We start from the raw sequence: 144179 nt of genomic DNA, 5'->3' as shown, positions 1-144179 counted from the left end.
CAACACACCACTAACCCTAATCCCAACCATAACCCTAACCACACCCCTAACCCTGAAACACCCCTAACCCTAATCCCAACCGTAAATGTAATCCAAACCTTAACCCTAGCCCCAACCTTAACCCTTACCCTAGCCCTAACCCTAACCCTAGTCCGAACCCTAGCCTTAACCCTAATGGGAAAATGGAAATAAATAAAAAATTTTAAATATTTTTATTTTTCCCTAACTAAGGGGGTGATGAAGGGGGGTTTGATTTACTTTTATAGCGGGTTTTTTTAGCAGATTTTTATGATTGACAGCTGTCACACACTAAAATATGCTTTTTATTGCAAAAAATATTTTTTGCGTTACCACATTTTGAGAGCTATAATTTTTCCATATTTTGGTGCACAGAATCATGTGAGGTCTTGTTTTTTGCGGGACAAGTTGATGTTTTTATTGGTAATGTTTTCGGGCATGTGACATTTTTTGATCGCTTTTTATTCCGATTTTTGTGAGGCAGTATGACCAAAAACCAGCTATTCATGAATTTCTTTTTTTGGGGGGGGGGCGTTTATATCGTTCCACGTTTGGTAAAATGGATAAAGCAGTTTTATTCTTCGGTTCAATACGATTACAGCGATACCTCATTTAGATAATTTTTTTATGTTTTGGTGCTTTTATAAGATAAAATCTATTTTATAGAGAAAATAATTATTTTTGCATCGCTTTATTCTGAGGACTATAACTTTTTTATTTTTTCACTGATGACGCTGTATGGTGGCTCTTTTTTTGCAGGACAAGATGTCGTTTTCAGCGGTACCATGATTATTTAGACCATTGCATAAGAAAGGAAGGAGGGCACTCACCGATCTGAAGCTTAACTTTGCTTTATTAAATGTTCATTAAAACATCATGGCCGGGAGAGTAAACAGGGAGCTCCTGTGAGCAGTGTGAAGACGACGGCCGTTTTGCGCTCTTACTGCGCTTCCACGGGTCTGTATCTGATACAGTCATCTTCACACTGCTCACAGGAGCTCCTTCTTTACTCTCCCGGCCATGATGTTTTAATGAACATTTAATAAAGCAAAGTCAAGCTTCAGATCGGTGAGTGCCCTCCTTCCTTTCTTATGCAATGCACTGATTTTCATGTGATTTCTGGAGGAGCACCTGGTAGCTTGTGGTATTGTGGAATTTGGACTGCTTTTCTGCATGAAAGCACTTGATGTGCACAGAGGCTGAAGGTCTCCAAGTGGAAGGTAGTGCCATCCCTCTTTTTTCTTTTTCTTTTGTTCATGGTTATTTAGATCTGTCTTTTTGATCGCGTGCTATTCCTCTTTTTGTTCGGCTGTATGATAATAAAGGGTTGTTTTTTGCCTCGTTTTTTTAAATTTTTTTATGGTGTTTGTTAAATATGCTTATTTTCACACATTTATTTAATCAGGACTTTACCAGGTGCGTTATTCTTAAAGAAAAATGTCATGATATTCTCATAAAAAGTGTAGTGGTTTATTGAATTGTCCACAGGAAAACCATATTGCAGCAAAACATAAATATAGATGAAATAGTTACGAACAGATTGTCCATATGTAAATATCAGTGCTTGTTACTCATCTTTCCCAAAGTTCTGAATGGTAAAAGCCATCTGTTTGTGTGAAGTCTGAAATCATTATGGCTACCAGCTGTTGCTTCCTTGTGTGACTTGTCTGATGTCCATGGAGAATGATGGTGAAGGCAGGAGGTGACAGCTCCCACGTGACAAAAGCCCCACACCCTCCTAAGAGCTGTGTTTATATATGTGTCATACAGACCACGTGTTCCCCTTTATATGGTGTTGACTTATACTCTGAGCTACATACACAGAAATAGCCCTTTGTAATGTCAGCAAGAAGCAATGTGCTCAGTACTGAATTGAGAATAAGAATAATTCAATTAATAATTAATTTTTAACAATTCCCCCTTTTGAGGGTGACAGACATTGATTGGAACCCTCGAAGTAAACATATTAATAAGATCTTCTTTCTTCTTTTCTTCTTCTTGGCAAAATAATTTAATGTTTATAATAATAGAAATAATAATAATATTGTTATACGTACTCAATAATATAATGATATGTAAATTCATGTTATGGTAAGCCGTGACCAATATTCATATAATATATATATTATACTTCTCTACATCTACTTGAAGCATCTCAGGTCTGATGTCATCTGGTCTTTATCTTGATGTCTTCTTCTTGGTTCTTTTAAAACAATCTTTATTATAATTCTTTTGAAATAGATGATAGCATGTAGATATTGTAGAGACTGTGTGTCATGTGTCAAAGTCCATAAATTCAAATGTTGATAAGAAAACAAAGTTCATAGATGAAATGTAGCTTTAATATCTGTGCAGTGTCACCTTTAAACACCTGGACTTACATTGGCTCGCCTTGGATCTGGAATCCTTCCATATCATCCGCATTGGTCTTGGAACAGGTGTGACATCTTTGGTCAGCACAGCAAGGGTTACGTTGACTCTTCCCTGCTAATCATAGCACCATAACCAGTCCTTAGTACACAGGAAACATGTCAGGGTTGTAGCGTCCTGACAATTACCTGATTGTTCACCAGCTTTCATGGAAGTCTTATAGGTGATAGGAAACCACTGGAACATGATAAAAACGTAATAACACAGTTCATCTTAGCATCATAGAATCATCGTCCTCTTCGTGGTTGGCAGTTTAGATACTGTACGCATAGTTGTCAGTGATGGATGCTGTAGTTGTGAGTGGTGACATGAATTGTATTTGACACAGTCTATTATTATTCAGAAATCATAGCATTGTTACCTTGTGGAACTTCTGGATAACGGCTTTTCTTCTTGCAACTTTTAAAAATCAATTGAATTTAAAAATATGAAAAGTTTTTATTAACATAACTTCAGTATCTTGATTGAAGTCTTCATTCCCTATTCTATACCAAATCTGGTAATTTTCCTAACTTATAATATCACAGCGTACCATAGCAATCAATAATATACATATAATTATTATCAAAATATTAATATGGAATAATTCAATTAATAATCAATATTTAACTGTGTTCACTGAAGGGGGTTAACTAGTGGGACAGTTTTATATGTCAGGCCGTTATGGACGCGGCGATACAAAATATGTGTACTTTTATTGTTTTTATTTTATTTAAAGGAATGTATTTATGGGAACTATATATATATATATATATATATATATATATATATATATATATATAAATTTATTTTTTTTTCTTTATTTAGGATTTTTTTTTTTTTTTTTACACATGTGAATTTTTTTTTTTTTTTTTACCTTTTTTACATTGCCCCAGGGGGGACATCACATTATAGTGACAGATCGCTGATCTGACACTTTCCAGAGCACTGTGTCAGATCAGCGATCTGACAGGCAGGGCTCCAGGCTTACAGGCGCCAGCTCTGAGCAGGCGCTGGAAAGCCACCTCCCTGCATGACCCGGATGCAGCCCCGCAGCCATTTTGGATCCCGGGCCTGCAGGGAGGAGACGCTCGGTACAAGGTGAGCAAATCGCCTTGTCCCGAGGGTCTCAGGGAAGCCCACAGGGAGCCCCCTCCCTGCGCGATGCTTCCCTATACCGCCGGAACACTGCGATCATCTTTGATCGCAGTGTGCCAGGGGTTAATGTGCCGGAGGCGGTCCGTGACCACTCCTGGAACATAGTGCCAGATGTCAGCTGCGATAGTCAGCTGACACCCGGCCGCGATCCCTCTGTGAGCGCGGCCGATCGCTATGACGTACTATCCCGTCCCTGAGAATTAAGTCCCAGGTCACCTTGACGGGATAGTATGTCATATGGGATTAAGGGGTTGAAAACCATTCAATGTGATTTTCTGCTATTTATTTTTAGATTCTGTCTCTCACAGTTGAAGTGTACCTGCGATAAAAATTACATATCTGCAGGCTCGGACTGGCCCACCGGGAAACCGGTGGATCCCCCGGTGGGCCCCTGACTCCGACAGTCTCTCACTTCTCAGTATCCCTGCCCTGCATGCATGATTTAAGCCCCGCCCCTCCCCGCTGAGCTTCTGGCAGGAGCCTCCTGCATTGCCTGGTATAACATCGGGTGGGGAGAACAGTGTGCGGGCAGGATCTCTACCTTCTCTCTCTCCCTCCCCCGAGTCTCTGGCTAGGATGGGGGGAGAGAGGCTCAGCACAACCATTTCCCTGAGCTACACTAGATGCTCCTGGAGCCGCTCACAGCAGTAAGCCCCGCCCACCAGCACGGGCCAGGTCAGGCTGCTGGAGTGTGGGGCCAGGAGAGCTGTGCAGCCACTGCTGAAGAAAGTGCTTAGTGAAGCGAATAGAAGATGGCCTCTCTCCCCCATACTGCTGTCAGACAAGCTCTAAGCTCTGCTGTCGGCACGGTCAGGAGGGGGAGGGGAGCTCCAGAGGAACACAGTGCCGACCTGAAGTGAGTACTGGAGCTTCCTGCTTATGTCTCTATCCTGACTTCGTTCTGTCCTCCACCCCAACAAAAGCTGTTTTTCCTGTTTGCCCCATACATCTGCGCTCTCCCTGCCCCCTCTACCTTTTCTGCTTTCTAGTTGCTGATATCACAATGTCTCCCCCACTGCTGTTCTGTGATGGTGACAGGAGATCCCCATCTTCTTCACAGCGCTTGCTGCCCGCGATCCATCTATCTTATTTCTGTGTGTGTATAAGGCTATGTGCACACATTGCTGATTTTGATGCGTTTCCGCAGCGTTTTTGGACGTGCGGCATTGCCTCATATCCGCAGTGCGTTGTGCACACAATGTTAATCAATGGGAAATACAAAAACGCTGTACACATGCTGTGGAAAAAACATGCAGAATCGCTGCAGGTTTTTTTCCGCAGCATGTCAATTCTTTGTGCTGAACCGCAGCGTTTCTGCTTCCATTGACTCTGAGTAAGGCTACTTTCACACTAGCATCGGTACGGGGCCGTCGCTATGCGTCGGCCCGATGTACCGACGCACGTTGTGAAAGAAATGAACAACGGGGGCAGTGGATGCAGTTTTTCAACGCATCCGCTGCCCCATTGTAAGGTCCGGGGAGGAGGGGGCGCAGTCGAAAATGGCGGACGCGACGCACAAAAAAAGTTACATGGAACGTTTTTTTGTGCCAACTGTCCACCAAAACACGACGCATCCGTCGCACGACGGATGCGACGTGTGGCCATACGTCGCAATGCGTCGCTAATGAAAGTCTATGGAGAAAAAACGCATCCTGCAGACAATTCTGCAGGATGCGTTTTTTTCTCCAAAACAACGCATTGCGACGTACACCAAGCAACGCTAGTGTGAAAGTAGCCTAAGGCAAATCCGCACATCAAAAAACGCATGACAATCCGCAACAAATCCACATCAATTCCGCAAGCATTTTGGCCTACATTTTCTGCAAGAGATGCAGATTCTGTGCGGAAAATTCCACAGGCCATTCTACAACGTGTGCACATACCCTAAGTGTATACACAAATGCACACCTATACACTATATAAATAAGTACAGTGTGCATGTCTGCAATGCATTTATGTAAGGCTACTTTCACATTTGCGGTTAAGTCCGCAGCGTATCATCCGCAACCGCAAACGCATGCAAACGTCTGTTAATGCAGCGTTTTTTATCCGCATCAGCTTACGCATGATGGTAAAAAAACCGCAGCATTTGCATGCGTTTTTACATGTGTTTGCGCTTTTTATGCGCATGCGTTTGATATTTCCAGGAGGGTGTGTCTTTAATGGGCATGCCCAGTCGGAAGTACGCAAGCACATCAAACGCATGCGTACGAAAAGACATGTGTACGCATGCGTTCCCATAGATAGTAATGCGTTTTTTTGCCGCTTTCCTTGCGCTAACAACCGCATACGTTTCTAGGCGGCAAATTGACGCCTCTAAAATTACTACATGTTGCGTTTACCGCGCCAAGCCACAGACAAAACGACGCATGCGTCGTCAAACGCGTCAAAATGCAGCCGATCGCAGACACATGCGTCCCTAATGTTAAATATAAGAAAACACAACGCATGCAGATATTTGCGGAAGAAACACTGCAGACACAACCGCAAATGTGAAACCGGCCTAAGTGAATGTGTATACAATACATTTGCCATTTTTAGTGATGGATTCAGACATAAAAAAGCATATATGCTTTAGTAAAATGCGCCACAAAAAATGCTCATATACCTTTAAAAAAACCTTGCACTTTTAAATGCAGAATGAATAATATATCTATAATGTTATTTATAGCAAAAATATAATAGTAAAAAAAAATTACCAAGGGTTGTCCCATTTTAAAAATTACTTCATAATCTTCGGGGTATAAAAAAAAAAAGGTAAAAAAACAACTGAGTTTTAGGCTGTGTGCCCACGTTGCGTTCGTTATACATTTCTGCCTCGTTTTTTCTGCAGCGGAAACACTTAAAAAATGCATTCCCATGCAATCCTTTGGGATTCCGCAGTTGCTGTGCCCATGCTGCGGAATCACATGGCGCTAAAATCCACAACATGTTCATTATTTCTGCGGAATCGTGGCGATTCTGCCACCATAGGATTGCACTGAAACGCTCACTTTACGCATGTGGCTATGCCCACCATGCGTAAAGTGAGCGCTTCATGTGCAGATGGTACCCAGGTCTGGAGGAGAGGAGACTCACCTCCAGGCCCTGGGTACCATATTCATGTAAAAAAAAAAAAAGAATTAAAATAAAAAATAATGATATACTTATCTTCTGATGGCCTCCGGAGTCCTCCCGGCTCTCAGCGGTTCACGCGGCGGCTTCCGTTCCCAGGGAAGCTGTGTGCGAATCACCTGGGATGACGTTGTGGTCACGCGACCGTGACGTCACAAAGGTCCTTCGCGCAAAGCATGCCTGGGAACAGAACGTACTGGGAGCGCCGCTGAGGAGATCGGGGGCCGTCAGAAGGTGAGGATAACCATATTTTTTAAAATTATTTTTAACATTCTATCTTTTACTATTGATGCTGCATAGGCAGCATCAATAATAAAAAGTTGGTCACATTTGTCAAGCACTATGCTTGACAATTCTGACCAACCTGTCAATCACTTTTCCAAGCGATGCTTCAAATCGCTTGGAAAAGCGCAAGCATTCTGCAAGCTAAAAACGCTTGTGTTTTGTGGGAAAACAGCAGGGAGTTGCGGAAATGCTGCGCAGCATTTCTGCAACGTGGGCACATAGCCTAACTTTTTAGCTTTGTTGATTGGGTGCAGCTGTGAAGTTGTCTGCAGCGCTGAGGTCAATCACTGAACTCAGTGTCTGATGAAGATGTCACAATCCACTGAGTTCGGTGATAGATTACAGCACAGTAGACATGAGTCTCATCAGATGAGAACAGTGGAAAGAGGCCTCGCTGGACCCCGATAGAGTGACCTTATGTACACACGGTGTCTTTTTCAGGATTACCAGTAGTTTGTTTGGAAAACACCTGAAAAAAAATGATAAAAAATAAAATAAAAATGATCCACAGTGTAAAAATGACTTGTACATAAGTTCACTCTTTTTCAGCTTCTTCTAACAGCTTTAGGTTTTCAAAGATGAAAAATGGCTGAAAGAAGGCAGCAAGAAGCTCACTATTAACACTCATAGTAATGCATTGCGAAAAAACGCGTAAAAAACGCATTCGGATTTCTTGCAGAAAATGTCTGGTTTTCTTCAGGAATGTTTTGCAAGAAATCCTGACATGTGCACATACTCTAAAAGATGCTTCAGGAAAAACAGCTATGTTATGTTCCTGAAAACAGTTCCTATAACAAAATCAATGTGTGCAGGCTGGCGTCTAAAAGACATATGCACAACCTAGGAGCTCATTTTTTTTGTTTTATTTGTTTTTGTGTCCCTAAGCCTACAGAGTAATAATCTTTTATATGGGACCACCCGTTTAAATGATATGCATCCTCTGTTGACAGCATTGTCAATATCAAACCCTTATACAAACTTAAAAATAAAAAAGATTGATCTCTGGGAAACTAAAAAAAATAGTAAATCTTGATGGCTTAAAAGTGAACGGGTGTAGCTAAGGATCACATTGGTATTCAGATTTTTTTTCTTTGTATTGTTATAGTGACAGAAAAATTAAACTAAGGCCATGATCACACGCTCAGTATTTGGTCAGTATTTTACCTCAGTAAGGGTATGGCTCCACGGTACGGCTTGCCGGCGGGTTCGCCGCAGCGGCGAAGCCGCTCGGAGCTAAGCCCTGCCCCCTTTCTGGGACGCGATGGTGCCGGATGTGTACAGTACACATCCGGGATCATCGCACCCCTCGCCATAGGGCCCTGTGATATGCCTTGCGGGGACGCTGCGTCCCCGCAAGGTGTACGGACATGCTGCGTTCTGAAAAGACGCGCAGCATGTCCGGAGTCGCAGGGCCGCCGCGTGCGGGTTTCCACGCATAGTGGAGACGGGATTTCATAAAATCCCCTCCACTATGCTGGAACATCTGGACGCTGCTTGTTTGACGCTGCAGCGTCAAACAAGCAGCGTTTACGTACCGTGGAAACATACCCTTAAGGTCCTTGAGACCTCTATGGTTACCATTCTGATGCATTGCTGACCCCCGATCATGTGACGGGGGTCAGCGATGCGCTCATTTGGCATTTAACTAGTTAATAGCGGCGGGTGAATCGCGATTTCACCGGCCGCTATTGCGGCCACATGTCAGCTGTTCAAAACAGCTGACATGTCCTGGCTTTGATGCGGGCTCACCGCTGGAGCCCTGCATCAAAGCGAGGGTTCTGACCTCGGATGTACTATCCCGTCCGAGGTCAGAAAGGGGTTAAGTAAAAGAGCCACCTTTAGCAGCACCAAGGCTGCATTCTGTGAAGGTGGCTCTTATGCTTAGTATCCCTAGGAATGCTGAAATAATCACTTTTATAAATGTTGCCGCCTCCTGTGTTCAAAATACGGTACATGCCCAGCGCCTGCACTCTGCCAACGTTACTCGCCTGCTGTAAGTTCACGGGCAGTGCGCATGCCTGAGAAATGTTGGCAGAATGCAGGTGCTGGGCATGTATTTTGAACACAGGAGGCGGCGCACAGACGCAAGAGGGAGATGATTGACGTCTCGGAGGCGGTTGACACCGGGGTAGAAGACATACCTCCGGGACTCAATACATGTATGGCGCAAAATTTATAAAAGTGATTATTTCAGCATTCCTAGGGATACTAAGCATAAGAGCCACCTTCACAGAATGCAGCCTTACTGCTTAGTGGCTCTTTTACTTAAAAACGCCCTGGGGGGGGTGACAGGTTCCCTTTAAATACAGTGATCAGGTCTTTGTTTTTTCCGTTAGTGTCTATCTTTTTAGTGAAAAAAAAATGTGCAGCATGTTGTACCTGTTTTTCTAATGAATATAATGAAGCTTACTACTGAGCCTCCTAAGAAATACTACAAAACAAAGGTGTACCTAGCCTGAGCATTGAAGTTTAGAGTGGGCCCCTGGAGTCAGTTCCATTGGTGGGCCCTAGACACTGGGGCTACCCCAACCCCCGCTACATAATTAAGACGTGTACTACCTTAGATTATACGCTGATATTAGTGTGTTTTACCGCACAATTGGTGGTCTTGTATTTATTGCTATGTAGCTACATAGTGGGCCCCAAGAATGATTTTCTCTGGTGGGCCCAAGGTGCTCCAGTCCGACGCTGCATATCTGTCATTTATTTGTGCATGGGAAAACTTGCAAAATCAGGTTCACTTTAACTACAGACATGAACTCATTTACTGGCCATCAATGACCTTTGTATAGGTCAACAAGGGTCTCACCACAGCCTGTTTTCTGTTTGCATGTTGAAGACAAAATTGACATAAATGTGAAAAAATATTATAGACTAAAGATTTATTGTGTGTTATAACAGCATAAGAAAAGCCGTCATAATGATGAAACCATTGTTCTGATCTAGGACATGGAGAAGGTTCATTGCTGATTATGTATAGTTTACAGAGATCATTGCATTGGATCAGATTTCCAAGTGTAATTCAATACACAACATATGATATTGCAAGAATTATTACAGGACAAATGGGCAGTTGAAAAAAGAGGACGTTCTCATACTACAGACATTCTTCAGCTACTTTCATAATCATTTCTAACAGAGTCATGGTAACCTTGTGATTCACGTTATCAGTAAAAAGGAGAAAATGGAGATAGGGAGTTAACCGCACAGGAAATTGAGGCTTAACTGATATTTCAACCAAACAGTAATTATTCTTTAAGAATGTATAGAATTATTACATGGGTTTGCATAGGGTTCAACGTTAGTACTATATACTTTTCACTAGAGATGAGCGAACTTGTTCAGAAAACGTTCGGCAATCTCAAATTCGGCACGAACATAGCAGATTCCAATTTGTGTTCAGGTTTCCCGAGCATTTTTCCTAAAAGTCTGCAACATTCGGTCAAAGATCGGTACATGATCGCATTTCCACTAATGCTTTTGTTTTGACTTAGTCTAGGATAGTGGTGCTGGGGGAATGTGTTTTATGGAGGGAAGGGGGTGTGTTTAGGTCAGAGGACCGACAGAGTGTAATTTTTTTTTCTTTAATAACTTAATGTGTGTACTTTCCCGACAGCCACTCAGGGCTCCAAAACCATCCTCAACATCATGACACAAGGGCTTCTGTGATTGGCTGCTGACGTCACATGTCCCTCTCCATATAAAAAGTGGAATCTTGCTTTGATGGTGCCATTTTCTTACTGGAACAGCTCAGAGACGCTGCTCCTGCTGTTTGTTGCAAGTGAACTTGTCATTTAGTTAGATAGGAACCTGTCATGTGTGAAATCGATCTTCCAGCATCTAACTAGATTGTGTGCAGTCAGGAGGCCCCATATACTAATCCAAATTGTTTCGGCAAAAACTGTGTTGCAGTGAGGAATCAAGAGTCCCCATTTGCTAATCAAAATTGTTAGCCCTAATATTGGGGTTCAGCCAGGAGGCTCTATTTGCTAATCTAAATAGTTGGAGATAAAACTGTGTTGCAGTCAGGAATAAGGAGGCTCCAATTGCTAATCAAATCGTTGGGCCTAATATTTGGGTTCAGCCAGGAGGCCCAATTTGCTAATCCAAATCATTTGTGCTAAAACTGTGTTGCAATCAGGAGGCCATATTTGCTAATCCAAATTACTTGGGCTAAAACTGTGTTGCAGTAAGGTATCAGGAGGCCACATTTGCTAATCAAAATCATCAGGCCTAATATTGGGATTCAGCCAGAAGGCCCTATTTGCTAATCCAAATAATTTGTGCTAAAACTGTGTTGCAGTCAGCAGGCCCTATTTGCTAGTCCAAATTATTTGTGCTTAAACTGTGTTGCAGTAAGGTATCAGGAGGCCCCATTTGCTAATGAAAATCATTAGGCCTAATATTGGGATTCAGCCAGGAGGCCCTATTTGCTAATCCAAATCATTTGTGCCAAAACTGTGTTGCAGTCAGGAGGCCATGTTTGCTAATCCAAATCATTTGGGCTAAAACTGTGTTGCAGTAAGATATCTGGAAGCCCCGTTTGCTAATCAAAATCATTAGGCCTAATATTGGGGTTCAGCCAGGAGGCCCTATTTGCTAATCCAAATTGTTTGTGCTATAACTGTGTTGCAGTCAGGACTCCCCATTTGCTAATCCAAATCGTTTGTGCTAAAACTGTGTTAGGCTGTGTGCACACGTAGCATATTTTTCGCAGTTTTTCACTATAAAAACGCTATAAAACCGCGAAAAATACGCTACCATTAAGCATCCTATGTAACAGAATGCATTCCGCATTTTTTGTGCACATGCTGCATTTTTTTCCTGAGCGGAATCGCATTCCAGAAAAAAACGCAGCATGTTCATTAAAATTGCGGAATCGCGGCGATTCTGCAGCCATAGGAGTGCATTGATCTGCTTACTTCCCGCACGGGGCTGTGCACACCATGCGGGAAGCAAGCAGATTATATGCGGTTGGTACCCAGGGTGGAGGAGAGGAGACTCTCCTCCACGGACTGGGCACCATATAATTGGTCAAAAATAAAAGAATTAAAATAAAAAATAGCGATATATTCACCTTTGATGTCCCCCGCAGTCCGGCCTCTCCGCTGCATGCTGCCGCTTCGGTTCCTATAGCTGCTGGGTGGTGAAGGACCTGCGATGACGTCACGGTCTTGTGATTGGTCGCGAGACCGCATGTGACCGGTCACGTGACCAATCACAACCGTGACGTCATCACAGGCCCTTCACCTATGTTTGACAAGTGTGACCAGCCTGTCAGTCAGTTTTCCAAGCAATGCTACAGATCGCTTGGAAAACTCTAGCATTCTGCAAGCTAATTATGCTTGCAAAACGCTAGTTTTCTGCGGGTATATGCATGCTAATTCTGCATGCGATATACCCGCGGCAGGAGGCGCAGAATTGCCGTGGAAATTTCCGCGGCAATTCTGCAATGTGTGAACTTAGCCTTACAGTGAGGAATCAGGAGGCCCCATTTGCTAATCAAAATCATTAGACGAAATATTGGGGTTCAGCCAGGAGGCCCTGTTTGCTAATCCAAATTGTTTGTACAAAAACTGAGTTGCAGTTAGGAGGCCCCATTTGCTAATACAAATCGTTTGAGCTACAACTGTGTCGCAGTCAAGAATTTGGAGGCCCCATTTGCCATCTAAGAAAATAAATACTGATTGTTCATCTAGTGACAGGTCTGGGCCTAAGGTTGTGAAACAGCAGGTTAAAAGAGCTAAGGGTACATACAACATGAGTGGGAAAAAGCAAGGTCACGGTGGAAGGGGGAATAAGCTTGGTGTTCAACATGTACATCGGTTAGGTGTTAATGTTAATGAAAGCTCAGCTGAACAAACACCATATCTCCCTATCTAAAGACAACTGACAATAGCTATTACTGGACGGGCTACTCGACTCCCTTTCTTTGGCAGCCACACTGAGGTACACCTTGTAGTTGAAGGTCAGATAGAGCATGTGCTCCAGTGGATGGCAAGTGCTGCACCAAGTGGCCTCTCCTTCTCTTCCTCCACCTTAACATTACACACAGTACAATCCTCAGAAGTGGCACTGCAATCACCCCTGTTTCCCCTTGGATCAAAAATTTCCAATTGCCCAACTGACTTTGAGGAACCACAGATGGACCAGGTGCAGAGCTGTTCACACCTTCTATTCTATGAGCATCAGAGGACTGCTCCAAAGATTCACAGAATCCAGAGGAGAAAAGCATTTGCACCGATGCCCCAAATTTTTTCATGTTATATCCGGAGTAGGACGAAGTAGGCTCCAAGCAGAATCCAGACCCTTGTCACCAGATGTTAACCCCCAGAGATAAAGGTGATCCTGATGAGACTCAGATACCAGAGGCTAACGCGGACTGTACTGTGCTGTCAGGGCAGGAAGAGACGGAGGGTAACTCTCGGGGCGAAGAGTGGGAGAACAGAGAGGATGAAGATGAGGTTGTAGATCCCACTTGGTGGGAATCCAGAGGCACGCGGCTGAGTCGCTCAGCAGAGGTGGTGGTGGAGGAGGAAGATGAGGAGGTTACATTGTGGCTTGCCGCAAAGACATGAAGTTATGTAACCACAACAATCACTGCATCCTCAGCCACAGTCATGATCCAGTCCTGAGTTTGTATTCAGCTGTCTTGTCTCTGGACTGGTCATGTGGAGGTTAATCCCCTCTGCTGCTTCTTCCTCCAACATCACCATGCCAATTGTTCTCACACAGGTTTCCGGCCACAGAAACTCCACTTGTTTACCCCCTACAATCAGAGTGAGTGAGAGCTTGTCAGCTGTTATGGAAGTGGACATGCCTGCTGTTTTTGTTTCACCAAGCACAATACATCTTTCTCAATCCACCATAACATCTCTGCCTGCAAATCACTCACAGTTAAGCAGTTTGTCCTGTTCACTCCATGCAACCTACCCTCTCTCGGCACAGCAACCAGTCCTCAGTCCCTAGCTGCCTAGTCACCATTACTTCTCTAAGAAAGCTGTGCCTGCGCTACACCAGCATGTTGCAGACAACATCGCCTGTTCCCTGAAAAAATCTATGTCTGCCAAGGTGCATTTCTCCACTGATACCTCGACGAGCAAACAGGGGCAGGGGTGTTACATCTCATTGACTGGGCACTGGGTGACTATGGTGGCTGTGGGAGCAGGCAGTCAAGGAGCTGCTGCACAATTCTTGGAATCCCCTAGGCTTGCTGGAGAAACCTATGTATGTATATAACATCTCCTCCACTACTTCTGACTCCTCCACCTACTATAGGGCCTTCACCTATGCCCTCCACCTCTCCCTTAATGAGACATGTGTTCCAACAGTGTAGAGAGAAACCCCCCATCTTCGTACTACACAGCCAGGGCTCACTGCAATCAAACAGTGCTTAAATAATTGTGCCTTGGTGATTGCAGTCACACTACTCAAGAGTTGTGGACAGCTATTTCAGGCCATGTTAGACCAATGGCTGTCTCCACTGAACTTTGAGCCAGGGAAGGCCGTGTGCGATAAAGGTGCAAACCTGGTGGTGGCCCTTTGCCAGGGCAACCTCACACAGGTGCTTTGCATGGCTCATTTCCTCAACCTGGTGGTACAGCAATTTCTCTGTCAGTATCCCCCCGGCCTGGATGAGCTGCTGCAGAAAGCCCGGTCGCTGTGTGCTGAACGATGATCGCACCAAACAGATCATCGACTTGCATTGCTTCAGAGATATTTTGGCCTATCAGTTAACCATTTGATTTGCGATGTTCCGACAAAGTGAAATTTCATACTGCACATGTTGCAGTAACTGTGGCAGCAGCGACGAGCCCTAGTGCAGTATGTCCTTTTGTATAGCCTGGGCCAATGCAGTACAGATGTGGTGCAAATCACACTTGTGGACTTTGCACAGATGAAGGACCTCTGCACCCTTCTGCACTGTTTCTAAATGGCTACTAAGATGGTTATTGCTGACAATGCTGTCATCAGCATCACTATGCCGAATATCTACATGCTGAGTTACACTTTGAATAGTCTGTGTGCGGAGGTGGTGGTCCCAGAAGAAGTGATGGAAGCAGAGATAGATGCATAACGGATAACAATATCTAAGTCCTGGACTGTCGTCGCACAAGCGGGTGCCATGGGAGGGTGGTTTACAGCGATCGAAGGGGGCTCATGGTACTAGACAAACTGTTAGTGAAGGAGCAGGAGCAGAGGAACAAATGGAGGAAGACGAGGATGAATAGGTGATAGACGCGCAACAATCAGGAGATGGAGGGGATAACGATCCATTCTCTGTTGTCCATGGTTGGTGGGAGGTGACAGAGGAAGCACGCTTGAGTGTTGCCCATTCCACCAGCATGCCATGGAATTGCACCTCATGGAAGCGCACAACACATGAGCACCTTGTTGCTGCACTAGCTTCAACATGATGCCCGTATTCTTAGGATTAAAAACGTCCAGAGCGATCAGATGTGCTCACGGGGGAGCGTGGCCGATGGCGGCCGGGTGTCAGCTGACTATCGCAGCTGTCATCCGGCACTATGTACCAGGAGCGGTCACGGACCAACCCCGGCACATATACCCCCAGCACAGTGCGATCATTCATTCTAAGTCAGCATTATAAATGGCGCTCCTTCCCTTCCGAGCTCTCCCATGCGCCCAAACGGTGGTTCCCTCCACATATGGGGAATCACCGTACTCAGGACAAATTGGACAACAACTTTTGGGGTCCAATTTCTCCTGTTACCCTTGGGAAAATACAAAACTGGGGGCTAAAAAATAATTTGTCGGAAATTTTTTTTTTTATTTTCATGGCTCTGCATTATAAACTGTAGTGAATCACTTGGGGGTTCAAAGCTCTCACAACACATCTAGATGAGTTCCTTAGGGGGTCTACTTTCCAAAACGGTGTCACTTGTGGGGGGTTTCAATGTTTAGGCACATCAGTGGATCTCCAAACGCAACATGACGTCCCATCTTAATTCAAGTCAATTTTGCATTGATAAGTCAAATGGCGCTCCTTCCCTTCCGAGCTCTGCTATGCGCCTAAACAGTGGTTTACCCCCACATATGGGTTATCAGCCTACTCAGGACAAGTTGTACAACAACTTTTGGGGTCCAATTTCTTCTCTTACTTTGGGGGAAATAAAAAATTGGGAGCGAAAAAATCATTTTTGTGAAAAAATATGATTTTTTTATTTTTACGGCTCTGCATTATAAACTTCTGTGAATCACTTAATGGGTCAAAGTGCTCACCACACATCTAGATAAGTTCCTTAGGGGGTCTACTTTCCAAAACGGTGTCACTTGTGGGGGGTTTCAATGTTTAGGCACATCAGTGGATCTCCAAACGCAACATGACGTCCCATCTCAATTCCAGTCAATTTTGCATTGAAAAGTCAAATGGCAATCATTTGCTTCCGAGCTCTGCCATGCGCCCAAACCGTGGTTTACCCCCACATATGGGGTATCCGCATACTCAGGACAAATTGGACAACAACTTTTGGGGTCCATTTTCTCCTGTTACCCTTGGTAAAATAAAACAAATTGGAGCTGAATTAAATTTTGTGTGGAAAAAAAGTAAAATGTTCATTTTTTTAAGCATTCCAAAAATTCCCGTGAAACATCTGAAGGGTTAATAAACTTCTTGAATGTGGTTTTGAGCACCTTGAGGGGTGCAGTTTTAGAAAATAACCAAGTGTGACACCATTCTATCTTATAGACGCCTAAAAATGACTTCAAATGAGATGTGGTCCCTAAAAAAAAAATGGTGTTGTAAAAATGAGAAATTGCTGGTCAACTTTTAACCCTTAACTCCCTAACAAAAAAAAATTTTGGTTCCAAAATTGTGCTGATGTAAAGTAGACATGTGGGAAATGTTACTTATTAAGTATTTTGTGTGACATATCTCTGTGATTTAATTGCATTCAAAATTCAAATTCATTTTTGCCAAACTTCCATTTTTTTCATTAATAAACGCAGGTAATATCAAAGAAATTTTACCACTATCATGAAGTACAATATGTCATGAGAAAACAGTGTCAGAATAACCGGGATCCGTTGAAGCGTTCCAGAGTTATAACCTCATAAAGGGACAGTGGTCAGAATTGTAAAAATTGGCCTGGTCATTAGCGTGCAAACCACCCTTGGGGGTAAAGGGGTTAAAAACAACAGTAGAGTAAAAGAGGCCAGTGTGTCTCAAATAAGTCAAATATTTTGTGGTGTTAGTGTATAAAAATACAGGTACAGCAACAGGCTATGTGGTATAAAGATAATCTAAACTTCAGAAATACCAATGAAAAGACTAAAGTGCAAGTGCATAGCTAGTAAATATGTCTAAATATCAAGGTCAAAAGAAAAATATCCCATAAGAGCTAAGAGTGGCTAGTGCCATATTGCAAGTGCCTGTTGCTAAACAAGCGGTAACACCATGCTGTTTTTACCTGCAGTGTGGAGATTGTAGGGAGAAAGAAACCCCGACGAGCGTGTCGCTTGTCGCTTCTTCCTGGGAGGTCGTGGTCGTGCCTGACGAAGGCAGGACCGAAACGCGCATTGAGGAGGGCGCACACCCCCCCGGTTCCCTACTTCTAGCTTCTAGCTGCGCACTCTGCACTTTTGAATAAGAATTTGACTTAGAATATACGTGTTGCTTATAAGGAACTAGCTATTGAACCCGTTCTACGCCCGGGTGGCGAGCATTTATATTGGTATATGGTCACCATCCTGTCATGTGCTGCTCCATCCTGCAGCCCCATCCTGTCATGTGCTGCTCCATCCTGCGTCCCCATCCTGTCATGTTCTGCTCCATCCTGCGGCCCCATCCTGTCATGTGCTGCTCCATCCTGCGCCCCCATCCTGTCATGTGCTCCTCCATCCTGCACCCCCATCCTGTCATGTGCTGCTCAATCCTTCGTCCCCATCCTGTCATGTGCTCCCATCCTGCGCCCCCATCCTGTCATATGCTGCTCCATCCTACACCCCCATCCTGTCATGTGTGTGCCCCCATTCTGTCATGTGCTGCTCCCATCCTGTCATGTGCTCCCATCCTGCGCCCCATCCTGTCATGTGCTCCCATCCTGCACCCCCATCCTGTCATGTGCTGCTCCCATCGTGCGCAATCATTCTGTCATGTGCTGCTCCCATCCCGCGCCCCCATTCTGCCTGTTCCTGTTTCCATTCTGCCATATGTTGCTCCCATCTTTCTCTCTCCGGCTCTACTACCCGAGTGCGGCTGTGCTGAGTGCGGGCGGCTGTGCTGAGTGCGGGCGGCTGTGCGTGGCTCTGCTGAGTGCGGGCGTCTGTGCGTGGCTCTGCTGAGTGCGGGCGGCTGTGCGTGGCTCTGCTGAGTGCGGGCGGCTGTGCGTGGCTCTGCTGAGTGCGGGCGGCTGTGCGTGGCTCTGCTGACTGCGGGCGGCTGTGCGTGGCTCTGCTGACTGCGGGCGGCTGTGCGTGGCTCTGCTGACTGCGGGCGGCTGTGCGTGGCTCTGCTGAGTGCGGGCGGCTGTGCGTGGCTCTGCTGACTGCGGGCGGCTGTGCGTGGCTCTGCTGACTGCGGGCGGCTGTGCGTGGCTCTGCTGACTGCGGGCGGCTGTGCGTGGCTCTGCTGACTGCGGGCGGCTGTGCGTGGCTCTGCTGACTGCGGGCGGCTGTGCGTGGCTCTGCTGACTGCGGGCGGCTGTGCGTGGCTCTGCTGACTGCGGGCGGCTGTGCGTGGCTCTGCTGAGTGCGGGCGGCTGTGCGTGGCTCTGCTGAGTGCGGGCGGCTGTGCGTGGCTCTGCTGACTGCGGGCGGCTGTGCGTGGCTCTGCTGACTGCGGGCGGCTGTGCGTGGCTCTGCTGACTGCGGGCGGCTGTGCGTGGCTCTGCTGACTGCGGGCGGCTGTGCGTGGCTCTGCTGACTGCGGGCGGCTGTGCGTGGCTCTGCTGACTGCGGGCGGCTGTGCGTGGCTCTGCTGACTGCGGGCGGCTGTGCGTGGCTCTGCTGACTGCGGGCGGCTGTGCGTGGCTCTGCTGACTGCGGGCGGCTGTGCGTGGCTCTGCTGACTGCGGGCGGCTGTGCGTGGCTCTGCTGACTGCGGGCGGCTGTGCGTGGCTCTGCTGACTGCGGGCGGCTGTGCGTGGCTCTGCTGACTGCGGGCGGCTGTGCGTGGCTCTGCTGACTGCGGGCGGCTGTGCGTGGCTCTGCTGACTGCGGGCGGCTGTGCGTGGCTCTGCTGACTGCGGGCGGCTGTGCGTGGCTCTGCTGACTGCGGGCGGCTGTGCGTGGCTCTGCTGACTGCGGGCGGCTGTGCGTGGCTCTGCTGACTGCGGGCGGCTGTGCGTGGCTCTGCTGACTGCGGGCGGCTGTGCGTGGCTCTGCTGACTGCGGGCGGCTGTGCGTGGCTCTGCTGACTGCGGGCGGCTGTGCGTGGCTCTGCTGACTGCGGGCGGCTGTGCGTGGCTCTGCTGACTGCGGGCGGCTGTGCGTGGCTCTGCTGACTGCGGGCGGCTGTGCGTGGCTCTGCTGACTGCGGGCGGCTGTGCGTGGCTCTGCTGACTGCGGGCGGCTGTGCGTGGCTCTGCTGACTGCGGGCGGCTGTGCGTGGCTCTGCTGACTGCGGGCGGCTGTGCGTGGCTCTGCTGACTGCGGGCGGCTGTGCGTGGCTCTGCTGACTGCGGGCGGCTGTGCGTGGCTCTGCTGACTGCGGGCGGCTGTGCGTGGCTCTGCTGACTGCGGGCGGCTGTGCGTGGCTCTGCTGACTGCGGGCGGCTGTGCGTGGCTCTGCTGACTGCGGGCGGCTGTGCGTGGCTCTGCTGACTGCGGGCGGCTGTGCGTGGCTCTGCTGACTGCGGGCGGCTGTGCGTGGCTCTGCTGACTGCGGGCGGCTGTGCGTGGCTCTGCTGACTGCGGGCGGCTGTGCGTGGCTCTGCTGACTGCGGGCGGCTGTGCGTGGCTCTGCTGACTGCGGGCGGCTGTGCGTGGCTCTGCTGACTGCGGGCGGCTGTGCGTGGCTCTGCTGACTGCGGGCGGCTGTGCGTGGCTCTGCTGACTGCGGGCGGCTGTGCGTGGCTCTGCTGACTGCGGGCGGCTGTGCGTGGCTCTGCTGACTGCGGGCGGCTGTGCGTGGCTCTGCTGACTGCGGGCGGCTGTGCGTGGCTCTGCTGACTGCGGGCGGCTGTGCGTGGCTCTGCTGACTGCGGGCGGCTGTGCGTGGCTCTGCTGACTGCGGGCGGCTGTGCGTGGCTCTGCTGACTGCGGGCGGCTGTGCGTGGCTCTGCTGAGTGCGGGCGGCTGTGCGTGGCTCTGCTGAGTGCGGGCGGCTGTGCGTGGCTCTGCTGAGTGCGGGCGGCTGTGCGTGGCTCTGCTGAGTGCGGGCGGCTGTGCGTGGCTCTGCTGAGTGCGGGCGGCTGTGCGTGGCTCTGCTGACTGCGGGCGGCTGTGCGTGGCTCTGCTGACTGCGGGCGGCTGTGCGTGGCTCTGCTGAGTGCGGGCGGCTGTGCGTGGCTCTGCTGACTGCGGGCAGCTGTGCGTGGCTCTGCTGACTGCGGGCGGCTGTGCGTGGCTCTGCTGACTGCGGGCGGCTGTGCGTGGCTCTGCTGACTGCGGGCGGCTGTGCGTGGCTCTGCTGACTGCGGGCGGCTGTGCGTGGCTCTGCTGACTGCGGGTGGCTGTGCGTGGCTCTGCTGACTGCGGGCGGCTGTGCGTGGCTCTGCTGACTGCGGGCGGCTGTGCGTGGCTCTGCTGACTGCGGGCGGCTGTGCGTGGCTCTGCTGACTACGGGCGGCTGTGCGTGGCTCTGCTGACTGCGGGCGGCTGTGCGTGGCTCTGCTGACTGCGGGCGGCTGTGCGTGGCTCTGCTGACTGCGGGCGGCTGTGCGTGGCTCTGCTGACTGCGGGCGGCTGTGCGTGGCTCTGCTGACTGCGGGCGGCTGTGCGTGGCTCTGCTGACTGCGGGCGGCTGTGCGTGGCTCTGCTGACTGCGGGCGGCTGTGCGTGGCTCTGCTGGGGGCCTGAGCAGGCGGGGACACCGGCGCGCTGTGGGGGTCAGGTGCCGGAGTCGCCGCTAGCTCAGGACCCCGGCACTTGCTATATTTACCTGTCCTCCCGTTCCACTGCTGCGCGCGGCTCCATCTTCCGGGTCCTGTCCTCTGGCTGTGACTGTTCAGTCAGAGGGCGGCGCGCATTAAGCGCGTCATCGTGCCCTCTGAACTGAACGTCTCAGGCAGAGGATGTGGAGGACGGAGGCTCGCGCGCAGCGGTGGAACGGAGGACAGGTAAATATACTCACCCTCCTGGCTCCGTGGCTCGTCCCCGCTTCTCCGTTGGAGATCGCGGTGTGCGTTCAGCGCTTACGCATACCGCGATCTCCTGGGAGCGTCACTCTGTGGGGTCCAGACTGCGCCGGCGCTTGCGCTTGCGCAGTCTATAAAGGCTTCGGACAGAGTGACGCTCCCAGCGTTATATTATAGATAATTAACTAAGTGATGGCACATGAGTGCTGGGACATGCAACTTGAGGCATGGTGCAGTGTATAGACTATGGGGGGAATTGACCCTGTGGTGATGTTATTAGATATATTGTGATACAATATCTGGTAATTGGTGGGTTATTTTAGGGGGGTGTTATGCCTTCATGTTTATAATTTTTGATAGGTATAAAATAACTCACACCTGTCACTTTTTTTTTAACTATTTTCAATAAAGATTATATAAATTTTTATTAGGACTAGTACATCCTTATTCCCTAGTGGAATTGGGCTTTTTTTCTAAGCTGTGCAAATTGATGCCACTTTAGTGGTGTGTGAGAAGTTTTTTTCTTTTAAATGTGGATAATCTGTTATGGACTGGTAATTTAGGAGCGACATGCGACTAGCTCTGGGCAGGTGGTAACTATACAGACCGCAGTTCCTGATCTTAACACAACACTAGCAGTAGCCGTGGAATGTTCCTGTCACTCCCTGGACATCTCGTCACAGCTGAAGAACTAGCTACCCCTAAAGGTAGAAACAGGAAAGCTATCTTGCCTCAGAGAAAATCCCCAAAGGATAGGACAGCCCCCCACAAATATTGACTGTGAGAGGAGAAGGAAATGACATACGTAGTATGAAACAAGATTTAGCAAAGGAGGCCAATTCTAGCTAGATAGACAGTAAGGAAAGAAACACTGTGCGGTCAGTAATAAAAACTAGAAAAAGTCCACCGCAGAGATATGCAAAAATCTCCACACCTGACTAAAGGTGTGGAGGGCAAAAACTGCAACCCAGAGCTTCCAGCTTAGCTGAATAGATCCATACTGATAAGCTGGACAAATGAGCAAAACAGAATGTGCTGAACAATAAAGTCCACAACAAGTGGACAGCAAAAGGACAAAAGGACTTATCTTTGCTGAACTGGACAGAGTGTCAGGGAAATCCAAAAGAGCAGTGGCTCCAAGCAGGAACAATTGACAACTGGCATTGATTGAGGAATAAGGCAAGACTAAAATAGCCGAGCCAGAAAGACGATCAGTGGGAGCAGCTGCTGATGCTAAATCCAAGAAGCAGCTATACCACTCAAAACCACAGGAGGGAGCCCAAGAGCAGAATTCACAAAAGTGCTACTTACAACCACCGGAGGGAGCCCAAGAGCGGAATTCACAACAATAATCCAAGTTGGGTCTACCTTCATGTGTTTTGCCTGTAGCAGCGGTGCTCCTAGACCGGCAGGTCTGCACTTACTTTCAGTCAACTACCTGTATTACAATTCAAAGCTGTAAATGCTGGCCCAGACCCTGATACCGTATACATGGTCCAAGGCTGACTGCTTCTGTGCCATTACCAAATTTTTACTGTGGTTCAATTGATTAGTCAACTTCCTGTTTTACTATCCTTACACTTTTCTACTGTTATAGAAGGGTTAATAGTTTGCCTTTAAGTGCCTCTTGCCTTTAATTGCTAGAATTACTAGAATCTGTTAACGCAGTAGTCTGATGGTCTCCCCTTCAAGGAGACTACACTTCTTATCATGTATGTTCTCAATAGTCAGTCACAACATGTTTTTGGTACGTTGTGAGGAATAAAGGTCAGTATGACCCTGGGTGATGGTGGGGGCTACATGAGTTACATTGAAATACATTTTGTGTAAATGGTATAAAACATTGCTTTGGCTTTTAATATATCAGATAAAAGTGACGTGCTCACAGGATATGTGTGAGGTGTCTTTTTGTCTCCAAGCGCGCTTGTAAAATGACGGGCATAATTCCACAATTAGGCCTCACTGGTGATCTGTCAGCTGACAATGGGTCAGAACGAAAACAGCTACGACAGTTTGGCGCCCGAACAGGGACCGTGTAACCAGCCGCCTTATTCGGAATCCGTATGTGGGAGCTTCCTTAGAGATTGGACAATGCAAACAACAGCTGCAGCAAGGTGAGAAATGTTATTCTTACAATCTGTTTGCACCTGCAATCTCTCTTCCGGATTTCTCCATACCTCTGGGTAAAAGGCTGCGAACAACACGGTTCAAAGAATCCACATCACCAGTGAGTTTTTGTGTTTTTGTCTGTTTATGTCCGTATGAGAGTTGAATAATAGAGTAATAAGATGATAATTGTGATAATTGTTATCTGTATTATTTGTCAATATCCTAATTGGTTATGTATTTGATTAGTGTGTAATACAGAGCTGGGATAGGCTCTGTGCAGTGTTGTTATTTTGGTTATTTTGGATTGGCAGTACATTATGTGAAGCTGTATTTTGTATAAGGCCGTGGTTTTTGTTGTTTGGCCTTAAAGTGCTTTCAGAGTGTCAGTGGACACTGCTGCACTTTTATTTATATAGAGTTGTGTTAATTCCAAAGTGCAAAATAGGCAGGCTGTGTGAGCCTTTTAAGAGGTGAGTGATTGAGATAAGGGATTTTCTTCTTGTAAAAATCAACTGAAAAGTGAAAAGAGAAAGAAAAAAAAGCAATCCCTGAATGAGCATGTATGAATGAGTCATCACATAAGTATCATTACTTATCTAAGTGTTGTTGAAGGTCCAGGATGAATGAGTTGTGGATATGTCTATATGTGGTTTGGCCGGACGCGGTCAGAATCAGCTTTTTCAAGTTATGCAGTGATTTGCCTGTATAGAGAAACTGTTTTTAATTCCTACCTAGAGGATGAATGTTTGAATGTTTTATAGAGATTAAGTCTGAAAACTGCTGCAATCCGTTTCTGTGTAGAAGACACCAAGCTCTTATCTGTGCAAAATACCAGATGGGAGGAGGGAAGCAGACCCCTGCGCGACTTGCTTGAGATTTCTCCCCTCGGTGCTGTGGGCCAGAGGAAGGGGGGCATAGAGCTGCGCTCAAATATTGTCCTTGGTTTAGAAAATGCTGAGAGATTTGTGTTTTAAAGCAATAGAACTGTGCCTATTTTAGAGGAAACTTGTAAGTGATTGAAAAGATTGGTAAAAGATTCACCTGCATCAAGTTGAGTGATTGATATAGCAAATTGAGGATCAACAGAGGAGGTAGCCAACTGCACGGCTGATGTAGTGTACGGAGTAACCTGCTACAGTCAGTCTATGGCATTAGGTGGTGGAACCTTGCCATCCATGGAGCTGTGCTAGCCAGCTGAGTTACCGAGTGGTAGGTAGTGCACCTGCTCAGTAAAATCCTTTAAGTCCACCGAGTGGTAGGTAGTGCACCTGCTCGGTGCCACCGAGTGGTAGGTAGGGAACCTGCTCGGTGTTGTTGAGCGGATAAGTTGAAGCCATGGGCAACTTATTCTGTGTGCAGTCAGGGCCCCCAATGGGATCCAAAGCCGCTGTACAGATTGGAAAAAGGAAGCAGTGGAGGATGTAAAACAAATATTGAAAAATGCCAGTGAGTGGATGTTTGGATGTTCAAAAAGGCACAGACAAAGGAGGAAAATAGCAAGTGAATAAATGGCGTCTGAGAGAGTGCAGCAGGACGAAAGTAAGGTGTATTATGAATGTTTTGATGCTCAAAAGTCCGACTATGACACATTACTGCTACGGTCATACCTTTGTATAACCAGAGACCCAGACAAGACAGATGGACTGTGGTCAGACAAACCCAGACTGGAGAAATACTTGTATGATCTGTGCTGCAACCCGACCTAAGAGAATTGCACTGAATCCTGTCCAGACAAGATCACATGTAGTGACATAAGAAGCTGATACAGGATTGTGGTTGGTAGATAGTGGGAACATTAACTTTTGGGAGTAGGCTGACAGTAATCCTTTTGGGAAGGAGCTGTAGACCAGCATGTCTAGTCACCCCCAACCGGTTATCTAGTCACCCCCACCACCAGAGAACCAACCACATCAGGTAGGGTAAAACAGATACAGGAGTATTATCCCTGGAGGCCCTCTGACTAGCTAGTTACGCTAAAACAATTGGCTGACCCTGAGAACCAACCTTTCCTATTTTTCAGATAAAGACAATATGATGGACGTATAAGTGCACCTGGGCAGGCCTAGGTAGTTAGTGAGCACAAAAGCAGGTGACGTATTAGGACGCATAATTAAGACACATACAGATGTGACAAAGGAGAGAGTGTAGAGATGTACTTTGGACAGTTACAGCTGAAATGGGCAGACATGGGGTACAGTCACATAAACCCACTTGATGTTAAAGTTTTGGTAAATACATTCATTGATGGTATGACCAAAGGCTTACGAGACGCAGTACAGACAGCCAGACCTGAATGGAGAACTGTAGATCCAAAAGATCTCCTGAAAGTTGCTAAAGGAGTTGAACAAACTATGACAATAAGACGACGTGTCATGTATGCTGGAGTACAAGGAAAACAGTAGAGACGTAGTGAGGGACCTAAGAACTTAGAAACAGTAAAGTGCTGGAATTGTGGAGAAAATGGACACTCAGACCAATCTGCCACTTCCTTCACCTTTAGGCTAGGAAACTGACAACCCAGTGACAAATGTGTGCCCGGTTCTTGTCCCCTCCGGACCTGGTCCTGCCTTGATGACCACCATACCAATGCCGGGAGGGAGAGAGACAGAATTCTTGATTGACACTGGGGCAGCCGGAACTGTGGTACACAAAGACTTGATAATGCCAGACATGATTACTGACGAGACTGTGGAATGCGTGAGTGTAGAGGTACAAGCGACTGAAGCCCCTATGACTAAACAAATAAGACTAGAATCACGAGACAGCCAAGAGGTGCTTACAAACTTAATGTTAGTGACAATACCCCTATGAATTTGCTGGGAGCAGAGTTGAGTGCTGCCTAGACCACCATACAGTACTCTCCTGAGGGTATTACAGTCACAAGTCCCCTTTCATATAAACACTTGGTGCAGAGGAACGCCAGGGTCTTCCACGTGCACATTATACCACAGGTAAATCATGCCCTATTATAGTTACACTTAATTCCATTCATTTGCCAGTTTAGTAGTTTCCTTACACAAGATGGTATAGTTACCGTGTATTTCTAGGTTGTCTTCATATGATATACTGTATAAGTTTTTTAGCCATAATCACTGTTTATTTGTCCTTTCCACTTCTTATACCTTATCGCAAGCAACTGGTATTGATATTTGGTATTTTTCAAATCCCTTCTTTTTGTATTTGGAACTGTTAGTTATGGATTTACATAGGGCTACTACCTTCTTAAAATAAGCTTGTGCTTTGCTGTGGCCTATGGCATTGTGCTCTCCCATTTTACGACTCAGTATCTTTCGTAAATATATATATTTTCATATATATAATTTTCTTTTGGTAACATATTCTGTGAATCAAATTTAGTTTTCTTAAGAGGTACTCTACCCAATCAAATACGGGTATAAATAATATTTGGACATTAGTGTCTGACTTATATAAACACTTGTGTAATATTGCAGAACTGGTGTATATGGCAAGAGTAGTGAAAGTCATACCTGACACCAGAATATCTGAGGACAGGGAAAAGAGTCAGGTACCAGACACTGTTTGGGCAAGGGGAAAATCTGATGTGGGTCGGCTGCCCATTCCCCTTGTCATGATTAAATTAAAAGAAGGAACCACTCCTCTTTGGTTAAAGCAATACCCCTTAAGTCTAGTCAAATCAATGGCCCTGAGCAGGGATATTAAAGAGTATGTCAAGGCAGGGGTTCTGGTGCAAAGATCTTCCCCCTGCAACATCCCTTTGTATCCAATTAAGGAAAAAAGGACCCAAGGGTTCCCCAGACACAGAATAGTTCAGGACTTACAGGCCATTAATGATGTTACAGTGAGTGTAATCTCAATTGTCCCTAATACACACACCGTACGGTCACAAAATGTTTCACAGTCATTAATTTGGCAAAATGCATTCTTTTCTGTACCCCTGCACCCTGACTGATGGCATCTTTTCTCTTTTACTCGCGAAGGTAAACAATACTGTTGGACGGTCCTCCCAAAAGGGGGAAAGAACTCCCCAACCATCTATTCAACAGCGATGGCAGGGATTCTTGAGCAGTGGCAACCACCTCATCCACAGACTGTACTATTGCAGTATGTGGATGACCTCTTGCTCTGCTACCTGGACCAGACCTCCTGCAAGGAAGCTACAGTTTCCTTGCTGTGTTTTTTGGCAGAGAAGGGTTGCAAGGTCTCACGTGACAAATTACAGTATTGCAAACAAAAGGTGACATTTTTAGGACATTGTATTGCTGAAGGTACAAGACACCTGACTAAAGACAGGAAACAGGCAATACAAAATCTCCCTTTACCCAGGTCACACCAGCATCTACGTATTTTCCTAGGTTTGGTGACCTACTGTAGGCATTGGATAAGGTCTGCTTCCCAAATGATGCAACCACTCTATGACAGGTTGTCATCAAACCCCTACAATCTTATTTAAGAAACAATTGCTTCCTTCTATTCTCTGAAGCTACTCATTGTGTCAGCCCCGGCCTTAGGCATTCCAAACTATGATCAGCCATTTTTCTTATTTTGAACAGAGCAGGGAGGACATGCTACCGCAGTACTGACACAGCAACGTGGAGAGAAACAGAGACCAATAGCTTACTACTCAGCACAATTATATCCAGTGATTAGAGGGTCTCCTACGCGTGTCCGTGTTGTAAGAGCTGCTGTATTACTGCTAGACATGTGAGCTCACATTGACTTTTTCTTTTTGACAATTTGTTCCCCACATGACATTAATGCCATACTCATACAAGTAAAACCAAAACACCTGTCTATGGATAGACAGATCAGACTCGAATGTGCTCTAATACTAATTCCTGAATACGTCACCCTCAAAAGACATAATGTTCTGAATCCAGCCACTCATCTGCCTGTGGATTCAGAAAAGGGGGAATTGGTGACAGCATTAGAAAAAAAAAAGGTACACTGGTACGTTGACGCACAAACATGACTGCATAGGAACTGATGAGTCAGGAGACAGTATGTTTTACATATGTTCATGAAAAACCTGTTCCTAATGCATATGTTGAGGTTTTTATTTTTGTAGATGGCTCCAGATACCACCAGGATGGGCGATTCCACACTGGACATGCAGTAGTATCATCACATGAGGTAATCCGAGTTGAACCACTCCCTTCTCACATGTCGGTGCAGGAGGCAGAGTTGAAGGCACTCACTGAGGCGTGTAGAGCTGCTGCAGGTAAAGTCGCTAATATTTACACAGATTCGAATTGTGCATGGGGAATATCCCATGATTATCACCCTGTCTGGAGAAGCAGAACGTTTCTTACATCAGCCGGTAAGCCCATTAAAAATGTAGAGCTGGTGAAACAATTAGTGGAGGCATTGACGTTACCAGTCCAGGTTGGCATCGTCAAGGTAAAAGCACACACGCACGGTGACTCTGTGGAGGTAGAGGGCAACAGAATGACGGACGAGGCTGCTAAAGTAGCAGCAAGGCAGCCTAGGGAGCAGTGGACAGTGGCGGAGAGTCAGCGTATTCCAGCCACACTGAGCCTAGATGTCCTGAAATCCCTCCAGCTGCCCAAACAGAGATGGACCACGGGGGAGAATGGGAGCTGAGCTGAACTCAAAAGGTGTTTTGGGAGAATAAGGATAAATTGTATATACCAAGGTCCCTGTTCCTAATTATGGCACAAGCAACAGTTGGCCCCACTCACACCTCAAAATGTCACATGTGTCCATGGTAGATGCCTTCTGGATCACTCCTGGTTTCAGTTATGCAGCAGCAAAGCTCGTACGGTCATGCCTCATCTGTGCACAGCACAACCCTGGTAAAACATTAAAAATCCCTAAGAAAGCGACACCCAGGCCTCTCTACCCGTTTCAGAGACTGCAGACTGACTACATACAGCTACCCAAGGTAGGAGTGTGTGAAAAATGTCCTAGTATGTATAGATCTCTTCTCTGGTTGGCTGGAAGCCTATCTGGTAAAAATGTGCAAATGCTAAAGTGACTGCAGACAAACTGATGAAAGAACTGATCTGCAGGTATGGTGTCCCAGAAACCATAGAGAGTGATAGGGACACACACTTCACGGGAGAAATAATGAGGGAAGTCATGCAGGCCCTGGGAGTACAGCAAGCATATCATGCACCATATAGACAACAAAGTAGTGGGAAAATGGAAAGACTAAATGGGACACTTAAACTGAAAATTCAGAGGCCATGGCAGACACAGGAAAGAGCGGGGTAGAGTGCTTGTCTCTTGCACTCTTTTCAGTCAGACACACTCCAAATAGAAAGACAGGCTCGTCTCCTTTTGAAGTCCTGTTTGGCAGTTTGCCAAAGACTGGTCTGTACTTCCCACAGGTGCTACAAATGCAACACGGTGCTATGACAGCCCATGTCCAGGCTTTGCAGGCAAGACTTAATGTGGTGCATAAACATGTGTTTTCATCCATTCCAGATCTTAATGCCAGTGCAGACGCACATCTTCTGATTCCAGGTGATTGGGTGGTCATACACAGACACGTGAGAAGGAGCCTATATCCACGGTTTGACGGCCCGTTGTAAAGTCCAGCTGACCACATTCACTTGAGGGAACGCCCACCTGGATCCATGCCAGTCACTGCAAAAAGATCTTTTCACTAGCAGAAAGACTGTTGTTCTAATCACCTTGCTGGCAGTGGTAGGATGTCTGCACCTTACAGAGACACTGGATAAACTTTTAAGTGTTGACAAGGACAACAAACTTATTCAGCATCTTGCTTTCCTTACAAACGACGCGGAAGGACAAAAACTGCTGGACTGTTGGATCTGTATACACAGCCCAGTATTTGTAAGGGCTATGCTGTACTTAGCCTTTACCTCTGGAGCCAAGGAAGGTATTAACACCACACAGCATACCCAATGAGACTTGGACTCAGATTTTCTTGGTTCCTTAACCCCTTCCTGACATCTGACATACTATCCCGTCGAGGTGGGGTGGGCCCGTATGACCGCCGACGGGATAGTACGTCATCACCGATCGGCCGCGCTCACGGGGGGAGCGCGGCCGATCGCGGCCGGGTGTCGGCTGCATATCGCAGCTGACATCCGGCACTATGTGCCAGGAGCGGTCACGGACCGCCCCCGGCACATTAACCCCCGGCACACCGCGATCAAACATGATCGCAGTGTACCGGCGGTATAGGGAAGCATCGCGCAGGGAGGGGGCTCCCTGCGGGCTTCCCTGAGACCCCCGGAGCAACGCGATGTGATCGCGTTGCTGCGAGGGTCTCCTACCTCCTTCCTGGCTGCAGGTCCCGGATCCAAGATGGTCGCGGCATCCGGGTCCTGCAGGGAAAGAGGTGGCTTACCGAGTGTCTGCTCAGAGCAGACACTTGGTAATCCTGCAGCCCTGCACAGCAGATCGTCGATCTGGCAGAGTGCTGTGCACACTGCCAGATCAATGATCTGTATTGTCCCCCCCTGGGACAAAGTAAAAAAGTAAAAAAAAAATTTTTCCACATGTGTAAAAAAAAAAAAAAAAAATTCCTAAATAAATAATAAAAAAAAATATATATTATTCCCATAAATACATTTCTTTATCTAAATAAAAAAAACAAAACAATAAAAGTACACATATTTAGTATCGCCGCGTCCGTAACGACTCAACCTATAAAACTGCCCCACTAGTTAACCCCTTCAGTAAACACCGTAAGAAAAAAAAAAAAAAAACGAGGCAAAAAACAACGCTTTATTACCATACCGCCAAACAAAAAGTGGAATAACAAGCGATCAAAAAGACTGATATAAATATCCATGGTACCGCTGAAAACGTCATCTTGTCCCGCAAAAAACAAGCCACCATACAGCATCATCAGCAAAAAAATAAAAAAGTTATAGTCCTGAGAATAAAGCGATACCAAAATAATTATTTTTTCTATAAAATAGTTTTTATCGTATAAAAGCGCCAAAACATAAAAAAATGATATAAATGAGATATCGCTGTAATCGTACTGACCCGAAGAATAAAACTGCTTTATCAATTTTACCAAACGCGGAACGGTATAAACGCCTCCCCCAAAAGAAATTCATGAATAGCTGGTTTTTGGTCATTCTGCCTCACAAAAATCGGAATAAAAAGCGATCAAAAACGGTCACGTGTCCGAAAATGTTACCAATAAAAACGTCAACTCGTCCCGCAAAAAACAAGACCTCACATGACTCTGTGGAGCAAAATGTGGAAAAATTATAGGTCTCAAAATGTGGAGACGCAAAAACTTTTTTGCTATAAAAAGCGTCGCTGGTTTCACACTTGCGTTTTTGTCTGCAGCGTTTTTTGCACAAAAAAACGCATGCGTTTTTTCCCTATATTTAACATTGAAAACGCATGCGTTTTTTTTGTACGCGTTTGGTCGCGTTTTCAAACGCATGCGTTTTTTTTCTGCATGCGTTCATTTTCAGAAATACAACCTGCAGTATTTTCTTGCGTTTTTAAGCACATGCGTTTGTTTGCGTTAAAAACGCATGCATTTTTATCGGAAAAAAACAGAAAACACACTGAAAAGCCACCCACCACCATCAAGGTGATAAAGGGATCCAAACCCTAACCCTAACTCTACCCCTAACCTCACCCCTAACCGTTTAATGAACATTTTCTGACAGTCATAGTGCCACGTATTTCAGTGCCACGTATTTCAGTGCCACGTATTTCAGTGCCACGTATTTCAGTGCCACGTATCACGTATTTCAGTGCCACGTGTTTCAGTGCCACGTATTTCAGTGCCACGTATCACGTATTTCAGTGCCACGTGTTTCAGTGCCACGTATTTCAGTGCCACGTATCACGTATTTCAGTGCCACGTATCACGTATTTCAGTGCCACATATTTCAGTGCCACGTATTTCAGTGCCACGTATTTCAGTGCCACGTATTTCAGTGCCACGTATTTCAGTGCCACGTATCACGTGTTTCAGTGCCACGTATTTAAGTGCCACGTATCACATATTTCAGTGCCACGTATTTCAGTGCCACGTATTTCAGTGCCACGTATTTCAGTGCCACGTATCACGTGTTTCAGTGCCACGTATTTAAGTGCCACGTATCACATATTTCAGTGCCACGTATTTCAGTGCCACGTGTTTCAGTGCCACGTGTTTCAGTGCCACGTGTTTCAGTGCCACGTGTTTCAGTGCCACGTATTTCAGTGCCACGTATTTCAGTGCCACGTATTTCAGTGCCACGTATTTCAGTCACGTTTAGGGTTAGGGTTAGGGGTAGGGTTAGGGTTAGGGCTAGGGTTGGAGGTAAAGTTAGGGTTGGGGCTAAAGTTAGGGTTGGGGCTAAAGTTAGGGTTAGGGTTTGGATTACATTTACGTTTGGATTAGGGTTGGGATTAGAATTATGGGTGTGTCAGGGCTAGGGGTGTGGTTAGGGTTACCGTTGGGATTAGGGTTAGGGGTGTGTTTGGGTTAGGGTTTCAGGTAGAATTGGGGGCTTTCCACTGTCCAGGCACATCAGGGGCTCTCCAAGCGCGACATGGCGTCCAATCTCAATTCCAGCCAATTCTGCGTTGAAAAAGTAAAACAGTGCTCCTTCCCTTCCGAGCTCTCCCGTGCGCCCAAAAAGGGGTTTACCCCAACATATGTGTTATCAGCGTACTCGGGACAAATTGGACAACAACTTCTGGGGTCCAAGTTCTCTTGTTATCCTTAGGAAAATAAAAATTTGGGGGGCTAAAAATCATTTTTGTGGGAAAAAAAAGATGTTTTATTTTCACGGCTCTGCGTTATAAACTGTAGTGAAACACTTGGGGGTTCAAAGTTCTCACAACACATCTAGATAAGTTCCTTGGGAGGTCTAGTTTCCAATATGGGGTCACTTGTGGGGGGTTTGTACTGTTTGGGTACATCAGGGGCTCTGCAAATGCAACGTGACAGCTGCTGACCAATCCATTTAAGTCTGCATTCCAAATGGCGCTCCTTCCCTTCCGAGCTCTGTCATGCGCCCAAACAGTGGTTCCCCCCCACATATGGGGTATCAGCGTACTCAGGACAAATTGGAAAACAAATTTTGGGGTCCAATTTATTCTGTTACCCTTGTAAAAATACAAAGCTGGGGGCTAAAAAATCATTTTTGAGAAAAAAAAAAATTATTTTCACGGCTCTGCGTTATAATCTGTAGTGAAACACTTGGGGGTTCAAAGCTCTCAAAACACATCTAGATAAGTTCCTTAGGGGGTCTACTTTCCAAAATGGTGTCACTTGTAGGGAGTTTCAATGTTTAGGCACATCAGGGGCTCTCCAAACGCAACATGGCGTCCCATCTCAATTCCAGTCAATTTTGCATTGAAAAGTCAAATGGCGCTCCTTCCCTTCCAAGCTCTGCCATGCGCCCAAACAATGGTTTACACCCACATATGGGAAATCATCGTACTCAGGACAAATTGCACAACATTTTTTGGGGTCCAATTTCTTCTCTTACCCTTGGGAAAATAAAAAATTGGGGGCGAAAAGATCATTTTTGTGAAAAAATATGATTTTTTATTTTTACGGCTCTGCATTATAAACTTCTGTGAAGCACTTGGTGGGTCAAAGTGCTCACCACACATCTAGATAAGTTCCTTAGGGGGTCTACTTTCCAAAATGGTGTCACTTGTAGGGAGTTTCAATGTTTAGGCACATCAGGGCCTCTCCAAACGCAACATGGCGTCCCATCTCAATTCCAGTCAATTTTGCATTGAAAAGTCAAATGGCGCTCCTTCCCTTCCAAGCTCTGCCATGCGCCCAAACAATGGTTTACACCCACATATGGGGTATCATCGTACTCAGGACAAATTGCACAACATTTTTTGGTGTCCAATTTCTTCTCTTACCCTTGGGAAAATAAAAAATTGGGGGCAAAAAGATCATTTTTGTGAAAAAATATGATTTTTTATTTTTACGGCTCTGCATTATAAACTTCTGTGAAGCACTTGGTGGGTCAAAGTGCTAACCACACATCTAGATAAGTTCCTTAGGGGGTCTACTTTCCAAAATGGTGTCACTTGTAGGGAGTTTCAATGTTTAGGCACATCAGGGGCTCTCCAAACGCAACATGGCGTCCCATCTCAATTCCAGTCAATTTTGCATTGAAAAGTCAAATGGCGCTCCTTCCCTTCCAAGCTCTGCCATGCGCCCAAACAATGGTTTACACCCACATATGGGGTATCAGCGTACTCAGGACAAATTGCACAACATTTTTTGGTGTCCAATTTCTTCTCTTACCCTTGGGAAAATAAAAAATTGGGGGCGAAAAGATCATTTTTGTGAAAAAATATGATTTTTTATTTTTACGGCTCTGCATTATAAACTTCTGTGAAGCACTTGGTGGGTCAAAGTGCTCACCACACATCAAGATAAGTTCCTTAGGGGGTCTACTTTCCAAAATGGTGTCACTTGTAGGGGGTTTCAGTGTTTAGGCACATCAGGGGCTCTCCAAACGCAACATGGCGTCCCATCTCAATTCCAGTCAATTTTGCATTGAAAAGTCAAATGGCGCTCCTTTCCTTCCGAGCTCTGCCATACGCCAAAACAGTGGTTTACCCCCACATATGGGGTATCAGCGTACTCAGGACAAATTGTACAACAACTTTGGGGTCCATTTTCTCCTGTTACCCTTGGTAAAATAAAACAAATTGGAGCTGAAATAAATTTTGTGTGAAAAAAAGTTAAATGTTCATTTTTATTTAAACATTCCAAAAATTCCTGTGAAACACCTGAAGGGTTAATAAACTTCTTGAATGTGGTTTTGAGCACCTTGAGGGGTGCAGTTTTTAGAATGGTGTCACACTTGAGTATTTTCTATCATATAGACCCCTCAAAATGACTTCAAATGAGATGTGGTCCCTAAAAAAAAATGGTGTTGTAAAAATGAAAAATTGCTGGTCAACTTTTAACCCTTATAACTCCGTCACAAAAAAAAATTTTGGTTCCAGAATTGTACTGATGTAAAGTAGACATGTGGGAAATGTTACTTATTAAGTATTTTGCGTGACATATGTCTGTGATTTAAGGGCATAAAAATTCAAAGTTGGAAAATTGCAAAATTTTCAAAATTTTCGCCAAATTTCCATTTTTTTCACAAATAAACGCAAGTTATATCGAATAAATTTTACCACTATCATGAAGTACAATATGTCACGAGAAAACAATGTCAGAATCGCCAAGATCCGTCAAAGCGTTCCAGAGTTATAGCCTCATAAAGGGACAGTGGTCAGAATTGTAAAAATTGGCCCGGTCATTAACGTGCAAACCACCCTTGGGGGTGAAGGGGTTAAAGTTATTAATAAGACTAATACAATATAGAGACTCCTTTTTAAATCCAGCCGATTGGCTTAGCGGCCTAGAGGGAGGGATTATTTTTGACTTGACTTGACAGACTTGTATGCAAATTTTATTGCTTTGCTTATTGTTTTATGTAGCCATAAAAGCGCTAATATATGTATTACCTAAGGCTGAACCTTCTGTAGTATATCATAGGCCCCGTATGGCCACTGCTGACGGGGGAGTTGAGTGTCCACACTGAGGGTGGATGGGCGAAGCAGGTAGAAAGCCCCCTTGTGGGTACTAGACCCATGAGACAGTAGCTCCTTTGTGGACATCAGCTGACCCCGTAGCAAAGGTTATACCATTTACAAAAGGGGGAAATTGTTATAGAAGGGTTAATAGTTTGCCTTTAAGTGCCTCTTGCCTTTAATTGCAAGAATTACTAGAATCTGTTAACGCAGTAGTCTGATGGTCTCCCCTTCAAGGAGACTACACTTCTTATCATGTATGTTCTCAATAGTCAGTCACAACATGTTTTTGGTACGTTGTGAGGAATAAAGGTCAGTATGACCCTGGGTGATGGTGGGGGCTACATGAGTTACATTGAAATACATTTTGTGTAAATGGTATAAAACATTGCTTTGGCTTTTAATATATCAGATAAAAGTGACGTGCTCACAGATATGTGTGAGGTGTCTTTTTGTCTCCAAGCGCGCTTGTAAAATGACGGGCGTAATTCCACAATTAGGCCTCACTGGTGATCTGTCAGTTGACAATGGGTCAGAACGAAAACAGCTACGACACTACCAATAGCAGTCTATGAAACTGATGTAAATTGTTAATTGCGCACTCCCCACTACAATAATGCCAAATATCACATTAATCCCTAAATCTGACATTTCCCTCTCCGTGGGTAGCACCATAATAACACCCCGGCAGCAGGCACGCTGTCTGAGTGTTATGTTTGACTCTGATCTCTCCTTCACCTCCCACATACAATCTCTTGCCCGCTCGTGCCGCTTACACCTAAAGAACATCTCTAGAATCCGCCCTTTTCTCACCATGGAGACAACAAAAACTCTCACTGTCGCCCTAATCCACTCCTGTCTGGACTACTGTAACGCTCTATTAATTGGCCTCCCCCTCACGCGACTTTCCCCTCTCCAGTCTATCCTTAATGCAGCAGCCAGGGTTGTCCATCTGGCTAATCGTTACTCGGACGTGTCCGCTCTTCGCCAGTCGTTACACTGGCTGTCCATTCATTACAGGATACAATTCAAAGCACTTGTTCTCACCCACAAAGCTCTCCACAGTGCGGCACCCCCTTACATCTCCTCCCTCATTTCTGTCTATCGGCCTAGCCGACCACTGCGCTCTGCAAACGACTTTCGACTAACCTCTGCACTAATCCGTACCTCCCACTCCCGACTCCAAGACTTCTCCCGTGCTGCGCCAATCCTCTGGAATGCTCTACCCCAAGATATTAGGACCATCCACAACTTGCATAGTTTTAGGCGCTCGCTCAAAACTCATTTGTTCAGAGCGGCCTATCACGTTCCCTAATCAAACTCATTTTATGTTTGTGTGTGTGTGTAGCCCATTCACACACACACACTATCTCCACCTACCCCCCACTCCCTGAAGATGGCTGGACCATCATTGTAAATACATCATTGTAAATACACACCTGTACTTTGTATCTCCCCACCTCATTGTAGATTGTAAGCTCTCAGGAGCAGGGTCGTCATATTTCGTCTTATTTTGTCTTATTTTGCTTTATTACTGTATTGTTAACATTGTTACCCATGACTGTTGTGTTTGAAACTGTTAAACTGTAAAGCGCTGCGGAATATGTTGGCGCTATATAAATAAAGATTATTATTATTATTATTATTATCCTGTAATAGGATGCAGGTACCGAGTGTGTCACCAGGGAACAGACAGACCAATAGTTGAGAGGTTTATTAACAGGAATCAGGTTCTCCTCGCAGGGAGGAAGAAGTGGAACATAACTAACAATATAACAGTGCAAAAATATGGGAGTCAAACAGTGTGACAATAGAAAACGGAATTTCTTTGGAAAAAAAATCACTTATCAGTCTGATGAGGACTTGCTTGAAGGGTCGTCTTCTCCAACGTAGGTGCCGAGATACAGCAGCACTTGTCGTCCCTCTGTTGTCCGTGGGCTGAGAAGTCTGTAGGAACCCGCTGCCTGGGGTTTCAAGAGTTAATGTGGTATACACCGGCTCTGAGTCTTTAACCCCTTTACCCCCAAGGGTGGTTTGCACGTTAATGACCGGGCCAATTTTTACAATTCTGACCATTGTCCCTTTATGAGGTTATAACTCTGGAACGCTTCAACGGATCCCGGTGATTCTGACAATGTTTTCTTGTGACATATTGTCCTTCATGATAGTGGTAAAATTTATCTGATATTACCTGCATTTATTAGTGAAAAAAATGGAAATTTGGCGAAAATGTTGAAGATTTCTCAATTTTCCAACTTTGAATTTTTATGCAATTAAGTCACAGAGATATGTCACACAAAATACTTAATAAGTAACATTTCCCACATGTCTACTTTACATCAGCACAATTTTGGAATCACATTTTTTTTTTGTTAGGGAGTTATAAGGGTTAAATTTGACCAGCAATTTCTCATTTTTACAACACCATTTTTTTTTTAGGGACCACATCTCATTTGAAGTCATTTTTAAGCATCTGTAAGATAGAAAATAACCAAGTGTGTCACCATTCTAAAAACTGCACCCCTCAAGGTGCTCAAAACCACATTCAAGAAGTTTATTAACCCTTCAGATGTTTCACAGGAATTTTTGGATTGCTTAAAAAATGAACATTTTACTTTTTTCACACAAAATTTATTTCAGCTCCAATTTGTTTTATTTTACCAAGGGTAACAGGAGAAAATGGACCCCAAAAGTTGTTGTTCAATTTGTCCTGAGCACGCTGATACCCCATATGTGGGGGTAAACCACTGTTTGGGCGCATGGCAGAGCTCGGAAGCGAAGGAGGGCCATTTGACTTTTCAATGCAAAATTGACTGGAATTGAGATGGGACGCCATGTTGCGTTTGGAGAGCCCCTGATGTGCCTAAACATTGAAACCCCCCACAAGTGACACCATTTTGGAAAGTAGACCCCCTAAGGAACTTATCTAGATGTGTGGTGAGCACTTTGACCCACCAAGTGCTTCACAGAAGTTTATAATGCAGAGCCGTAAAAATAAAAAATCATATTTTTTCACAAAAATGATCTTTTCACCCTCAATTTTTTATTTTCCCAAGGGTAAGAGAAGAAATTGGACTGCAAAAGTTGTTTTACAATTTGTCCTGAGTACGCTCATTCCCCTTATGTGGGGGTAAATCACTGTTTGGGCGCAAGGGAGAGCTTGGAAGGGAAGGAGCGCCGTTTGACTTTTCAATGCAAAATTGACTGAAATTGAGATCGGACACCATGTCGCGTTTGGAAAGCCCCTGATGTGACTAAACATTGAAACCCCCAACAAGTGACACCATTTTGGAAAGTAGACCCCCTATGGAACTCATCTAGATGTGTTGTGAGAGCTTTGAACCCCCAAGTGTTTCACTACGGTTTATAACGCAGAGCCATGAAAATAAAAATTATTTTTTTTCCCCACAAAAATTATTTTTTAGCCCCCAGTTTTGTATTTTCCCAAGAGTAACAGGAGAAATTGGACTCCAAATGTTGTTGTCCACTTTGTCCTGAGTACGCTGATACCCAATATGTAGGGGGAACCACCGTTTGGGCGCATGGCAGAGCTCGGAAGGGAAGGAGCGCCTTAGAATGCAGACTTAGATGGATTGGTCTGCAGGCGTCACGTTGCATTTGCAGAGCCCCTGATGTACCTAAATAGTGGAAACCCCCAACAAGTGACCCCATATTGGAAATTAGACCCCCCAAGGAACTTATCTAGATGCATTGTGAGAACTTTGAACCCCAAAGTGTTTCACTACAGTTTATAACGCAGAGCCGTAAAAATAAAAAATATTTTTTTTTACACAAAAATTATTTTTTAGTCCCCAGTTTTGTATTTTCCCAAGGGTAACAGGAGAAATTGGACCCCAAAAGTTGTTGTACAATGTGTTCTGAGTTCGCTGATACCCCATATGTTGGGGTAAACCCCTGTTTGTGCACACGGGAGAGCTCGGAAGGGAAGGAGCACTGTTTTACTTTTTCAACGCAGAATTGGCTGGAATTGAGATCGGACGCAATGTCGCGTTTGGAGAGCCCCTGATGTGCCTAAGCAGTGGAAACCCCCCAATTATAACTGAAACCCTAATCCAAACACACCCCTAACCCTCATCTCAACTGTAACCCTAACCACACCCCTAACCCTGACACACCCCTAACCCTAATCCCAACCCTATTCCCAACTGTAAATGTAATCCAAACCCTAACCCTAACTTTAGCCCCAACCCTAACTTTAGCCCCAACCCTAACTGTAGCCCTAACCCTAGCCCTAGCCCTAGCCCTAACCCTAGCCCTAGCCCTAACCCTAACCCTAATGGGGAAAATGGAAATAAATACATTTTTTTTAATTTTTTTATTTTTCGTAACTAAGGGGGTGATGAAGGGGGGTTTGATTTACTATTTATAACACGATTTTTAGCGGATTTTTGATTGGCAGCTGTCACAAACTAAAAGACGCTTTTTATTGCAAAAAATGTTTCTTGCGTTACCACATTTTGAGTGCTATAATTTTTCAATATTTTGGTCCACAGAGTCATGTGAGGTCTTGTTTTTTGCGGGACGAGTTGACGTTTTTATTGGTAACATTTTCGGGCACGTGACACATCTGACCCTTACAATGGAAGCCCTTCACTGTCCCTTTGCGTCCCGATGCATTTCATCAAATGAGATTCTTCAGCTACCAGGGGGTCAGAAGGTATAGTCACCCCAGACCCTTGACTTGGTGAGGCCAACCCAGAGTTACCACTACTATTAACTGTATTGGGTGTGTGCAGCAGACTAATACAGTTAAAACCTGCAGCAGAGCAGAGAAAAATGATATCCCACGTGAGTCCCAGCCTGATGACATCATCACGTCACTCTGCCGTAACTTACCTCTGTCTGCTGCTGAACTCTCTGGGTAAGGTGCATATATGATGTTTATTTTTTTACTTTAAAATTATGTGATGGCCATTATGTGTGTGGATTACCAAGGAGGCCCTCATAAATAGAGGGAGCTAGTCAGAAGACCCTCATAAATATTGGGGGTTATTAATGGGCCCTGAAAAAATAGTGGGGGCTACTAAGGAGGCCCTCATAAATAGTGGCGGCTACAAAGGGGAGGCCATCATACATAGTCAGGGCTACTAATGGAAGGCCATCGTACTCATACTTAGTGGGAACTACGAAGGGGGCCATGATACAGTGTGGGGGCTACTGTTGGGGCCATGAAATAGTGTGGCGCTACTACAGGGACCAAGTTACAGAGTGGGAGGTGATGTAGGCGGCCATGATACAGTGTGGTGGCTACTTAGGGGGCCATTATACAGTGTGGGGACTGTCGTGGAAGCCATCATACACTGTGGGGACTACTGTGCGGGCCATTATACAATGAGAGGGGCATCATACAGTATGGGAGCTAATGTTGGGCTACCATACTGTGTGAGGGCATGATACGGTGTGGCAGCTACTCTGGGGGCAATCATATGGTGGGGCCATCATACAGTGTGGGGGCTGTCATACAGTGTTAAGACCATCAAACAGTTTGGGTGCTACTAAGAGGCCAGTATACTGTGTGGGTGCTACAAAGGGACAATTACACAGTGCGGGGGCCATTATGTTGTGCATTTTACTGCGCAGAGGGGAGCTGTGAGGGCATCATATTTTGTATATGGGAGCTGAACAAGGGAGAGACTCAGGACATTGTTAAATGTTAAGTGGACACATATTGTTGTAGGGGCACTCAGGGTATTGTGACTGTCAGCACAAAGAGAGTATTGTTATTTTCTAAGGGGAAAAAGTGGCCACTGTTTTTTAGGGCACTTGCACAGGGCATTCATATACAGGGTGGTCCAAAAGCAGGTGGACAGAAAATAATAACATTTATTTGGATTTATATATAAAGTTATAAATACTAACACAAGCATAACATTGAAAATTTAATTTTATTCTGAACAATAATACAAAAACCCTTACATTTTATCAGCGTAGGTGCTCAAACTGTTTTCCACCACAATTTGCACAGCTTTGAAGTTTGCCTCTTACGCTTCGACAAATATTTTTGCACAAGTCTCTTTGGGTATTAATTTCTTGAAATGCATCTCTTATGTAATTTTTCAAATCACTGACACTTTTTGGTTTTCGACTATAAACTTTGTCCTTGAGTACTCCCCAAAAGAAAAAATCCATTGGGGTCAAGTCTGGTGAATGTGCCGGCCAATCAAGTGGGCCTCTTCAGCCAATCCATTTATCAGGAAATGTTTCATCAAGATACTCGTGGACTACTCTTAAATAATGTGGAGGGGCCCCATCTTGTTGGAAATAAAGGTCATTTGAATTAGGCTGTTGCTGTAACTGGGGAACAACTTGATTCATTAGAATTTTGAGATACTTATCTCCTGTGACTGTTCCATTAAAAAAAATGGTCCAAAAACACAAAAACTTGAAATGCCACCCCAAACATTGACACCAGGCTCATTTAGTTGTTTCTGTAATGTTAAATGCATGTTCTCATTATACCAGTAAATACAATTATGTCTGTTAATATGGCCAGATAATTTGAAAGCAGCTTCATCACTCCATATAATGTTATCTAAAATTACTGGATTTTCTTCAATTTCGTTAAGCATAATCTCACTAAATTGAAGCCACCTGTTTGGATCATCCTCCAATAAACCATGAATTAGACATGGACGATAAGCTTTCCACCCAATAGATTTCAGGATTCGCATGATGGAAGCTCGTGAAATTCCCAATTCTAAAGAGACTCTTCTGGTGACTTTTTTGGACTCTGAACAAATGTTTCAGCAAAAAGTTGTTTACTATTTTCTGTACAGGCTGTTTTGGGTCGACCAGTTTTTGGAGCATTAGGATTGAGCCAGTGGCATTGAATTTGTCACGAATGCAGTAAATGTTTTTTCTCTTTGGGGCTTCAGTACCAAATGTTTCAACCCAATTTTCTCTGACTGTTTCAGCATTTTGAGATTTCCAATGTGAGAAGTCAAATGTTTCTATGTTGTATTCTCTGCAGACGAGTTGTGGCTGCAAGAAATTGTCATGTCGGTCTGGGCCAGATGGAAAATACAAGAAAAATGAATGACTTCATCAGAAAGAAGGTCAGCTGTAAGTCACTAACTATAACTGTACTGTAATCTGTTATATGGTCTGCAGGACTAGTAACTACCACTATATGGTCACCATATGGCGGTAATATCAGTGTTGGTCTTTATATAGAGATTGTTTTTTTAGTAACAGTGCGGTAATCTGCTTAGGATTAGTCCGCCCATCTCTACTAAGCAGTGTGGTTATGATTTTTTCACATGGAACCTTAACTAGAGCTTAATAATCAGAAGATCATAGTCTAGGTTTCCGGTAAAACCTAGCAACCATAGAGGCATTTTACCACTGGATGCCTGCTACTAGTGAGACAATATAATAACTGTTCGTGTGCATGCTGGAAAAATGATATCCAGCCATAGTTGATCGGTTTCTGGCATAAAGCTAAACAAGCAACCATTGGTAACGAAATTACAACAAATGTTGTGCAAGATAGTGGTCTCAGTCACCTAGATACAAGCATCTAGAATATATACCTGAAGTTTTTGATCTATTTATCCCACTCACTTCCTCATTGTGCAGTTCGGAGACAGTCCCTCTTTATGCTACCTTGTGCACTCTAGTGGAAGATGTGACAAAATACATTTAGGTTATGAAATTAAAATGAAATGGACCTGAAAATCCAGGTATAATCATGTCCCAAAAGCAACACCTGCACTGACCCCTGTATTCAGATGGAGTGTGTGGGCATCTAATATTAGACTATTAGAGCAATGGCGTGCACTAAAAATATTTTAACCAGTACTCACACTTTGGCAGGTAAGCACTTTTAGGATTATGACAATTTCTTGGAAAAAAATCACTTGCATTTCTCAAAATACAGGAATCACGCTTTCAGTAACACACAAGTTTTGAATTCAAAATGTGGTTCTAGTTGCACAATTAGCAATGAGGGGTTTTATACAGAACCACCTGCTTGTATTGTGTGAACATTGAAAAACAAATTCAGCTATTAATGTACCGTACTTCCACTGCAGTAAATCACAGATTAATCAACTCAGTCACACTGAGTGACTATACACCTACAGTATACCCCTATAAATAAGTTGAATCTCGGATTCCCATTCATAGACTGAAATTCTCTCTCATTTTCAATCTGGTCCATCAGCACTGAAGTAGTACACCACAATCACATTAGATCTTTTTCCATTCCTGTTTTCTATGAGCTCTTATCTCTACACAGTACAAATATAAAATGGTGTTCCCTGGTTGGCCCCTATCTTTTATAGTTGCTATGATATATTCATCCTTTTAGTTAGGCTAGGCAATGTAAAGTGATTGCTGCCGGGGCCATTATGGGGAAGTCCATGCAGCCGCACCTAATGCCATTAGCCTAATCACTGAGTCTTCAGCAGTGTGTGAAATGGTGCTGGCTATATATATATATACTGATCCTCACTAATCGAATTGTAGATTGTAACACTTCACATGGAATCATGGATTTAATCAGATGCAAATCAAACTCGATCCTCTGCAGATCGATTGGCTCATCTCTATTAATCAGTTGAGTTGGGATTTGTCAACATGGGACCTTCATCAGAACTCTATCTAACAATCCTTGTTTCAATTCCTGTAAAACCTAGCAACCATAAAGGCATGCTACTGCTGGATACCTGCTAATGCTGGATACCTGCTACTACTGAGACAACATAATAACTGTTCATGTGCATGCTGGACAAATGCCACCCAGCCATAGTTGCCTGGTTTCTGGCAGAAAGCTAAACAAGCAACCACTGGTAACGAAATTACAACAAATGTGGCTGTGCAATACAGTGGTCCGGTAACCTACAAACCGTCATCTATAATGAATTTCTTGATTTTTCTGTCTATTTATTCCACTCGCTTCCTCATTGTGCAGTTCGGAGACAATCACACTTCATGCTGACTTGTGCACTTTAGATAAATTAAAATAATTATATTAAAATGAAATGTATCCCCTATTTGCCTCTATCAGCAGAAAAGATCACATATATTGTATTGTATGTGTATATTGTATAAGTATTTTATCATTTATGAATTATATATAATAAATACTATACAGGTGACCATGAACTTTAGATAGCTGTTGGCTGAATGCTCATTTGACAGACATGACAGCTATTCAGTTCAACTTTCTTCTATTTAGTCACTAGAGTTCAAGTCCTCTTTCTTTCTGAAGAGATAATTTGCATATTATATTTAGTCAAGCATGCATGTGTATTCACTTGAGAGAAGAGAAAAAGTTGGCAGCATTCTGACTCCATAACTAGATTGAGTGTGTGGAGCGCGTGAGAGACTGTTTCTGTGGCTCTCTATGTACCATTACTCACGAAATGATTTCATCAGATAGTTTGACTTGACTGTAGAGGCACATATGAATATTCCAGAAAGTATATTTTCCAGCTGAATTCTTGTAGTTATGTACAAGTAGAGTAGGTAAAGAGAACTTATTCTGAACCAGAGATGCAGACACCTGTGCTTCTTAACATGGCTGACATACACAATAAGGAAGAAGGGAGGGATTACTCACATCAGAACTACATCAGAGTCACATGGAGAGAGAGAGTGCATCTTCTAAAAGGGGAAAGCCCTATTGAAAGGCAGTATAACAACAACACAGTACTAATACAATACTCTCTGTTTTCCTAAATTATGGGACATGACAGACAGGATCAAGTAGTGACTTATCCCCCATGGAAATCCAACATGCTTGTTTCTTTTTCATATTATCTGCCATAATGGTAAAGTCAGAACATCACCTCATACAGTGGTATGTAAACGTTTAGGCACAACCTGGTTAAAATACTGTTATTGTGAATAGTTAAGCAAGTTGAAGATGAAATGATCTCTAAAAGGAATAGAGTTAAAGATGACACAATTCCTTTGCATTTTAGGCAAAAAAAAAAATCATTTTTTACATTTTAAAAATTAAAAAAAAGTAGGCTGATGCAAAAGTTTGGGCACCCTTGAAGATTTGTGTGCTTAGATAACTTTGACCAAGGATTCAGACTTTAATTACCCTGTTACGTTTATGGCTTGCTCACTATCATCGTTAGGAAAGGTCAAGTGATGTAAATTTCACAGCTTTATAAAACCCAGCCTTCTCATACCTTGTGCCAAAAAACAATAGCCATTGGTTCTTCTAAGCGGCTGCCTAGCATTTTGAAAATGAAAATGGTGGAGGCCCTCAAAGCAGGAGAATTCTATAAAAAGATAGCAAAGCATTTTTAAGTTGCCCTTTCCTCAGTTCGAATTGTAATTAAGAACTGGCAGTTGACAGGAATAGCAGAGATCAAGATAAGGTCTGGCAGACCAAACAAAATTTCAATGAGAGCTGCTTATAAGATTGCTAGAGAGGCAAATCAGAATGCCCACTCAACTGCAAAAGAGCTTCAGAAAGATTAAGCAGACTCTGGTGCTGTGGTACATTGTTCTACTGTTCAGAGATACCTACACAAATATGGCCTTCACTGAAGAGTCATCAGAAGAAAACTTCTCCTGCATCCTCACCATAAAATTCAGTATCAGAATTATGCAAAAGAACATCTAAACAAACCTTATGTATTTTGGAAACAAGTCCTGTGGATTGATGAGGGCACAGAATTTAAGGAAAAGAACATCTTGGCAATCAATAAGCATGGGGACAAAATTGAATGTATGAATACAACCCAAAATAGATTGTTGAGAATAAACAAACAAGACCTACAACATAATAATGAAAAATATAAACTATTTTATATTTGTACACATTTTGCTAATATTTTACATTTTCTTTCCCATGTAAATAAATATGTAAAGTTTTTGTAGTAGTTAAAAGAACCAGCTCGGTTGCAATGCTGTCTTGCTCTGAGATAATGTTCTGCGTCGTATCCTCAGCTCCAGGCACTCCATAGTAGGGGGATAACTAGACAGTTCAAATTTATTGGCAAAAACTCTTGTGGAGTTATATAGCCACGGTAAATCTCCTTCCCCATATACACACACTTGTCTGACATATCGACCTGTAACAGATGAAAGAGAAACAATGCAAAATATCAGTTATTTACCAAGCTGTTAGTATAGAATCATTACAACCGGGTCTTGAGAGATTAGAGCTCAGGGATACTCATATATATAGGTAAGGCTCACCCCCTCCCCCCAAAAAAGGAAATGTTTTTTTATGTCCATTTTGTAGAGTTTATTAAAATAAAAAATTTGGGTTTTAATAACATTTGAAAGTGTAGTTATGAAATAATTAAAAATAAGGTGCATTAAGTCATGGACCACTCTGACCTTGTGGGACTTGCTACCTTGGGCCATTTCAATGTCCATTCTGGACACTGGATAGTCTTTTGCATCCCCATGAATGCAGCAGACACCAACCATCTTCCCAGGAATAGCTGGAGAGGAAGTGTGGCCCTCATGAGGTTCACCAAACTCCCTAAGTCTAGCAATCAGTCACTTACCAACCATTGACCTTTATGGGACAAGTCAGTAGCCCATCGCTTGGAGAACAGTTTATACTGTAGGCCAGATATGCATAGTATCAACAGCAGCGTCTTAGGCTACAGCACATCTGCTCAGAGGTCCGGAGATAACTGGCGACTATATGGCCTGGGCTGTGACATGTTCATCTGGGACCTTTGGCTTTACTTCTCTCCCGTTTACAACTTCGATGTCCCAACTAATTTAAGGCCTCCGCACTGTGTTGGGACTCCAAGTAAGGAGTGGGCTGCTTCCCCAAAGAAACTTTGAATTCCTGATAACTCTTGAGTCTTGACCAGTCAAATCAGGTCATCGGTGTTCCTGGAATCCCCCAGGGAAACCTAAGTTTGTATTGCCTTGGAAGGGAATGCATGAAACTGTCCATCACCACTTGCTTTACCATGTGTACAGGGGGTAGAGGACTCTGATTGCAACCATTTTTGGACCAAGTGCAGAGAATGAAACATTTGGGAGCAAGGGGGTTTGTAATGGTGATACATTCAGCAGTAGACCAGCTGCACCCTGACTTTCATCCTCGCCCCAAAGTGCACCAATATTTCAGTTTTTAGTTTGACATAGTCCTTGGCATCTTGCAAGGCTAAGTCATAGTAGGCCTTCTGGGGTTCCCCCATTAAGTATGGCACCGACACTTTTGCCCATTGCTCTGGCGTAAGTTTTTCCCTTTCAGCGACCCGTTCAAAAATGGTCATAAAGGCATTTATGTTGTCACCCTCAGTAATTTTCTGCAGGGCTCGTCTTACTGCCTTCTGGATGGAAAAAAGATCAGTTAAGCTTGGAGTTAGAGCTGCTGCCGTGCCATGAACCACCTCTGCCAGTAGGTCAAACTCCTGTTGCTGTCGACGATGCTGCTACTGTTGCTGGATCTGTTACATAAGCACTTTATTTGTCACTTGATGTGCCAGATGTTATTGGCCTGTGCCAGGTGTTTCACCAGGCTCCCTACAGCGCCCCAGAGTCCTAGTCGTTGCAGTACTGATGCTCCGCCGCTAAGGGGGGCTATGGTACGTCTGATGGCACTGAAGGAGTTCACCTGACCAGGTATCACAGACACCAATACACTTCACAGTCTGGCCTCCAGGGGGAGCTAAGGGCGCTATGTATTAGGCCACTCCTCACAGTCTGGTAAAACTGGGGGTTGGATAGGAAGTTAGAGAGAAAGCTGACTGGGTTGGAACCAGGCAACATCCTGTGGCAGAGGGTGTTGCAGGGGAAGATTCAGGGGGGTCCCTGTCAGGGGTGGGATCCTGACAGAGGCCTAGCGAACAGAGAGAACGTTACGGGACCGTGCCTGCACCTGATCGCGGCGGTACCCTAAGAAAGGACAAGAAGCGAGATTTATTGTGCTGAGTGAGAAACGAGATCAACGCAACAAGGAGAAACACCAGTAGGAGTCGTGCTGTAAGACGAGGCAACATCCTACTGAGGCGAGCAGCCGGTGGCCGGAACGCCGAGGAAGTATAGAGCTCCAGGCCTAACTTCAAACCTACGGCAGGACAGTCAGTTATAGGCGGGCTGTCTCACCCAAATCACCTAAGAAGACATAGGGGGCAACAACAGGAGAGGGGCAACACTAGGGTCCAGGAAGAGCTCCGAGCCTACCCGTCATACGGGTGCGTCCTAGCCATATCATCTGGGGGACGAAGAAGAACATCATAATCGAGTTGTGAGGGAACTTCAGAAACAGACACAACAGTTGTGGGGACTATCCCGTAAGCACAGCAGGGGAGGACCACAACACACAAGCGCTAGAAGGTAGGCACAGATTTCCACCTGCAAAGGGAACTCTGGAGGTGCCATCGGACCGGCCGGACTTGCGCAGCCCGGTTAACCGTATTCGGGACTGAGGATCCTGAAGCCTTCAGTAAAGAGGTAAAGAGACTGCAACCTGGTGTCCTCGTTATTTACTGCGACCTGCACCGCACCATAACATCATCACCACCCACACCTTTCATTGGGCGCCCCTCAGCAGGGTCACGGACCGGGTCTAGCCACCGTGACAACCCCAGGACAGAGACTCAGAGGCCCGGTACCGGGTACCCCTCGGCCATGCGGCAGTGGGGGCACTACATCCCCATACTGTCTCACATTATTTGTTGGCTTATGGCTGCCTTTACCCAGGACATGCAGCACCCTTGTAGCTGTCACACGTGTTCCTTGGGAATGATGCCCATACTTCTAACACCAATTGTGGGATTGCTGCTCACTTGGATGTGTCATGAGGAAACACAGGAAGCATTTCCATTTAAACGTCCATGATGGTTTATTGGTGCTTCATAAACCAGCCACAAGCAAAGAAATAATAAATGGTTACACAGGATGGATAACATCCAGTATAAAGGCTAACTCTGGAGATAATACACAGTAGGCCTTCTTCCTCTACACTAACAACATACTCTATTTTAGCATGTGAACCACACCCAGAGGTGGGATATGTGGGCAGCCAGGCTCTCCCATCTCTCAGGCTGCCTGTAAAACCTGGCCCAGATGCACCAAACAAGCCTCTTAGTTCTATGTGCACTAGAGCAATACTCCCAGGATTACATCACAGATGACTGCTATCTCTGTGATATATACTATTATTTGTCTGATAACCACCTTACAATATATATATATATATATATATATTTTTTGTAAACTGTTACAGAAATAATAAGAAATTCTAATACGTAAAGGGAATCTTTTAGCAGGTTTTTTCTATGGAATCTGAGAGAAGCATGGTATAGTGGGTAGAGAGCATGATCCAAAGGCGGATATACCGCCGGTGCAGGCAGTGAAGCTGCACTGTGGCCCAGAGGTGAAGGGTGGCCCCTGCAGGATGGCTAATAATCAGGGCAATCTGCCCTGTTTTTCTGGCCCCGAGGCTTTGGGGGCCCATGGCCAGATCACCATAATTTGCGGCAGGCAATCAGCGATCCCTGCAGCTCTGCTGCCTACAGGAGGGATATATCCTCCGCTTCCTGCCCGGAGCTTTCTGTCTGACACAGGTGCACGGCTGGAAGAACATCAGCTTTCTGTGCATGCCTGTGTCAGAGAGAAAGCTGATGGCGACAATGATGCTGTGGCTGCTGGGGAATGTGCATAGAGGCGAGAGGTGGTGTTTTTTGAAACAATAAATTGTGGGGAGAACAATGATTGGGGTGGTGGAGAGGACAATGATGGAGGTGGTGGAAAGGGCAATGAAGGGTTAGTTGGAGAGAACAATGATTGGGGTGGTGGAGATGGCAATGATGGATATGGTGGAGCAGGCAATGATCGGGTTGGTGGCACACTCATTGCTATCTAATTAACGCTACTGGTGATTATGCAATTAAATGTATGTTTACCTTGGCTGAAGTGGTTGAATTACATAGAAAGGAAGTGCTGCATGTGGTAATGTGGGGGGGAGGAGCCTCGTGTGGTAATGTGGGGGGAGGAGCCTCGTGTGGTAATGTGTGAGGACGGAGCCTCGTGTGGTAATGTGGGGGGAGGAGCCTCATGTGGTAATGTGGGGGGAGGAGCTTCATGTGGTAATGTGGGGGGCGGAGCCTCATGTGGTAATGTGCGGGGACGGAGCCTCGTGTGCTAATGTGGGGGGAGGAGCTTTGTGTGGTAATGTGGGGGGCAGAGCCTCATGTGGTAATGTGTGGGGGCGGAGCTTTGTGTGGTAATGTGGGGCAGAGCCTCGTAAGGTAATGTGGGGGTTGAGCCTCATGTGGTAATGTGTCGGGATGGAGCCTCGTGTAGTAATGTGGGGGGGCAGAGCCTCGTGTGGTAATGTGTGGGGACGGAGCCTCGTGTAGTAATGTGTGAGGACAGAGCCTCGTGTGATAATGTGTGGGGACGGAGCCTCGTGTGGTAATGTGTGGGGACAGAGCCTCGTGTGGTAATGTGGGGGGCGGAGCCTCATGTGGTAATGTGGGAGGGCGGAGCCTTGTGTGGTAATGTGTGAGGACAGAGCCTCGTGTGGTAATGTGAGGGGACGGAGCCTCATGTGGTAATGTGGGTGAACGGATCCTCATGTGGTAATGTGGGGGAACGGAGCCTCGTGTGGTAATGTGTGAGGACGGAGCCTCGTGTGGTAATGTGTGGGGACGGAGCCTCATGTGGTAATGTGGGGGGGCGGGATTATGTGTGGTAATGTGGCAGGGGGCGGGATTATGTGTGATGATGGGGTGGAGGGGCGGGATTTTGTGTGGTAATGTGGTGGGGGGCGGGATTATCTGTGGTAATGTGGTGGGGGGCGGGATTATATGTGGTGATGTGGTGGAGGGGCGGGATTATGTGTGGTGATGTGGTGGGGGCAACTTAGGTGGGCTAGCTGGTGGCGGTTGCCCAGAGGGAAAAGTCGCTTGTGCAGCTATTTGCGTGCTTATGTCCTGAAAAGCCCGTTCATACTGGGACTCTATGCCAGCAAGTTTGTTTTCCTGGGCTGCCATGCGGGTGCTTAAGTCCTGCAAAGTCTGTCCAAACACTTGTTGATTGAGTTCAAAGCTTCCAAACTTCTTTTGCAGACCTTCCACATCTTTCTGCAGTGATCTAATTATGGAAAACACCTGCTCTAGTCTGCTTTCTGCAGTCATTGTTCCAGCAGTCTCCTTTTTTTTTAGGCTAGAGTATCCTGTAATAATTATAGGGGATAATTCAAGAGACTCTTTGCGTGGAACAAGACAACTACAGGACACAGTTTTATAAGTGGTAAAGTCTATATTATCACACGGTTATTCAAACAGGTGCAGAGAGTAGTGTTGAGCATTCCGATACTGCAAATATCGGGAATCGGCCGATATTTACTGTATTGGAATTCCGATACCGAGTTCCGATATTTTTGCGATATCGGAAATCGGAATCGGAAGTGTGCGGTGTGTATGGTTCCCAGGGTCTGGAGGAGAGGAGACTCTCCTTCAGGCCCTGGGATCCATATTCATGTAAAAAATAAATAATAAAAATAAAAAATATTGATATACTCACCCCTCCGGCGGACCCTGGCTCTTAGCGGTGCCTCCGTTCCTAAGAATGCAGGGAGTGAAGGACCTTCGATGACGTCGCGGCTTGTGATTGGTCGCGTGAGCGGTCACATGAGCGGTCACGCGACCAATCACAAGCCGCGACGTCATCGAAGGTCCTTCACTCTGCATTCTTAGGAACGGAGGCAGGCGCTTGGACCGGTGAGAGCCGCGGCTGTCGGAGGGGTGAGTATATCAATATTTTTTATTTTTATTCTTTATTTTATACATGAATATGGATCCCAGGGCCTGAAGGAGAGTTTCATCTCCTTCAGACCCTGGGAACCATTCCGATATTTTGTGTCCCATTGATATGCATTGGTATCGGGTATCGGTATCGGCGATATCCGATATTTTTTGGATATCGGCCGATCCAATCCGATACCAATACCTTTGCATATCGGAAGGTATCGCTCAACACTAGCAGAGAGAAACTCAAGTCCACAACACTTGGTGCAAATATCAAATGCAGCTCAGCAGTCTATAGGAAACTTCAGAGGAAAATGCAATCATGCAGAAAGTCTATGAAGCACAATTATTCTTGAGGATACTTGACACGAATAAGTCCTTGCTTAGTCCACAACACAGATAGATATGCTTATAAGGCAGTTCAAATAATATCTTAGCTCAACCAGGGAGGTCTAGGTAATAGTCTCAGGGTCTTGCAGAGCAGAAACAGCTTACATGTCCAGCAAATGCAGATGGAAGCAAACACAAGCAGCAGATGAAGGAGGATTACTGGAACTGGTGTATGCAGCAGGAACTCAGAGCAGAGTAGCAGGATAACCCCACAGGTTCACAGGAGCAGGTATATAGCCAGGGAGTCACCAGAGGTCAGGAGCTGGATGCAAGGCCGAATACTCTAGCACAGACTGAAGGCTGGGGTGGAGTTTTATAGCAGGAAGACACAGTGCACATGAGACCAAAGACGCCATCTTGGAAAAGGGCAGTAATGCACAAAAAGGTAATAAAAAATGTTCAGAGTCCCAACAATGTGGTGGGGGCGGGATTATGTGTGGTAATGTGGTGGTGGGTGGGATTATGTGTGATAATGTGGTGGGGGCGGGATTATAAGTGGTGATGTGGTGGGGGGCGGGATTATGTGTGGTGATTAGGTGGGGGGCGGGATTATGTGTGGTAATGTGGTGGGGGGCGGGATTATGTGTGGTAATATGGTGGGGGGCGGGATTATGTGTGGTAATGTGGTGTGGGATTATGTGTGGTAATGTGGTGGGGGGGCGGGATTAAGTGTGGTAATATGATGGGGGGCAGGATTATGTGTGGTGATGTGGTGGGGAGGCGGGATTATGTGTGGTGATGTGGTGGGGGTAGGATTATGTGTGGTGATGTGGTGGGGAGGCAGGATTATGTGTGGTGATGTGGGGGGGCGGGATTATGTGTGGTGATGTGGTGGGGGGCGGGATTATCTGTGGTAATGTCATGGGGGGTGGGATTATGTGTGGTGATGGCGGGATTATGTGTGGTGATGTGGTGGGGGGGTGGTATTATGAGTACTTCCCAGAAATATGCTGCGGCCTTGCCGGTCTGAGGTCTGTTCTACGCCATTGTCGCCTGAAGGCGCCACTCCACTTCCTGAATCTGTCATGCCTGATGGTGAAATCGATGATGAGTGGTGGACCCTCCCTGACACAGTAGGGGGTCCTCAGCCGCACAGAGATGGTAATCCCATGGATGTACCAGTACTGCCATGCGAGGGCGAGACCAGACAAGAGCTCACAATGTCTCCTGCAACAAGTGTTTCTCTGGAAGATAGTCAAGCCTTGCCTGACAGCCAAGAGCTTCGGAGATCCCAGAGGTCTAATACAGGGGTTCCACCAGTCCGATATGTAGAACAGTGTGCTCTGTCTGTTTGTACATCTTTGTTGCCTCCTCTATAGGTGCTGCTCCGCATTGCACGTTCCTTCATTACGCTTCAACCTTGATTCTGTCATGGTCGAGGACAACCATCATTAAGAAGGGAGGCATTTAAGAGGGTGGTGCTGTTATGGACAGTAACATGCTGCCACTTTAAGAGACAGCACCCCCTTGTCTGGTGTGATGGAATGTCCTGCTTCCCCCTGCTTTAGACTGTGAAGATGAACTGCCCTAGAATTAGGGGAAGAGTTGAGCCTGAACTGTGTGTGTGAGCTGAAGCTTCTAGAGAGAGAAATTTGTGCTGTTTTGCTACAAGAAAGGTCCCCCAGCCTGGGGACGGAGTGTACTTGTGAAATTTGCAAGACTTTTCCGGGTACAGCAATGGTGGCTGTTCTGTGCTAGCTCGTGAAGCCACGAAGATACTGAGAAAGGGACTTACAGTTTCCAGGAGCATCCCTAGGATCCAGAAGCAAGGAGAAGACCATGCTTCACAGAGCTGACAGAAAGCCATGTGCACCACCATATTAGACTTCTGGGGGCCCCCTGGGACTGGACCTGAGTCCCCAGCATCACTGTGAGTCTGTTCCTGTTTGGTGCACCTGTTAGGGCCTCGTGTAGGCTTCAGTAGTCAGTACACGGGAGCCGTGTGGCCTGCTTAGTAAGGGCCAGGGAGGTTATACATAGAGTAGCATCGTTATTTGTTTATTGCTTAAAGTTGCTTGTGAGACATATTCTGAGTCTGTAATAGTTGGAGCACCGTGCTATTTTACGGACAAGATAACGATTATAACTCGTGTAAAGTGTCTCTTGCCATTGCATACCCCTGTTTGCATCTTCCTCACCCACTTCATTCCTTGCCTCCCAATAAATCTACCCTTAGTTGTTTGCACCTCATCTTGTGTACAGTAGTCTTCCTGCACCGTGGTGGTCCCCCGGCCATCGCTTCATAGATGTAGCAGTGGTCAGTATGCTGCGCTGTGTATAACCCCGCCCACATCACTGATTGGCAGCTTCCTGTGTACACTGTGAAATGTCAGCAAGCTGTCAATCAGTTGTGAGGGTGAGATTACAGAGATTATCTGGACTGGTTTGCACACAACTAGTACTCTAATGATAATCTCCTGTTGATAAAACACTGATTGTTTTGAAGCTACAGCACACAGCCTAGTTAGCGCCACATTCCAGGAATCAGGGTCGCTGCACCTACATTATGTCGCTCTCAGATTAAATAGCAGAGCCCTGCTGACAGATTCCCTTTAGCAAAGTCAGCGACTTATTTTAAAAGCCCAAAATTATATTGCCTTTGTATGTGTAATGCCATTGTTCAATTGTAAGGCAATGTACAACACATATCTCATCTTCAGTAGGAGATTTATGGTGTGCCAAGAGGAAACAGATGGGTTTGCATCATGTATGCATTTGCATAAGTTATTTCTTGTAATTTAACCAATCAAACTCTTATGCAAGGAATGAAGTCCAATGGTGCATGCTGCAATTTTTCCACACAGTCACATTGTCCGTGTGGAAAATTAGTCATGTACATAGCGCCACTGACTATTGTGGATATTTTGTGGATTAAAACAAAACATAGATGGAAAATATGGTAAATTCAGCCTATGTCAGCAGTAATTCCTCATGTATGTCCAATGTCCACCTGAAAGCTACAATGTATGTCACTCGCTAGTCAAACAATATATTCCCTGGAGGGTTTCATTGTAAAAAAAAAATCAGATGAAGTGGAATGGATGGGTATTTATAAGAGAATGAAGCAAATCCTGCTTTTCTAAACACTAAAAAAACAAGCCATGCATATAGACTACTCTGAAACTACACTTTTGAGGGATTTGTAGGGTAAATGAGGTCCTCTGGATACATTCGGATTATTCTCTGGAGTGCAGGCTCCAAATGTGGTGACAATATAAGATGTAATATAAGATTTAGGCTCGCTGGGAAATAAGACGGATGAACTGCTAGCCCTGTGTAAAACCCAGATGGAGTTCAAGGAATGCAGTCTCATGTGCTTTACGTAAACCTGGTTACATGCGGAGGTCCCTGATTCAAGTGTCTCGATTCCAGGGTTTCACATGGTCCGGGCTGATAGAGACAAAGCTAAGTGTGGTAAGAAGAAGGGTGGTGGGGTGATACTATACATTAATAACAGATGGTGCAATCAGTGGCATATTACTGTTAAGGAAAGTCTGTGCAGTCAAAATATTGAACTCTTAGCAGTTGGCCTCAGGCCCTCCTATCTACCTATGGAGTTTTTCATTTGCATTACAGTAGTCATGTATATACCTCCATCCGCAAACCAAGAGGCAGCTGGGGAAGTATTGTTTGGGGTGTTAGATCGCATTCAGACAAAGCACCCAAACTTGTTATCTGTAATCTCTGGGGACTTTAACAGAGCCATGATCTCAAAGGCTCTTGCAAAGTTCTATCAATACATAAAATGTGCCACAAGGGACAACAGTATATTGGATCTCCTCTATGCGAATGTTAAAGACACCTATTCATCATCTGCACTGCCCCCCCTGGGGAAATCAGACCACAACCTCATACTATTCCTACCAAACTGTTGTTAGTAAACAACCAGCAACAATAAAACTAATCAGGAAGTGGACTCCAGCGGCGGAGGCAGCTCTACAAGACTGCTTTGACCTCACAGACTGGGAGGTTATATGCGACAGGGAAGAGCATGATGATGTAAATAATATTGTCAGGCGAGTAACGGATTATATAAATTTTTGTACTGACACTGTTGTACCAGCTAAAAAGATTCGATGTTACGCAAATAACAAGCCTTGGATTACAAAAGAATTGAAACACTTACTAAACAAGAAAAAATTGCATTTAAAATGAAGTATACAAAGAAACTGAAATTGATACAAAGGGATTTAAAGGTGAAAATTAAGAATGCCGTGAGGTGTTCCGAATTAAATTAGAAAATAAATTGTCACACAACAATTCCATTGAGGAGTGGTCTGGCATGAAACAGCTATCTGGGTTTAAGGCAAATCCGGAGCGTGGGGAAGTGGATCTGCCTTTGGCTAATGGAATGAACAAGTTTTTCAACAGATTCACCAACACAAGCACAGCATCATCAGGAATGGGGGATGGAGCTGGGAAAGGATCGGCAGCATTGACATTGGGGGATAAACTTCCTGCTTTCACTGTCTCCCAAAGCAACGTGAGAAAACAGTTTAGTAGACTTGTTATTGGCCAAGCAGCTGGGCCCGATGGCCTCAGTCCACATGTCCTCAGAGCGTCTGCAAACCAACTGTGTACTGCCTTCCAGGACCTGTTTAACTGGAGCCTTCAATCACAGGGTGTACCAGAACTGTGGAAGACCACCTGCCTGGTGCCGGTTCTTAAGACCACTTTTCCAACCGCCCTACAAGACTATGGTCCAGTGGCCTTAACATCACATGCTTTGAAGTCGTTGGAGAGAATAGTACTTGCCTACTTGTGCCCGAGGGTAAGGACTTTTACTGACCCACTGCAGTTTGCGTACCAGCAGAGATTGGGGGTGGATGATGCTGTACTGTCTCTGCTACATACAGTACATTCATACTTGGACAATGATGGATCTGTAGTTCGCGCCATGTTCTTTGACTTCTCAAGTGCTTTCAATACCTTACAGCCACCCTTACTACGCAATAAGCTGACCGATATGGCGGTAGATGAGGGGATGGTGAACTGGATAAGCGACCACCTGACAGACAGGCCGCAGTTTGTAAGGATGGGGGAGGTGGTATCTGGCAGTGTACGGAACAGTGTTGGAGCCCCTCAGGGTACAGTGCTGTCACCCTTCCTCTTCCCATTGTATACAGCTGACTTTCAGTACAAATCAGATTTTTGTCACCTCCAAGAATTCTCAGATTACTCAGTGATTGTAGGGGGCATTGTGGGGGGCCGGGGGGAGGAGGAATATAGAAGGGTGGTTTCTGACTTTGTGGATTGGTGCCGGACTAACTGTCTAGAACTAAATGGAAAGAAAACCAAGGAGTTGGTGGTAAGTTATAGAAAGAAAAAGGAGGATTACTTACCGATAGTGTTGAGCATTCCGATACCGCAAGTATCGGGTATCGGCCGATACTTGCGGTATCGGAATTCCGATACCGAGTTCCGATACTTTTGTGGTATCGGGAATCGGTATCGGAACCATATTCATGTTTAAAATAAAGAATTAAAATAAAAAATATGGATATACTCACCTCTCCGGTGGCCCCTGGATCTTATCGCTGTAACCGGGAGCCTTTGTTCCTAAGAATGAGCGAGTGAAGGGCCTTCGATGACGTCGCGGCTTCTGATTGGTCGCGTGACCGCTCATGTGACCGCTCACGCGACCAATCAGAAGCCGCGACGTCAGCCGCGACATCATCGAAGGTCCTTCACAGGCTCATTCTTAGGAACGGAGGCTCCCGAGTACAGCGGTAAGATCCAGGGGCCACCGTAGAGGTGAGTATATCCATATATATCCATATACTCACCTCTCTGGCGGCCCCTGGACCTTACCGCTGTAACTGGGAGCCTCCGTTCCTAAGAATGAGCCCGTGAAGGACCTTCGATGACGTCGCGGCTGACGTCGCGTGAGCGGTCACATGAGCGGTCACGCGACCAATCAGAAGCCGCGACGTCATCGAAGGTGAGTATATCCATATTTTTTATTTTAATTCTTTATTTTACACATGAATATGGATCCCAGGGCCTGAAGGAGAGTTTCCTCTCCTTCAGACCCTGGGAACCATTCCGATACTTTGCGTCCCATTGAAATGCATTGGTATCGGGTATCGGTATCGGCGATATCCGATATTTTTCGGGTATCAGTCGATACTATCCGATACCGATACTTCCAAGTATCGGACGGTATTGCTCAACACTACTTACCGATCAATATTGCTGGCCAGGAGGTTGAGATTGTTGAGAGCTACAAATATTTGGGGGTTCACCTTGACAGTAAACTCGATTGGAGGTGTCATACAGAAAAGGTTTACAAGAAGGGAATGAGCAGACTGCACTTTCTTCGGAAGCTCAGGTCATTCAATGTATGCAGTAAAATGCTGGAAATGTTCTACCAGTCCGTTGTGGCAAGCGCCATTTTTTTTGCTATCATATGCTGGGGCAGTAGTGTGCGAGTATCTGAAGCTAATAAGCTCAACAAACTTATCAAGAAGGCAAGCGCGGATGTTGGCCTCCATCTGGACTCTTTTGAGGAGGTATTGGAGGATAGAATTCAGAAGAAGTGTAGGGCTATAATGATTAATAATACACACCCACTATACGAGCTGTTCTTGAAGCAGAAGAGCACATTCAGCAGCCGCCTAATCCTACTAAGGTGTAAGAAGGAGAAATTCAGGAAATCGTTTGTACCTACTGCTATGGGGATGTATAATAATTTCCTAAGGGTGGTAGACAACAATGACTGATTGCTGGTGTACTAATGTCAATTAACAGTGACTTATATACCTGAACTACCCACAGTTATTTGTTATGTAATGTTGGTATACTTGTGCAAGATTTGTGTCCTAATATTTTATGTACTGCTGTTTGTATTGCTGCTGTAATACCATAATTTCCCCCGGGATCAATAAAGTGTATCGTATCCTATCGTATCGTAATGACCAAAAATTAAATATTACCATAAAAAGACAATATAATAATCACATTTTATTATCCTGGAGTTTTATCAGTTATACAGCAATAATGACGTTTTAAGAAATTGAGTGATGACCAATGTAAGAGTGTAATGGAAGACAGTTGTCAATCAGCATCGCACCAGCAGGTGCACATCAGTAGCTGAAATTTTAAATAGGCATTTCAAAAAGAAGCCACCGCTCCACCCGGAGGATCAGTGATATCCTGTTCTGGTTTAGTATCAAGTGTCCTGTTATCTTTAACTTTCAAACTACTGTAATAACAATGAAGGAATATTACCATGGCAACCATCGTGACTACTGTCATCGCTCCACTTTATCGCTCTGAGATTACCTTCCCATTTAGCGTCTGGCATGGACCCTGGAAAATCTGTTGGAAAAGGAAAGTAGAACATTGTCTCAGGAAGAGTAAATCACCAGTGCATATAAATCAAATGTGTGAAGAAGGAGTTTCCTTTTTCAGAGCAAAAATTATTACATGTGATAGAGAGTAACGCTGTAGATGCCAACTATCTGTCACAGTCCACATCTGTGTCTTACAGCAGGGGCTGTAGCTGAGCTGTAAAAGTTAAATTAATGTGTTTAATTTAACTAAATTAAGTTAACAATGTGAATCTCTAACAGTGATGTTTAAATGGAAATTGTGCCGTGCTTATGCAACAGAATTTCTGGACCTCGATTGGTTACCTATAGTGATGGGTGAACCTGAACAGTAAAGTTCGGGGTCCGTACCGGACACCTAGTGTCAGTGGACGAACCCCAAACACGGACTTCTTCAGGAAGTCTGTGTTATACTGTTAGGGTTCGGTAGCCCGAACATTGGCTGTTTCCCATGCTGTCAACTGCATGACTGCATGAGAAATACTGGCAGCTCTAATCAGCGATAAGTTAGTTACTGCCTTTCAGAGCACTGCAGCTTGCATGTTGTCAGAAAATAGCGTGTGAGACAGCAGCTGTGATCAGCGGTAAAAAGGTTACTGCCAGTCACAGGCGTCAGATGATGAAAAAGTACTATTCTCATCAGTGTACTCCTGCTGTCGCTGATAGCAAAAAATGACGTGGGGTCTCCTCTATTTTTGGCAACCAGTACAGGCAAAACTGACAGCTAAGGGCTGCAACCCCCAGCTGTCAGCTTTATCATGGCTGGTTATCAAGAATAGAGAGGTCCCATGCCATTTTTAAAAATTATTTAAATAAATAGATTTAAAAAGAATGATGTTGGGTCCACCTCCATTTTTGACAACAAGCCAAGCTAAAGCAGACAGCTGGGCGCTGGTATTCTCAGACTGGGAAGGGGCCATGTATTTTGACCCTCCCCAGCCTAAAAATAGCAGTCCACAGTCACTCTAGAAAATGAGCATCTATTAGAGGCATCAATTCTGGCAAAGTTTGTATGCCCTAGTGGTGACATCAGTGAGGTGAACAGAGTTAATTGGCTATGAACTCCACTCGCCTTATTCACATCATCATGAGACACTGATGTTGTGCTATTGTGTACAGTTCAGTGTCTCTGCTGGCTACCAGGCTGAACTCTCGCATCATGCCAACATTCAGCATGGCATCTAGATGTAGCAGAGGTAGATTTGTCGCAGAACAACTGGATTATGTTCTTGTCGAACAGGTAAGGAATATGGTTGTTTATTATTTTTGGTCTTTTATAGGAGACATGGACATCTGAGGATTATCTTCATATTGGACATGTGATGGATATGGTTGTGTATTATTTTTGGTCTTTTACAGGGGACATGGGCATCAATGGATTAGGCATAAAGGTAAGTATAACTTAACTTTTTTCTTTATTTTAAATAAAGGAGTCAGTGTTTATTTCAAATAAAGGATTTTTATTCTTGCTGTATGTTGATTTCAAAACTTACTATGGGGTTAGTAATGGGGGCGTCTTATAGATGCCTCTCCATTACTAACCCCTGGGCTTCATGTCAGCTGGCAACACAAACCTGACATTAACCCCAACCCTATTACCCCACTTGCTACCACCACAGGTCAAGTGGGAAGAGCAAGGCTAAAAGCCAGATTATGGATGCGTCATTTTTGTGGTGGCTGAGGGCTGATGTTTTTAATTTGGGAGGGTGTCATTCTCCATGGCCCTTTCCTAGGCTAATAGTAACAGCCCCCAGCTGCCTGTTTAGACTTTGCATAGGGGGACCCCACATATTTTTTTGGGGAGAGTCTCCACTATAATAACCAGTAAAGACTAAAAAAAGAGCTACTATATGAACTGATATTAATAGCCTGAGAACCTTTATGGATATTGTCTCCTGCTCAGAATATTAACATCAGCCCCCAGCAGTTGGCTTTCCCTCTGCTGATTATGAAAATTATGGGGAACTCCCACACAGTTTTTAACAATAATTTTTTTTATTTATTAACAAGAAGAGTAAGGTCACATGAGTTCATAACAGCTGTTTCTCTTGCTTTGCAAGTGCCAGTGTCCGACTGAACAATGCCCGCAAGTTCAGCATTTGACACTCCAACATTCAACAGTACGGCACTGTAGCTACCGTGGGACTTGGTGGCTTGAACTCAGATAACCTCAGGTTACCAGAGTTCACAGCCACCAGTTTTCCTGGCAGCTGCGAGGCTCTGAAACCTCATGGGAAAATTTGAGGGACATTTTATGGTAACTGAAGTTTCCAGCTGCTGGAACACCTGGAGGCTGTGAACTAAGGTTACCTTGGGTGTGTATTTTACTGTACTTGTTAATAAATAAAAAAGTAAATGAAAAAAATGGTGTGGGGTCCCCTGTAACTGTTATACAAAGCTGAGGGAAAGGCGATGGCTGATGCTAACATTCTGAAACAGGCCAATATTCATAAAAGTTCCCAGGCTATTAATATCAGCTCACAGCTGTTTGCTTATTCTTTGCTGGTTATTATAGGTGAAACCCCTCAAAAAATGATGTTGGTCCCCCTGTATTCAATAACCAGTGAAGGCTACAAAGACAGCTGCAGACTGATATTAATAGCCTAGGGGCTATTATAGGTGTCATGGTTATTTTTGTCCCCTTCCAGAATAAAAATATCAGCTCTCAGCACACCTAGAAATGGCGCATCCATCCAATTATTATTACCTAGAAGAGAAGAAACCCCAAGTCATTTTTTAATTAATTAACTAATTTATTTATAGCACTGGCGCCGGCTGATGAATACTCTCCTCAGCCTTGCCTGCTCTCACTGCTATCAGCAATAGCAGACATACACTGAAGATAGTAGTACTTTCTCATCAACCAATGCCTGTGTCCAGCAGTAACATTTTTACAGCCAGTCACAGCTGATGGCTCACATGCTGTCATCTGACAGTGTGGGAACCACAGCGCTCTGAGCAGCAGTAACAATATTACCACCTATCAGAGCCCGTGTTTGCCATGCTGTCACACAGATAACAGCATGGCAAACAATAGATGTTCGAGCACCCCTTTTATTTGAATGGGGTCCGGGTTCAGGTTCTGGTTTGGGTACTGTTCTGATACCCGAACCAAACTTTTTTTTAATTATTGGCGGGACCTGAACATCCATGTGTTTGCCCATCACTAGTAACCTGCTGAAGAATCTGCTGCTATCTTGGTACTCTTGTGCAGATCAGCCACAGGCTAAGCTTCATAGGATTTTTACTATATACTGCAATACTGCAAATTGTTAAAAACTAATGCTTCAGCGGATCTGACTAGCTGATCTGGCTATTTGGATCCTGGGGAGGTGAGAGACAGAGATGCCAGAATGGAAAATGCTAATGCACATACCGTAAAATAATCGTAGCATGCTCATGCTCAGTTTAAAAAAAACGGAATCCATCGCCGGATTCTTTCATTTGATGGATCTGGCGCCATAGGCTTCCATTCTAGCAAACACCAGGTGGTGCCGGATTCATCGCTGTCCATTTTTTCAACTGACACAAAAATGTTACTATGCCCGTTTTCTCCAGCCGCCAGAAAAACTATTTTTGACGGATTCAGCCAAAAACGGATGAAACGTGAGGCCACCCATCACAACCCTTCGCTAATAAAAGTCTATGAGAAAAAAACGGATCCGGTGGCAATTTTTGCAGGATCCGCTTTTCAAAATACACCGGATTGAGCCTGATGGCACAAAGCTGATGTGCGAAAGTAGCCTAAGCAATCGTCTCAACTTTAGCAACCAGTGCCAGGCGCTGTTGCCAAAGCAAATTACAACATGGGATTCAGGTCCAGGTAGAAAAGGAGAACTAGCGTTATCAAGGGAATGCAGTCCTGTGTGAACATGCCACATACAGACTATTTTTTTGCATGGGTGCTCCAAGCAGCCAATTCCTGATTGTAGGTTGGCTGCATCGGTATTATTTGCACCTGTGTTGTTTGCTATCTTTACTTGGGCCTGGTGCACCCTGGGTAGTGCAATTGTTGGAGGCCTTGAACAGGTAAGCATGCCTGTGTTCTGGTGTTTTTTTTTGAGTTTAGTGGAGGTTTTCCTCCAATGGTGTTTTTTTTAGATTAGGACTGCCAAGATACAAGGACCCTTGACGTGGGTTGGCAGCTTCAATATTGTGGCCATATTATCAACCAATACCTTGCATACATTGTTATGTTTTTGGTGCACTGTACATTTTTCCAGGGTGCGCCTGGGCCCTAGATGGCTCTGTACACTGTGGCCTCTGTTCACACAGGATGCATCATGGTTAGCCCGCTATATTTATGGCGTCATTAATAGGCTTTTCACCATATACTTTGCAGTCCTGTGTGAACATGCCACATACAGACTATTTTTTTGCATGGGTGCTCCAAGCAGCCAATTCCTGATTGTAGGTTGGCTGCATCGGTATTATTTGCACCTGTGTTGTTTGCTATCTTTACTTGGGCCTGGTGCACCTTGGGTAGTGCAATTGTTGGAGGCCTTGAACAGGTAAGCATGCCTGTGTTCTGGTGTTTTTTTTTAGTTTAGTGGAGGTTTTCCTCCAATGGTGTTTTTTTTAGATTAGGACTGCCAAGATACAAGGACCCTTGACGTGGGTTGGCAGCTTCAATATTGTGGCCATAATATCAACCAATACCTTGCATACATTGTTATGTTTTTGGTGCACTGTACATTTTTCCAGGGTGCGCCTGGGCCCTAGATGGCTCTGTACACTGTGGCCTCTGTTCACACAGGATGCATCATGGTTAGCCCGCTATATTTATGGCGTCATTAATAGGCTTTTCACCATATACTTTGCAGTCCTGTGTGAACATGCCACATACAGACTATTTTTTTGCATGGGTGCTCCAAGCAGCCAATTCCTAATTGTAGGTTGGCTGCATCGGTATTATTTGCACCTGTGTTGTTTGCTATCTTTACTTGGGCCTGGTGCACCCTGGGTAGTGCAATTGTTGGAGGCCTTGAACAGGTAAGCATGCCTGTGTTCTGGTGTTTTTAATGGGTGGACTGCACAATCACGACAGGTTAGGCTACTTTCACACTTCCATCGGTACGGGGCCATCGCAAACCGTCGGCCCGACGTACCGACGGACGTTGTGCTAAATTTAGCACAATGTGGGCAATTTTACAACACATCCGCTGCCCATTGTGATGAGCGGGGAGGAGGGGGTGGAATTCCGGCATGCACGGTCGGAAATGGTGGACACGTCGCACAAAAAAGTTACATTGAACGTTTTTTGTGCGTCGCGTCCGCCAAAGCACGACGGATGCGACGTGTGCCCATCCATCGCGATCAGTCGCTAATTCAAGTCTATGGGCAAAAAAAGCATCCTGCAAGCACATTTGCAGGATCCGTTTTTTGCCCATAACGACGGATTGCGACGGAGCCCAGAAGACGGAAGTGTGAAAGTAGCCTTAACAAACGGAGTGATTCAGTTTGGAAAAAGAAAGCATAGGAGCATAATCATATTACATGTACAAAAAATGAATGGACTGTATGTAATTATCTTTTTACAAGGGGGAATCCTTAATATCTTGAGGAAAGAAAGTTTTACCATCACAGTCTGGAATTCTTAACTATAAGAGCAGTGAGATTATGGAACCTTCTGCTAGATATTGTTGTGATGGATGATTCACTGAAAAACTTCAAGGAGGGCCTGGGTGCCTTTGTTGAAAAAAATATTATACTACATGTTATGGGCACTAGAATTCTGGTGAAGGGATATTGATACCGTGAAATAGTATGACTGCTGTATTTGGAGTCGAGAAATATATTTTCCTCCAGTTGGGACAATTATCATCTGCCTCATGGGATTTTTTCTTTCCTTTGAATCAACACTTTGGGATTAAAGGTGGATCGACAGACTTGTGTCTTTTTACTCCATATTTACTATGTAATTATGAAGCTCAGATATATTTTAAATGTATGGGATTTGTGAATTTCTATAGAAAATGGAATAATTGTGCAAATGCATCGCAGTTGAAATTAGATTGTGAGTTCCTTGCTTTTTGTATTTTTGTGCAAAGCTTGCTTTGGTGACGTAAGAAAATGAGAAATTATCTTATTCTCACAAACTGGAGTGTAGAACAGGATATTGTATTATAGGACCTCAGCTAATGTGTGTAAAAGTCACTTTTTAATGTAATTTCTGTGAGTCTATATATACAGTGAAGGAAATAATTATTTGATCCCTTGCAGATTTTGCCCACTGACAAAGACATGAACAGTCTATAATTTTAAGGGTAGATTAATTTTAACATTGAGAGATAGAATATCAAAAATAAAATCCAGAAAATCACATTGTATAAGTTACATAAATTTATTTGCATTTGCAGTGAGAAATAAGTATTTGATCCCCTACCAACCATTAAGAGTTCTGGCTCCTACAGACCAGTTAGGCTCTCCTAATCAACTTGTTACCTGTATGAAAGACAGCTGTCTTACATAGTCACCTTTATAAAAGACTCCTGCCCACAGACTCAATTAATCAGTCAGACTCTAACCTCTACAACATGGGCAAGAGCAAAGAGCTTTATAAGCATGTCAGGGTCAAGATCATAGACCTGCACAAAGCAGGAATGGGCTACAAAACAATAAGTAAGATACTGGGTGAGAAGGACACAACTGTTGGTGCAATAATAAGAAAATGGAAGAAATTCAAAATGACTGTCAATCGACATACTGTAGATCTGGGGCATCATGCAAAATCTCATTTCGTGGGGTATCCTTGATCATGAGGAAGGTGAGAGATCAGCCTAAAACTACACGGGGGGGAACTTGTTAGTAATCTCAAGGCAGCTAGGAACACAGTCACCAAAAAACCATTGGTAACACATTACGCCGTAAAGGTTTAAAATACTACAGTGCCTACAAGTTCCCCCTGCTCAAGAAGGCACATGAGCAGGCCCATCTGAAGTTTGCCTTTGAACACCTGGATGAATCTGTGAGTGAAAGGGAGAAAGTGCTGTGGTCAGATGAAACAAAAATTGAGGTCTTTGGCATTAACCCAACTCGCTGTGTTAGGAGGAAGAGAAATGCTGCCTATGACCCAAAGAACACCGTCCCCACTGTCAAGCACGAAGGTGGAAACAATATGTTTTGGGGATGTTTCTCTGCTAAGGACACAAGACTACTTTACTACATCAATGGGAGAATGGATGGAGCCATGTACCGTAAAATCTTGAGTGACAACCTCCTTCCCTCCTCCAGGACATTAAAAATGGGTTGTGGCTGGATCTTCCAGCAAGACAATGACCCAAAACATACAGCCAAGACAACTAAGGAGTGGCTCAAAAAGAAGCACATTAAGGTCATGGATTGGCTTAGCCAGTCTCCAGACCTTAATCCAGTAGAAAACTTATGGAGGGAGTTGAAGCTCCGAGTGGTCAAGCGACAGCCTCAAAATCTTAATGATTTAGAGATGATCTGCATAGAGGAGTGGACCAAAATTCCTCCTGACATGTGCACAAACTTCATGCCAGCAAGGGTTTTGCCACCAAGTATTAGGTCCTGTTTGCCAGAGGGAACAAATACTTATTTCTCACTGCAAAATGCAAATACATTTATATAAATAATACAATGTGATTTTCTGGATTTTATTTTTGATATTCTATCTCTCAAAGTTAAAATTAACCTACCTTTAAAATTATGGACTGTTCATGTCTTTGTCAGTGGGCAAGCTTAAAAAATCAGCAAGTGATCAAATAATAATTTCCTTCACTGTATATATACATATGTGTGTGCCTAAATAAATATATATACACTGCTCAAAAATTAAAGGAAATACTAAAATCCTACATCCTAGAAATCACTGAATGAAATATTCCAGTTGTAAATCTTTATTCATTACTAGTGATGAGCGAGTGTACTCGTTGCTTGGGTTTTCCCGAGTACCCTCGGTGACCTCCGAGTATTTATGACTGCTCAGAGATTTAGTTATCATCGCGGCAGCTGAATGATTTACAGCTACTAGGCAGGCTGAGTGCATGTGGGGGTTGCCTGGTTGCTAGGGAACCCTCACATGAAATCAAGCAGGCTAGTAGCTGTAAATCATTCAGCTGCAGTGATGAAAACTAAATCTCCGAGCAGTCATAAATACTCGGAGGTCACCCGAGCGTGCTCGGGAAAAACCGAGCAACGAGTACACTCGCTCATCACTATTCATTATATAGTGGATTGTGTTGAGAACAATAAAACCTAAAAATGATCAACGTAAATCACAACTAATATCCCATGGAGGTCTGGAATTAAAATGATGCCCAAAATCAAAGTGGAAAATGAAGTTACAGGCTGATCCAATTTCAGTGGAAATGCCTAAAGACAAGGAAATGATGCTCAGTAGTGTGTGTGGCCTCCACGTGCCTGTATGACCTCCTTACAATGCCTGGGAATGCACCTGATGAGGTGGCGGATGGTCTCCTGAGGGATCTCCTCCCAGACCTAGACTAAAGCATCCACCAACTCCTGGACAGTCTGTGGTGCAACGTGATGTTTGTGGATGGTGCGTGACATGATGTCCTAGATGTGTTCAATCAGATTCAGGTCTGGGGAACGGGCGGGCCAGTCCATAGCTTCAATGCCTTAATCTTGCTGGAACTGCTGACACACTCCAGCCACATGAGGTCTGGCATTGTCCTGCATTAGGAGGAACCCAGGGCCAACCGCACCAGCACAAGGTCTCACAAGGGGTCTGAGGATCTCATCTCGGTACTAAATGGCAGTCAGGCTACCTCTGGCGAGCACAGGGAGGGCTGTGCGGCCCTCCAAAGAAATGCCACCCCACACCATTACTGACCCACTGCCAAGCCGGTCATGCTGAAGGATGTTGCAGGCAGAAGAACGCTCTCCTTGGCATCTCCAGACTCTGTCACGTCTGTCACATGTGCTCAGTGTGAACCTGCTTTCATCTATGAAGAGCACAGGATGCCAGTGTTGAATTTGCCAATCCTGGTGTTCTGTGGCAAATGCCAAGAGTCCTGCACGGTGTTGGGCTGTGAGCACAACCCACATCTGTGGCACTCAGACCATCCTCATGGAGTCGGTTTCTAACCGTTTGTGCAGACACATGCACATTTGTGGCCTACTGGAGGTCATTTTGCACAGCTCTGGCAGTGCTCCTCCTGTTCTTCCTTGCACAAAGGCTGAGGTAGTGGTCCTGCTGCTGGGTTGTTGCCCTCCTACAGCCCCCTCCATGTCTCCTGGTGTACTGGCCTGTCTCCTGGTAGTGCTTCCAGCCTCTGGACACTACGCTGACAAACACAGCAAACCTTCTTGCCACAGCTCACATTGATGTACCATCATGGATGAGCTGCACTACCTGAGCCACTTATGTGGGTTGTAGAGTCCGTCTCATGCTACCACGAGTGTGAAAGCACAACCAACATTCAAAAGTGACGACAAAACATCAGCCAGAAAGTGTTGGTACTGAGATGTGGTCTGTGGTCCCCACCTGCAGAACCACTCCTTTATTGAGTGTGTCCTGACTCCTGATAATTGCCAATAATTTCCATCTGTTGTCTATTCCATTTGCACAACAGCATATGAAATTGATTGTCAAACTGTTTGATTTCACAGAAGTTTTATTTACTTGGAGTTATATTCTGTTGTTTAAGTGTTACCTTTATTATTTTGAGCAGTGTACTCCTCTTTAATATGTGGCTGCCAGTGGGTTATTCCCACTTTAATCCATCATTAATTAAGCAGGTAAAAGTTCTGAAGCTGATTCCAGGTGTGGCATTTTTATTTAAAAGCTGTTACTGTGAACCTATAACATGCGGACAAAGCAGCTCTCAATGGTAGAGAAACAGACCATCATCAGGCTAAAAAAAGAAGAATAAATCCATCTGAGAGACAGAGGAAGTGTTAGGAGTGGCAAAATCAACAGTTTGGTACATCCTGCCAAAAAAGAGTGCACTGGTGAGCTGGTGAACTCACAAAGGCCTTCACATTGAAGACCACGGTGGTGGATGATTGTAGAATTCTTTCCATGGTGAAGGAAAACTCCTTCACAGCATCCACCCAAGTGAAGAACACTCTTCAGGAAGTAGGTGTTTCAGTATCTAAGTCTGCCATAAAGAGAAGGCTTCATGTATATGTGACACCCCAGGAGTTTGGTTGTCACAGTGGTATTGCCTTCCTCACAGGGTGATGCCATGCTTGGAAGCGACGAAGATCCCTTTAACAGGTAACATGCCCATAGAACACTGTTCTGCCTCCAGGCCAGAAGGGAGAGCTCGAGACTGGTATTCAGGGGAACTTCCCTATATATGTTCTGGCTTGGAGGAAGAATTAGATTAGTTTGTAGAGAGTGTGAAGGAGGAAGGAGCACAGGAGAAGTGAGGAGCTGAAAGGGTGCTATGACTGGGCTCCATCCACGCTCAAGTGCAGGAACCAGACACCGGGAGTCCGAGGCTGTGTGAGACTGTATGCCCCACAGCAGAAACCGGAAGGCAGGAGATTAAAAGTCACTTGTCCGCAACTACATCCGAAGGCACAGCAGCATACAGAGCCCGGAGTCGCCGCAACCAGAGACACCTGTAAAACAGCGTGGTGAGGAAGGCTCCCAATCCCACCTGGCTAAGGAGATCCCTAATTGTTTCCAGGCTGCCCGGACCTCACATTCACCTGTGATTCATACCCTGGACTGTGGCAGGCTACCACCGGTAAAAGGTAAACAGACTGCAACTTTGTGTCCTCTGATTCTTTCCGGCACCACACTATATACCATCTGTGCCCACTACACCGGGAGCCCTGGGGATCCAGCTTCACCTGAGGGAAGCCATACCATCCCTGCTGCAGTACCATCATTCCCATTGGACCCCTTTAAGCAGCGTCGGTCATCCCTGAGAGTACTACAGGTGGCATCACGAGCATTCTTTATTTAAACAACCCCTTTAAAGTCCTTCCCTTTATCTTGGAAGCCCAGGGCCATGGACCGGGTCACTGCCACCATGACCACCCCTTTAACGACCACCGGACCCGGCCCGAGTACCCCAGGGACCTAGCAGGCGTTCCATGTAGTATAGAGGGTTCACCACAAGATGCAAACCATTGATCATCCTTTAAAACAGAAAGGCCAGATTAGACTTTGCTAAAAAACATCTAATGTCCCAGGGCTTACGTGAGGTTGCTATGTCACTTGATCCCTGTGTCCAATTAGCACCATCTTCATTGTCCCTGCCTTCGGACATATAAGTAATCATTAGGGGGTGAGAGAGCAGCTCTGACTCCCCTCATGCCTCAGCAAGAGAACGTACTGTCAGTGCACATTGTAAGGGGAGAACGCAGCAAGCAGAGACCAGTCTGGCCCCTGAAAGTGAGATCTGTTTGGGGGATGGTCCTGGTCTCTCCTCTACCTGCTTGCTGTGTTCTTTCCTTACAATGTGCATGGACAGTGTGCTCTCTTGCTGGCTCCTCACTACTCATTAATGCAAGCGAGTGAGCACACTGTCACTGTGCACTGAAAAGAATATTGTACAGTGAAAATGGAGCTAAGCTGGAGCATAAGATGGAATTGGCAACTGACGCACGCTCACAAGAGCAGAGACATTTCAGGGTCGGGACAGAGGGTCCGAGAGTGAAATGTCATCAGAATGGAAATAGGCAGAACAAATCAAATAAAACAGATAGATTAAAGAGGGAATGGTGGGACTTTCCAATTAAAGTATATTAGAAAATCAATTAGATTATTACAGTAAATAGATAATTAGGATTAAAATCAATATTAGTTTTGGACCACCCCTTTAATAGTGTCCTCAATTATGATTACATGAATAGACCAACGGATTTGAGAAAGCCTATATCGGCAGAAGGTCTGTGTTTTTTTTCTCCAAAATGTTTGGAACAACCTTCCTGATGAATACCTTCAAAAAGTGTGTGCAAGCTGTGAGATCTAACGGTGTGGGACCCCATTCCTGGAGCTTCCCTGTCTTCAACGGTCACACCTTTTGTCCCCTCTGCCAAGTCCCAGCATTGGTCAGACCCACACTTCCGTCCAGTCATACGTTCTGGTATGGCTACCACAGTCATCCTGAGTCCTGACTTCACCTTGTGGAGCACTGTCGTTGCACTGTGTCAGTGCTTCTGTCAGCACACCATTGTACTCAGCCCTAGCGGTTGGTACTGGAAATGTCACATCACAGTCACCCCCGGAATCTGTGTCACACCCCACAGTATGGTGAACCTTCAAGTTCCTCTATATCTGGGTGCAAGCTTCGCTCTTTAACTACCACATCATTATCAGGCATCTGGTGGTACATGTCAGGTGGCACCATGTCTGTAAGTTGGGCAGACGCACCCTTCCCACTGGTCAACCCGAAGTCTGACCTGCCAATTTTGGGAAGTATTACTGCCTTAATGTAATCCCCCGCAACAGTAAAGAGACATCCATCCTCCTGTTGTAGAGGAACGCCCTCCTCCCATAAGACTGAGAATAGCCTAGAGTCCCGGCCCACTATCACCGGATGTTAGGGTTGGCGGAACACACAGAGTATATACAGTGGGGCAAAAAAGTATTTAGTCAGTCAGCAATAGTGCAAGTTCCACCACTTAAAAAGATGAGAGGCGTCTGTAATTTACATCATAGGTAGACCTCAACTATGGGAGACAAACTGAGAAAAAAAATTCCTGAAAATCACATTGTCTGTTTTTTTATCATTTTATTTGCATATTATGGTGGAAAATAAGTATTTGGTCAGAAACAAAATTTCATCTCAATACTTTGTAAAATATCCTTTGTTGGCAATGACAGAGGTCAAACGTTTTCTGTAAGTCATCACAAGGTTGCCACACACTGTTGTTGGTATGTTGGCCCATTCCTCCATGCAGATCTCCTCTAGAGCAGTGATGTTTTTGGCTTTTCGCTTGGCAACACGGACTTTCAACTCCCTCCAAAGGTTTTCTATAGGGTTGAGATCTGGAGACTGGCTAGGCCACTCCAGGACCTTGAAATGCTTCTTACGAAGCCACTCCTTCGTTGCCCTGGCGGTGTGCTTTGGATCATTGTCATGTTGAAAGACCCAGCCCCAAAGCATGATGTTTCCACCACCATGCTTTACAGTAGGTATGGTGTTTGATGGATGCAACTCAGTATTCTTTTTCCTCCAAACACGACAAGTTGTGTTTCTACCAAACAGTTCCAGTTTGGTTTCATCAGACCATAGGACATTCTCCCAAAACTCCTCTGGATCATCCAAATGCTCTCTAGCAAACTTCAGACGGGCCCGGACATGTACTGGCTTAAGCAGTGGGACACGTCTGGCACTGCAGGATTTGAGTCCATGGTGGCGTAGTGTGTAACTTATGGTAGGCCTTGTTACATTGGTCCCAGCTCTCTGCAGTTCATTCACTAGGACCCCCCGCGTGGTTCTGGGATTTTTGCTCACCGTTCTTGTGATCATTCTGACCCCACGGGGTGGGATTTTGCGTGGAGCCCCAGATCGAGGGAGATTATCAGTGGTCTTGAATGTCTTCCATTTTCTAATTATTGCTCCCACTGTTGATTTCTTCACTCCAAGCTGGTTGGCTATTGCAGATTCAGTCTTCTCAGCCTGGTGCAGGGCTACAATTTTGTTTCTGGTGTCCTTTGACAGCTCTTTGGTCTTCACCATAGTGGAGTTTGGAGTCAGACTGTTTGAGGGTGTGCACAGGTGTCTTTTTATACTGATAACAAGTTTAAACAGGTGCCATTACTACAGGTAATGAGTGGAGGAAAGAGGAGACTCTTAAAGAAGAAGTTACAGGTCTGTGAGAGCCAGAAATCTTGATTGTTTGTTTCTGACCAAATACTTATTTTCCACCATAATATGCAAATAAAATGATAAAAAAACAGACAATGTGATTTTCTGGATTTTTTTTTTCTCAGTTTGTCTCCCATAGTTGAGGTCTACCTATGATGTAAATTACAGACGCCTCTCATCTTTTTAAGTGGTGGAACTTGCACTATTGCTGACTGACTAAATACTTTTTTGCCCCACTGTATATATATATATATATATATATATATATATATATATATATTGAGTAGTAGGTGCGTTCGCAACCCAGGGTCCACCGTGCAGGAGAGAACCTGCTGCTAGTAAAAGACAGTACTATATGGCGGTATAAGCGAACTCTGTTACTTCACAGATTCGCTTGAGAAAGAGAATGCTGTGCCCTGGTAATGTCACAGGGGAACATCTACCTAATAGAGCTGACAGTGGTCATGCAGTCAACATAGCACACACAAAACTCCTCATCGGAGGTGCCGGTACTCTAGGGGCTTATTTCAGCCAAACCCTGAATCCACATACACAAACTCCTCACTGAAGGTGCCGGTATTCTAGGGGCTTACTTCAGCCAAACCCTGACCACATGCAAGCATGACCACACTGGTGCTGAGCTCATAACTTAGGTTAATAATAGCGCATGTCAGGAGGCTCCGCCCCTTTTTGGGTAACTACCACTTCCAGGGACTCCTTATTAACCGAGCAATCCACAGCACAGCATGGACCTACATAGTATGAACTGTTCACGGCTATAGTCCAAAGGCGCATTCACCGCCGCCTCTTTTTTTGGCACCACCCCTCTTTGGGTTACTGCCCTCTTTTGGGACTCCGCCCCCTTTGGGGTCACCTCCCCTTTGGGAAACCACCTCCTTTTGTGCAACTACTCCCTTTTGGGATACCGCCCCCTTTTGGGACTCCATCCCTTTTTTGGCAACCATTCCTGTTTGGGTTACCACCCCCTTTTTTGGGACACAACCCCATTTTGGGACACAACACCACTCTAGGGTACACCCTGTGGACTCCCCCATGGCCTTCTCAGGCACCAGTTCGCACAGTACAAAAAAAGTCTCTTTAGGTCAGCACTGGCCCTTTAAGAGTCTGCACGATCTGGACTAATGTCCTCTCACGATTGCTCATCAGCTCCTGCTGGTGCTACCACAGGTCCTGCTGCAGTTACAAACCACCAGAACCTCCGGGTGCTGATCACAAGTCGCTGCAACTGCCACTGCAGCTCCTGCTGCAGAACCTCTTGCTGCAACTGCAGCTCCTCTCCACAAGGCTCTGCACGGCTCCGCACCACAGACTTCATGTACCCGCCGATCCACAGCAATTCTTCGTAACCCCGCAGAGTTATATCAATCACGTCCACATGTGCTTCGCTTCCTGGACCATTGCCCACAGTCTAGCACCATATGTGAGATAGCGCTCCCTGAGTGCGTTGGGGGACACTCCCTTGGCAACAGGATTAAAGAACTCAGGCACGGTTTCACACAAAAAACAGTCTATCAGGTTTATTAAACATCATAAAGAGCACCACGAACAGTTCATTATTTTCATCAATGAAACATCATAAGCACTGACAGTCTGTTCCAATGCAATGGCAGATACTTCTCTGCCCGAAACCCCCTTTATCTGGAGTTACCTTACAGGACACACACACTGACTCCTGTCATTCCTGGTTCCCAGGGAAGCTGCTGAACTGGGATCACCGTCCTTGTGACCAGGGCACTTCAGATAGTCCAGACCCGCAGACGGAACTGTAGCTTCCCAACACAGTAGCCATCACAGGCTCTGCAGATACAGCCTCTCCTTGCACTATTCAGGAAGTCCAGTCCCAGCTATTTCCAACACACAGGCCTTCAGTCCAGGGTCTCACCATGTGCTTTCAGGAATCTAGTCCACTCCACGACATTCCAACACAGACCATCCAGGACTTTACACACTGACCATTCCAGTCCATACACTCTGAACATGTGACCCAACCTGACATGTACCTGTAACCACTCCCATAGTGGGAGGTGTGTGTGATTAGCCAGTCCCGCCCAGCTCTCCGACTAACCCTGCAAGCCTCCCTTTTAACTATACAATTACTTGTGGGGCTAAAGGTCCCAGTACAACAATGTTTCAGGCTTACAGCGCAGACTCCCTCTGCGACACATACCAGCTATTTACAATCATGGACACTGTTTCATTATCACCATTACAGATACGCCTCCATGCGTATCCTGAGGAGCACATACAGCACCCCCTGGCTGTAACATGGGTCACTGCATCACAAAGCGTACCTAAAAGCATTGATTATTTGATGCTGTTTTGAAGACAACAAATATTGATTTGAATCAGATTTTTCTTTGGTTCACTCACTTGCATTTTATTTGATTAAAAGGAACTATTAACAATTCTATTGTTTAATGTGTTTTTACTTTGCAGCATTTTTCCACACCTGCCTATAATACATACCACCCCAAAGCTGATATACAGAAATTATACAGTGCATTCCCTCCATTGTGTGTGGATAGTATGCTTTGCAGTTATAGTATTCATACATTTAAGTAAAGCTTTGAGGTTCTGCTACATGATTACACAATTCTGAATGACACTATATGAGTTTCAAGAGGATTTTCTCGCTTCAACACATATTTGCCTTCTTACTGAAAGAATGTCATTTAACTGCTAAAAGGTAATATATATGCTATTCTTGATATTTTTAGGTATATAGAAATATATTCTATGATTTTTCTATGATAGCTTCACTAGAAAACTGTGTGAAATCCTTGCAAAAACAACAGGCAAATACATTTCCCTGAGTGGCTTTCCTACAAAATCATGTATTTGCATGATGTTGCCTAGCATTGTGACTTGGTTCCATTTACGGATGATACTTTTATTCCTAGTTATAAACTTATAAAATGTATTCATCTGATCTAATTAAAAGCAGAAGTAGACATAAAAAGGCCTGTCACCAACAGGCGTGAACTTTGGCTGAAGGTAGAGCCCCTCGGTAGCTGGGGCCCTCTACGTTCATGTTACAATTGGTGACATCAGCTGAACATATAAGATGGATGTGAGTACTGCATGTATGGAGAGGATTCCAAAGCTAATTCTGATTGCAGTAATTTAACCCTTTAGATGCCACTTTTGTGTCAAAATGTAAAATGTGTGTCAATTAAATCATCTAGCATAAGCCAGTGTGATAAGTATAGTGCATATGTACACTGCCTAGTCTAAATATACTCTAAATATTTGAACTTATGGATTGAGTCATGAATCAGATAAATCAAAATTCAAAATAACTGAGGAATCTTCCCGGCGTGTAGATAAATTAATCTGTGAGTAGCTAACAGTTTCTGGAAGGGCAAACTTTTACTTTGTACTTCATCGTTAGCATGAAGCCGCGAAAATATGTGGGAAGAAATAATGGCCCCAAAGTAAACAGTACATCGATGGCATACCAGGCATATCACATCTGTGGTCAGGGGACATAATCAATTTTGCGGGTTCAAACACCAAGATTTTCGGCCTAGGGGAACTACAGAACTGTAGTATTAGCACAACTTAAAAAAAATGTCATAGTTGTATTTGGTGTATCTATGATGATAAAAAAATATTTTGAAACAAAGCAGTAATATTATTCTTTCATTCTTTTATTGTTTTGCTTACCTCGAATTCTTCAGCAAATGGGAGAATGTGATTTATAAATGCATCTGCTACCTGTTTTACGAGAATGTGAAGCAGAGCGTAAGTTTACAGAATGACAGGCCAAGTGAGAGGCTGCCAAGTGAAAGTCTAAGTGAGAGACAGCAGAACCTCAGGCCAAGCGAGCTGATCCAACAGGCCAAGTGAGAGGCTGCAGAGTGACAGGCTTAGGCCAAGTGGGGGTACAAGCTGGAGACAACTCCAAATGGAATGTACTACCTCACAGAATAACTAGTCTTGTAAACTCTCCAGCTGATACCCTATTTAGAGCACTTTCGTGTAATGGAAAAATACTGGGACTTGGAGACTTTTCTTAGAGGAGTTAAAAAGACTCTGCACAAAGCATCAACTGCCCATTGAGCAAAGGGCCAGATACCGAACACCAAGGGTAAGATGCTAAGCACTGCCAATCTCCTCTGAGACAATGATGGAGTCTATGAGACCTTCAAACAGGCCTTAGTGCACAAATATAATCTCACCAAGGAAGTATACGACAAAAGATTCCAGACCACTCAATGTGGACCTAACAACGGGTACTCTGCAGCAGTGGATTCAAGCACTATCCAAATTTTGAACATTTACCCCTTGGAAGTGCAGCGCCCCAGAGTCCTGGTCGTTGCAGTACTGATGCTCTGCCGCTAAGGGGGGCTATGGTACATCTGATGGCACTGAAGGAGTTCACCTGACCAGGTATCACAGACACCAATACACTTCACAGTCTGGCCTCCAGGGGGAGCTAAGGGTGCTATGTATTAGGCCACTGCTCACAATCTGGTAAAACTGGGGGTTGGATAGGAAGTTAGTTAGAAGCTGACTGGGTTGGAACCAGGCAACATCCTGTGGCAGAGGGTGTTGCAGGGGAAGATTCAGGGGGGTCCCTGTCAGGGGTGGGATCCTGACAGAGGCCTAGCGAACAGAGAGAACATTACGGGACCGCGCCTGCACTTGATCGCGGCGGTACCCCAAGAAAGGACAAGAAGCGAGGTTTATTGTGCTGAGTGAGAAACGAGATCAACGCAACAAGGAGAAACACCAGTAGGAGTCGTGCTGTAAGACGAGGCAACATCCTACTGAGGCGCGCAGCCGGTGGCCGGAACGCCGAGGAAGTATAGAGCTCCAGGCCTAACTTCAAACCTACGGCAGGACAGTCAGTTATAGGCGGGCTGTCTCACAAAAATAACCTACGAAGACATAGGGGGCAACAACAGGAGAGGGGCGACACTAGGGTCCAGGAAGAGCTCCGAGCCTACCCGTCATACGGGTGCGTCCTAGCCATATCATCTGGGGGACGAGGAAGAACATCAGAATCGAGTTGTGAGGGAACTTCAGAAACAGACACAACAGTTGTGGGGACTATCCCGTAAGCACAGCAGGGGAGGACCACAACACACAAGCGCTAGAAGGTAGGCACAGATTTCCACCTGCAAAGGGAACTCTGGAGGTGCCATCGGACCGGCCGGACTTGCGCAGCCTGGTTAACCGTATTCCGGACTGAGGATCCTGAGGCCTTCAGTAAAGAGGTAAAGAGACTGCAACCTGGTGTCCTCGTTATTTACTGCGACCGGCACTCCACCGCACTACCACCACCTCCCACACCTATTATTGGGCGCCCCTCAGCAGGGTCACGGACGGGGTCTAGCCACCGTGACAATCCCAGCGCAGAGACTCAGAAGCCCGGTACCGGGTACCCCTCGGCCCTGCAACAGTGGGGGCGCTACAACTTGGCGTCATGAACAGGATCTACTTAAGCCTGAAGAATCAGGTCATGTGTGCCTTGGAACTGTGATTTATTATACTTGGACTGTGACTTATTGCAAAGACTGTGTATTGCCACTTGCCGCCAAAAGTCCCCGCCAAAACCGCCGCCATTACAGCGCTGAGGAGAGGGCAGGAGAAGAAGAAGGGCGTGGAGTGGGCGTAGACAAGCTGAAGAGCGCGAAAGACAATGGCCACCCAGTCTAAGTATTATAGCACCGTGAGGACGTGTCCGTCAGCAGCCGAGATCCGCCTCCTAATCCTCAATGGTGGGCGGAAGCAGAGAAAACGAAACCGCCCACGAAGGAGAGAGCGGGAAAAGGATGAGGAAGAAGAAGCGAACTACGTGGAGGACGCCATGGCGAGCCACCTGGAGTCGGAGCGTGGGGTAGGAGCAGAGGACTCCCCCAGCTACCCGGAGGGGCACTGCAACCAGGCCCCCACCGCTGATGTTGACTTCCTGCAGGCCAGAGTGGATGAGCTCGGCGACCAACTACGACAGACGCAGCTGAGTACTGAGGCCGGGTGGAAGAAGACCTTCATCGGGAGCCTCATCAGACGTCTGTTGGCAGCTTCATCTGGTCCGGAGCAAGAAAGAAGTTCCAGCGCTTCGAAGCCAGAAAGCAAGGCCCTGACAGAAAGCGAGGTGCTGCAAACGGGGATGACAACGCCGCAGCGCGAGGTCCTGCAACTAGCGTTCCAGACCCCAGCGGAGACGGAGCAGATCGGCACCGGAGGGACCGCATCTGAAGCAGGTATGAAGAACGACCCTGCCTCGCCAGCAGAGGACTTGCTGGTAGGCCCCGTTGCGGTACCCCCTCTCCCTGGGACCTATAGACCCCGGCGCCTTACACCCTGGGATCGGGCCACGGGTATGGAGTACTTCTTAAAGGCCCCGATCTCGCCGATCGCCTTGCCGAGCGAGGTCTATGCGGAGCTACGGCCGCCTGAGCGAGAGTAAACCTCGATGCCATGGATATGTAAATAGTTAATGGCTTGTTTCCCTGCTTTTTGCTTATAATACCCGTCTAGGGTTAACTCTTAAAAGGGATCCTTTCGTTTACCCGGGATCCCTATTGCTTTTTATTTTTGCTTTTATTTTCATTTTTGCTTTTGTTCCACAATGTTACAAAGAACTGCTGGATCATGAACACTGCATGATTACAAACTCATTGTAAATAGTTTGCACCTTCTTAAAGGTGCCCTCTACTGGTTTTACAAAGAAAAGGACTCTTTGTGAAGAAACTGTTCCTGGAAACAGCACCGGAGCCCTTGCTGTATACGAACTCGCAGCTTGAGAAGTTGCACTACCTCATAGGGACTTGGTCCCCTCTTAAAGGGAACGTTCACCCATAGCACTTAAAGTATAATGATGCTTTAAGAGAAATAGTGATAATGCTTACATGTAAAGTTATATGTAGTCAGACAGTTGATAGTAAGAAATGTTTAATGATGTGTCAGAGAATGAGGACAGGAAGTGGACCCGTACGGGGTTAGTCGGTGAGTCCTCTTAGGAGCCATACAGAGATGGCTCAGTGATCTTGAACTGAGAGATGGATGATACGTTCTATACTGTGTATAGTAGCAGAAAGGCAGTAGGCCCGGGCGGAAAGGGGCGGTCCTGCAACAGAACGAGAGGCAGTAGGCCTGGGGCAGATAGACAGGCGGTCCTGCAGATGTAAGGATGGAAAATGAAGGAAAAGTTGATTAGCCTTATAGTGTTTTATAAGAAGGTCTTTAGTGGATTCAGCGTGTACGTCCTTAAAGGCAATGTTAAATTACTGTTCAAAAATTTGCACTTAGTAGAATACCCGGTTGGGTAAGAAAAGTTATTTATAGTATGTTATTTAAAGTATTTAACCATGTTTGTAACGTTCAAGTGTCCTCACCTCCCATAAAGGGAAGCTCTGCTCAAATTTGCTTATTGTTATTGCATTTCCAAAATTGTATGTCTTTTTGCTGACATGTATTGTTGTTTTCTTCCCAGTCCAGGAGTACTGGATTTAACCGGGGGGGAGTGCAGCGCCCCAGAGTCCTGGCCGTTGCAGTACTGATGCTCTGCCGCTAAGGGGGGCTATGGTACGTCTGATGGCACTGAAGGAGTTCACCTGACCAGGTATCACAGACACCAATACACTTCACAGTCTGGCCTCCAGCTAAGGGTGCTATGTATTAGGCCACTCCTCACAATCTGGTAAAACTGGGGGTTGGATAGGAAGTTAGTTAGAAGCTGACTGGGTTGGAGCCAGGCAACATCCTGTGGCAGAGGGTGTTGCAGGGGAAGATTCAGGGGGGTCCCTGTCAGGGGTGGGATCCTGACAGAGACCTAGCGAACAGAGAGAACGTTACGGGACCGCGCCTGCACTTGATCGCGGCGGTACCCCAAGAAAGGACAAGAAACAAGGTTTATTGTGCTGAGTGAGAAATGAGATCAACGCAACAAGGAGAAACACCAGTAGGAGTCGTGCTGTAGGCAACATCCTACTGAGGCGCGCCGCCGATGGCCGGAACGCCGAGGAAGTATAGAGCTCCAGGCCTAACTTCAAACCTACGGCAGGACAGTCAGTTATAGGCGGGCTGTCTCACAAAAATCACCTACGAAGACATAGGGGGCAACAACAGGAGAGGGGCGACACTAGGGTCCAGGAAGAGCTCCGAGCCTACCCGTCATACGGGTGCGTCCTAGCCATATCATCTGGGGGATGAAGAAGAACATCAGAATCGAGTTGTGAGGGAACTTCAGAAACAGACACAACAGTTGTGGGGACTATCCCGTAAGCACAGCAGGGGAGGACCACAACACACAAGCGCTAGAAGGTAGGCACAGATTTCCACCTGCAAAGGGAACTCTGGAGGTGCCATCGGACCGGCCGGACTTGCGCAGCCCGGTTAACCGTATTCCGGACTGAGGATCCTGAGGCCTTCAGTAAAGAGGTAAAGAGACTGCAACCTGGTGTCCTCGTTATTTACTGCGACCGGCACTCCACCACACTACCACCACTTCCCACACCTATTATTGGGCGCCCCTCAGCAGGGTCACGGACCGGGTCTAGCCACCGTGACAATCCCAGCGCAGAGACTCAGAGGCCCGGTACCGGGTACCCCTCGGCCCTGCAACAGTGGGGGCGCTACAGAAGTGCAACAGTTTGTCATGGATCAAGAGCCCAAAGGTGCAACCCGAGCAGTTAACATTGCAGATGGTTATGTTGCCAATCGAACGCCCAAGATGCAGAAGCCAGCAGTTTCCAGTTGGAAAGGGGTTGTACTGAAACCCAACGCCCTTATCTATGCCATATGATTCTTCAGAGTTCTTGCCCCTGCTCCCATCATAAGGCCTGCATTTGTTTCCCAATAATGTTTTGCGTGCAACAAAGTGGGTTATATCAGCACTATCTGCCCATATACAATGAAAAGTACCCCTCGCCCAAACCCCCGTCATTTCTCCAACTTATTTGTTTGTGGGTGGTAGACAGTCTAAATCCAGTGATAATTTACAGTCCATTGCTGTTGGCAATATTGTTACATTGGGTATGAGATACACTGGTGTGGAGATGATGACTCAAGTCTGTCCAGAACTTGTTTTGTCCAAGAATATTATCCTTGGAAAAACTCTGACTGTGACAGGAATTGGATGAGCATCCTCGGGAGCATACTGTTTTTTGGCAAGCCAGACAGTACATATATTGGAAGTGGATCACACATTAATTCAAGCAGAAGTCAGGCACCACTGTCAAACCTTCAACTTTCCTGACTGCAAAAAAAGTCATGAGTGCCACTATTTGTAAGAAACCGGATGTAAAAGATCACAGTCAAAGAGCCTGGAACATCAGACTGTAGGGGATATGGACAGTTCAGAAATGGTTTCCATAAAACAGGTAGCCTAAAAAGTAATTTTTCTGTGACATGCTGTACTACAATGGTTATATGAGGCAACATTTTGAAAGTTATTTAGAGGGCTGGCAAAAGCATGGCACCAGTTTATTATGAGGAATCTTGACGAGAGGTTCCCTTTAAGAACCCATATATTCATTTCAGGCAGAAAGGAGCATTTATCATTACAGCTCGAATATAATTCTCAAATAGTCTTTCAGTTGATGAAAAAAAAATATAGCTTAGGCTACGTTCACATTTGTGTTGTGCGCCGCAGCGTCGGCGCCACAACGCACAACGCAAACAAAAACGCAGCAAAACGCATGCACAACGCTGCGTTTTGCGCCGCATGCGTCCTTTTTTTGATTGATTTTGGACGCAGCAAAAATGCAACTTGCTGCGTCCTCTGCGCCTGGACGCGTGCGCCACAGGGACGCATGCGGCGCAAAACGCAAGTGCGACGCATGTCCATGCGCCCCCATGTTAAATATAGGGGCGCATGACGCATGCGGCGACGCTGTGGCGCCCGACGCTGCGGCGCAGACCGCAAATGTGAACGTAGACTTATTCTGTTTTATTGCACTTTATTCACAAAATAAAATGACATCCCATATTACTGTATGAAATAAATGGCAATTACATGAATGAAAATTGATAACTGTGTCTCAACTCTGAGGATCCTATCTATTAGGATAATCCATTACTCATGACACCTATATAATCTGTAAAAATTAGGAGTAGGCAGAAAAACATGGAGGAAGAAATGATCTTTTGATTACTGTATGTCGAAATTGTTGCAGATATGTGCAGGCAGCCCTACTTGTTTTATCTCTTTATTTCCTTTATTTTACTTCATTCTAATATATGTTCAGTTTCCTTTAAATGTTATCACCTTTATTTATTTGCACTTCAGCAAAAACAAACATTGTTTTCATTCCAACCAGGCCTAAGGGTACTGTCACACAGTGGCACTTTGATCGCTATGACGGTACGATCCGTGATGTTCCAGCGATATCCATACGATATCGCTGTGTCTGACACGCAGCAGCGATCAGGGACCCTGCTGAGAATCGTACGTCGTAGCAGATCGTTTGGAACTTTATTTCGTCGCTGGATCTCCCGCTGTCATCGCTGGATCGTTGTGTGTGACAGCGATCCAGCGATGCGTTCGCTTGTAACCAGGGTAAACATCGGGTTACTAAGCGCAGGGCCGCGCTTAGTAACCCGATGTTTACCGTGGTTACCAGCGTAAAAGTAAAAAAAAAAAAAAACGTACATACTCACATTCCGGTGTCTTTCAGGTCCCTTGCCGTCTGCTTCCCGCTCTGACTGACTGCCGGCCGGAAAGTGAGAGCAGATCACAGCGGTGACGTCGCCGCTGTGATCTGCTTTCACTTTACGGCGGCACTCAGTCAGAGCGGGAAGCAGACTGCGAGGGACCTGGCAGACACCGGAATGTGAGTATGTACTGTTTGTTTTTTTTACTTTTACGCTGGTAACCAGGGTAAACATCGGGTTACTAAGCGCGGCCCTGCGCTTAGTAACCTGATGTTTACCCTGGTTACCCGGGACCTCGGCATCGTTGGTCGCTGGAGAGCTGTCTGTGTGACAGCTCCCCAGCAACCACACAACGACTTTCCAACGATCACGGCCAGGTCGTATCGCTGGTCGTGATCGTTGGAAAGTTGCAGAGTGTGACAGTACCCTTACTTGTGGTCAGACATCAGAACATTTGGCTTCTTGAAAGTTTTAAAGTGTTTGATTAATGATTAGTAAGAATAGGGAGATAAATAATTAACTCCTCCATTTTGAATAGACTTATGATAATCTTTTTGTTATTGAACGTCCTCTCCCAGTCATTGGGTGCTAGACATAAAAATCAGTTGTTGGGTGGTACTGACACTTCTTAAAAGGAATCCGTCTGCAGGATTTCACCCCTAAAAAGTAGTTTCTGACCACATGTAGGGTATTGGCATATTCAGGAGAAATTGGACCCTGCTTTCCATTGTGAAAAATTCTCGTTACCCTTTAAAAAAATGGACAATTTGTGGTTAAACATTTTCTTTGAAAAAAAGTAATATTTATTTTGATGCCCCAATATTATAAAATTCTGCAAAGCACCTGTAGGTATAAGATGGTCATCACACCAGTATGAATTCATTGAAGGGTGTTATTTCTAAAATGTATTTGTGTTTTTTTTTGCTGTTTTGCAATGTGAGGGGCTCTAATTTTGCAACATGGCATCCACAATCTATCCCAGACAAATTTACACTCCAAAAATCACACTTCGTCACATCCAAGCCCTGACTTGACAACAGTTGTGTCCGACCACATATAGGGTATCTGTGTAGTCAGTAAAAACTGCATAACAAATTATAGTATGCTTTTTATCATTTCACAACATTTGGGGATCAAACAACATTTAGTAAAAAAAAAATAAAAAAATGTGTCATTTCTGAATGTGGTTTTGAATATGTTGAAGGGTGCAGACTTGAAAATTGACCATTGTTTCAGGTATTTTAGCATATAGGCTCCTCAAAGTCGCTTCATAAGTGAAGTGATCCCTAAAAATATAAATTTTTGTAATTTTCATTGAAAAAATGAAACATTTCTGCTAAACTTTTAACTATCCTAACATCCTAACAAAAAAATACATTTATTTCAAGAATGACACTGATGGAAAATAGATATGAGGCAAATAATATTTATTCATTATTTTGTGTGGCATGCCTTTCTGATTTAAATGGAATCTGTCAGCAGTTTTTTGCTATGTAATCTGAGGACTGCATGATGTAGGAGTTAAAAAAACTGAATTGAACCATGTGTCACTTATTAGGCTGTGTGTTGTTATTTACTTACTCTGAAGGTATTACCACTAGGACATTAATATTGCTGGGTTTAGCAGGCGCGTGGACACTTATCTGACTCTGCCCCCTCCTGTGATAAGCAGCTCACTGTTTATGGACACTATACATACAAAACCTGGTGTGGGTGGAGTTAGCTTTCTCAGCCCTGCTTCATTCTAAATCTAGGAACTCTGATTGCGCCATAACTACTGAACTCAGTAAACTAAGTTATACATGATCAGATTCAGTGCCTCTTTGTCTACATCATACTGCGAATCATGTTGATCTAAATTTATTACTATCATGAAATACAACTTGTCCCAATAAAATTATTTCAGAATCACTGGGATGTGTTGAAGTGTTCCAGTGTTACTACCATAAAAAGTGACACAGATCAGATTTGAAAAATGTGGATTTGTTCCAAAATGTAAAACAGGCTTCGGCATTAAGGTGTTAGCCACTTCAAGACATTTGCGGTTGCAGGGCTTCGTGCAGAGCCAACAATTGTCTACGGCCGGCAGTTTTGCTCTTATTTGGACCTCCACATACTTTATAACTTGGGGATTTTGATCCCCCTCCCTATCCTTAAAAAGTCAACCCTCGATCCAACTGCTATGTCCAGCTATTGGCCAATATCGCTGCTCCCATTCGCTTCCAAACTCCTGGAGCAGCACGTCCACGCTGAACTTTCATACCACATCTCATCTAACTTGCTCTTTGACAATCTACAATCTGGTTTCTGCCCCCATCACTCAACTGAGACTGCCCTGACCAAAAATACCAACCACCTACTTACAGCCAAAGCTAACGGACAATACTCTATACTCCTCCTCCTAGACCTGTCCTCTGCTTTCGACACAGTTGACCACTGCTTCCTACTACTGATCCTCTCCTCCTTTGGCTTCAAAGACCTTGCCCTATCCTGGATCTCCTCATACATTTCCAACCGCATACTCAGCATCTCCCACTCCCAAACTACCTCCTCATCCCACCCTCTCTCTGTTGGAGTCCCCCAAGGCTCTGTTCTAGGACCCTTACTCGCCTCAATCTATACATTTGGCCTGGGACAACTCATATAGTCCTATGGCTTCCAGTACCATCTATATGCTGATTACACTCATATCTACCTCTCTGGCCCAGACGTCACCTCTCTGCTGTCCAGAATCTCGGAGTGTCTATTAGCCATATCCTCCTTCTTCTCCTCTCGCTTCCTCAAACTCAATGTGGACAAATCTGAACTCATCATCTTTCCTCCATCTCACAGATCTTCCTTACGTGACCTATCTATCGCAATTAATGACATCACGCTTTCTCCCATACTGGAAGTCCACTGCCTTGGAGTAACCCTTGACTCTGCTCTGTCCTTCAAACCGCACATCCAAGCTCTTCCCACCTCCTGTCGCCTTCAGCTCCAAAATATCTCCAGAATCTGTCCTTTCCTCAACCGTCAATCTAGTAAAATGCTCGTACATGCCCTCATCATCTCCCGCCTCGACTACTGCAACATCCTTTTTTGTGGCCTCCTTGCTAACACCCTTGCACCTCTCCAGTCCATCCTTAAATTTGCTGCTTGACTAATTCATCTCTCTCCTCACTACTCCTCCGCTTCTCCCCTCTGCAAATCTCTTCACTGGCTCCCATTCCCTCAGTGCATCCAGTTCAAATTACTAATACTGACCTATATGCAAATTGCCTCTTCTGAGAAAAAGAGGACTTAACTCTATAGCGCCACCTGTTGGAAGTAGCGATCCTACAAGTCACAATCAACCCTCTAACGAGTCGTGCAATATGACTTAGGATAAAAGCCAAATCAGTATCTCAATTCGCAGACACGGTGTTTCAGGCTGTTGGCCCTCGTCAGTGCAAAGCATGAGAACTGATTTGGCTAGGTGAGAGGCTCTGGACTGGGGTCTAAGGGGTATCATTTCTCCTTATGGAGAGTGACATACCATCTCTGGCTTGTCAAGGTAAGGAGGCTTATTTGCTGTACAATACTCCTCTGGGAAATTAAATATGCAAATTGCCTCTTCTGAGAAAAAGAGGACTTAACTCTATAGCGCCACCTGTTGGAAGTAGCGATCCTACAAGTCACAATCAACTATCTAACGAGTCGTGCAATATGACTTAGGATAAAAGCCAAATCAGTATCTCAATTCGCAGACACGGTGTTTCGGGCTGTTGGCCCTTGTCAGTGCGAAGCACGAGAACTGATTTGGCTAGGTGAGAGGCTCTGGACTAGGGTCTAAGGGGTATCGTTTCTCCTAATGGAGAGTGACATACCATCTCTGGCTTGTCAAGGTAAGGAGGCTTATTTGCTGTACAATGCTCCTCTGGGAAATTAAATATGCAAATTGCCTCTTCTGAGAAAAAGAGGACTTAACTCTATAGCGCCACCTGTTGGAAGTAGCGATCCTACAAGTCACAATCAACCCTCTAACGAGTCGTGCAATATGACTTAGGATAAAAGCCAAATCAGTATCTCAATTCGCAGACACTGACCTACAAAGCCATCCATAACTTGTCTCCTCCATATATCTCTGAACTAATCTCCCGATATCTTCCCTCATGTGATCTCCGGTCCTCCCAAGACCTCCTTCTCTCCTCCACACTTATTCGCTTCTCACCCAACCACTTCCAAGACTTCTCCTGAATATCCCCATCCTCTGGAATTCTTTGACCCAACACGTCCGACTATCAACCACATTCGGATCCTTCAGACAGAACCTGAAAACCCACCTCTTCAGGAAAGCTTACAGCCTGCACTGACCCCGCTGCCTCCTCATCACTACCGGAGCTACCGCCTCACCAACACTGGAGCTGCTGCAACCCTCAACCTATTGTCTCCTTCCACACCATCCTGTAGAATGTAAGCCCACAAGGTCAGGGTTCTCTCCCCAGTGTATCAGTTTGTAATTGTTAGTTTGCCTACTGTAAGTGATATCTGTAATTTGTATGTAACCCCTTCTCATGTACAGCACCATGGAATCAATGGTGCTATATAAATAAATATTAATAATATCCAGGGCCTAGCTCTAGGGAGATACAGGGCTTAGGTTTCCTGCTCGGCGATTGGTGAGGACCAATTTAGGGTAGGGCTGGTGGGGTATAATCAGATCTGCCTAGGGGTCTCCACTCACCCTTTCCCTAGTGTCGGGGCTTCCTTCCCCTCATCCCTTTATGCTTAGTCTTCCCACACTGTGTGTGACACAAACTTTAGAGGGTAATTTGCCTCACAAAATGCTATTTCTCCTCTAATCTTCGGTCAGTGAGAGATCAGAGGAAAAACAGTGTGACAAGTGCTGCTGGCAACAGCTGTGTCAGTCAGTGATCGTGCCATACAGTAAAAAAAACACAAAGCAATAGCTTAAAGTTAGGGCTAGGGTTAGGGTAAGGCTTAAAGATAAAGTTAGAGCTAGGCTTAAAGTTAGGGTTAGGCTTGATCGCAATTCTTTTTTCCAATAATTTATTAGTAGTCACATCAATTAGTCACACCAATTAGTTTGTTAATTATATAGTACTAGATGGTGGCCCGATTCTAACACATCGGGTATTCTAGAATATGTATGTCCACGTAGTATATTGCCCAGCCACGTGGTATATTGCCCAGCCACGTAGTATATTGCCCAGTTACATTGTATATTGCCCAGTGACATAGTATACAGCACAGAGCCACATAGTATATTGCCCAGTGATGTAGTATATTGCCCAGTGACATAGTATATTGCCCAGCCACATAGTATATTGCCCAGCCACGTAGTATATTGCCCAGCCACGTAGTATATTGCCCAGCCGCGTAGTATATTGCCCAGCCGCGTAGTATATTGCCCAGCCGCGTAGTATATTGGCCAGTGACGTAGTATATTGCCCAGTGACGTAGTATATTGCCCAGTGCCATAGTATATTGCCCAGTGACGTAGTATACAGCACAGAGCCACGTAGTATATTGCAGAGCCCATGTAGTATATTGCCCAGCTACGTAGTATATTACCCAGCCACGTATGACACAGGTTTAAAAAATAAAAAATAAACATATACTCACCTTCCGCAGGCGCGTTGTAGCTCTGTCGCCTGTGTAGGGTGCAGGCGGCAGCTTCCGGTCCCAGGGTGTGATGACGTCGCGGTCACGTGACCGTATCGCAGTCACATGACCGTGACGTCACGGCAGGTCCTTGTCGCACAGGACCTGTGATGATGTCGCGGTCACATGACCATGCGGTCACATGACCGTGACATCACGGCAGGTCCTTTCCGCGCAGGCGCGCAGGACTTGTGATGACGTCGCGGTCACATGACCGTGACATCATGGCAGGTCCTTCTGCCAGACCATCCTTGCCACCGGAATGTGCCGCTTGCATCGCGAGGAGCGGGAAAGGCGGCGTAGGTGAGTATATAATAATTTTTTATTTTTTTATTATTTTTAACATTAGATGAACATACCTGTTGTGAATTTGGATTCTGGGCTCCCCCGGTGGCTACTGGTGGAATTGAACTTGTGACATCATCTTCCCTGTTCACCTGTTCTGATTAGATCTGGGTGTCGCTATATAACCTGGCTTCTCTGTTAGATGCTTGCCGGTCAACAATGTTATCAGAAGCCTCTCTGTGCTTGTTCCTGCTCCCAGACATCTACTAGATAAGTTGGACATTCGTCCATGTTTTGTTTTTGTATTTTGGTTCCAGTTCACAGCTGCAGTTTCGTTACTGTGTCTGGAAAGCTCTTGTTGATCAGGAATTGCCACTCTGGTATTATGAGTTAATGCCAGAGTCCTAAAGTAATTTCTGGATGTGTTTTGTTAGGGTTTTCTACTGACCATGAAAGTATGCTTTCTGTCTTCTGCTATCTAGAAAGCGGACCTCAAATTTGCTAAAACTATTTTCCTGCTGCGTTTGTTGTTTCATCTCATATCACCGCCAATATATGTGGGGGGCTTCTGTCTCCTTTTTGGGCATTTCTCTAGAGGTGAGTCAGGTCTTATATTTCCCTCTGCTAGCATTATTTAGTTCTCCGGCCGGCGCTGGGCATATAGGGATAAAAAGTAGGACATGCTACCTGGCTACTTCTAGATGATGCGGTAGGTTTAGTTCATGGTCAGTACAGTTACATCTTCCAAGAGCTTGTTCCTATTGAGGCTTATGCTAGTTCTCTGGCCATGGAGATCATGACAGTTTGACCGGCCCACTAAAGGGTTAAAATCCTTGGCTGAGAAAGGAGAGAAATAAGAAGTCTGCTGAAAATTTTTTTTTTTTTTTTTTTTTCTCTAGTAGTTAGTGTGCTCTTAATTGGATCACTTGCCAGTCTGTCTATGCTGCAGTCTTTCTTTTTTTTCTCTCTCCTTCTAATCTTTGAATGGCTCTATGTTCACCTGTCTATAATGGATCTACAGAGTGTAACTGCAGGTTTGAATAATCTCGCCACGAAAGTACAAAGTTTGCAAGATTTTGTTGTTCATGCTCCGGTATCAGAGCCGAGAATTCCTTTGCCGGAATTCTTCTCAGGGAATAGATCTAGCTTTCAGAATTTTAGAAATAATTGTAAGTTATTTTTGTCCCTGAAATCTCGTTCTGCTGGAGACCCTGCACAGCAGGTTGGGATTGTGATTTCCTTGCTCCGCGGCGACCCTCAAGATTGGGCTTTTGCATTGGCACCAGGGGATCCTGCGTTGCGCAATGTGGATGCGTTTTTTCTGGCCTTGGGCTTGCTTTATGAGGAACCTCATTTGGAACTTCAGGCAGAAAAAACTTTGATGTCCCTATCGCAGGGGCAAGATGAAGCTGAAATTTACTGCCAAAGATTCCGTAAATGGTCTGTGCTTACTCAGTGGAATGAGTGTGCCTTGGCGGCTACTTTCAGAGAGGGTCTTTCTGATGCCATTAAGGATGTTATGGTGGGGTTCCCTGTGCCTGCAAGTCTGAATGAGTCCATGACAATGGCCATTCAGATCGATAGGCGTCTGCGGGAGCGCAAACCAGTGCACCATCTGGCGGTGTCCACTGAGAAGACGCCAGAAAACATGCAGTGTGATAGAATTCTGTCCAGAAGCGAGCGGCAGAATTTTAGACGGAAAAATGGGTTGTGTTTCTATTGTGGGGATTCTACTCATGTTATATCAGCATGCTCTAAGCGTACTAAAAAGCTTGATAAATCCGTTCCCATTGGCACTTTACAGTCTAAATTTATTTTGTCTGTGACCCTGATTTGCTCTTTGTCATCTATTACTACGGACGCCTATATCGACTCTGGCGCCGCTTTGAGTCTTATGGATTGGTCCTTTGCCAATCGTTGTGGGTATGATTTAGAGCCTTTGGAGACTCTTATTCCTCTGAAGGGGATTGACTCCACCCCATTGGCTAATAATAAACCACAATACTGGACACAAGTGACTATGTGTATTAATCCGGATCACCAGGAGACTATTCGTTTTCTGGTGCTGTATAATCTACATGATGATTTGGTGCTAGGATTGCCATGGCTGCAGTCTCACAACCCAGTCCTTGACTGGAGAGCTATGTCTGTGTTGAGCTGGGGATGTAAGGGGACTCATGGGGACGTACCTTTGGTGTCCATTTCATCATCTATTCCCTCTGAAATCCCTGAGTTCCTGTCTGATTATCGTGACGTCTTTGAAGAACCCAAGCTGGGTTCGCTACCTCCGCACCGTGAGTGCGATTGTGCTATAGATTTAATTCCGGGTAGTAAATACCCAAAGGGTCGTTTATTTAATCTGTCTGTGCCTGAACATACTGCTATGCGAGAATATATAAAGGAGTCCTTGGAAAAGGGACATATTCGTCCATCGTCATCTCCCTTAGGAGCCGGTTTTTTCTTTGTGTCAAAAAAAGACGGCTCTTTGAGACCATGTATTGATTATCGGCTTTTGAATAAAATCACGGTTAAATATCAATACCCATTGCCGTTGCTGACTGATTTGTTTGCTCGCATAAAGGGGGCCAAGTGGTTCTCTAAGATTGATCTCCGTGGGGCGTATAATTTGGTGCGGATCAGGCAGGGGGATGAGTGGAAAACCGCATTTAATACGCCCGAGGGCCACTTTGAGTATTTGGTGATGCCTTTTGGTCTTTCTAATGCCCCTTCAGTCTTCCAGTCCTTTATGCATGATATTTTCCGCGATTTTTTGGATAAATTTATGATAGTGTATCTGGATGATATTCTGATTTTTTCGGATGATTGGGACTCTCATGTCCGGCAAGTTAAGAGGGTTTTTCAGGTTTTGCGGTCTAATTCTCTGTGTGTCAAGGGTTCTAAGTGCGTTTTTGGGGTTCAGAGAATTTCCTTTTTGGGATATATTTTTTCTCCCTCTTCCATTGAGATGGATCCTGTCAAGGTTCAAGCTATTTGTGATTGGACGCAGCCCTCTTCTCTTAAAAGTCTTCAGAAATTTTTGGGCTTTGCCAACTTTTATCGTCGATTTATTTCTGGTTTTTCGGATGTCGTTAAGCCATTGACCGATTTGACTAGACAGGGTGCTGATGTTGCTAATTGGTCCCCTGATGCTGTGGAGGCCTTTCAGGAGCTTAAGTGCCGTTTTTCTTCTGCCCCTGTGTTGCGTCAGCCTGATGTGACTCTTCCTTTTCAGGTTGAGGTCGACGCTTCTGAGATCGGGGCTGGGGCAGTGTTGTCGCAGGAAAGTTCTGACTGCGCCGTGATGAGGCCTTGTGCCTTCTTTTCCCGTAAATTTTCGCCCGCTGAGCGGAATTATGATGTTGGGAATCGGGAGCTTTTGGCCATGAAGTGGGCGTTTGAGGAGTGGCGCCATTGGCTCGAGGGGGCCAGACATCAGGTGGTGGTATTGACTGACCACAAAAATTTGATCTATCTTGAGACCGCCAGGCGCCTGAATCCTAGACAGGCGCGCTGGTCATTATTTTTCTCTCGGTTTAATTTTGTGGTATCGTACCTACCGGGTTCTAAGAATGTTAAGGCGGATGCCCTTTCTAGGAGTTTTGAGCCTGATTCACCCGGCAACTCTGACCCCACAGGTATTCTTAAGGAGGGAGTTATCTTGTCAGCCGTTTCTCCAGACCTGCGGCGGGCCTTGCAGGAGTTTCAGGCGGATAGACCGGATCGTTGTCCGCCTGATAGGTTGTTTGTTCCTGATGATTGGACCAGTAGAGTCATCTCTGAGGTACATTCTTCTGCATTGGCAGGTCATCCTGGAATTTTTGGTACCAGGGATTTGGTGGCAAGATCCTTCTGGTGGCCTTCCCTGTCACGAGATGTGCGAGGCTTTGTGCAGTCTTGTGACGTTTGTGCTCGGGCCAAGCCTTGTTGTTCTCGGGCTAGTGGATTATTGTTGCCCTTGCCTATTCCTAAGAGGCCTTGGACACACATCTCGATGGATTTTATTTCAGATCTGCCTGTTTCTCAGAAGATGTCTGTCATCTGGGTGGTGTGTGACCGTTTTTCTAAGATGGTCCATTTGGTTCCCCTGCCCAAATTGCCTTCTTCTTCCGAGTTGGTGCCCCTGTTTTTTCAAAATGTTGTTCGTTTGCATGGTATTCCTGAGAATATCGTTTCTGACAGAGGAACCCAATTTGTGTCTAGATTTTGGCGGGCATTCTGTGCTAGGATGGGCATAGATTTGTCTTTTTCGTCTGCTTTTCACCCTCAGACTAATGGCCAGACCGAGCGGACTAATCAGACCCTGGAGACATATCTGAGGTGTTTTGTGTCTGCTGACCAGGATGATTGGGTTGCTTTTTTGCCATTGGCGGAGTTCGCCCTCAATAATCGGGCCAGCTCTGCCACTTTGGTGTCCCCGTTTTTCTGTAATTCGGGGTTCCACCCTCGATTTTCCTCCGGTCAGATGGAATCCTCGGATTGTCCTGGAGTGGATGCGGTGGTGGAGAGATTGCATCATATCTGGGGGCAGGTGATGGACAATTTAAAGTTGTCCCAGGAGAAGACTCAGCTTTTTGCCAACCGTCACCGTCGTGTTGGTCCTCGGCTTTGTGTTGGAGATTTGGTGTGGTTGTCTTCTCGTTTTGTCCCTATGAGGGTCTCATCTCCTAAGTTTAAGCCTCGGTTCATCGGTCCGTATAAAATATTGGAGATTCTTAACCCTGTTTCCTTCCGTTTGGACCTCCCTGCATCCTTTTCTATTCATAACGTTTTTCATCGGTCGTTATTGCGCAGGTATGAGGCACCGGTTGTGCCTTCCGTTGAGCCTCCTGCTCCGGTGTTGGTTGAGGGTGAGTTGGAGTACGTTGTGGAAAAAGTCCTAGACTCCCGTGTTTCCAGACGGAGACTCCAGTATCTGGTCAAGTGGAAGGGATACGGCCAGGAGGATAATTCTTGGGTCACTGCATCTGATGTTCATGCCTCTGATCTGGTTCGTGCCTTTCATAGGGCCCATCCTGATCGCCCTGGTGGTTCTGGTGAGGGTTCGGTGCCCCCTCCTTGAGGGGGGGGTACTGTTGTGAATTTGGATTCTGGGCTCCCCCGGTGGCTACTGGTGGAATTGAACTTGTGACATCATCTTCCCTGTTCACCTGTTCTGATTAGATCTGGGTGTCGCTATATAACCTGGCTTCTCTGTTAGATGCTTGCCGGTCAACAATGTTATCAGAAGCCTCTCTGTGCTTGTTCCTGCTCCCAGACATCTACTAGATAAGTTGGACATTCGTCCATGTTTTGTTTTTGTATTTTGGTTCCAGTTCACAGCTGCAGTTTCGTTACTGTGTCTGGAAAGCTCTTGTTGATCAGGAATTGCCACTCTGGTATTATGAGTTAATGCCAGAGTCCTAAAGTAATTTCTGGATGTGTTTTGTTAGGGTTTTCTACTGACCATGAAAGTATGCTTTCTGTCTTCTGCTATCTAGAAAGCGGACCTCAAATTTGCTAAAACTATTTTCCTGCTGCGTTTGTTGTTTCATCTCATATCACCGCCAATATATGTGGGGGGCTTCTGTCTCCTTTTTGGGCATTTCTCTAGAGGTGAGTCAGGTCTTATATTTCCCTCTGCTAGCATTATTTAGTTCTCCGGCCGGCGCTGGGCATATAGGGATAAAAAGTAGGACATGCTACCTGGCTACTTCTAGATGATGCGGTAGGTTTAGTTCATGGTCAGTACAGTTACATCTTCCAAGAGCTTGTTCCTATTGAGGCTTATGCTAGTTCTCTGGCCATGGAGATCATGACACATACCATCCAGCAAGTGGAGGTCACCATTTTGGAAACTCGCGTCATAAACATTCGCCACCTAGCCCAAAATATCAAGATTAGTGTGAGGTCCATGGAAAAAATCATCCGAGACCATCTTCACATGCATAAGGTATCTGTTCGCTGGGTTCCCTGGCTGCTTACACCTTTCCAGAAGCAGGAACGAGTCGAAAACTCTCAGGCTCTATTGATAATGTGCAATGGAAACCAGAAAGATTTTTTCAACAGACTGATCACAAAGGATGAAAGATGGGTCCATCACTGTGACCCTGAGACTAAAGGCAGTCGGTGCAATGGAAGAATCATGACTCACCGGCTCCAAAGAAGGCACGTGCCCAACCTTCGGCAGGCAAGGTCATGCTCACAGTATTTTGGGACCAGCACAGAGTAGTATTGATGGATTTCCTAGCAAAGGGAACCATGATCACTGAGACATATTATACATCACTGCTGATTAAATTGCAGGAGGCCATCAAAACCAAGAGTCATGGCATGCTCACCAAAGGTGTCTGCCTTTTACAAGACAATGCACCAGTTCACAACTCACATATTGCCCAAATGGAAGCATGCTCCTGTGGCTTTGAAATTCTACCACATCCCCCTAATTCACCCGACCTTGCACCATCAGACTTCCACCTCATTCTAACAATGAAGCTATTTTTGAAAGGCACGCATTTTCCAGATGATGAGACTCTGATTTCCAAAGTCACAATGTAGCTTTTGGAGAAACCTATCGACTTCTACAAGTGAAGTGTTTTCAGTTGCTTCAAGAGATGGGAGAAGTGTGTGTCCCTAGGTGGCACTAATGTAGAGAAGGACTAATTTGAGAAGAAAAAAGTAGGAATCCAGCTCCAGGATGTAAAATATCAAAAAATACTTTATTCAAACATTTCAAAATTGGAACAAGGGCTTACAAATGACCAGCAAAAAAGTTAGGGAGCAGCCATGGACGACTGAACGCGTTTCGAACAACTGCTGTGTTCTTAGTCTTCAGTACTGAAAAGTTTACATACCCTGGCAGAATGATCCTGATCAAAAGTTCACATACCCCATTTCTTAATGCCATGTATTGCCCCCTCTAACATCAATGTCAGCTTGAAGTCTTTTGTGGTAGTTGTGGATGAGGTTCTTTATTTTCTCAGATGGTAAAGCTGCCCACTCTTCTTGGCAAAAAGCCTCCAGTTCCTGTAAATTCCAAAGCTGTCTAGTATGAACTGTACGCTTGAGATCTCCCTAGAGTGGCTCAATAATATTGAGCACAACTGTATTTGCCATTTGGCTTGTTATAAAAAAGAGCATTCTGTCCTACTGGTCCAACAGCCCTGTTCAAGCCACCCCTATGTTTTCTGTCGTTCTTCCTAGGACATGCTACGAAATGCTTCATGAGATTTTGGCATTTTAACGAAAATAGTCAATGCCTGACCACTGTGACCAGAAATGCTTCAGAACATGACAGACTTTATAAAGTAAGACCCATCATCGAAGACTTGACAGAAAAGTTTGTAAGGCTCTACACCCCAACTCAAAACATTTCTATTGATGAGTCCCTTGTAAAATTCAGGAAGACTGCACCTCAAGCAATTTAGTTGCATCTAAGAGGGCAAGGTTTGGAATAAAACTCTATCATATGTGCCAGAGTTAAACAGGATATACAACATAAATCAGCTTTTCGCATTTATGAGGGGAAAGATAGCAAACTAAACACACCAAGATGCCCTACTTATCTGGGGACATCTGGAAAAATAGTTTGGAAGCTGATATGTCCATTTTTACAAAAAAGACTACAACCTGTAGACAATTACTACACCAGCATATCCCTATTTATTTAATAGTCTGGTGGAACACAATATTGGAGTTTGTTGGACCATTCGTAAAAACCGTCAGTGGTTTATATAATCATTAGTCAACAAAAAATTTCAAAAGGGCAGTCAGGGGCTGTGCACAATGGAGAGCTGCTTGCCCATAAGTATAAGGATAAGAAAGATATTTTTTTACAAAAAGTTTTTTGGTGTTAAATATATATATATTTTAAATCTGGGGTTATATTGTTTTCTTTATCCCAAACTTTTTTGTTTCTTTGTAGACTCTGATTTTCTGTTGTTTCAGTAAATCCACATGTGCATAGCCACAATTAACTGACACAATGTGAAGAGAGATGGGACAGGTGGAGCTGTGACATCCCCTATTGTGATTGGCGGATCCTGTGTTATCTGTGTATAATGGTGTTACCTGTCTTTGTAAATCTTGCCTCTAGTTATAAAAAAAAAAAGTGTGGAAATTGCAAGTTTATTCATTTAGTTCTTTAATAAAGATTTTTATATAGAAATAAATTGTCATTTTTTTTAAATACATGTCAGACAAAAACATGACTTATTAAATACCTAATTTCCTATCGACACATTCTCTCTAAGGAGATGAGTTGAGTATGGAGTTCTATTGTGAATGCTCCAAGAGAACATATATAAATTTTCTCTCTGATAGAATGAGAGAAAACAATTTTGCAAGTTCCCATTGGTGAGGTAGATACCTTTTAAGCCAATAACCCTTTAACAAGTTTTTCAACATGACATGGATAAAATAACCAAGCCTGAAAGTGACTTACAGGTTGCTACTTTGGGGTGCTTGCATTGTAGCGTAGACGATGACAGGCTTCTCAAGTTTGGAAGTTATCTACTATCTAAAGAGTCCCCATCATAAATGAGCTGTGGTGAATCTTCCACCCAAGCAGTCTAAATAAGAATGAATGGAGCTGCAGTGCACTTGATTGACCACTGCTCAATTCACATGGGGCTCCTCAGAGCTCTGGTTCTTAGCATTGTTGGGTGTCCCGGTGGTTCAAAAGTTATCCTTTATCACATGGATAGGGGACAGCTTTCAAACTTGAAAATATCCCTTGTACGGTATAATTTGATGTTTTTTTCTCTTCTTCTCTTCCTCTTGTTGTTGGGCTCCCTCAGTATTCAACCTTAGGTCCTCATCTAGTTTCTTTCTGCACAGCCTTTATTGGGCAAACTTTTAAGAGGTTTCGAAATTGGAACAACATCTATGCTGATGACACCCAAATATACAAACCCACCTCTACAAAAGACAGCAACTGCTGAATCTCACACGTCCTCTCTCTGGCTTAAAAAAAAAATCTTTGAAAAACTGTAACACATGTGCTTCCACCATTTTCTAACCTACCTTTACATAACATTTTCATCTCAGGTATGTAGCACTGCCTTAATTTATAATCATCTGTTTGAGGATTAAAATCCAATATCCAGTATGCTTTTTGGAAATTGTACCTAAAAAACCTCTCTAGAATCAGCCCTTTTTTACTGAGGAAACTGTAACTTTTTTAGTTGCCCTGATTCACTCTCATCTTAAAGACGATGGCCTGTTCCTCTTCTTAGTGCAACTTTCCTCACAAACTGTCCAGCACTTCTGTCCATATAATGGCTACTGGTGGAACTAGTGACCAGACCTAGCCATCAGCCTCCTCCAATTGTGATAGCTTTCGTGGAGTAGAGAAATGTACGGTCCGGTGTGCATTGCTGCCCATTCAATAAAGTACTATTGTCCTGAGAGCCTGTAGTACTGGTTATTTTCTCAAAACATTGGAAGAAGCAAAGCATGCCAAACCCAATATCTTTTTATTCCATGAACACTAGTTTATTGACAGACCAGGGTGGATCCAGACTTGAATACCATATTGAATACCTTTACCCGGTGCTTATAGGTGTTGTGGTCTAAACACAACAATATAAGGCGAGAATTGATATTTTAGGGGACAATAGATGTGAACAACTTAAAGATGTTGTCCACTACCCCATGCTTGGCCCCGATTAAATAAAATAGTTTATATTCACCTCCCGTGCCAGCGCCATTCCCCCGGTGTTGGCACTTGCTCTCCTCAGGGCTCTCGTACTGTTGTTGTGACACGTGACTCCGGCACCCAATCAGCACGGGCATCACTGTCTCCACTTTCTGTCCAATTGAACATGAAGAATAACTCAGAGATCAGCTGCAGCCCGAACATCTTGTTCATGTTCAATTTGTACGAAGGCAGGGATAATGACGCTAGCGCTGACTGGAGTCCGGGGTTATGTGTCACAACAACCGCACGAGAGCCCCAGGACTGCTAGTGCTGACACCACAGAAACTTCGTTGGCAAGAGAGGTGCATATAAGCGTATTTATTTTATTGGGGCCAAACATTAGATCAAGAAGGGGTTGTCCTAGTAGTTGACAACCTCTTTAATACACAGATGCTTGTCCTATGAAGCGATCCCCTCTTCCTTTTTTTCTAGTACATTTCCTTCAATTGTAAAACACATCACAGGGGAAACCTGCTTTTCCACTGGAGGAGGCTGATGTACTCATTTGGTCACATGCTCCTCCACCAGCAGCCATGTTATGGACAGAAGTATTGGTCAATCTGAGAGGAAAGCTGCACTAAGAAGCCACACATTAGTTACTGTAACTCAATACTAATCTGGCTTCTTCTCAGTAAACTCTCTTCTCTTCTCTTCAATCTATCATACATGCAATGGTCAAGATAATCTTTTTGTCCAATCACTACACCAATACTTCCATCATGTGTCAGCCACTGCCATGGTTGCTCACCATATATTTTATTTAAACGACCACTCTCACCCACAAAGTTTCTGCAGTGCTGCACTGCCCTATATTTCCTCCATCATCTCCTTCTGCACCTTACTAATGTTCTTAATTCTGTTACTTTAAGATAGGCCTCCTCCATAATCTAAACAGCCAAAATCCATCTCAAAGCCCTATCCCTCTCCCACATCTACGTATGCCGTGAAAACACATCTTTTTAAGTGGATCTATCACATTTCATAAATTAACTCTTGTTTTTTGTCACCATTATTCTTCAGAAACTCTTCCCTTCTTTATAGTATCCCCCCGTCCATGTACCCTAATGTACTAAAAGTTGTGCTTCGGTTTCGGCAAACATCTCTTTCTTGGCTGCAGTTTGTTTTATAAAAACAGACTGTGCTATACTCTACCTTCCTGGGTCCAGCACTGAATCTTCACCACTGACTCCAGTGCCTGTTATTGTCTGCAGCACAAAACTCATGTCGACAGTACCGAAGCGTATTTGTGAGCTCAGAGGCTCGTGACGTCACCTTGGGAAGATCTACTGAAATCAGTTATTGACTGCAGCTGCGGGACAAGATTTTTCTGAAGCTGGAATATCTCTTGAAATAGAATCTTTCTCCAGCTTTTGTCAACGTAATCTAATAGCAAAGACTGATTCCAGCAATGCTTCAATTACTGGGCTGCTTGCTGTAGTTTTGATAAAATTACTTTTTTATCAGCAGTAGATTCTGACCAGTAAACCTACTGTCAGGTAGTCTTCAATTTTCATGAAATCTGTATAATCTTGCCCCCACCACTGCTTTCTGCCTATGCACAGTGCACACAGGAAACTGCCAATCAGTGCTTTTGGTGGGGTTATACAGAGCTCAGCATTCAAGGAACTGGTAGATCCGCAGCAGATAAAACAGTGATTTTATTTAAAAAATACATTGAACACCACAGTATGTGATAGGTCATTGGAATCAGGGTCTCAGCCCTTACGTTATACTGATGACAAATGGAGTAGTAAAAATCTGATGACAGATTCCTTTTAATTTCAGTGCATATAAAAATACTGAATGGATGACTGGCTGTTGTAGCTTCTAGTAATAATATTCTGTTTGTCAAGGAAACTGTATTGGCACAGTGCTTTGAATGCAACAGAGAACTATTAATCTGAATATCTACATGTGTCCTATGTACCGTATAGCCACATTTTAATCACACTTTTTTAAAACAGGAATCAAATTCCATTGCTATATTTATAACAAACCAAGGGCATCCAAACCCCTACTGTCTTAGCCTTAAAGTATTTTACAATCTATAGGAAGCTACTTGGTAGAGCCTTTTATGACGCTTACCTGGGATTCTATTCAGCGTCACCCAGTAATGCTCATCTGGGCTATAAGTGTCCTTAGACCATTTCAGTAGATCCAAGGCTCTCTGATCTTCCAGAATAAATTTGGTAAATTCCCTTGTCAGGGCGACATATGCAGACCCAAAGTATATGGTGATATTGTGAGGAGGGGGAGGCTTTACAATGTTGGTCCTCAGCACATGTGAATGTACTATATCCTCACGATGAACATATTTGGTCCGGGGGACGGCATGATCTGGGGGCAGGACCCCAGGAGTGATATTTTTCCCATTAAATTTTTTTAAATGTCGCACAATCTCCTTGTTTGTCTTCAATGGGAAATCCTGGCCACAGGTATTGATCACATACTTCCACTGCACCTCTGATTTCAGCAGATCTTTCATGCAGTTCAGATCCGCCTGCAGTCTGGATATTCCAGCATAAACCACAGGCTCCATTTTCGAGGCGAGAAAAGCATTAGGAAAGCAATTTATAAAATCATCTACTGCCTGCAAGTAATCGGCACTGGACTTCTCATCCACATGGATGCAGTATATATTTTGGGGCATATAGATAGCCCTAAACAATCTCTCGAATGTATGGAATTCCTTGTGCAGTATAATTATGTAGGCTAGAGGAAAGCCCGCTTCTTCATCCGAGAGAGGAGCTGTGATGTAATGGTTGTGGATTAGGTATTCTTCCATACATTTCATTCTTTTCAGAGGAGTTTTTAAATAATTTACCCAAATAAAAGAATTTTTTCGTTTGGCTAAATTGTCACAGGCGATCTGTAATAGAGAGGCATCGTGGGAAAACTGAAGTCTGTGTAAGTTATTCTGTCCATTGAATTGACTGAAATTACAAAGGAACAATAGCACGACTCCCAACGTCACCACAAAGAAGAATAAATGAAAATACAGACTCATTCTCCCGTGGGTCAAGTAGACATAGAGCTTGTCATGGTTGATCATAAACCTCATATTCCTCTAGCTGTGTGTTCCAGGTGTCATCATTTTCTTCCTCTTTGCCTGGGAAGGATGTTTATCAGCTTGTATCACAGTCTGTCTGTTTCCTCGGAAAGCTCTGCTATAACACTGCCCAGGCTTCTGGGACCGGCTACTTGCATATTAATTCATGACTCCTGCTATTGGTGATGCTAGTATGAATGACTGGCAGATGTTTCCTCCTTTTCTTTTGCAATAAGGTCAGATTACGTGCTAAAACCATGACAAACACTACTGCACAAAGCCCTTACGGTACACCAAGCGTATAGCTGAAATGATTTTTCTGTCCAAATATTGATACACGTCCTCTCTATTACACTATTTGGTAATTTTTCAGGAGCTTTATACTCAGCATTTGGAAACATGAAGGGTGATCCAGTTTGATTACTTTTGATATCTATACTGAGCAAGGAAAAATTCTGATTAGGAGGGGCGCGCTATAACTGACTATGATATGAGTCACTGAGGGTTGATATAGAGAGTAAACATTACCTACACTGTTAAAATGTAACTACAGGAAAATTTGATCAGGTTTAAAGTTGCACACTTTGGATCTACTTCCTTGAGGAAGAAAGTGGTGAAAAACATAAAGAATCTGAAGATGAATTAATTTTTTTTTTTTTTTTAGCATAAACGGGATAATTCTATTCTACTCCTAGTTTATTCTAATCTAATGCAATCGGAAAAATCATAATTGTATTATTACACCACTGGTGGCTATTAGTGATGGGCGAGCGTGGTCAGCAGGCACTGCTCGATACTCAATCGAGTATCGGGGTGCTCAATCGAGTAACAAGCAGTGCAGAGTATCACATGGTGCTCATGTGCGCAGATCCCTGTAAGCGAATTATCTGACCCGGGGAGAGAGAGAGAGAAGAGAGAGAGATTCCATCATCTCTCGAGTTTGCCATGAATTTTCATTATGCTCACTACTTGAGTCCAACGTGCTTGATTCGAGTACTGAGAACTCGAGCATTTCAGTGCTCGATCAACACTAATGGTTATATCACAACCTGACATGTAGTATAAAAGTAGTTATACACTTTTGATTTCAGATGGGTGGATTTTAGACCACTTCCTGACACCTTTTTGTGACAGAAGACAGCCAAAAAGCAGATATCTGGGCAAAGTTTAATCTACTTTGCTGAAAGTTTTGGTCATTGTCAGGTGCAGTCTTTAGGATACTTTTCTTCATTAATATCAAACAACAGATGTGTACCATGGGACATTGGTCTAAAAATAAATTCAACTGCATTCAGTCGAGGCCAAACCCAACTTACAGAATAAAGTGTTTTCCCAAAATAGCAAGTTATTCACTATCCATAGGATACTGGATAACTTGCTGATACAGTGCCTTGCGAAAGTATTCAGCCCCCTGGAACTTTTTCAACCTTTTTCCACATATCATCCTTCAAACATAAATATACCAAATTATCATTTTTGGTGAAGAATCAACAAGTAGAACACAATTGTGAAGTTGAACGAAATTTATTGCTTATTTTAAATTTTTGTGGAAATTAAAAAACTGAAAGTGGGGCGTGCAATATTATTCCGCCCCTTTAACTTAATACTTTGATGCACCACCTTTTGCTGCAATTACAGCTGCAAGTCGCTTGGGGTATGTCTCTATCAGTTTTGTACATCGAGACTGAAATTCTTGCCCATTCTTCCTTGGCAAACAGCTCGAGCTCAGTGAGGTTTGATGGAGATCGTTTGTGAACAGCAGTTTTCAGCTCTTTCCACAGATTCTCGATTGGATTGAGGTCTGGACTTTGACTTAGCCTTTCTAACACCTGGATACGTTTATTTGTGAACCATTTAATTATAGATTTTGCTTTATGCTTGGAATCATTGTATTGTTTCAAGACAAATCTCCGTCCCAGTCTCAAGTCTTTTGCAGACTCCAACAGGTTTTCTTCAAGAAGGGTCCTGTATTTGGCTCCATCCATCTTCCCATCAATTTTAACCATCTTCCCTGTCCCTGCTGAAGAAAAGCAGGCCCAAACCATGATGCTGCCACCACCATGTTTGACAGTGGGGTTGGTGTGTTCAGGGTGATGAGCTGGGTTGCCTTTACGCCAAACATATCTTTTGGCATTGTTGCCAAAAAGTTCGATTTTGGTTTCATCTGACCAGAGCACCTTCTTCCACATGTTTGGTGTGTCTCTCAGGTGGCTTGTTGCAACTTTAAACAACACTTTTTATGGATATCTTGGAGAAATAGCTTTCTTCTGCCACTCTTCCATAAAGGCCAGATTTATGCAGTGAAAGACTGATTGTTGTCCTATGGACAGACTGTCCCACCTCAGCTGTAGATCTCTGCAGTTCATCCAGAGTGATCATGGGCCTCTTGGCTGCATCTCTGATCAGTAGGGTTGAGCGACTTTCATTTTTTTAAGATCGAGTAGGGTTTTGGGAAACCCGATTTTGTCCAGAGTCGAGTCGAGTGCAGTCGGCCGATTATCGCTAAAAGTCGGGGATCGACCGAAACACGAAACCCAATGCAAGTCAATGGGGAAGCATAGTCGGCAGTGAGTGGAGGCCAGGAAAACACCTACAGTGCCCATTTTAATGCCAAAAACATCCATTCTTGTTTCTGAAGCTTGCCAATCTTAATTAACTGTATAATAATAGTTGGGCATAGGGAATTGGGGGAAAGTTGTGGGGGGAGTAGGGCTGGCTCAAGTTTTTCGTGGGCCCAGGAAATGCGGACTACGTCACGGCGGTGTTGCAGGGAAAGGTAAGTATTTAAAAGTTGCAAGTGCTGTGATCCTGAGCAAGCAGGGGGGGCCCACTCGTTCGCATTGCCACTGGCACAGGGCCCCTCAAAGTACGGCGGTGTGTTTGCATGGCGGGGGCGCCTCCCACCAGCAGCGACACTTTTGCGTACTCTGAGGGGCCCTGTGCCAGTGACGTCGCCAACGAGTATGCCCCCCCACCTGATGAAGGAACCTGCACTTTCATCTGCACCTTCCTCTTTGTCCCTGTGTAAGGTGGTATAACATGCGGGAAGGGGAACCTTACTTTCAGCAGGGACAGATTCTGGCTGTGTAGAGTACAAGGGGAATGTAGTGGTCTAGGTCAATGTACCAGCAGACTCATTTAGCAGTGGCTGGGCAATGGGCAGGATGAGGAGGAAACAGATATAGGGCCAAAGAATAAAGTAGGCTACATGCAGTTCAAAATTGGTAACAGGACTAAACAGGCGGCATTGCTTTGTTCAGTGGAGTAGCAAACCCAAGAGCAGCAGACACTGTTTCAAGGGCCTAACCACACTAGTAGGCCAAATGCAGTTTAATATCTGATAGTATAGGGCGAAAGCCAGAATGTGGAAGCTCAGCTTTGTTCAGTTGAGGACAACACCAGGGAGGGGCAGACACCTTTAGTAGGCCGGAAAAGCCTATTGCATTTTTTAAAATGGTAATTTGGAGCAGAAGGTTGAAGCTCAGCTTTATTTAGTTGAGGGCAACACCAGGGAGGGGCAGAAGCCGTTAGTAGGCCCTAACCACCATTTTTTTTTTTTTTAAAACCACTTAATGAGAGCCGGAAGGTTGAAGCTCAGCTTTATTTAGTTGAGGACAACACCAGGGAGGGGCAGAAGCCGTTAGTAGGCCCTAACCACCATTTTTTTTTTTTAAACCACATAATGAGAGCCGGAAGGTTGAAGCTCAGCTTTATTTAGTTGAGGACAACACCAGGGAGGGGCAGAAGCCGTTAGTAGGCCCTAACCACCAATTTTTTTTTTTTTAAAACCACTTAATGAGAGCCGGAAGGTTGAAGCTCAGCTTTATTTAGTTGAGGACAACACCAGGGAGGGGCAGAAGCCGTTAGTAGGCCCTAACCACCATTTTTTTTTAAAAACCACTTAATGAGAGCCGGAAGGTTGAAGCTCAGCTTTATTTAGTTGAGGACAACACCAGGGAGGGGCAGAAGCCGTTAGTAGGCCCTAACCACCATTTTTTTTTTTAAAACCACATAATGAGAGCCGGAAGGTTGAAGCTCAGCTTTATTTAGTTGAGGACAACACCAGGGAGGGGCAGAAGCCGTTAGTAGGCCCTAACCACCATTTTTTTTTTTTTTAAAACCACTTAATGAGAGCCGGAAGGTTGAAGCTCAGCTTTATTTAGTTGAGGACAACACCAGGGAGGGGCAGAAGCCGTTAGTAGGCCCTAACCACCATTTTTTTTTTTTAAACCACATAATGAGAGCCGGAAGGTTGAAGCTCAGCTTTATTTAGTTGAGGACAACACCAGGGAGGGGCAGAAGCCGTTAGTAGGCCCTAACCACCATTTTTTTTTTTAAAACCACATAATGAGAGCCGGAAGGTTGAAGCTCAGCTTTATTTAGTTGAGGGCAACACCAGGGAGGGGCAGAAGCCGTTAGTAGGCCCTAACCAAAGTTGAAGGCCAAATGCAGTTTAATTTCTGATACTATAGGCCGAAAGCCAGAAGGTGGAAGTTCCGATTTAGACAGTGGAGGACAATTTGAATTAGGGACTGCAGACAGACTTAGTAGGCTGTCCCCTGTGGACCATGCATCCACCACATTAACCCATTGCGCCGTAATGGACACGTAATCTTCCGTGGCCATGCCTACAGGTCCATGCGTCTGTTGTCAGGTGCACCTTTGTACTCACAGATTGCCAGAGTGCATGGACAATGCGGTCTTCTACATGCTGGTGGAGGGTTGGGATGGCTTTTCTCGCAAAAGAAGTGTCGACTGGTTAGCTTGTAGCGTGGTACAGCGTAGTCCATCATGGCCTTATTAATAGTAAATAAAATATATAACTAGGCTCTATGAACTCTTAAATAGGTTCCAGGGGTACACGGGCAGCATTGGTGTGGTCAGTGGAGGAGTATTGCAAGTAGGGGCTGCAGACAGGCTATCAAAGGCCTAAAATAACAAACAGTAGGCAGTCATGGCAGTTTTACATCGGTTACATGGATACACAGGCAGGCACTCCAGGCAGCATTGTGCTCAGTGGAGGAGTATTGCAAGTAGGGGCCGCAGACAGGCTATCAAAGGCCTAAAATAACAAACAGTAGGCAGTCATGGCAGTTTTACATCGGTTACATGGATACACAGGCAGGCACTCCAGGCAGCATTGTGGTCAGTGGAGGAGTATTGCAAGTAGGGGCCGCAGACAGGCTATCAAAGGCCTAAAATAACAAACAGTAGGCAGTCATGGCAGTTTTACATCGGTTACATGGATACACAGGCAGCTAGGTGGTGAGTGGAGGAGTATTTAAAGTAAGGACCGCAGACAGGCTATCAAAGGCCTAACATAACAAACAATAGGCTCATGGCAGTTTTACAGCGGTTACATGGATACACGGGCAGGCAGCTTGGTGGTGAGTGGAGGAGTATTTAAAGTATGGACCGCAGACAGGCTTCGAAGGCCTAACACAATAAAATGGGCTGGCTGTAGGCACTTTAAAATTGGTTCCAGGGGTACACGGGCAGCAGTGGTCTGGTCAGTGGAGGCCTAGTGGAAGTATGGACCGCAGACAGGCTTCGAAGGCCTAACACAATAAAATGGGCTGGCTGTAGGCACTTTAAAATTGGTTCCAGGGGTACACGGGCAGCAGTGGTCTGGTCAGTGGAGGCCTAGTGGAAGTATGGACCGCAGACAGGCTTCGAAGGCCTAACACAATAAAATGGGCTGGCTGTAGGCACTTTAAAATTGGTTCCAGGGGTACACGGGCAGCAGTGGTCTGGTCAGTGGAGGCCTAGTGGAAGGAGGGACCGCAGACAGGCTTCGAAGGCCTAACACAATAAAATGGGCTGGCTGTAGGCACTTTAAAATTGGTTCCAGGGGTACACGGGCAGCAGTGGTCTGGTCAGTGGAGGACTAGTGGAAGTATGGACCGCAGACAGGCTTCGAAGGCCTAACACAATAAAATGGGCTGGCTGTAGGCACTTTAAAATTGGTTCCAGGGGTACACGGGCAGCAGTGGTCTGGTCAGTGGAGGCCTAGTGGAAGTATGGACCGCAGACAGGCTTCGAAGGCCTAACACAATAAAATGGGCTGACTGTAGGCACTTTAAAATTGGTTCCAGGGGTACACGGGCAGCAGTGGTCTGGTCAGTGGAGGACTAGTGGAAGTATGGACCGCAGACAGGCTTCGAAGGCCTAACACAATAAAATGGGCTGGCTGTAGGCACTTTAAAATTGGTTCCAGGGGTACACGGGCAGCAGTGGTCTGGTCAGTGGAGGACTAGTGGAAGGAGGGAGCGCAGAAAGGCTTCAAAGGCCTAAAATAACAAACAATAGGCTCATGGCAGTTTTACAGCGGTTACATGGATACACGGGCAGGCAGCTTGGTGGTCAGTGGAGGAGTAGGGACCGCAGACAGGCTATCAAAGGCCTAAAATAACAAACAATAGGCTCATGGCAGTTTTACAGCGGTTACATGGATACACGGGCAGGCAGCTTGGTGCTGAGTGGAGGAGTATTTAAAGTATGGACCGCAGACAGGCTTCGAAGGCCTAACACAATAAAATGGGCTGGCTGTAGGCACTTTAAAATTGGTTCCAGGGGTACACGGGCAGCAGTGGTCTGGTCAGTGGAGGCCTAGTGGAAGGAGGGACCGCAGACAGGCTTCGAAGGCCTAACACAATAAAATGGGCTGGCTGTAGGCACTTTAAAATTGGTTCCAGGGGTACACGGGCAGCAGTGGTCTGGTCAGTGGAGGCCTAGTGGAAGTATGGACCGCAGACAGGCTTCGAAGGCCTAACACAATAAAATGGGCTGACTGTAGGCACTTTAAAATTGGTTCCAGGGGTACACGGGCAGCAGTGGTCTGGTCAGTGGAGGCCTAGTGGAAGTATGGACCGCAGACAGGCTTCGAAGGCCTAACACAATAAAATGGGCTGGCTGTAGGCACTTTAAAATTGGTTCCAGGGGTACACGGGCAGCAGTGGTCTGGTCAGTGGAGGCCTAGTGGAAGGAGGGACCGCAGACAGGCTTCGAAGGCCTAACACAATAAAATGGGCTGGCTGTAGGCACTTTAAAATTGGTTCCAGGGGTACACGGGCAGCAGTGGTCTGGTCAGTGGAGGACTAGTGGAAGTATGGACCGCAGACAGGCTTCGAAGGCCTAACACAATAAAATGGGCTGGCTGTAGGCACTTTAAAATTGGTTCCAGGGGTACACGGGCAGCAGTGGTCTGGTCAGTGGAGGCCTAGTGGAAGGAGGGACCGCAGACAGGCTTCGAAGGCCTAACACAATAAAATGGGCTGGCTGTAGGCACTTTAAAATTGGTTCCAGGGGTACACGGGCAGCAGTGGTCTGGTCAGTGGAGGACTAGTGGAAGGAGGGAGCGCAGAAAGGCTTCAAAGGCCTAAAATAACAAACAATAGGCTCATGGCAGTTTTACAGCGGTTACATGGATACACGGGCAGGCAGCTTGGTGGTCAGTGGAGGAGTAGGGACCGCAGACAGGCTATCAAAGGCCTAAAATAACAAACAATAGGCTCATGGCAGTTTTACAGCGGTTACATGGATACACGGGCAGGCAGCTTGGTGCTGAGTGGAGGAGTATTTAAAGTATGGACCGCAGACAGGCTTCGAAGGCCTAACACAATAAAATGGGCTGACTGTAGGCACTTTAAAATTGGTTCCAGGGGTACACGGGCAGCAGTGGTCTGGTCAGTGGAGGACTAGTGGAAGTATGGACCGCAGACAGGCTTCGAAGGCCTAACACAATAAAATGGGCTGGCTGTAGGCACTTTAAAATTGGTTCCAGGGGTACACGGGCAGCAGTGGTCTGGTCAGTGGAGGCCTAGTGGAAGTATGGACCGCAGACAGGCTTCGAAGGCCTAACACAATAAAATGGGCTGGCTGTAGGCACTTTAAAATTGGTTCCAGGGGTACACGGGCAGCAGTGGTCTGGTCAGTGGAGGCCTAGTGGAAGGAGGGACCGCAGACAGGCTTCGAAGGCCTAACACAATAAAATGGGCTGGCTGTAGGCACTTTAAAATTGGTTCCAGGGGTACACGGGCAGCAGTGGTCTGGTCAGTGGAGGACTAGTGGAAGTATGGACCGCAGACAGGCTTCGAAGGCCTAACACAATAAAATGGGCTGGCTGTAGGCACTTTAAAATTGGTTCCAGGGGTACACGGGCAGCAGTGGTCTGGTCAGTGGAGGACTAGTGGAAGGAGGGAGCGCAGAAAGGCTTCAAAGGCCTAAAATAACAAACAATAGGCTCATGGCAGTTTTACAGCGGTTACATGGATACACGGGCAGGCAGCTTGGTGGTCAGTGGAGGAGTAGGGACCGCAGACAGGCTATCAAAGGCCTAAAATAACAAACAATAGGCTCATGGCAGTTTTACAGCGGTTACATGGATACACGGGCAGGCAGCTTGGTGCTGAGTGGAGGAGTATTTAAAGTATGGACCGCAGACAGGCTTCGAAGGCCTAACACAATAAAATGGGCTGGCTGTAGGCACTTTAAAATTGGTTCCAGGGGTACACGGGCAGCAGTGGTCTGGTCAGTGGAGGCCTAGTGGAAGGAGGGACCGCAGACAGGCTTCGAAGGCCTAACACAATAAAATGGGCTGGCTGTAGGCACTTTAAAATTGGTTCCAGGGGTACACGGGCAGCAGTGGTCTGGTCAGTGGAGGCCTAGTGGAAGTATGGACCGCAGACAGGCTTCGAAGGCCTAACACAATAAAATGGGCTGACTGTAGGCACTTTAAAATTGGTTCCAGGGGTACACGGGCAGCAGTGGTCTGGTCAGTGGAGGCCTAGTGGAAGTATGGACCGCAGACAGGCTTCGAAGGCCTAACACAATAAAATGGGCTGGCTGTAGGCACTTTAAAATTGGTTCCAGGGGTACACGGGCAGCAGTGGTCTGGTCAGTGGAGGCCTAGTGGAAGGAGGGACCGCAGACAGGCTTCGAAGGCCTAACACAATAAAATGGGCTGGCTGTAGGCATTTTAAAATTGGTTCCAGGGGTACACGGGCAGCAGTGGTCTGGTCAGTGGAGGACTAGTGGAAGTATGGACCGCAGACAGGCTTCGAAGGCCTAACACAATAAAATGGGCTGGCTGTAGGCACTTTAAAATTGGTTCCAGGGGTACACGGGCAGCAGTGGTCTGGTCAGTGGAGGCCTAGTGGAAGGAGGGACCGCAGACAGGCTTCGAAGGCCTAACACAATAAAATGGGCTGGCTGTAGGCACTTTAAAATTGGTTCCAGGGGTACACGGGCAGCAGTGGTCTGGTCAGTGGAGGACTAGTGGAAGGAGGGAGCGCAGAAAGGCTTCAAAGGCCTAAAATAACAAACAATAGGCTCATGGCAGTTTTACAGCGGTTACATGGATACACGGGCAGGCAGCTTGGTGGTCAGTGGAGGAGTAGGGACCGCAGACAGGCTATCAAAGGCCTAAAATAACAAACAATAGGCTCATGGCAGTTTTACAGCGGTTACATGGATACACGGGCAGGCAGCTTGGTGCTGAGTGGAGGAGTATTTAAAGTATGGACCGCAGACAGGCTTCGAAGGCCTAACACAATAAAATGGGCTGACTGTAGGCACTTTAAAATTGGTTCCAGGGGTACACGGGCAGCAGTGGTCTGGTCAGTGGAGGACTAGTGGAAGTATGGACCGCAGACAGGCTTCGAAGGCCTAACACAATAAAATGGGCTGGCTGTAGGCACTTTAAAATTGGTTCCAGGGGTACACGGGCAGCAGTGGTCTGGTCAGTGGAGGCCTAGTGGAAGTATGGACCGCAGACAGGCTTCGAAGGCCTAACACAATAAAATGGGCTGGCTGTAGGCACTTTAAAATTGGTTCCAGGGGTACACGGGCAGCAGTGGTCTGGTCAGTGGAGGCCTAGTGGAAGGAGGGACCGCAGACAGGCTTCGAAGGCCTAACACAATAAAATGGGCTGGCTGTAGGCACTTTAAAATTGGTTCCAGGGGTACACGGGCAGCAGTGGTCTGGTCAGTGGAGGACTAGTGGAAGTATGGACCGCAGACAGGCTTCGAAGGCCTAACACAATAAAATGGGCTGGCTGTAGGCACTTTAAAATTGGTTCCAGGGGTACACGGGCAGCAGTGGTCTGGTCAGTGGAGGCCTAGTGGAAGGAGGGACCGCAGACAGGCTTCGAAGGCCTAACACAATAAAATGGGCTGGCTGTAGGCACTTTAAAATTGGTTCCAGGGGTACACGGGCAGCAGTGGTCTGGTCAGTGGAGGACTAGTGGAAGGAGGGAGCGCAGAAAGGCTTCAAAGGCCTAAAATAACAAACAATAGGCTCATGGCAGTTTTACAGCGGTTACATGGATACACGGGCAGGCAGCTTGGTGGTCAGTGGAGGAGTAGGGACCGCAGACAGGCTATCAAAGGCCTAAAATAACAAACAATAGGCTCATGGCAGTTTTACAGCGGTTACATGGATACACGGGCAGGCAGCTTGGTGCTGAGTGGAGGAGTAGTGCAAGGAGTGTCTGTCCCAGTACTCCCAAAATATAAATAGATGTTAATGTCTCGCAAAACAACCAAAACAAAAAAAAAGATGGCATACTTAGGTACAGGGGTGGGCTCATCTGCTGTGTTTCTGACATAGTAATTTGGCAGTAACTATTTAATGGTGCCAATATAGGACACAGACACAGACTACTTTAAGTTGCATCATAGATGTCTACAAATTTGTATTGTCAGTGCCAGACATTGAATGATGTCAGCGAATAGACTAAAGATTGGTGGAGCTGTGCGACATAATTTTGCACGTAGTAGAGCCCAGTTTGAGCTGGGGTAGGGGGGAACTCTCTTGAGGCCGGCGGGACCGCCCCAGGGCCACTCATGTTACAACGGTGTGTCTGACGTTGGGTGCGCACCACCACCGCCAGAGACACTACATTGTACTATGAGGGACCCAGTAGCAATGCCGTCAACCAAAAGCGAGCACACCCACCTCTTCAGACAAACAGCAGTCTCACGGGTGCTTGCGCCAAGTCGCGATACCACGGCCCCGTGTGGGGAGTTTGGCCATTTAGGGAGGTGTAAACATGTCGTATGCTGTACAATCTGCAGCAGCAAATTAGACATTAGAAAAGTAATTCACAGGCAAGAGCTTTTCATAGGAAAGCTAGGTGTCGGCCGGGCAAGGTGGGGCAAAAGATTTTGAAATCCAGTTGTGGTTCATTTTAATGAATGTTAGATCGTCAACATTTTGGGTAGCCAGACGAGTCCTTTTTTCGGTTAATATTGACCCTGCAGCACTGAATACTCTTTCTGATAGGACACTTGCTGCCGGGCAAGCAAGCTCCTGCAATGCATATTCTGCCAATTCTGGCCAGGTGTCTAATTTGGAGGCCCAGTAATCAAATGGGAATGACGGTTGAGGGAGAACATCGATAAGGGATGAAAAATAGTTAGTAACCATACTGGACAAATGTTGTCTCCTGTCACTTTCAATTGATGCAGCAGTACCTGTCCTGTCTGCGGTCATAGCAAAATCACTCCACAACCTGGTCAGAAAACCCCTCTGTCCAACGCCACTTCTGATGTGTGCACCCCTAACACTCCTAGTCTGCTGCCCCCTGGAGCTCGTGTGAGAACGATCACGTGCGCTGTGTGCTGGGAATGCCTGAAGCAAACGGTCAACAAGAGTTGATTGTTTGGTTGCTAATATTAGTTCCAAGTTCTCATGTGGCATAATATTTTGCAATTTGCCTTTATAGCGTGGATCAAGGAGGCAGGCCAACCAGTAATCGTCATCGTTCATCATTTTCGTAATGCGTGTGTCCCTTTGTAGGATACGTAAGGCATAATCCGCCATGTGGGCCAAAGTTCCACTTGTCAAATCTCCGGTTGTGATTGGTTGAGGGGCAGTTGCAGGCAAATCTACGTCACTTGTGTCCCTCAAAAAACCAGAACCCGGCCGTGACACGCAACCAATTTCCTGTGCCCCCGTGAAAGTTTCCGCATTAAAAATATACTCATCCCCATCATCCTCCTCGTCCTCCACCTCCTCTTCGCCCGCTACCTCGTCCTGTACACTGCCCTGACCAGACAATGGCTGACTGTCATCAAGGCTTCCCTCTTCCTCTGGTGCAGACGCCTGCTCCTTTATGTGCGTCAAACTTTGCATCAGCAGACGCATTAGGGGGATGCTCATGCTTATTACGGCGTTGTCTGCACTAACCAGCCGTGTGCATTCCTCAAAACACTGAAGGACTTGACACATGTCTTGTATCTTCGACCACTGCACACCTGACAACTCCATGTCTGCCATCCTACTGCCTGCCCGTGTATCCTCCCACAAATAAATAACAGCACGCCTCTGTTCGCACAGTCTCTGAAGCATGTGCAGTGTTGAGTTCCACCTTGTTGCAACGTCTATGATTAGGCGATGCTGGGGAAGGTTCAAAGACCGCTGATAGGTCTGCATACGGCTGGCGTGTACAGGCGAACGTCGGATATGTGAGCAAAGTGCACGCACTTTGAGGAGCAGGTCGGAGAACCCAGGATAAGTTTTCAATAAGCACTGCACCACCAGGTTTAAGGTGTGAGCCAGGCAAGGAATGTGTTTCAGTTGGGAAAGGGAGATGGCAGCCATGAAATTCCTTCCGTTATCACTCACTACCTTGCCTGCCTCAAGATCTACTGTGCCCAGCCACGACTGCGTTTCTTGTTGCAAGAACTCGGACAGAACTTCCGCGGTGTGTCTGTTGTCGCCCAAACACTTCATAGCCAATACAGCCTGCTGACGCTTGGCAGTAGCTGGCCCATAATGGGACAACTGGTGTGCAACAGTGTCATCTGCCGATGGAGTGGTTGGCCGACTGCGTTCTGTGGAAGAGCTGTAGCTTCTGCAGGAGGACGAGGAGGAGGAGGAGGGGGTGCGAACGCCTACAGCCAACTGTTTCCTAGACCGTGGGCTAGGCACAACTGTCCCTAAATTGATGTCGCCTGTGGACCCTGCATCCACCACATTCACCCAGTGTGCCGTGATGGACACATAACGTCCCTGGCCATGCCTACTGGTCCATGCATCTGTAGTCAGGTGCACCTTTGTACTCACAGATTGCCTGAGTGCATGGACGATGCGCTGTTTAACATGCTGGTGCAGGGCTGGGATGGCTTTTCTGGAAAAAAAGTGTCGACTGGGTAGCTCGTATCGTGGTTCAGCGTACTCCATCAGGGCTTTGAAAGCTTCGCTTTCAACTAACCGGTAGGGCATCATCTCTAACGAGATTAGTCTAGCTATGTGGGCGTTAAAACCCTGTGTACGCGGATGCGAGGATAAGTACTTCCTTTTTCTAACCAGAGTCTCATGTAGGGTGAGCTGGACTGGAGAGCTGTAGATCGTGGAACTTTCGGGTGTGCCGGTGGACATGGCAGACTGAGAGACGGTTGGAGACGGTATTGTTTCCGCCGGTGCCCTACATGCAATATTTCCTCCTACAAAACTGGTGATTCCCTGACCCTGACTGCTTTTGGCTGGCAAAGAAACCTGCACAGATACTGCCGGTGGTGCGGAAAATGGTGGCCTTACAGTGACGGAAGGGATGTTGCGTTGCTGACTAGCTTCATTGGCCGAGGGTGCTACAACCTTGAGGGACGTTTGGTAGTTAGTCCAGGCTTGAGAATGCATGGTGGTTAAGTGTCTATGCATGCAACTAGTATTTAGACTTTTCAGATTCTGACCTCTGCTTAAGCTAGTTGAACATTTTTGACAGATGACTTTGCGCTGATCAGTTGGATGTTGTTTAAAAAAATGCCAGACTGCACTCTTCCTAGACTCTGATCCCTTTTCAGGGATTGCAGACTGAGCTTTAACCGGATGGCAACGCTGTGCTCCAACAGGTTTTGGCTTTGACACGCGTTTTGGTCCAGATACGGGCCCGGCAGATGGAACCTGTTGCGATGTTGATGCCTGCTGCGGCCCCTCCTCCACCTCCGCTTCTGAACTACTGCCGCCTGCACCCTGTTCCCCCAATGGCTGCCAATCGGGGTCAATAACTGGGTCATCTATTACCTCCTCTTCGAGCTCGTGTGCAACTTCGTCTGTGTCACTGTGTCGGTCGGTGGTATAGCGTTCGTGGCGGGGCAACATAGTCTCATCAGGGTCTGATTGTGGATCTGTACCCTGAGAGGGCAATGTGGTGGTCTGAGTCAAAGGAGCAGCATAGTACTCTGGCTGTGGCTGTGCATCAGTGCACTCCATGTCAGAATATACTTGTAATGGGCATGGCCTGTTAAATGTTTCACTTTCTAAGCCAGGGACGGTATGTGTAAAGAGCTCCATGGAGTGACCCGTTGTGTCGCCTGCTGCATCCTTCTCTCTTGTTGTAGTTTTTGCTGAGGAGGACAAGGAAGCGACTTGTCCCTGACCGTGAACATCCACAAGCGACGCGCTGCTTTTACATTTACCAGTTTCGGAAGAGGAGGCAAAAGAGCTAGAGGCTGAGTCTGCAATGTAAGCCAAAACTTGCTGTTGCTGCTCCGCCTTTAAAAGCGGTTTTCCTACTCCCAGAAAAGAGAGCGTTCGAGGCCTTGTGTAGCCTGACGACGAAACTGGCTCCACAGCTCCAGACTTAGGTGGAATATTTTTATCCCCACGACCACCTGATGCTCCACTACCACTACCATCATTACCAGCTGACAATGAACGCCCACGACGACCTCTTGCACCAGACTTCCTCATTGTTTTAAAATCTTAACCAAAGTAACTTTATTTGTTGCTATCAAACAACTTACACGGTGAGCTATAACTTCAGTATGATTTCAATATCCCTTAACAGGTTGGTGAGACCACAAGGAAAATCAGGCACAATGTTACACACTCTGTTTTCTGTGGCACAAAATCACAGAGATGACACACACGCAGGACTGTCACTCAAGCACTAATGTCAATATTAATCTCCCACCTAATTTATTTATTTTTTTTTCTCAGGGAGACTTTAGAAACCAAATAATATTAAAAAAAAAAAAAAAAAAGGCTTTCTATGGCCCACAATTAGAGAGAGAGAGGTGGCACAACCAGGAGTCAAGACTGGCGCACAAGCTGAAAGGGCAATATTACTCTCCCACTGTTTTTTATGTTTTTTTTGTTTTTTTCAGGGAGACTTTAGAAACCAAATAATATTAAAAAAACCAAAAAAAAAAAAGGCTTTCTATGGCCCACTGAATGAGAGGGAGAGAGGTGGCACACCCAGGAGTCAAGACTGGCACACAAGCTGAAAGGGCAATATTACTCTCCCACTGTTTTTTTATGTATTTTTTGTTTTTTCAGGGAGACTTTAGAAACCCAATAATATTTTAAAAAAAAAATAAATAGGCTTTCTATGGCCCACTGAATGAGAGGGAGAGAGGTGACACACCCAGGAGTCAAGACTGGCACACAAGCTGAAAGGGCAATATTACTCTCCCACTGTTTTTTTAGGTTTTTTTTTTTTTTTCAGGGAGAATTAGAAACCAAATAATATTAAAAAAAAAAAAAAAATAGGCTTTCTATGGCCCACTGAATGAAAGGGAGAGAGGTGGCACACCCAGGAGTCAAGACTGGCACACAAGCTGAAAGGGCAATATTACTCTCCCACTGTTTTTTTATGTATTTTTTGTTTTTTCAGGGAGACTTTAGAAACCCAATAATATTTAAAAAAAAAAATAAATAGGCTTTCTATGGCCCACTGAATGAGAGGGAGAGAGGTGGCACACCCAGGAGTCAAGACTGGCACACAAGCTGAAAGGGCAATATTACTCTCCCACTGTTTTTTTAGGTTTTTTTTTTTTTTCAGGGAGACTTTTGAAACCAAATAATATTAAAAAAAAAAAAAAAAAAAAAATATAGGCTTGCTATAGCCCACTGAATGAGAGATAGCGCACACACAGCAGTGGCACACAAGCCCTGACTGAGGCCAATATTTTTCTCCCACTGATTGATGTAGTGTTTCTGTGTTGAGGTAGATTTTAGAACACAAATCACGGAAAAAATAAATAGGCTTTCTATGGCCCACTCAGTGAGAGATGGCACACACAGGGATGGCACTGTAGCAGAAATGCCAATCTTAATCTCCCACAAAAAAAAAACAAAAAAAAAAAAAAAACTGTCCTACAATTACTATCTCCCTGCAGTAATGTAAGCCAGGTATGGCAGGCAGCAATAGGAGTGGACTGATGCACAAATTAAATAAAAAGTGTGGACAAACAAAAAAGATAGCTGTGCAGAAAGGAAGGAACAAGAGGATATGTGCTTTGAAAAAAGCAGTTGGTTTCCACAGTGGCGTACACACAGCAATACAGCTATCACGGAGCCTTCTAGGGCAGCCCAATGAGCTACAGCGCTGAGGGGAAAAAAAAAAAAAAATAGCTTCCACTGTTCCTGCACACCGAAGGTGGTGTTGGACAGTGGAAATCGCTGCAGCACAAGCGGTTTGGTGGTTAGTGGACCCTGCCTAACGCTCTCCCTGCTTCTGATGAAGCGGCAGCAACCTGTCCCTAAGCTCAGATCAGCAGCAGTAAGATGGCGGTCGGCGGGAACGCCCCTTTATAGCCCCTGTGACGCCGCAGACAGCAAGCCAATCACTGCAATGCCCTTCTCTAAGATGGTGGGGACCAGGATCTATGTCATCACGCTGCCCACACTCTGCGTTCACCTTCATTGGCTGAGAAATGGCGCTTTTCGCGTCATTGAAACGCGACTTTGGCGCGAAAGTCGCGTACCGCATGGCCGACAAGCACAGGGGTCGGATCGGGTTTCATGAGACGCCGACTTAGCCAAAAGTCGGCGACTTTTGAAAATGATCGACCCGTTTCGCTCAACCCTACTGATCAGTCTTCTCCTTGTTTGAGATGAAAGTTTAGAGGGACAGCCGGGTCTTGGTAGATTTGCAGGGGTATGATACTCCTTCCATTTCAGTATGATCGCTTGCACAGTGCTCCTTGGGATGTTTAAAGTTTTGGAAATCATTTTGTATCCAAATCCAGCTTTATACTTCTCCACAACAGTATCATGGACCTGCCTGTTGTGTTCCTTGGTCTTCATGACTCTCTGTGCTTCAAACAGAACCCTGAGACTATCACAGAGCAGGTGCATTTATACGGAGACTTGATTACACACAGGTGGATTATATTTATCATCATTAGGCATTTAGGACAACATTGGATAATTCAGAGATCCACAATGAACTTCTGGAGTGAGTTTGCTGCACTGAAAGTAAAGGGGCCGAATAATATTGCACGCCCCACTTTTCAGTTTTTGAAGTTCCACAAAAATGTAAAATAAGCAATAAATTTCGTTCAACTTTACAATTGTGTTCCACTTGTTGTTGATTCTTCACCAAAAATTTACATTTGGTATCTTTCTGTTTGAAGCATGATATGTTGGAAAAGGTTGAAAAGTTCCAGTGGGCCGAATACTTTCTCAAGGCACTGTAGCTGGAAGTCTGACTGCTGGTTTCTCCAAAGATGTCGAGATCAGGGCTCCAAAATTCTGAGAAGGAGTGACCCATCTTGCATGGAGCGCAGGTGCGCATGCTCAATCACTGCTCCATACACTGTCAATGGGACAGCCAAAAGTAGCCGATTGCTGAGTTCCTGTGCCTATATTTGGGTCTGTTGGGGTTCACAGTGTTTGGCCCTTCAGTGTTCAACAAGTTTTTCCCTATCGAACACATAGGGAATAACCTCAGACTTTGGGAAATCCCATCTAAGGTAGAGATTCATATACCAACTGACTGCAATATATCATTGTAGCATATAACAATGCTAATCAAAAGGTCAACTTTCACAGACCAACCAGAAAGGAGCATCTGAAATATATAGTTTATGGCAGTAGGCAAGATTCTAGGAAATCTGAAAACTATCATACTGTATTACGGTGGTTGAAGGAATTGTAGGTAAAGAAATTGTAAGTATATTAAAGGGAACCTATTAATATGAAAATACCTTCTAATATGCAGACATCATGTTATAGTGCAGCTGGAGCTGAGCAGATTGATATATAGTTTTATGAGAAAAGATTCAGTATAACTTGTGCTCTGCTCTTTCTGGGAGTTTCAGTCCAGTGGGAGGTCCGGTAAGTGACTGACAGCTTTCTTGTGACTGATAGGACCGCCCACTAGACCAAAAATCCCATAATGATCAGAGGTTTAAATGATGAAAACACAGGTTATACTGAATCTTTTTTCACAAAACTGTGTATCAATCTGCTCTGCTCCCCTGCTGTATAACATGGTGCCTAAAGATTGGTCGGCAGTTTCTTAGTGTCAGGTTCCCTTGAAAGCATAAATGCCTTTAACCAAAACACAAGAAGTGCAGGGCAAAATAAATAGGTCTACATTTTTCTATTGGATCGCCCCCATGGGGTCGTGGGGTACTCAGTACTGGCTCCTTCGGTTCTCAGGGGGATGTCATGGTGGCTGACCGGGTCCGTGGCCATTGGGACGTCCGTGAAAAAGGGGAAAGGTCTTTAAAAGGGATAAGGTTTGTGTTCGTGATGCCACCTGTGGTATTCGGTCAGGGTGACCGACACTGCTTTAAGGGGTCCGCTGGGGTGATGCTATGGCAGCTAGATGGTATACCTTCCCACAGGTGAAGTGTATCCCCAGGGCTTTCCAGTGTGTAGATGGTGGATGGTGAGAGGCACAGTGAAGAACGAGGACACAAGGTTGCAGTCTCTTTACCTTTTACTGAAGGCTTCAGCATCCACAGTCCAGAGCACGGATCACAGGGCAGGCAGAGTCCGGCCGGTTTGGAGGCAAATCCACAGTCCCCTTATCCAGGTGGAAATCAGTAGCCTTCCTCTAGCGCCTGGGTGTTGTAGTACCTTATTGCTGAGCCTCTCATAAGGTCTCCCTCTGTCCCCCAGATGTTGTGTCTCTCTCTGTCCCCCAGATGGATAGGACAACCCGTATGACCGGTCGCGTGAGGCTTTTTACAGGGACTCTATCATGCCCCGGCCTCTCGTGGGTGCCACCTTGCCTCCTGGGTATGGGGCGGATCAGTAACTTGCAATTAGCTGTCCTGCCGGTCTCTGGAGCAAGGCAGAAAGGACTGTTGCTCCCTCGGTGTTCCGGCTACCGGGATCCTGCGCCTCAGAAGGAGGCAGCCTGTGCAGGGCAGAACTCCTTCTGGTTTCCACTCCTTTTGCTATGACTTCTTTCTCACTCTCTACAATACAGTTCCCTTTCGTGTCCGTTCTTAGGAACTGCCGCACGTGGGGCAGGCGCAGCTCCGTGACCCTCTGTCTAGGCCTCTGACAGGATCCCACCCCTACCAGGGACCAACTATCTCAGCCGAAGCTCAGCCAGCAACTGCCTAACTTCCTCTCCAGGCCACCAGTTTTACCTAATTGTGAAGAGTGCCCTAATAAATAGGAGCATAGCTCCCCCTGGTGGACTGGAGTATGAAATGTGTTGTATGTTTGTGGTATCTGGTAAAGAGATCTCCTTTATTGCCTCCAAACGTAACATCACTCCCCCTAGAGGAGAATGATATTACTGCAACGACCAGGACCCTGGGGCGCTGCACTATTATAGTATAAAAATTTGGCGCTCCAGATAATGATGCAAAATTAATTTATTTAATGTAGTAACAACTCTGTTGCAAAAAATTGATGTTTCAGCCACAAACAGCCTTCTTCAGAACAGCATAAGATCATACAGGCCAAATGGATGTAGAAACAGAGCAGGAGAATGGCATCATGGTGCACAGGGGAGTATCGCTTCTCCCCTATGCACCTTGATGCCAGGTAATACCACATTACTCTATTATATGGACTCATCAATGATATTTTCTATTCAGGGCTAATGCCACGGATATCAAGTTGCCTCTCCATCTATACAAATAACTGATTCACATGAGCATTTTTGTTTAGCATGTATTCCCTGACTTCCTACAATTAGTATTTCCTGTGCTACTCTTATTTTACTTAGACTCTAAGCACTCTAGCACTTTAGCATGTGGTTTTTGGATACTCTGATTTGTGCCCTATAATTGTTCATTGTTTGATGTTGTCATAATATACTACTTTTGTATATACCTTTTACCTGGCTATCATTCTTTTCATCCTTTTTACTTACTTAAAGTCCCCCTTTTGTTAATTAATGTAATTTATTGCATAACTTGAAACAATCCTTTTTCTTGCTGTTTGTATGTTCAGGCAGGCACCCCTTGTTTGTTGTGCCACCACTTCACCATCTATAATATAATGCTAGGAGCGTCACTTTGTCTGAAGCCTTTATAAACTGTGCATGCGCGACGCGTCTGCGCAGTCTGGACCCCACAGAATTATGCATCCGGGGATGAGGATTGTGGCCCAGGAGGGTTGTGGCACTGGAATCGGTGCCTGCGTAGTCTGCGCTTTCCGGCGCCATTTTTATACTGAATCTATATATAAAATACGTCAGTGGAGGAATCCAGCCACTTTCTACAGAATATATATAGAAAATACATCAGCGCAGCAAGCCAGTGACTTTTTACTGCACATGACAGAATGGGGGCGCAGGATGGGAGCAGCACATGACAGAATGGGGGTGCAGAATGGGTGCAGCACATGACAGAATGTGGGCGCAGGATGGGAGCAGCACATGACAGAATGGGGGTGCAGGACGGGAGCAGCATATTACAGAATGGGGGCGCATTATGGGAGCAGCACATGACAGCATCGGGGTGCAGGATGGGAGCAGCACATGACAGAATGGGGGTGCAGGATAGCAGGATAGCAGCAGCACATTACAGAATGGAGGCACAGGATGGGAGCAGCACATGACAGAATGGGGGCGCATGATGGGAGCAGCACATGGCAGAATGGGGGCCCAGGATTGGAGCAGAACATGACAGAATTGGGGCGCAGGATAGGAGCAGCACATTACAGAATGGGGTCACAGGATAAGAGCAGCACATGACAGAATGGGGGTGTAGGATGGAAGCAGCACATGACAGAATGGGGGCACAGGATGGGAGCAGCACATGACAGGATGGGGGCGCAGGATGGGAGAAGCATATGACAGAATGGGGGTGCAGTATGGGAGCAGCACATGACAGGATGTGAGAACCACATGACAGGATGGGGACACAGGATGAGAGCACCACATGACAGGATGGGGGGGCAGAATTGGAGTAGCACATACCAGGATGGGGGCAGCACATACCAGAATGGGGGCACAGGATGAGAGCAGCACATGACAGCATGGGGGTGCAGGATGGGAGCACCACATGACAGGATTGGGGCACAGGATGGGAGCACATGACAGGATTGGGGCGCAGATTGGGAGCACATGACAGGATGAAGGCACAGGAAGAGAGTAGCACATGACAAGATGGAGGTGCACAAAACAGGATAAGCTCGCAGGATGGGGGCTGCACATGACAGGAAGGGGGCGCAGGATGGAGGCTGCACATGACAGGAAGAGGGCGCAAGATGGTAGCAGCACATGACAAGATTAGGGCGCAGGATGGAAGCAGCACATACCAGGATGGAGACCATATACCAATATAAATGCTCACCACCCGGGCGTAAAACGGGTTCAATAGCTAGTGTATCTATAATAAAGGTGTTTTAATACATAATATCTTGTTTCACTTATCGTTTATTTATCTGTATTTCCCCCTTTTGACCTTTATTTGCTTTTTTTCTCTATTGGGTTCTCACTTTGGTATGTATACAGCTTTTTCTTCAATTCTACCCACAAGTGTTTGATTGAGTTGAGAACTGAGGACTGGGGGGACCTGTTATGGTCTGGTGATTAAGGAGCGACATGCGACTAGCTCTGAGCAGGTGGTAACTATACTGACCGCAGTTCCTAATCTTAACACAGACACTAGCAGTAGCCGTGGGATGTTCCTGTCACTCCCTGGACACCTCGTCACAGCCGGAGAACTAGCTACCCCTAAAGGTAGAAACAGGAAAGCTATCTTGCCTCAGAGAAAATCCCCAAAGGATAGGACAGCCCCCCACAAATAATGACTGTGAGAGGAGAAGGAAATGACATACGTAGTATGAAACAAGATTTAGCAAAGGAGGCCACTACTAGCTAGACAGAATTAGTACAGAACAGAAAACTGTGCGGTCAGTAATAAAAACTAGAAAAAGTCCACCGCAGAGAAATGCAAAAATCTCCACACCTGACTAAAGGTGTGGAGGGCAAACTCTGCTGCCCAGAGCTTCCAGCTTAGCTAAATAGATCCATATTGATAAGCTGGACAAATGAGCAAAACAGAGAAAATGCCAAACAACAAAGTCCACAACAAGTGAACTGCAAAAAGACAAGCAAGGACTTAGCTTTGCTGAAATGGTCAGAGTGGCAGGGAAATCCTCAGAGAGCCATGACTCCAAGCTCAACAATTGACAACTGGCATTGAATTAGGGATAAGGCCAGACTAATATAGCCAAGCCAGAAAGACGATCAGTGAGAACAGCTGCTGATGCTAAATCCAAGAAGCAGCCATACCACTCAAAACCACAGGAGGGAGCCCAAGAGCAGAACTCACAAAAATGCTACTTATAACCACCGGAGGGAGCACAAGAGCGGAACTCACAACAGGGACCATTCCAGGACCTTTACTTCATTGTCATTGAACCATTTCTTCACCAATTTCGACATATGCTCATGGTGTTGTCCTCTTGGAACACTGAATGATACAAAATACAACCTATTCTTACATTCCTTAATAGCTCAGTGTATTATTAGTTTCACAAGCGAAAGGTTATTGGTTTGAATCGAGTAGCAGGCCATGAAGGCTGACAGTTGGAAGAATACAAAATGAAGTCCATCCATTCAGAAGCCAAAAGGTGTACATTCAGGTAAAATATCAGAATCAAAAAGTTATCTAATCCCAAGGTTTCTGGCGGTGGAGGTGGCTCGTATGCTTTATAATAGTGAGATCACAGACATCGATGCAAACACCGTGCAATGCACATTACGCAATGCTGGAATGGTGGCCTGAAAAAATGTGAAGAAGCCTCAACTTCAATATTGTCATAAGAAGTGTCGGTTCAAGTTTGCAAACAAGTACGAAAGTGGACATTTAAAGATTTAAAACGGGTGATTTGGAGCGATAACACGAGTGATGACAAGTCAATAGACTAGGCTCTGATAGGTGCAAATGGGACTGAAAGAAACAAGGAAAAAAGGAGCTATTAGTTGAGAAACTGAAGGAAATGTTAAGTTCGATGGAGGAGCTCTAATGATATGGGGTTGTTTTGCAGACAAAGTCATTGGATACTTGACCAGGATCAATGGTGGTCTCAATGCTGAGCTATATGTGAGTATCATACAAGATGAGCTACTTAGTACACTCAAGTACTATTGGTATGAAAATTACGACATATTGGTCCAGAAGGACAACAACAAAAAACATACGTTGAGATTGGCGAATAAATGGTTCAATTACAGTGAAGCAGAGGTCATGAAATGCCCTCCATAAATCCGAGACCTCAACTCTATGAAACAATTGTGGGTAGAATTGAAGAAAAAACTGTGTACATACCCAAGTGAGTCGACCAGTATAAACCAACTTTGGGAACGTGTAAAAGCAACATGAGATCAAATTTCGGTTGACACATGTTTGAATATGATCGAGAGCATGCCCAGAAGGATTCAGGTAGTGTTGAAAGCCAAAGGTGAATTTACAAAATACTAACAAAATAATTAAAATTAAAATTTAGATTATTAAGAGCAAAACAGTAACAATGCAGTGACATGACAAGAATCTGCATAACTAATCATATGCTAAAGAGTTGAAAGTCAAATTTAAGTATGAGCAATCCAAGATGATTGTCTATAAAAGGATGGCAGTCTCAAGTTCAAATCAGAAGTGGATAATGAGATATGGAGCAAGAAAGTCAGAAGTTCAAAATATTGTTACCCTTTTGATCTTCACTGTAAATGGGTGTTCTTAAGTTTGAAAGTTATCTCCTATCTAAAGGATAAGGGATAACGTTCCCATCGCTGGGGGTCCAACCGGTGTGACCTTCACTGATCCAGATGGAGGTTGATCATGCACACTGCCTCTCAATTCATTCTAATAGGAGCACCGAAGACCGGTTGAGCGCTATGCTCAGCAATCATCGGCACTCCCATTAAGAATGAATGAAGCAGTAGTGCACATGATTGACCTTTGCTGCATTCAGACAAGGATCTTTAGAGCTGGTTGCTAGGGAATCCCCACATGTACTTATGCTGGCTAACAGATGTAAATCATTCAGCTGTGGCAAGAAAAACTAAATCTCCGACCACTAAAAAATACTCAGAGGACCTCCGTGCATGCTCGAGAAATCTCGAGTAACGAGTATATTCGCTCATCACTAATAATTACCCATAGCCATACATGCTAAGGATACATGTTGACATTAAAGGGGTGGCCAGGCACCTAAAATCTATTTTCTAACTATTGCACGGGTTTCAGCTGTCTGGTTATCGCTTGGATATGACGCACAGACACAGGGTTTTATATCAAAACAGAATAAAATTTGCTTGACTTCATAAACCTTACAGCTCCAAAAATTGAAACAGCCTTTCTTCAGCACATATGAACAACAAAACAGTCCTTTTTTCAGCACAAATGAATAACAAAACAGTCCTTTTTCTGGGTAAGGCAAAACACCAACTTTGCATTGCATGCACTTTTCAGTAAAGAGTTATCCACCACTGTCTTTCTCCAGCTCCAACACAACAAACTCTGCTAAGCTATTCCAACCTGCCAGTCATTAGACCTGTAAAACCAGGACTGCATACGGAAGTGACCCTTCCCACCCAGGCTCTTTTGGTCACTCCTAACTCCCGGACCCAAAATCCAGTCAAAATAAAAACTACATCAGTAACACATACCTGCCATAGGACCTTACCTCCTGTTTTCTTACATATTCCCCTGCAAAACCTGGCATTGGGTACTATCTGCCAATAAACATTGTACTTTTGACAGAGCATCCGCATTTCCATGTAGCCATGTAAGTCTATGCTTTATAATTGAGTAATTCTTTTTGCATGGGAAATCTTTGTACTCAAGCAGACTATCAGGTGTTCCTCCTCATTTATCCTCTTGGACATGACAGCTCCTATCCTGCCATCCAATGCCTCTGTCTATATTATATCGTTTTGGAGAAATGCGGCGTTACCACCACTGGTTTCCTATAGAAGGCCACTTTAAGCTCGTGAAATGCCCTGCTACCACTGGAGACCCCATAACCGTAGCTGATTATGTTCCCTTTTGGAGATCAGTTACAGACGATACTATTGCTGCAAAGTTCGGTACAAACCACCTTAATAGCCAACAATTCCTAGGAATGCTCTGCCCTACATTTTGTGGGTGTTGAGGCCAGCTCTGTAGCCTATCCTTTCAAACTACCTTCTGGTAGGCTTTAAGCATCCAATAAGGCTTTAAATTGACCCGAGTGTGAGGCTTGTGGTGACTCAGAGAACATGTCCCCATCTTGGTGTAACAATTTCTGATGCTGCTGTTTTTAGGAAGGCAGGAAAGTTTCTGCCACTTTGACACCCTCAATGCTGACTTCTGACTGGGCCAACAAGTGAGAGTTTTTGAGCAGGTCCTTCTTTTTTCCTGGTCTTTATATTTTATAGTTTACCTCTCACACCTTTTTCCACCACCTCATAGGATCCCTGCCACATGGCAAGGAACTTGCTCTGCACTGTGGGTACTAATGCAAGTACCCAATCCCCTGGCCTAAATTGTCTCACATGAGCCACCCTATTATACCCCCTGGATTGTTCCTCTTGTGCCTTGAGAAGCACTTTTTTACCTGGCCCCTCACGTTCGTCCCTCTATATAACAGATCATTTTGCATGGCAAAATACGGAAAGCGATTATCGGTTTCCAGCTCCAGAGGAACACCATTGAACACAATTACATTTTCCAGAGCACATTTACATGTTAGGGCCCTGAGCTGGTCAGTCGCAAAGTTATTCTGGGACAATTCCAGGTCAGGAATATTGGCTTCAGGGGATGATTCCTTATCCTTCTCTCTAGCCAATACAGTGAAAGAAAATTCACCGGTTCCATCACGTGACCTTGTTACCCTAGCCTACGCCTGATAGTATACTGAACTACTGAATGACTACTGGTTTAGTCCATAAGTCCCAAAACAACAGAAAATTTTGTCCAATAGCATGCAATAAGTCCTCAACAATTCCTACTTTGTGGGACATGGAACCACAATCTGTGTATGTCAACCTGGGCCATGGGATAGTTCTTGGTGTCTCCATGGATACACCTCAACCTCAACTCCTTTCTAGGGACTAGCACATGCAGAAGAGTTGATAAATGGGTCCACTACCACTCTTCTCACCATCTCTGCCTGAGAGCAGGTCTCAGGCTGCAGCCATTTTTGCACCAGGTGTAACAGGTCGAACATCTGGGACCTGGGGGCCTGTCCTTGTAGTAGTACCAGAGGTGCACCCATTGTACCCTGACTGCCAGCATTACACCCAAATGTGCTAGAATCTACACCTTCACCTTTCAGTAATCTTTGGCATCCTGTAGTGCAAAGTTGTAGTACACTTTCTGCGATTCCACTGTAATGTACAACACTATGACCATCATCTCATTGCTCTTGGGACAGATTCTCCCTGTCCACTGCCCTCTCAAAAACAGTCAGGAAAGCCTCAACATCATCCTTCACAGTCAGTTTCTGTAAGGCCTACCGTTCTGTTCGCTTCACACGGTACTGTCACTTTGGCTTGCAGAAGATGCCTTCTCTCTGACCTGGACAATTTCTGTCAGGAGAGTCATCTGCTGCTGATACTTCTGTTGCTGCTGAAATTGCTGCAACTGCTGCTGAATCAATTGCTTAACAAGCTCCTCCATGCTTTCAGACCATATTTGCAACGCTGCCTTTACCCAGGACATTCAGATTTTAAACTGTAATCACCTCTGCTCTTTGGGACTATGACCGCATTCAAACATCAATTTCGGAGGTTTCAGCTTTACTGCCCCCCTCAACTCAGGGACCTGTAGGAACAGCGCCCTCAACTGGCGGGTTATGGAAGTCATGGGATCCATGACAAAACAAAAAAAAAGAAACCCCTTTTTTTTTTTTTTTATTTGTTGGGCCGATTATAAAGTCTCGGGGAGACTAGGTGAGCGAGAGCTAATAACCCGGGCCCCTGCAATTTCCCTCAGACTAGGGAAATCCTGACTGACCCTCTACCTGGAGTTTACACTGATGGTGTGCATGTCCAGGCCTCGAACCTCACCCTGTCTCCTGTTTCAACCCTAGGCTGAAACCTCCGCTCCACCACCCAGTGTTGGTAATACACCAATACCCACAGTTAGCACAGACAAGGATAAAGGAAAATATACACCACGCCGCAGTCACTCAGGAATACACTATAAATGTGCAGGGCAAAATAAATACAAATATAGGAAGGAGTAAATAAGACAAAGGAAAATACACCACCAGCAACGAATCTCCAACAACCAGCTCTCCACTCCAGACCGAGATAACAACGCACAAGACAGAAGCTATAATCGGCGACGCCCAATGATCAGGAGAACTATTTAAAGGCAATGGGCATGGCCCAGCTTCCAATCCGAGGATCAGGTAAATTAACCCCGGAACAGCTAGATAAAATCTAGCCGACGCCAATGAGTAAATAGTGGTCAAAAGCGGAATTACCGCTGTCTGTCGAACGACCTGGTCTGAACAGCGTCCGACATGACAGCTGCACATTGATGAGAAAAGAGATATGCAGAGCCATCAAACGCCAGATATTGTACTGAATCCATTTGAGTCACCTGTTGTGACATTTGCAGAAAGCTTTGCACAGGAAACAGTAGCCATCAGGAGCTACCCTGGCCAAGGAGATAAACAGTTTTGCTTGCTAGTTTGAAAATGACTGTAAATAGTTAAAAGTTGAAAAGTTAACTCTGCTGCTACCGTTCCAAGTTCATAAACCCTACCAGGGTTTCCTTTTAAAGGGGTCCCACGTTTAAAGGGATCCTGTGTTTTGCACAGTTACCTTCAATTTAAAGAAGATTGGAGTCATGGACGGTGAATGATTCACAAACTGTCTTGTAAATAGTTTGCACCTTCTTAACCCCTTCACCCCCAAGGGTGGTTTGCACGTTAATGACCAGGCCAATTTTTACAATTCTGACCACAGTCCCTTTATGAGGTTATAACTCTGAAACGCTTCAATGGATCCTGGTGATTCTGACATTGTTTTCTCGTGACATATTGTACTTCATGATAGTGGTAACATTTCTTTGATATTACCTGCGTTTATTTGTGAAAAAAATGGAAATTTGGCAAAAATTTTGAAAATTTCGCAATTTTCCAACTTTGAATTTTTTTGCAATTAAATCACAGAGATATGTCACACAAAATACTTAATAAGTAACATTTCCCACATGTCTACTTTACATCAGCACAATTTTGAAACCAAAATTGTTTTTTGTTAGGGAGTTATAAGGGTTAAAAGTTGACCAGCAATTTCTCATTTTTACAACACCATTTTTTTTTAGGGACCACATCTCATTTGAAGTCATTTTGAGGGGTTTATATGATAGAAAATACCCAAGTGTGACACCATTCTAAAAACTGCACCCCTCAAGGTGCTCAAAACCACATTCAAGAAGTTTATTAACCCTTCAGGTGTTTCACAGGAATTTTTGGAATGTTTAAATAAAAATGAACATTTAACTTTTTTTCACAAAAAAATTACTTCAGCTCCAATTTGTTTATTTTACTAAGGGTAACAGGAGAAAATGGACCCCAAAATATGTTGTACAATTTGTCTTGAGTACGCCGATACCCCATATGTGGGGGTTAACCACTGTTTGGGCGCATGACAGAGCTCGGAAGCGAAGGCGCGCCATTTGACTTTTCAATGCAAAATTGACTGGAATTGAGAAGGGACGCCATGTTGCGTTTGGAGAGCTCCTGATGTGCCTAAACATTGAAACCCCCTACAAGTGACACCATTTTGGAAAGTAGACCCCCTAAGGAACTTATCTAGAGGTGTGGTGAGCACTTTGACCCACCAAGTGCTTCACAGAAGTTTATAATGCAGAACCGTAAAAATAAAAAATCATATTTTTTCACAAAAATGATATTTTCACCCCCAATTTTTTATTTTTCCAAGGGTAAGATAAGAAATTGGACCCCAAAGGTTGTTGTACAATTTGTTCTGAGTACGCTGATAACACATATGTGGGGGTAAACCACTTTTTGGGCGCATGGGAGAGCTCGGAAGGGAAGGAGCGCTGTTTGACTTTTCAATGCAAAATTGACAGGAATTGAAATGGGACGCCATGTTGCATTTGGAGAGCCACTGACGTGCCTAAACATTGAAACCCCCCACAAGTGACACCATTTTGGAAAGTAGACCCCCTAAGGAACTTACCTAGAGGTGTGGTGAGCACTTTGACCCACCAAGTGCTTCACAGAAGTTTATAATGCAGAGCCGTAAAAATAAAACAAACATTTTTTCCCACAAACATTATTTTTTAGCCCCCAGTTTTGTATTTTCCCGAGGGTAACAGGAGAAATTGGACCACAAAAGTTGTTGTCCAATTTGTCCTGAGTACGCTGATACCCCATATGTGGGGGGAAACCACCGTTTGGGCGCATGGGAGGGCTCGGAAGGGATGGAGCGCCATTTGGAATGCAGACTTAGATGGAATGGTCTGCAGGCGTCACATTGCATTTGCAGAGCCCCTAATGTACCTAAACAGTAGAAACCCCCCACAAGTGACACCATTTTGGAAAGTAGACCCCCTAAGGAACTCATCTAGATGTGCTGTGAGAGCTTTGAACCCCTAAGTGTTTCACTACAGTTTATAACGCAGAGCCGTTAAAATAAAAAATATTTTTTTTTCCACAAAAATTATTTTTTAGCCTCCAGTTTCATATTTTTCCAAGGGTAATAGGAGAAATTGGACCCTAAATATTGTTGTCCAATTTGTCCTGAGTATGCTGATAACCGATATGTGGGGGGAACCACCGTTTGAGCGCATGGCAGAGCTTGGAAGGGAAGGAGCTTCATTTGGAATGCAGACTTAGATGGATTGGTCTGCAGGCGTCACATTGTGTTTGCAGAGCCCCTAATGTACCTAAACAGTAGAAACCCCCCACAAGTGACCCAATATTGGAAACTAGACCCCCCAAGGAACTTATCTAGTTGTGTTGTGAGAACTTTGAACCCCCAAGTGTTTCACTAGAGTTTATAACGAAGAGCCGTGAAAATAAAAATAAAAAAATTTCCCCAAAAAATTATTTTTTAGCCCCCGGTTTTGTATTTTCCCAAGGGTAACAGGAGAAATTGGACCCCAAATGTTGTTGTCCAATTTCTCTTGAGTACGCTGATACCCCATATGTAGGGGGGAACCACCGTTTGGGTGCATGGGAGGGCTCGGAAGGGAAGGAGTGCCATTTGGAATGCAGACTTAAATGGAATGGTCTGCAAGTGTCACATTGCGTTTGAAGAGCCCCTAATGTACCTAAACAGTAGAAACCCCCCACAAGTGACACCATTTTGGAAAGTAGACCCCCCAAGGAACTTATCTAGTTGTGTTGTGAGAACTTTGAAGCCCCAAGTGTTTCACTACAGTTTATAACGCAGAGCCGTGCAAATAAAAAATATTTTTTTTCCACAAAAATTATTTTTTAGCCCCAGTTTTGTATTTTCCCAAGGGTAACAGGGGAAATTGGACCCCAAAAGTTGTTCTGCAATGTATCCCGAGTACGCTGATGCCCCATATGTTGGGGTAAACCCCTGTTTGGGCGCACGGGAGAGCTCGGAAGGGAAGGAGCACTGTTTTACTTTTTCAACGCAGAATTGGCTGGAATCGAGATCAGACGCCATGTCGCGTTTGGAGAGCCCCTGATGTGCCTAAACAGTGAAAACCCCCCAATTATAACTGAAACCCTAATCCAAACACACCCCTAACCCTAATCCCAACGGTAACCCTAACCACACCTCTAACCCAGACACACCCCTAACCCTAATCCCAACCCTATTCCCAACCGTAAATGTAATCCAAACCCTAACCCTAACTTTAGCCCCAACCCTAACTTTAGCCTCAACCCTAACTGTAGCCTTAACCCTAGCCCCAACCCTAACCCTAGCCCTAACCCTAGCCCTAACCCTAACCCTAACTCTAGCCCTAACCTAGCCCTAACCCTAGCCCTAGCCCTAACCCTAGCCCTAACCCTAACCCTTGCCCTAACCCTAGCCCTAACCCTAACTCTAGCCCTAACCCTAACCCTAGCCCTAACCCTAACCCTAGCCCTAACCCTAGCCCTCACCCTAGCCCTAACCCTAACCCTAACCCTAATAGGAAAATGGAAATAAATATTTTTTTATTATTTTTTATTTTTTCCCTAACTAAGGGGGTGATGAAGGGGGGTTTGATTTACTTTTATAGCGGGTTTTTTTAGCAGATTTTTATGATTGGCAGCTGTCACACACTGAAAGACGCTTTTTATTGCAAAAAATATTTTTTGCATTACCACATTTTGAGAGCTATAATTTTTCCATATTTGAGTCCACAGAGTCATGTGAGGTCTTGTTTTTTGCAGAACGAGTTGACGTTTTTATTGGTAACATGTTCGGGCACGGGAGATTTTTGATCGCTTTTTATTCCAATTTTTGTGAGGCAGAATGACCAAAAACCAGCTATTCATGAATTTCTTTTGGGGGAGACGTTTATACCGTTCCGCGTTTGGTAAAATTGATAAAGCAATTTTATTCTTCAGGTCAGTACGATTACAGCGATACCTCATTTATATAATTTTTTTTTATGTTTTGGCGCTTTTATACGATAAAAACTATTTTATAGAAAAAATAATTATTTTGGCATCGCTTTATTCTGAGGACTATAACTTGTTATTTTTTCGCTGATGATGCTGTATAGCGGCTCATACAGCGGCTTTTTGCGAAACAAGATGATGTTTTCAGCGGTACCATGGTTATTTATATCCGTCTTTTGATCGCGTGTTATTCAACTTTTTGTTTGGCGGTATGAGAATAAAGCGTTGTTTTTTGCCTCTTTTATTTATTTATTTTTTTTTACGGTGTTCACTGAAGGGGTTAACTAGTGATATAGTTTTATAGGTGGGGTCGTTACGGAAGCGGCGATACTAAATATGTGTACTTTTATTGTTTGATTTTTTTTATTTAGATAAAGAGATGTTTTTATGGGAATAATATATTTTTTTTTTCTTTATTTAGGAATTTTTTTTTCTATTTTTTTTACACATGTGGAAATTTTTTTTTAACTTTTTTACTTTGTCCCAGGGGGGGGGACATCACAGATCGCTGATCTGACGGTTTGCACAGCACTCTGTCAGATCACCGATCTGAGTTCCAGCGCTGCAGGCTTACCAAGCGCCTGCTCTGAGCAGGCACTTGGTAAGCCACCTCCCTCCCTGCAGGACCCGGATGCCGCGGCCATTTTGGATCCGGGCCTGCTGCAGGGAGGAGAGATAAGAGACCCTCGCAGCAACGCGATCACATCGCGTTTCTCCGGGGGTCTCAGGGAAGCCCGCAGGGAGCCCCCTCCCTGCGCGATGCTTCCCTGTACCGCCGGCACACCGCGATCATGTTTGATCGTGGTGTGCCGGGGGTTAATGTGCCGGGGGCGGTCCGTGACCGCTCCTGGCACATAGTGCCGGATGTCAGCTGCGATAGGCAGCTGACACCCGGCCGCGATCGGCCACGCTCCCCCCGTGAGCGCGGCCGATCGCGCTGGACGTACTATTCCATCCTTGGGAATTAGGGCCCACCCCACATGGACGGAATAGTACATCCAATGGCAGAAAGGGGTTAAAGGTGCTTCCTACTGGTTTTACAAGAGAAGCTTTTGAAGAGACTGCTTCGTGAAAGTTTTATTGCTGCTATTTTAAAGTTAACAAGTGACTAGAGTATTGTTTGCACTACCTCAGTGCCAAAGGTCAAATCCCAGCTCCTTACAGGGATTAAAAATGTCAACAATTGCTGTTACATGTTTGAATTGCTTGCTTATCTTTGTTACAGGTTTAAGGGTATGTGCACACGTCCGGATTTCTTGCAGAAATTTCCTGAAGAAAACCGGAAATTTTCTGCAAGAAATCCGCATTTTTTTTGCGTTTTTTTCCCGTTTTTTTCCCTTTTTTTTAGCATTTTGCAAGCGTAATTAGCTTGCAGAATGCTAAAGTTTTCTAAGCGATCTGTAGCATCGCTTGGAAAACTGACTGACAGGTTAGTCACACTTGTCAAACATACTGTTTGACAAGTGTGACCAACTTTTTACTATAGATGCTGCTTATGCAGCATCTATAGTAAAAGATAGAATGTTTAAAAATAATAAAAAAAATAAAAAAATGGTTATACTCACCCTCTGCAGACAGCCAATCTCCTCAGCGGCGTCCGTTCCTAAAGATGCCGGTGTGGTTCAGGACCTTCGATGACATCGCGGCTTGTGATTGGTCGCGTGAGCGGTCACATGACGGTCACGCGACCAATCACAAGACAGCGACGTCATCACAGGTCCTGAACCACACCATCTATAGGAACGGAAGAGAGAGCATGCACCGGAGAGGCGGGAACACTTCGGGGGCCATCAGAGGGTGAGTATATGACTATTTTTTATTTTAATTCTTTTTTTTTTTACCAATTATATGGTGCCCAGTCCGTGGAGGAGAGTCTCCTCTCCTCCACCCTGGGTACCAACCGTACATAATCTGCTTACTTCCCGCATGGTGTGCACAGCCCCGTGCGGGAAGTAAGCAGATCAATGGACTCCTAGGTGTGCGGAATCCCCGCAATTCCGCATTTTTAATGAACATGTTGCTTTTTTTTCCGCGATGCGATTTTTTCGCGGAAAAAAATGCAACATTTGCACAAGAAATGCGGAATACACTGTAAATAATAGGAGGCATATGTTAGAGTTTTTTTCGCGTTTTTATCACGTTTTTATAGCGAAAAAACGCGAAAAAAAACGCGAAAAATACTGAACGTGTGCACATGGCCTAAAATTGGACATTGTGGTAATGGACAATGCTTACCCAAAGACTTTTCTTGTAAATAGTTTGGCACCTTTAAGGTGCACACTGGTTCTACCCACTTTGCCAGCATGGGTAGAACCTTGTTTGCTTCATCTGACCAAAGACAATAGCGGATGAACCTTTATAAACTTGTTTTTGCAACGTTCAAGTGTCCTCACCTCCCATAAAGGGAAGCATCAGTTTATATTAATTTGTTTTATAGCATTTCAAAAATTTGTATGTCTTTTGCTAACCTGTTAACTGTTGTTTTATTTTCCCAGTCCGGCAGTACTGGATTTAAGGGGGGGAGTTCGGCGCCCTAGGATCCTGGACGTCGTAGTGGTATTGCTTTCCTCTTGGGGAGAGGCAAAGAAGGATAACTGCTTCCAGGTATCACAAACATGCAACGCATTTCACACTCCAGGCCACCAGGGGGAGCTCTTGCTCCTATTTATTAGGTCACTCCCCACATTTGGTAAAACTGGTCGCCTATAGGGAAAGTTAGCTAGTTGCTGGCTGAGCTCCGCTCAGTTAGTTGGTCCCTGGCAGGGGTGGGATCCTGTCAGAGAATGAAGGAGAAGGACACTGAGCTGTTCATGCCCTCAGAGCTGCAGCTCCTAGGAAGAGACATCAAAGGCAGAACTGTATTGCAGCGAGCATGAAGGAAGTCATAGCAAAGGAGTGGATACCAGAAGGGGACCAGCCCTACACAGGCTGCCTCCTTCTGAGGCACAGAATTCCAGTAGCCGGAACACCGAGGGAGTAGCGACCTTTATGCCTTGCTCCAGAGACCGGCAGGACAGCTAATTTCACGTTACCTGTTCACCCTACACCCAGGAGGCACGGTGGCACCCCTTAGAGGGTAGGGCACGATAGAGTCCCTATAAACTGCCTCAAACCACCAGTCATACGGGTTTGTCCTATCCTATATGGGTGACAGAGAGAGACATTACATCTGTGTAGACCTTATGTGAAGCCTTAGGCAGTAAGGAACTACACCACTGCATTGCAAGGGAAGGCTACTGATTTCCACCTGGACAAGGGGACTCTAGACTTGCCTCCAAACCAGCCGGACTCTGCCTGCCCTGTAATCTGGTGTCCTGGACTGTGGATGCTGAAGTCTTCAGTAAAGGTAAAGAGACTGCAACCTTGTGTCCTCGTTCTCCTCTGCACCTCTCACCATCCACCATCTACACACCGGGAAGCCCTGGGGACATACTTCACCTGTGGGAAGGTATACCATCAAGCTGCCATAACATCACCCCAGTGGACCCCTTAAAGCAGTGTCGGTCACCCTGACCGAATACCACAGGTGGCATCATGAGCACAAACTTTATCCCTTTTAAAGACCTTTCCCTTTTACACGGACGTCCCAGGGCCACGGACCGGGTCAGCCACCGTGACATCCCCCTGTGAACCGCCGGACCAGGTACCGAGTACCCCACGGCCCCATGGGGGCGCTCCACTAGTACTACAAATACTTACTAGTTTCTTGCTTCACCACCCTCTGTAGATACATCCTGGGTGATGGACTCTCTGGAAGGATGTGAGCGCAGCTCCGGCACTCTGCTTCTATCTGTCGCTGTAGCTTCTAACAGCATTTTTGTAATATACTAATCAATAAAATCAATAAAATTTCCTCATATTTCCCTTATGATTAGTTTTATTTTTTACTGTCTACAGCTTGTTACCAAAAGGAGTAATAGTGGTGTCCGGTCTCATCTGCTTAGAAGCACCTTCAATTATATTCTCTAAACACAGAACTCAATATTCCACTGCAGTGCATTGTTAAGTCCCGATCTCAGCTAGCTTCTGAGTCACTTTTCTTTTGATGGTCCAGATTCGTAAACTTGCCTCATATTGCAGCATTAGTAGTGCACATCTTGAGGCATTGGTAGTGCACTCTGTAGGCCAGCAGTGCAAGAATGCCACTGGTTCAAGCATTGTCAATCAAGCTGGGCCACTGGTTGGGTAGTGGTGTGCACGTAAAAAGATGTGGGACTAATCTTTTAACTCCTTCCTGACAGGGCTATTTCCATTTCTTTATTCTCCATCTCCCCCCCCCCCCCCCACACACACACACACACACACACCTTCTTCCAAGAGTAATAACTTTTATTTTTCAGTCCATATAGTCATAGGAGGGCTTGATTTTTGCTGGATGAGTTGTACTTTTGAATGATGCCATTCATTTTATGAAAGGATGCACTGAAAAGTGGGAAAAAAATTCCAAGTGCATTGAAATTTCAAATAAAGTGCAATTCAACAATTGTTTTTTGAGTTATTTATTTACCATGTTCACTATATGGTAAAATTCACCTTGTGATATGATTTTCCAGGTCAATACGATTACTCGGATAGCAAACATGTATAATTTTTTTTTATTATTATACCATTTTGGGGTAGACACGATGTTTTGATCGCCTCTTATTGCATTTTATAATCCTGATGTTTCAATAACTTTTCTCGTTACGCAGTTTACCTATCAGATTAATTTATTTTATATTTTGATAGATCGGACTTTTAAGAGTGCAGTGATACCAAGTATGTGTTTTTAGTTTTTAATGGAGCAAAAGGGAGGTGATTTGAACGTTTGTGGTTTGTTTGTTTTTTCATATTTTTTAAAAACTTTTTTCTTATTTTTACTATATTTGTTAGTTGCCTTAGGGAATTTGAAGTTTCGATCGTATGATTGATCGTGCTATACATGGCAGTGCGCCAACTAAAATCACGATCTCCTATGAACACCAGCTGGCTTTCACAGTAGTATAATACTGACAGGCAAGGGGTCTTCAGTAGACCCTTGACTGTCATAGCAACCCATCAGCGCACCACAGTCATGTCAAGGGCACGTCAATGGGGACATGGAATGATGCGACCCTCCTGCAAGTTAAAAGCCACTAACAGAGATTGAAAGTGGGATTTATCAAGTTAACAGCTGCAGGAGGAGAGATTGAATCAACCGTCATCTGCTGAAAAAGATATGGGCTCGGCTTTTTAGACGGCATCAAAGTCAGGGAGTCGGCATATGATGTACCAGTATGTCATTTGTCAGTAAGAGATTAAAGGGCATTTGGGAGAAAGTGGCAATATTTTGAGGAGGCAATCTTAGCAGACATTAATTTTCACTTCGCAGAGAAGAGGCACCAACATTTTGATCTGCAAATATTGGTATGGATGGCTGTCCATATACATCTTCTTACAGGATATGTCTGGGTGGTCCACAGTTCAAATTATAACATGAATTCAACAAGTAGGAATAGAAATGCAGCACTCACCCATATCCTTTGAATTGAGAGTCCTTTATTCCACACACATGGACATCATTCTTCGCGGCGACCAGGTAGAAACAGGGGTTAAAGTAGTGGAGCAGAAAAACAGCAGACTACGGCCATTTTGCATCTTAACTGACACTTCCATGGGTCCATTCCTACTTTTTGAATTAATTTACACTTCCCTGCCACATAATTCTAGTCCTGTGCTGTTTTTCAGGTGTGATTTAAGCATTGTACACTGGATTTTGTTTAGTGCATGTTGCCTTTCATTGAGAAGTGGATGGAAGAACATGCAGTTGATATAAATAGTTTACATAATCCTGTTAAAATGTCAGATTTTTGTCACGTAAAAAAAACTTACCAAGATGAATTGTTTCAGAACTTTTTCCACCTTTAATGTAACCTATACTAATGTGTACAGATCAGGTGAAAAATAAACTGAAATCTTCTCAAGTGCAGTTCCTCATTGTTCTGACTGAAGCATGTGGCTGGTCAAAAGCAGCAATCTGAGGTGATGTCAGCGTGCCACCTGATTTTCTCCAGATACTCCCAACCTTTGTTAGGCCTCAGGCCTCAGACCTCAAGCAGCCTGTTACTCACCAGAGCAAGTGGCAGAGCAGGGAGCCAAGGCTCTCTTTCCTGGCACACTTTTTAACTCTATCTGCTTCTTAAAAATGCTGAAAATTGCCTACTGTGAATCTGAGTAGGTCCCTTTCACATGAAGGTCCATTTGCAGTCACAACCCTTAGAGTCACAATTGTACGCTAGTTATCATGGCTACTACCAAATTAGTGCATATTTTGGAATTAGTGCTTAGTAAATCATCTAAAATAGAATTGGCAAATCTTGTAAAACACATATGTGACTCATGCAGAAGGTAGCACACCCTGTCCACAAACAAAAGCTTTTCAGATTGTTGCTTAACATAATTCATTGTATAACATTTACATAGTAGCTAATAAAACATTTTACATATAAAAGTAAACGCTATATAGATCTGGAATCTAAACTGGCTTTATATAGGACTGTCTTCAAATGCAAGTGTTATTTTGCTACTGGTTCTTTTGTGATATATTGCATTGCTGCTATTGCAAGGAGAAGCAACTTGAAAAAGTTATAGACATGTGCCGATAGTTGCTGTGGCATCAGGGAGGCTTGACAAAGGCTTCCCTGACTGCCATGTTTCTCGGCCAATCAGATGCCGCTGGGGCGGGTGGGTTGAAGCCGGCGGGGACCCAACTGTCTGACTAGTCTACAGCGAGGTCTGGGTTCCTGATGGCTTTTAAAGTATGTTTTAATCTGAAACGTCATATTGCTTTTTGATGATTCAAGCATACCTGGCTCAGATCATACAGCCAATACCTGATACATGTTGTGCAAGGATTGGGCAGCATGTATCAGCTGATAGGTTCACTGTAATAAAACTTTGTTAATACTTTATATGCACCCCACGATAATGCCTCTGACAAATACAACTCATCCCCCCAAAAAACCTTCATATAACTATTTTGCAGAAAAGTAAGAAAGTTATGGCTCCTCAAAGGCAGTAAGTAGAAAACTGAATAAAAAAATCACATGGCATTAAGGCCCAAAGTGGCTGGGATGCCAAGGGGTTAATCCTGGTTCCCTTTCCAGTCCACCACATCCTTGATCTCCACATCCAATGTGTTTAGCAGTGGGTTTGCACAGGTGACATAAGGCAGCACAATGATATCACTGCAGCGCAATACCCAATGTCCTCTCTTGGTACCAACCTCCAACAGGCCGTAAGCCTGAACCTGAGTTCTGCTGGAGTAAGTGGCAGACCAGGAAGCAGATGGCTTTCTACCCCTCCATCTGTTAGTAGTAATAACTAACTGTTAGGCCGGGTGTCCACGATCCGGAACTAGCTGTGCTTTGGATGCAGCGTATGTTCGCTGCATCCAAAATGCTGCCTTCTATTGAACGCAGGTAAATCCTCAAGATGACCCTCCACGACTTCAGGCACAGCTTGTCATCAGAATGGTGTTCTCCATCTTTTCCGGCATTATTCCTTCCAACAACAAAGACAGTCTGTTCATCTCTTCCAAAATTAAATTTCAAGAAGTTTTTCTGGTGTAGTGTGTTGTTTATCCTGCAGGTGATGTGGATTAGGGGGATATTGAGCAGATCAGAAACAGGTGTCATTGATGGATTGGAAATTTTGCTATGTATAACAGTAAGTGTTATGGCGGTGGAAGAGGTAAACTGAGCGGAACCCTGTTTCCAGATGATGATGTTGCTGTCAGAGGTTACATCATCCTGCTTTGATTGAGATGAGTCAAAAGATATATGCGCATTAAGCTACACACTTCCTACCCACTAAGGCTACTTTCACACTAGCGTTGTTCATCGGACGTCTAAAAGCGTAGTTTTGTGAAAAAAACGCATCCTGCAAAATCTCCCGCAGGATGCGTTTTTTCCCCATAGACTTGTATTGGCGACGCATCGCGACGCATTGTCACGCGTTGTGTACGTCATGCGATGGTTGCGTCGAAATTTGGCGACACGTCGTCTGGAAAAAACGTTGATTGGAACGTTTTTTTGTCTGCACCGGGAAAGGTGTCGCGACGCATCCTGCGGCATGCGTCGTTGGCTAGAATGGAAGCCTATGGGCGCAGGATGTGTCTGGACACGTCGTATGATGGAATGCAGCGCTGCAATGCGTTTTTTTACACTGAGCATGCTCAGAAGCAGGATTTTGTTGCCAATTCACCACCCCAAATCTATATAAACCAGGCCTGGGGCTTCAACCCCAAATGTGCCAGACAGAGGACAGCAGCCAACCTGAAGACAGACAGCCAGCCTGAAGACAGCCTGCCAGCATCTGCCCAGCCTGCCAGCATCTGCCCAGCCTGCCAGCATCTGCCCAGTCTGCCAGCGTCCAGAGGCCTGCCAGCTACAGAACCTCAAGCTGCAGCCTTCCAGCCAGTGTGAGTACTAAAACTGCCATTTTTGTGTGCGTCTGCGTGCATGTCTGTGTGTGCGTGTGCATGTGTTTGTGTCTGTGTGACGTAATACGGAATACAGCCAGAGCTAAACCTGAATACAGCCAGTGGCCTGCCATCGTCCTTCAACAGCCAGCGTCCTGCCAGAGTCCAGCTCCAGCATGAGGCCCTCCACTGTGAAGACAGCCAGCGTCCAGCTCCAGCCTGAGTCCTGCCATTTTTGCGTATGTGTGTTGTTGCATGCGTGTGTGTGCGTGTCTGTGTGCGTCTTTGTGTTTTTCTCCGGCTGTGTGCTTTTGTGTGTGTGCATCTGTGTGTGTTTGCATATGGCTGTGTGCTTGCATACAGCTGTGTGCTTTTGTGTGTGTGTGCGTGCGTTATGCCTGCAACTGTGTGCTTTTGTGCGTGTGCATTCGTTGTGCATGTGTAGGGACCGCAGGTAAAGAAGGATGCAGGGACAAATAGGAGCCAGAAAGCAAATAGCGTTTTTAACTTTCTTTTTAACTTCCAACCAAAAAGATGACAAACGTTTTTCCACGCAGGGAACTTATATACAAGAACACAATCTCGCAGTAAATCCTAATTACTATATGACCGCCCTGAACTATACCCGTAGAACGCGGCAGCGCCTCACTA

The 144179-nt window shown here is 45.2% G+C and overlaps 1 protein-coding gene across 1 annotated transcript; it reads right to left on the bottom strand.

Moving 5' to 3' along the window:
- Positions 1-46591: 46591 nt before the first annotated feature.
- LOC143782431 (N-acetyllactosaminide beta-1,6-N-acetylglucosaminyl-transferase-like) lies at positions 46592-103441 on the bottom strand. Its single transcript, XM_077269853.1, has 3 exons — positions 102364-103441; positions 60185-60274; positions 46592-46909 (listed from the first exon to the last, which is right to left on the bottom strand). The coding sequence occupies exons 1-3, from the start codon at positions 103337-103339 to the stop codon at positions 46719-46721; spliced, it is 1257 nt and encodes a 418-aa protein (XP_077125968.1). The 5' UTR covers positions 103340-103441; the 3' UTR covers positions 46592-46718.
- Between the last annotated feature and the right edge of the window lie 40738 nt (positions 103442-144179).

This window comes from Ranitomeya variabilis, chromosome 6 (assembly GCF_051348905.1).
Source record: "Ranitomeya variabilis isolate aRanVar5 chromosome 6, aRanVar5.hap1, whole genome shotgun sequence".
NCBI classification, from domain to species: domain Eukaryota; kingdom Metazoa; phylum Chordata; class Amphibia; order Anura; family Dendrobatidae; genus Ranitomeya; species Ranitomeya variabilis.
This window is presented reverse-complemented; position numbering and strand designations above follow the sequence as displayed.

Bases quoted from the DNA above. Each gene is read 5' to 3' on its own strand.
- LOC143782431 (XM_077269853.1), bottom strand. From the start codon at position 103,339: ATGAGGTTTATGATCAACCATGACAAGCTCTATGTCTACTTGACCCAC. The intron at 60,275-102,363 runs GTAAGCGTCATA...CTTTTCCAACAG, and splicing joins GACGCTGAATAGAATCCCAG to ATTTTCCAGGGTCCATGCCA. The intron at 46,910-60,184 runs GTAATATTCCTT...CATCTGTTACAG, and splicing joins TAGTCACGATGGTTGCCATG to GTCGATATGTCAGACAAGTG.